The sequence below is a fragment of the Mercenaria mercenaria genome, chromosome 1 (assembly GCF_021730395.1).
Source record: "Mercenaria mercenaria strain notata chromosome 1, MADL_Memer_1, whole genome shotgun sequence".
NCBI lineage: Eukaryota > Metazoa > Mollusca > Bivalvia > Venerida > Veneridae > Mercenaria > Mercenaria mercenaria.
The window spans coordinates 81,896,168-82,024,708 of NC_069361.1; the positions used below are offsets into that span (position 1 = coordinate 81,896,168).

At 33.4% G+C, this 128,541-nt stretch overlaps 1 protein-coding gene across 4 annotated transcripts; it reads left to right on the plus strand.

Moving 5' to 3' along the window:
* Positions 1-33,333: 33,333 nt before the first annotated feature.
* On the plus strand, positions 33,334-112,368 carry LOC123532311 (thyrotropin receptor-like). 4 transcript variants are annotated; one of them, XM_053552504.1, is made up of 9 exons: positions 33,334-34,086; positions 100,004-100,075; positions 101,982-102,068; positions 103,202-103,276; positions 104,923-105,012; positions 105,574-105,642; positions 105,957-106,025; positions 108,970-109,044; positions 109,466-112,368. In XM_053552504.1, exons 1-9 carry the CDS (start codon positions 33,872-33,874, stop codon positions 111,900-111,902), a joined length of 3,189 nt encoding a protein of 1,062 aa, XP_053408479.1. In that variant the 5' UTR covers positions 33,334-33,871; the 3' UTR covers positions 111,903-112,368. The 4 variants fall into 4 exon arrangements, with proteins under 4 accessions (XP_053408479.1, XP_045169657.2, XP_053408487.1 ...); XM_045313722.2 differs by lacking the exon at positions 33,334-34,086 and adding an exon at positions 39,894-40,747; XM_053552512.1 differs by lacking the exon at positions 33,334-34,086 and adding an exon at positions 80,620-80,943.
* The last annotated feature ends 16,173 nt before the right edge of the window (positions 112,369-128,541 follow it).

A 128,541-nucleotide genomic window follows, 5' to 3' on the forward strand; every position in this document is an offset into this window, starting at 1 on the left:
CTGCTGCTACATACGACCCCAACATAATTCATATTATTTATTTAAAAGAAACTAAGAATTTTACCTTCAAGAAAGCTTGATTTTATCATTTTCCCAAATTTAACAAGTTAGTCCATAAAACTGTCCCAGAATGCAAAAAATGAAGTGCTAAATTTCAAAATGTCCAGGGTGGGGTGGGGGGGGGGGGCAGGGGATCGGACCCCCTCTGGGAAAATTGGCTGTGTCCGTGCATGGTCACTATACCTGTCCAGTACTGGACATTACGATAAACGCTTCTTTCCTGCACAAATGACAATTTTGCAACTTCTGTCCGGTTTGTACAAATTTCTGGCCGCGATAAACCATTTGACTTGTTTCAGTTTGTATCAGACGCTGCGATAAGATGATATCCAATGTATTGATATATCATTTATGTATGTTGTATTTCATCCGCGTTGATTGAATATCTATGTGCAATATTGTATTGTTTTAGCTTTCTTTTATGTTTGTCTAATATATGTTTATATGTATGTATAGGCCAATTAATTATGGAGAATAACATTTTTTATTATTACACCCTGTGACATAGATTTAGACATTTAATGACATTTTTGGGTATATTATGGTAGTAACGGGGTGCTTTTTAGGCAAGCAGCAGTATACATGCGTAATACAAATCTTAAAACGTAATTAACATGTAATAAATGCCATCACTGACGAGGTTCCACTCCTACCAACATACTGTCACAATCTACATAGTTGATTTAGATTAAAACGGTCTTTGTGGTCTTATTTCATACATGATGCATGAACTTACTTTTACAGCTGTTTGGACTTCACATAAATCCTGATTCTGATCTGAACGAGAAAAGAAACATATCACACAGAACTCCAATACAAGACAAATTATATGTTTGCTGAGCACAATTATTTAAATCTTGTATAAAAGTGGATTTATCAGTCAGACAAGACCGTTATTTAGTATATTTACATACCGTTTTGTGTTAGCTTTTTCCAAAATTCGTCTGCGAAAGCTCCTCATTTAATTCATTAACGATGACCTGCACACTGTTCTAATATTAACAGAACGTTAAAGCGTCTATGCTAATAAATATTAACAAGTCTAAAATATAAAAAGCCAGAAAGCAACAATGCAAATAATGAAAAAGTAGCAGTTGGCGTCAAGGAATAATTAAAGTAGTTGTTGTACCTTTTCAAAAAAGAAAAAACAAATCATTTTTATATCATTCTTGAATTTATAAGAAACCGTTAGCAAACAAAAAGGAACAACTTTTAACAATATTTATTATCATGCAGCCCAGTTCTTTTGCATTAAGTCCTGGAACATTTTATGAAAATTTTGCAATGACTTTTCACATGGTCATTTTAAGATACTAAATACCGTGGCCTTATGGTTAAGACATCCGTAAAGAGAATGACAGTTCGAAGTTTCGAGTTACACCGTTGTTCCTTCCAATGTAACTGGTTGTTGAGTCGCCAACTAGTCTGATGATTGTATCGAAATGTCTACTTTTCCTGGTGATTGGTACTAAATGAGTTGACAAAAGGTGAGTACTGGGCAAGAGGGTCTCATAATCGAAACTGAATGGCACTTTTTAAAGGAATTACACTGCATCATCTGTCTCTGTAATGCATAGTTATTTTTCGTACATTTAAAAACGTTTTTGATTTACATCCCTGTGCGACTATCCCAATAAATGTTTACAAGCTCATGGAAGAAAATGTTTAATACAATAAATCCTGTATTTATGAGCTTTATTGAAACTGGATTGTGCAGGTTACTAATGTCTGTTTGCTATTAAATCTTCCATAAATATATTACTTTGGAACGTGCAAGAGATCCTAGACGACAATTCAATGTGAATATATTGTCCCAGAGGCGTGATAATATTGTCTTATGTTAGATAACGCTGTCTATATTTTCAGAAGAAAGCTTCCTTTATCATTGATACGGATATATTTATGTATAGTCCATATATAATCTATATACAAGATATACTTAATACATTGCTCAAACTTCTTAAATATTAAAACGCTAATTTTCAACTAATTGTCCGGCATTTTTCAATGTAGCTTTGTGCGATTTCTGACGCTTTATGCATGCTTTATATGTTATGAAATAAAACATGAATAAAACATCTTTCGTCTTTTTATTCTCTTAACACTTAATTTGCATCTGTTTATTGGATCTCATACATGACATTGTCATTTGAAACACAGCCTAATTGTTTTGTTAAGACACGGATGTCACAGTTCTAGGCAATGCGAACCTCGTGAAAACACGTTAAATATCATTCTTTCTACAACATATGTTACTACATATGTGTGCAAAAATGCCGTAAGTATAAAGGGGCAAACCGTTCCCATGACTCGATTTAATATAATGAATGTAGATTTTCTTTATGACGGATATTAAATTATTTTATTCAAATAATTGTTCTGTAAAAAGGGCAGTTGGCAGTATGCAACAGAAGCAACTGCTTACAAAATACGGTCAATTGCGTCTGGTTCTACGGTTTTCAATTTTCATTTGTTGCATTCACTGAAGCACAAATAATAACGGGTCAGGAATATGATATAATATGTTTAACAGTAGAAACATGTTCTTCATACAAAGCTGATTGACTATGACAATTTTCTTGTTTGCGCGTTTGAAGAGCGCCTAAACGCCAACACGCTTTAATGACAAACTCCCGCGCCAACATTGTCGTATAGGCGCGCTAATTTATGGTTCTGGCGTTTTGGCGCGTTCGAAGGGCGTCAACACGCCAGAACGACAATAAGCGCACTGATACCTTATTTGTCGTATTGTCGCGCAAATTTGCCGTTCTAGTGTGTTTGCGTGTTGGCGTCCTTCAAACTCATCAACACACCAAAACGACAAATTAGTGCGCCAATACTACAACTACGATTTAAATCATATTGGCGCGCTAGTTTGTCGTTTTGGCGCTCTTCAAATGCACCAACACGCCAGAACGAAATGACAAGAGGGTCATGATGGCCCTTCATCGCTCACCTGAGTCTAGTTGCTTGCTTGAACATATTTCTTTGCTAAAGCTTCAAAAACAAAAAACAAAAAACTATGTGAGTAGGTCATGGTAAAGATTATTCAAGACTACTGAAATCTGTTAAAAACAAGCAAGTACGTCAGTAGGTCAAGATTAAGACTATTCAAGATGAGTATTAAAATCTGTATCAAAAATTATACATGTGGTCCAAATTTCTATGCTGTAACTTAAAAAACAAGAAAGTAGGTCAGTAGATTAGCAGATCGGTGGGGTGACCGGGTTTGGGTACACAACTTCGAATGCTAATAAAAATTTTTTAAGGTATTTCCCTATACAAGACTATCTTAACCATGTGCACTCCCTCTCCCCCGGTTGGGGCCAGTTTTAACCCCAGGGGATAGTTTTTGCAATCTTAGAAAGGACTACTACACAATGCTACATACTAAATAGCAAAGCTCTAGGCCCTGTGGTTTTGTACAAGAAGGTTTTCAAAGTTTTCCTTATATAAGTCTATATAAACCATGTGACCCCAAGAGCGGAGTCATATTGGACCCTAGCGGGATAATTTGAACAATCTTGGTAGAGAACCACTAGATGACTAGTTTTTCCTTTGGAAACGGCTCCTTTCTGCGCTGTCTAGACTAGGCATTGTTTTCCTGAAGGCGGAATATATGCTAGAAATACAACACCAATTAAAAAGCAGTTCTTAATGTGAAAGCCATATATTAAAACCCTGTTTTACACCTAAAGGCAGAAAAGGCTAAATCAGCTAAATACCTGAAATAAAAATAAAACCCTAAAAGCTTTTGAATTACTAGTGACCCAGACAATTCTAAATACTTGATTAAATTCTCTTAAAATATCAAGTTGAAGTCAGTTGAACATTTGCAGGTTTAGAGAACTACAGTAACTGTTGAAATCTGAAATTTGGGTAAAGGAATAGTGATTTTTCAATTCAGTTAGCACATTGTTGTTTTTTGCATAGTCATTATTTTCATGAAATGTAAGATTTTTGTTCAGGTGACCTACTGGCCTCCATTGGTGTTGTTATTGTCTTCGTCTGCACTTACCAGAGTGAGACTCCAGTCTGGAACGACCCTTGGTGTCAAATTATGTAAGGAATAACTCAGTTTCGTGAAATAAAAATAAATAGTTGTTAATATTTCTGTTTTATTTTCACGAAGAACATAAATTTGCCGGATGTGTCACTTGATATTGTTTTGAAGGTTTTATATACGGGTCCCCGTTTCGCATTCTGGTACCTTTTTCTCAGCTGTAAAAACTTGAGAATAAAAACATCAAAACTTAAGTTGCTGTCAAACTTAAAGTTTTAAAGTTTACTGCTGACTGATCTTACATCAACGGTCTACATTATCAACTGTGGCATATAACAGTTCATCAGTTCAACAGTTCAAGGTATAACCTGTACCAGCTTACAATCATAACTAGAATTGTCACAGGAGTGACTTATACCCCCACAATACGGTCTTGTTACAGAATAATGGCCACCATAAGAAATTTTAAAAATACTTAGAATAATATAAAACGTAAGAAAAATTTAATACTTAAAAAAAATACTCGTCTTTGGAGTACTTCATCCTGGGCGTCCGTGGCACATATAAGTAATACTAGTATTTGTGTCCAGGATGAGGAATAAGGTAAATATAAAAATCTCTAATATTAGAGATACACTACAAATGAATACAAAAAAGTGTCTTAACGACACATGTTACGACAGAAAAATGTATTTACGTTTTACATAGGACTAATAATAAAAAGTTAGAAAAATACCTCAAATATTGAAAACCTAAAAAAGAATTTCTAAAAATAGACTAATTCTTGGAATTTAAGGGGAAGTAACTCAGTACAAAAGTTAAAAAAGGTTACTTCCCTTTGGCTCTAAGCCTGTCAGAATGATATATAGTAGGGAGAGCGTTGGTCTACGGATCGCTGGGTCGCGAGTTCGATCCCCGGCCATGCGTATGTTCTCCGTGACGATTTGATAAAAGACATTGTGTCTGAAATCATTCGTCCTCCACCTCTGACAATTCATGTGGGGAAGTTGGCAGTTACTTGCGGAGAACAGGTTTGTACTGGTACAGAATCCAGGAACACTGGTTAGGTTAACTGCCCGCCGTTACATGACTGAAATACTGTTGGAAAACTGCGTTAAACCCAAAACAAACAAACAAAAGTGAAAATGCATCAAAATTAACCTTAAATTCTAAGTAAAAGGGGCATAATTCATGAAAAATTGGTGTCAGAGTTATGCACCTTGTGTCACATGATGGGGGGTGATAAGGTGGAACATCTATTTTAAGTTTGAATCAAATCCATTTAGTAATAACTGAGATAATAGATTTCGCGACGCGACGGGACGGGACACGACAAAACTGATTTCTGTGGGGGTATAATTTTGGATGGCATTAGGCTCAAACTGTATATATGTATAGCATGGCAGAAAAAACTGAACCCTGTGGTATGCTTTGTATAAATTATCACGTTATGGCAAAACCAAGGAAGTACACTGGGCTTCGTACACATATTTATCTTTACGAAAAGTATTCTGTTTCCTGTATTGCCATTCAAATAATTTCCATGTTACCGTTCCATAACTTGAGAAAAAGAACCCATTGCATAGGCTCGGTCGTTATACTTGATGTTATGTATAAATTTGGATAGTTTACCACTAGATGTACTTGCTCTACTACTTTTTTTATATGAATTGTACTGCTAGAATTGACAGATATGATGAGCATTCTACACCATGCATGATATGTAACTGACACACCGTCAATTATTAAAGTCGTTTGAGGATTTACATGGATGTTCTTTGCGCTTCTCCAAGTAATGACTGGGACAGCTGAGAAAGTACTTGTATATATACTGGTCATTTTAGCACAAATTATCATGTGTGTATCCAAGTTATATGATGCAAAGACACACTGCAAAGAGGTCAGCATATAACAATGGTCAAGTACCCATTAACCTTCACACAAAGTAAATGACATCTACTTTGGTACAATGCACATATATGCCAGTGATGCACACAGGAAACATGTCTGTGTATGTATACGCATTATACGCGACGATCCGGAAGAAACTGCTGCATCCTAGACAAATAAGAGATCACCGCCTAGATCAGGGTGGTACCTTACATACTAAATGAGTGTGAGAGACCATTACATACTTTTTGCCAAAGGAACATAAGCGTTTACATTACGTTGAGCACTACAAACAAACAAATAACGGCATATTTATAGAGAAATGTCGATACAGATGACATTTGAATTAAATATTAAGAATATAAACAATGCTGTTGTCATTTTTACCTTTTGGGTTCAAATCTTAATCGTTACAGATTTCCGTCACTAACGCCGACGCTATGGAGTGAGGTATGTTGAATATTATACAATGCCCGACGAACAGACTAGATAAGTCTGAGGCTCTTAATAATTTACTTTCCTACAAATATGCATGTTCTTTAAATTTAATTTTGAAATAAATAAAAGTACGTTATCTCCTCATTAAAATACTGAAATACACAGACGCTATGGTTGAATTTATCACGGCGTAATTTACTAGTTAATCTATACTGCTCTTGGATTTTCTAGATCTGTGACTGTCTTCTCTCAAAATACCCTTCAGCTAAATTGGAAAGTCTATGTTGCTAATAGCTTTGTCGAAAGAAATGTTTCCTATATTTTCAATTATGTTCAAAACGTATGGACTATTAATAATGAAGTCCTATGTCCTAGTACCGAATCTTTCCTTCAGAAAACCTATATTAATACTGCTTTAACGATCATAAATGTTTGAAAAAAAATCATCAGGCAAAGGCAAAATCGGCCCTTACAAAATGCATCGACAGCAAAAAAGTAACATAAAAGATCTAAAAGAATATAATAAAAATCCAAACTCGAATGTATAGATAAAAAGATCTTAAAAAATGGAGAGATGCTTAAAATAAAAAATAAACTGATTAAAACTATAGATAAATTAACAAATAATGATCAACTAGAATTAATGTTTGAAAAACAGAGACAGAAAAAACGACAATGAACAGTTAACATATGATATAATGTCAGATTAAAACCTTATCATATTGAAGGAATGAATAAAAATAGAAAATATTTCTCTAATCTTGAGTTTACAAGGACTGACAATTTCGTATCCATTCAAACTTGTTTTAAGTCTTAAGCCTCCCACTCAGCACGCCTGACGTATCTTATATGTAACAATAATCTTCTTATCCATTTAAGAAAATAAATTTTGTAATAAACATTCTTCGTGCCCATCTGTTGCGTCAAAACGTAGATTATATAGCCTGCTAACTTTCTATTTTACCCTTCCTTAATACATAACTTTCAGACATATAAGCAACGACAATATATTGTCCCAGGGGCTTGCTTTTAGTGTCTTATATTAGATTTACAACCTATGTTTTTCAGGAGAAAGCTTTGTGTATCATTTGAAAAGACCAAAATATCATAGTTTCTAAATTTCTCCCGAAACTATTTATACATATGGAAAAATACAGTTCATTTCTAAACTATTGCCAAAATGTCTACAGAAATTAAATTTCATAAATAATCTTATAGCTAGTGTAGCTGTAAAATATATTTTCTAGTTAGCTAACTAATAGATACCTTCAATGGCCTGATGCAAATATGAAAAGCCCGTTTTTTATTCAGCACGTCTTTCTTTAATATTGTTTATGTTTAATCTTATATTGCATTGTTATCAGGTCAAGCCAATTACCAAGTATTTAGAATATTATACATTATGTTTCTTACAGTTTATATTGTATTTATATTTGGTCAGACGAAACGTGTATTTATAAATTAGAATTTGATTCATGAAAGGACATCGGACATTATGCTAGGGATTTTGCCCTAAGTTCAATGCTATTTCTTGACTTCAGTAGCTGATAGATTTATATAACAGCTTCAAATACTGATAAATAAGTTATATTCCTATCAAACTGTCACAAAAAATAGTTTTATTTTATATTTCGTTTTCTTGAAATTCGAACAGTTTGTAACTAAGGGTAATATTTTTGAAAAATTTTAAATGTGTATTTTTAGTTAAAATAAGCATTGGTATTTAAGGTATGTCTACTATGAAATATTTTGACACAAAAAATAAACTGATACCATAGAGATTATCAGTTTTATTGACATTTTTCAAAATAAACGAAACGGAAAAAATAAGAGTGAAACAAAACATTTGGTCCCTAACTGTACTTCAAGTTATTTCCACCCGAGTGCCCATGATAACACTGATGCATTGATCATATCCTATTGTTTGTTTTCTATACATCAGTTGCTATACTGTATTTATACACATGTACAATACTGACCGGTCATTATGTGGAGGATTATTATTGAATAATGCAGTGGTGTAGCTGGCCATACATTGGCGTAGTTGGCCTTTTTCAGTTGAAACGGAGGGGTGCAGGAGACTGCCTATTCCACTACGGGTTCAGGGATGCCTTACTTTTAGCATTTTATATCAGTGGAACTTCACTAGCTAGTATCAACCTTATTTATATAGATATTCTTGGGGTGTCTGTGTTAGTTCTTTGAGGTCCTTACTAGTATTTCGGTTGGCTTCGAAATAAGTTTCAGATGTGTGAGCGAATTGATGTTAATTCTGGGGGTGTCAGTGTTAGTTATGGGCGAGTCCGTATTAGTTCTATTGGTGTCAGTGTAAGTTCTGGAAGCAATTAGGTTAGTTAATGTGATGGTGTCTGGTGTAGTTTTTGTTAGGGTATAGGATGCTGGATCAAATAAAAACAAATGTTGCTCTAAAAATGCATTCTATGTTCGCTTCAATTGTGTCCTACAAAAGGTAAAAAAATTGCACCTAAGTGGCAGTTCGTCTGTATTTCTTTGTCTACTTTACGTTGAAGACACATATGTAATATGTCGAAGCCACTTGCTTGGTTCTTGACTTATGACAGATACAGTTGTCTCAATCCTGATAACACTCAATCGATGGACTTAGACTGTCAAGAGGTAACAGATCTGATTGCAAAATTCATAAGATATACTTATAAAGATCTGTCTGCTTTCTAGCTTCACTTTCTATGTCCCCTATTTATTTAGTTTAGTGTTTTCTGTGCTTGAAATATTTACAAAAATGAATAAACTGTGTATATATGTAAGGTTTAGGAAACACATGCAATAAGTGTCAAATATATATGTTAAATTCATCTGCTGACACCCTGTACGTAGTTTTTTTCAATTTTAAACACTTTCCCACCCTTGACCAAGTGTCATTTTTGCAGCATACGTATATAATAATTATTTACAAAGGCATGTGAACTATTTTGTTACGTCACCGGTGGGAAAGATGTTTAAAACGTAAAAATGATTTATGTTCATATTTTAATAGAAAAGAGAATGAGAAATGTCTACAAAGTCTTCTTTTTTGTTCATAAACTTGTAAAATGAAGTCGCATTTATCAAGAAATGGTCTTCAACTATCATAACTATGCAATTTCAGAAGTCTATCCCTATGTCGAGTTTTCCTTAATCGGATAGGCAATCTGAATAGGAAAATGTCCGAGGTCCTTTGTATTTTTACCTATGCATAGTTCTGCAAGATAAGAGGCAAATTGAACAGAAAACTGACATTTGACTTGTGTTTCTGCATTTAATGTATTTCTTTCTGATGTATTTTTGTTGTGTATATATTCCTGAAAAAAATACTCATTGGAAGTTTACATACAAAATTTATCTAAATTTACAGTAATATATGTTTGTAGTAATCGGGTGTTACATATTGACACTCTGAACAACAGTAATTTTGAGTAGGTTTCTCGGTATAGGCCTCCCATTATGAATTAATATAGAATACTATACAGTATTCAGAGTGCAGTTAGGACAGCAATGAAAATAACCAGTTATATATAATTTATTTGTTATTTCATATTGGCAGACAGCTTATAAACACTATCAATGCATCAAATGGATGATCTCTATACGGTGAATTATATTGATTTCTTTTTAAGGTCATTAATTTTAGTGTCAATATCAGTTCATAATGACACAATGAATAGTATCAAGAGCGCCAACTTCAACATAATGAAGGATTAGGTCGGGCAAGACATGACTAGTATGCCCGACCTGATTCAACTGGTTACTTAAAGACGGTTTTGTGCGAAGGAATTTTACTATCGAGTTATGTAAAGAATTGTATCTACCATTAAAATAACTAAAAAATGCAATTTATCTGTTATTTTTCAGTATGTTGCTTTGTTATTTTACGTTTAACATGTTTATCGCGATTTCAGAGTGCAATGTTAGAATACGACCTTCTTGTAGTTCGAGCGTATATTTACATTGCTGAAACTGGCTGTTTACATTCATTTACCTCAACAAAGCTTTTACATCAGCGCTTCTATTACAAAATAAAGAGCAAATATGGAAAATGCAGTTTGTGGCGGAATGAGGCATATATCACGCTAAATTGATATAGATTACCATTGTGGGGATATTGTTTGTCAGAGTTTCTCAGATACCATGGCGAAAATAGTTATTTGGCTATCCGTGACAACAGATAATGGGAAGGGTAATTGACCATTTGCGTACAGTTACCTCATTAGATAACAAACAAAATTCATTTAGCGGTCTGAATGCTTACACAATGAAAAGACCCTCAGAGGTTTGAAATGTATACATTTTACATAGTTATAAGTGACATACTTTTTATCAGTCTTCTGATTGGAGACCATATTAATGTCCATGTGGGGAGACAGTGAATGGCAGGAAGATTAAGTACATGTGTGTAAGCAAATAGGTAAAATGTTAATCTGGCTTAGATTTAAAATTTAGTGAATAAAAAGCTGGTACCGAATTAGGCAAGAATGTCCTAGAATTAAAACAAATTTATCACTATGCCCGCTTTTTCATTATTTTCATTTCATAGAGATTCCTTGTGTCATTTAAAACATCTTGCCATTTTCCTTTTTAAAGATAATAGGTTAATTTTGTAAACAATTGTAAGAGCACTAAAGACTGGAAATTAAACAGTATTTGCTCCAATTATAAATGTAAATTTTGTTAATTTGTAAACAATTAATAAGGACAAAGTAAATAAATAATCGAGTCTGATGACGCATAGTTCTATTAGCAATCCGCTCCCTACAAGTATCCCGATATTTAAGTGGCAGACCCATAAGTTGTAAAAATTGATAATAGTATCACATAAGTAAAGAGAAACATATTAAAGGTGGCAAAAACTGTATACGTTTATACTATATGTCAAAGTAATAAACTGCCTCAGACCAAGATCCGTTACTTAAGTGATCCAGTCACCTAATGCTACCAGACACCGGAAGTTTTCATAGAATAGAACTGTTAGTGTGTAGTTTTGATGCAATTATGTTTTTTTTCTATGATAAGTTTGTTATATAAGTGTGTGTACAGTTCTACATAAGAAACAATAGTTTTGCATTTGCATGAAGCTAAATAAATAAACCTTCCATTTTAGCTGTGTATGATTTTCTTTTCTATCGATTGAACTTCAGAGTACATTCTAAAAGCTCTTATTTAGAATGATATTTTTTTTTCTCCATTTCGTCATTTCTCTTTACTTTTCTTCTTTATCTAACATATTTTCTGCATTTGCCAGGCAGTATCATAAATCTGAATTTTCAGGTGAAATTCAAACATAAGGCAGAAAATAAGTTAGGTAGAATATCTTTCACAATATAAGCAATAGAGCCATCTACCGTTTAAAGAATAATGCGCGGGATTTAGTTATAGCAAATGCACTTTAAATGTACTGTTTTAGAAGTAGTTAACAAGGGTGTTTATGTTTTAGGAATTACCTTTGTACTTAAATTGAGTTGCATGGTCAAGTTTTATTTGCTTAAAGATAACTTGGAAAAATTGAAAACAAGGTGAAACAAATCATTACAATTATTTTGCCCTGCTTATAAGAAGAATTTTTTAACTGTATAATACACTACTTTTCACCATATACACCACTTTCATGTAGCAGATGTCTTGTTAACGTAATATCATATAATATTTGGACATTAAACAAAAAGTAAGTTTCCACATTATTGCAAGTATTAATGCTACTTTTCACTCGTCTTGTGCTGCAATGATTGTATAAAATGTCAGGAAGCCAATTCTTATAGAAACCAAGACAAGAACACTTTCATATTGGTTGACTTTTAGGTCCTCTTTCTTATTTAAATTAAATGAATATAAAATTGATGGAAGACATTCGAAACTAATGCTTTCAATTTGATTTGCATAATACTTGTCTACAAAACTGTATATATCGTATATTTCCTGAAAGTGTAAATTAAATTTAGACTTTTCCGCCAAACATCTTGTGTACTGCTGTTATTGAAGCGCTCATAATTTATCACATTATGTTGTTGTAATATATTTCTGCATTCCTTTGCTATGTCAAGTTTGCAAATTTCTGCCTGATAAAATATTTGCAAATAAACTTGTTAGTCCAAATTTTGCTGAGAGTATTTGCCTAATATAATTTGGTATTATTGGAGCAGTCGCAGACTATATGAAGGGTTATCAATATTTCGGATCGTCAACAGCATTTGGAACGCTGCATTCTGCTTAATAAACTGTTCTTTTTTTTCTGATGACTCGTACTTGTATTTGTTTTGCATTCGTGCTAATAATGCCATGCTCTAATGCGAAAATTGACAAAATATTAATAACATTCACTGGTGAGAAAATATTGTGCTAGAAAATGCCGATACGGCATGTAAATTGTTAAAGGGTATACTGCTTCAATTTATTACCATTTACGGAGCGCTCCATTAAAAAGCCATATGGACACAGGGGCTGTACACAGTCCTTGCTGCAGAGAGAACGTTACATGAAACTGTTAACTGATAATGGTATTTCAGATTATTTTTTTTGGCGTCAGGAGAGTTTTCAGATGGTGGGATGACCAACAAAGATTTTTAAAATCGAGATATTATATTTAGAGCCGCAGGTTGCTTGATTTTTAATGTAAAACAAACCTGAATAAAAATGGGAACAGCTTAGAAAATAGCTGTTCCAATTAAGTTTCCAAACAGTATTCTATCCTGTTTATTCTTTGAGATAATAAACAAACAGGGCTAATACGACATCTGACATTAATAACAAGACATAATACATCAAGCGATGTAATTAATTTTCAGCCAGTTGGAAGAATGTTTAGAATTATATAATCGATTAAATCATTAACCAGACAATATCAAAAGCTTGGCGCAGTAATTATTATCATTCATATTTCTTCCGATCCAGAAGTTTTTTTCAAACATATCCGCTTCATTGTTGTGGCCATTTCAAAATCTCCATGCAACCAAATATATGTTTCACTTAATACTTGCCAGACACTTATCTTTAATCTGTCAATGTATCCATTATCAGCATATTTCATTTACTAGAAATTCCAGCGTGTGAGTGTTTCGAGTGGTAAGTAAACAATCGTTGATCTGGTTAATTGATATATGTTCAAAATTATCACCGTTGTTCTTCACTCAGCAGTAAAAATCCATCGCGTACAACATACACATGGATAACTTGAGATAGTTTAATCGTTTTTAAGTTCAACACATTTTATGAAATACGGCAGTCTTTAAAACGTGCGATAAGCCTTGAAATAACCACATAATTTCTATAGGTTACCGAGCAACAACCCTTTACAGTATTTCTCTTTTCAAAGTCTTGACACGTAATATTGAACAAGATGTGGGATGAATTCTTTTTGTTAGGGAAATCTTTGTTCCAAATGTAAGTTAGTATGACAGACTAACTTTCTACGCGTAGCCATGACAACTGTATTAGGAAATACGAGTACATGTGACAACATCACAATGTACGTTTATGTAAACATGTTTGGCACATTTTTGTTTTGCTTGCCTATTTGCGTTATATCTGAATGTCAATACAGAAAATAAATGAGAATACTGAAACATCTTTCTATATCATTTTATGAATATAAACTGCAAGTCTGCAATATGTATTTTGCTATATTAATGCTAAACACTGGATTGAGTATTAGTGGCAACACGCCTCCTAACTTACGTCAACATTCATAAAATATATAATTCAACGTAAACAGGTATGTGCAGTATGACTTTAGTATGTAGTATGAATTTACATGTTTTTGTAACTTGGGCTTTGATATGATAGTCATCTGGTCTTTATTTACCTATTCGATCCGCTCAGGCAACGTACACACGAAGTGCATGTTAAACACTATAAAATTTTCTATCGTTCTGAAATTGAAGTTAACTTAATGTCTTCTTGAAAAGACTCGAATAAGGAGTGGATTATTTGTATCTTAAGCGTTTCTGATTACTTGCTATTAATTAACATAGCCTCATAATGACATCAATGACAACAAACAATATAATTATGTTTCCACAAACTTTTATATTATTTTAAAACCGACAGTGTATAATTACATTTTTGCAAGTTCTAATTTGCAAATAACTACATTTCAGTAATATAAACAGGAAATTGTAATGATGAATATAAAACAAGAATTCCAATGAATTTCTTTCCAAATACTAATACATGATCTACAGTTAGTTTTAAATTGTCATAATATATTAGGGCCATAGTTTTCAAGAAACGTTTCAAATTCAGAATTTAAACTAGAGCTGCTTTCTAGAAAAGCGCATGTCTCCCACAACTGCCTAATCATCTAGACTGGCATTTCTTCCCCATCATGTATCTGAGTCAACCATGCACCAAGACATGTATCACTAGCATTAATATTTTCGGTAATTTAAGGCCATAATTCCGAAGTGCCTCTGGCCGATTTGGCCAGTTTTCGAACTTGGCCAAGAACTAATTATCAAACACATATTGTTCAAGTTCTGAGAACTGTTCGACTTTTGTGACAGACTGACAGACGGACACATACACAGACAGGCGTAAATCAAAATGTCTCCCACCACAGTGGTGTGGGAAATATTATAGCAAATGTATCGATACGACAACTTCTTATTACTTCATAATATTTCCGCTTGACTTGTCTTGCGACGAAGTATTGGATTTCCCGGGTCTGCTGACAGCGTATAAAAACTGGATGGATTCCTGTCACTCTTTGATTATTTAAAACAAAAGAGTCGTAGATGTGTCTGTTGAAACATTTAGTGTCACGGACACTCATAAACAAAAACGTTTTTTCGTGACATTTAAAATCAAACAAGTCATGACTCTTAGCTTTATTTTGTACTTACTTCTCATTTTTGATGGAGTACATGTAGAAACTCAGCCACTTCGGAACACACATTGTACATACGAAAAAACAGAAGCAGCCGATATTCTTGTTACATGTACTGGTAAACGCATCAAAGAGGTACTAACAGATCTTCCAAGAAATACGTCAAAACTGTAAGTATTTTGTCGGTTTTTTGTTGTTTTTAGAGGAATGGATAATTCGATTAAACTTGTGACTGAAAGGGTACTGTTTAATGTCTAAAAGAGTACTGTTTATATACTAGCAACAATGGACCTTTTAACGCATCATTTCTTAATTTATCAGCTTGTCTAAAGAAAAAAATATATATATAAAACAAACGGATTTATCATGCTGAGCAGTTTCTACAATGGGGTTGTCTCAGTACTCTGTACATGCATTTTGGTTCTAGTGTGCTGCCTACAGCATTCCAATCTGTGTAAGAATTCATGTCCCAATTTTTAAATAAAAATAGCATTCTGATCCGATTGTAAATGAACTACAGAGGGGACCTGCGGTTATGAAGTCTGCACATCACAGAAACTTCAAAAAGAAAAAAAATCAACGCAGGCTACATATCAGCAATACCCAAAGCTGCGAAAACGGGAATATTGGAATCACTAGAGCCGATCTGTTCAAGCTGAAAAACTAAACTTTACTCTCAACACAACATAAATGCTAAAAAATCTGAAAAGATCGAAACTTTTCTCATACAGCGTTTTACTGTAGAATGTAGAAACACGTATGTTGTTACCACGCTGCAGAAAAATCGGGTTAGCAACGGTCTTAGTGATAAACGAACATGAAGTAAGTTAAAGTAGACTAGTTTTAAAAATTACTGTATGGTGGTTGAAGTAGAGGAAAACAAAATTTTATCCGGTTTTTAATCAGTAGCAAACTAGAAATACACTATAACTTTCAGCATTATTGTTGTTTACATTGATGTATTTTTATCTAAAACTGTGAAGCCGAATCATCTACACGACAATTTAGGTGAAACGTCAAAATGACATCACGAAGAAATGAAAGAGACACGTTAATGTTTTATTTTTTATATCTATTGTTTGAAAAATAATTTATGCAGACATAAAATCTTATTAGAAACATTTTCATACAAACCAGACATTTAGTAACCAAGTCATAAAGTATGCAAATATATGTAGAACCACAACCGTTTTCGTCATTGAACGATGGCAATGCATACACAATCAAGGGTTCCGAAACTGACTGACTTTACCTTTAAATTGATTTTGTTTCTGCATGATAATATACAGTTTTTAATTGTTGATGAATGAATACAGAATGAATGCTGAACGGTTATCAAACGTGATTGTTCTACGTTAAAGAAAAAATATCTTTTAATGCTTTTAATGGTTTAATAATAACCTTCCCTTCAAACATTAATCATTTCTACATCAATGGATGTTTGCTTGTGCTCAGCAGTCTAAAAAGATTGCAATTGCATATCATCTGCTCATTAGCTTATCTATCCATTAAAACCTCATAGCCATACAGTTTTCAAGCCAAGTAAACAGATTTTTGAAAAAAAAATTCACAATTATTTCTAACGGATAGATTTCGTTACATTTTTGTTAGGTTTAACATCACAATACACACATATATGTCATCAGGCAATATAGTGGAGGAAGACCTCAGGCGCCCTTACGGGTTTTATTTTAGCCATAGGTGAGCACCTGGGCAGAACCATTGACTTTCCATAAATCAGCTGTGTGGTTTCCTCAATGAAAAAATTCTACACTGCTGAAAGGGGCAAATGGTTAAAAATGACTTAAACACTTGGCCACGGAGGCCCCAAAAATCTCTTCTAAATCTCAAAAGTCAAAACAATATTTCCTCTTTCTAACCCCGGACTCGGAAGCAATCGGACAATATATTGTTTCTTGCCAAATTTTATCAACAGAGGCTTTAATTCCTTTCTAAATACAAAAACTCATTAAACCCAAAATGTAAACATTCATGTTATACTTACTTTTAATATAAAATTTGAAAAAAATGTTTTCACATGAATTTTAACGCGATTATGATAGAAAAACCGCGAGTTTCCTTGAGAAATACATGTGCCGCGAGTGTGCGCTCCTAAATGAAAATGTGGACGTGGAACGTCTTCAAAAGACAAGAGAGGTTAGTACAAATAGAACTTGAAAGTTGGTTTAACTTAAGATAAAAAAGAAAAGAAAAGCTATATTTTATGGTTTATAGTGTGTTTGTTCTTGCATATCAGACGGGGATTTCCAGTGTTTACACCGGTTCCTATAAAACTCTATGGGCGTCTTCGGGCGGAAGTTCTTGATAACTCGAGTGTTGGTGCGAGATACTGGAAAACCGTGTTCTTAATTTGAGCCGCACAAACGCCAAGAACGTGCAATCAAGAACATTCAAGATGACTGCGCCCATCATTTCGCCGCAAGAAACACTAGCAATACATCAAATGGCCCAGGGATTCATTAGCATACAACATAGATCTAGCAATGCTTTATTGCACAAATAATAAGATAATTAACATTTCAAAGACAAATAAATCAATTTACTGGGGCACACAGTCATTTCGCCGCCATTTTGTTGAGTGTTCTCGAACCGTGTTTCTGGTGCTTCCCGTAAAAGGTGGTGTAAAATTTTGACCCGCGAACAGTGTTCTCGGATCAAGTTCTTGGCGTTCGATCGTGCTTTTTTTTACTAACGGAACAGGCGCCAAAACGCCACGAACATGTTCTCGTGTCAAGAACATTCCGCCCGAAGACGCCCCATCTTACACCTGGAAGATGACTCTCGTGCTTTAAATGACGTATAAAGAACTACATCCATGTATAAGGTGATTTATGCAGAAATTTTATATTTTATTACATAAAACGGAAGAAAAATGAAATACCTTGGTAGTTCCACTTAGTTCCTTATAGTAGATTTCTCGATTCAAAAAAAACGTTATTTTATCAAAAATACATGACGTTACGCTGCAAGTGAACAAAACCGGAACTAAACATTGTATTTTGTCTTTGAACCGTCATGATGTCTTTTCTGTTTACGGACGTTGATTTCCCGCGCTTTGCTTAAATACGCAGCTATAAGTAAATAATGCCGAAAAGAGAGTCATTCGTTTGATTTTATTTTTACTATTAATTCTTGTATATGATATGCAAGCAAAAATTGGGTCACTAGCTGTAGGTGCAGATGAAAATATCCGCTTCTCGTTACCACCTAAACAGTTATCAACCGAGCCAGATATTCCGATATGCACTTACAACCAGTGAAATAATCACTTACAACCAATGACTACAGGCAAAATCACATTGGAACGTTTTTAAAAATTAATAAGAATGTTAATGAACATATAATATCACTTTGGAAATATTTCACATTGTATTTTTCACCAATGCGCAGTAAGATGCGCATAAACAGTTGCAGTATTCCTCAATGTACCTGATGAGATACATTTAGCGATTATGCAAATGGATCATGGTCTCATCTTAAGTATCATGTTCATAATGCAGCAATTATCATATCTGAAATAAGAGGTAATCCCCCACGCTCCCTATCACAAATTAAAGAGGAATTATGTTGAAAGAACGCCAATATCCAAAGGCAATACTTACACCACTGTCTCATACTTATACATGTATTAAAACTACTGCGTATGTTTTATTCGAAATCGTACTTTGCTCTTTTATAATAACAAAATTATCAGAGGTGGCAAACTAGGATTGGTAATTATCAAATAGATATTTGTCGGCCTGCTCATCCAAACAAATCAACACACGCATTTCTGATAATATTTCATCCAAAATGATTTAAACAAGTATTTTGTTATTACAACAAGTTAGAATTAATGTTCTCTACATGTGTCAGATAATAAGTGTATTATCTGGTCGTAAACAAGGTTCTTTTCTCTCACATCAACCTTGACTTTTACTATATAATATTTAAAACAGTTATAAAGCATACATAATATTTGTTTTAATGCTACTTAATAGCTGGTTGCCTATTAAAGACATATATTATCGGTAGGGTTTATTGTAAAAAAGTACCTAATTTAGCGTGTGCATAAAAAGGCGTCAAGGTTTTTAGAGAAACCAGAAACGCTTTTAACTTGGTTGTATTTTGTTTCACTGTTTAAAAAGAATGTTACCTTATTTATTTTTTTTGTGCGGGAACACCTATTTAGTAGGTCGTGTTTACGTTCCGGTAGTTAAAAACAGGAGATTAAGTTAAATTAATAAAGTGAAAAAAGTTTAGTCTGTGAGTGGATATATATAAACATATGGACTATTTAAAACCGGTAACAGTTTTGATATATAAATTGAAAGAAGATGCTTATTGATGGACATCATTTGAAATTATATTGTCCGTAAGTATTGACCTGGCACTCATGAATATTCCGTTTATTTCCGTAAATTAATTCTCGGTGTCCGAACATGAATAACTATAAGATATATATAATTCGTTGATAACGTAATGTCATATGTGCAGGTAGCTGTGCGGACAAAGCGTTTAGCTGCCATGCTCAGGGTTGTTGGTTCGAGTCCTACATCAGACCGAATCTTTTTTATATGTTTTATCTACAAACTAACCATTTATTGGATCAAACGTATCGGGATTTATATGGTCCATTTACTGAAGGTTATCATATTCAACCGTTGTAGAAAAAGTGAAATAAAATGGTTGTAGAAGGATCTTATACAAACATACAAAGTACTTGACACCAGCGTTTCCCGAAAATAAATACTACAAGAGAAACAATTAAAATTCATTAAAATCTGATGCATAAAATAGTATAACAATAAAGCAGGCATCGATAAAATTACATTTTATCAAAAATGATTTATTGTGATTTTCGAACCCGTGGTAACATACTTGGAAGTCAGACACCTTACCACTGCGCCACCGTGTCATCCGATAACTGTATCTGTTACTTTAGTAATATAGATATTTTCAAAATACAAATATTGCGTAAATTAACGAAAACGTCCGAAAATATTGACGAAGATTAATGAGTGCCAGGTCAATACTTACGGACAATATACTAACAATATTATACATGTATAAGGTACTAGACATTCATGTTCACGACCCGTAACAATTTGCCCAGCGGTCTGTAGTTATAGCGGCATAGCTGATTGTATCACGTTAAACTCGTGGAAGGAACACGCTGAAATTTCTTTTCTACGGAAGCGGATTTTCGCCAACATTTTATTGCACTGGAAATGCTTTGTCAAAGGATTATGCATATATTTTGCATATTTCTATCCGTATATACCAATACAATACAAACATGGTGTGTACAACCTGTTCATCATCATCCATACGATAAAGGAGCTTTCTTTGTGAACATTCAAACAAAAAATGTAAAATTATCAACTTATGAACTTGTTTCTTTCCTGAAGCCACACGTCATATCCAGTTATTACAATTACGAAAGTATGGAACAGACGGATGTGTTACTTAATCCGAAAATGTATTTACGAACATGTACAAAAGTGTGTTACTACTCTTCTTTCTACAAAGTGGTGACGTGCAATTAAATACAGGGCCAATCAACGCTGGTATATCTAGAACACCAAAATTTCCCTGCACAATCTGCTCGAAAGGTGTCATAGCAACTAGCAAGTCGGTTACTTGTAATATATGCCAGTGTAAAAACACATGTGAAATGTACGGGCTACTTGAACCCAGGAAACTACGTTCATTTTCCTATAAACACTTTGTTCTATTGTAATAAGTGTACTTATACATTCCTCCCCAGTGATCATATACTAGACGCCACTGATGATCTTACCTCACAGGACACAAGTTACACTCTACCATCAGAAGCCGACCCTGATCATTTTCAATGTTTTTCCAGAAAGGGCATGCACTTTTTACATCTGAATGCCAGGTCATTGATACCAAAAATGTCCGAAATAAGACTTATTGCTGAAAAAACTAAAGCCACTATAATATCAGTTACTGAAACCTGGCTGGATAATTCAGTTACGGACAATGAACTTTCTATTAACGGTTACTGTGTAGTGCGAAAAGACAGAAACAGAAATGGTGGCGGTGTTTGCACATATTTTCGTAGCGATCTTGCATTTAGCGAACGAACTGATATTGATTGTGAAAATGAGGAAAATTTTATGGCTTGAATTATATCTTCCTAAATCAAAACCTATTGTTGTCGGCACTTGTTACAGGTCTCCGAAACAAAGTAATTTTATAGATCGCTTTGAAGAAATCTTATGTAACTTAAGATCTAATTATGAGACTATTAATTTGGGTGATTTCAATATTTGTATGAATCAGAAAACCAGTTTCTTGTACAAGGCATACATAAACATTTTAAATATTTTCAATTTTACACAAATTATATCAGAACCTACAAGAGTTACGTCCTCATTATTGATCATATTCTCTGCAATACCAAAGAAAATATTTTCCAGTCGGGCACTATTTCCATTGGGGTCAGCGATCATTTTCTTACTTTTTGTTCCAGGAAAATTCCAAGGGGTTATTATAATAAGCACAATACCGTTAAGGTAAGGTCTTTAAAGAAATATTGTAAGGAAGAATTTATCCGAAAACTCCTAGACCGTGATTGGACTAATGTTTTTAACACCAATTGTATCAATACTGCATGGTTATCTTTTCAGGAAATATTTATGTCTGTATTGGATTCGGTAGCTCCTATTAAAGAGGTGAGGCTGAAAAATAGAACCGAACCTTGGATATCTCCAGAAACCCTGGAACTGATTAAACTCAGAGATAAAGCTTTATATAAATCACGAAAACACAAATCTTCTTTATTTCACAAACAGTATTGTTATTACAGAACTAAGGTTCAAAACAAAGAAAAATATCAAACAGGGAGTGCCACGCACCAAAAGCGCAGCCTCCTCAAAACGAACCCCCCAGCACGCAAACGCGTGCACCACACACACACTCAAAGCTTACACATCAGGACAAAGCGAACAACACACACACACACCCAAAGCCAACAAATGACAAGACGAACAATAAGCATACACACGCGCGCGCACACAAAGTCAACACACAAGGACAAAACGAACAAACAAAGGAACACAGTGGGGCACCGCCTTGGAACGGTCAGTGGCAAAAACACCACTGGGGAGCTTAAACCGGTTTATGGTGCGCACCCAACCTCATTCTTACCCCCATCATGTTCCAAAGACATGGGACAGTGTAAATAAAAGTAATCCCTCCAGGTGAATCTCTAACACACGTAATGGAAACAAAAAGGCATGGCATGTAAAACACAAAAATGCTCGTGTATAAATATATAAAAAGCAAACCTTAAGAACCAAAAACGTATGTACTCAATGCCTTTTCAGAAGACAGAGCAACAAGAGAAACAAATCTTATTAAATCAGCAAAACGGAGCTATTTCTCTAATACAGTTGAAGAAAACAGATTTGATTCCAAAGGTCTATGGAAGTCTTTTAAACAGTTAGGTTATAAGCAGAAATCAAATGAGAGCTCAAATGTATCAAAAGTCAACGATGTTTTTGTCATGATCCTGTAACCATTGCAAATCAGTTTAATGAGTTTTTTACAACCGTCGCATCCAACCTGGTGGATATCTTACCTAGTGCAACAAATGTTTATTCAACTATGTCTTCTATTTTTAAATCATTCTATCGGGACAAACTTAAACGTTTTGAAGACGAAACAGGTAGTCGTCCAGAATTTCGTTTACATCACGTATCTGAACAATTTGTATATAAACAGCTTATGTCTTTGAACTCTGCGAAGAGCACAGGTCTCGATGGCATTCCTGCAAGGTTTATCAAAGATGGCGCGTCAGTTTTGAAACTTCCCATAACGTATATAATTAATTTATCCATAGATTTGTCAGTTGTTCCTGATGACATGAAACTTGCACGTGTTACCCTACTATATAAGAAAAATAGTCCTCTCGAAGTAGGCAACTACCGTCCTGTAATCATTTTAAGCATCGTTTCAAAAATACTTGAACGATCGGTATATAATCAACTCTCAGACTACCTTGAAAAACACTCCTTGCTGTTTGAATTCCAGTCAGGGTTTAGGTCTAAGTACTCTACTGATACATGCTTAATTCATCTTTTAGATTATATAAAGCAAAATAATGCAAACGGTCTTTATACTGGGATGGCCATGTTAGATCTGCAGAAGGCATTTGATACCGTAGATCACAAAATTTTATGTGAAAAGTTATCAGAAATGGGCGTTTTATGTACTGGTTGGTTTAAATCATACTTGGCAAATCGACAACAAATTGTTAAAATCAACAATTATTTATCAAAACCTATGAATATTTCTTGTGGAGTTCCCCAGGGTAGTATTTTAGGTCCCCTCCTTTTTCTTTGTTATGTGAATGATATGCCGACCTGCATTGATCCATCTTGTAAACTCATATTGTATGCGGATGACAGTGCAATACTTTTTGCTCATAAAAATCCCGATGTTATTTCAAAACAATTAGGACATGTTATGGAATCTTGTTCATCATGGTTAATTGATAATAAATTATCATTACATTTAGGTAAAACAGAATGTATGCTATTCGGATCATCAAAAAAATTACGCAAGATTAAATCATTTGATGTAACTTGTAACACTCGTGTCATACCTGCAAGAGAATCTGTAACTTACCTTGGTTTTACTATGGATAAGTTCTTAACATGTGAGGCATTTGTTAATAGCATTATTAAAAAGGTCAACTCTCGAGTAAAATTTTTGTACAGAAATTGTCAGTACTTTAGTCAAAAAACAAAAATGACCTTAGCGTCTGCCCTTGTCCAATGCCATTTAGATTATTCTTGTTCATCTTGGTATTCCGGTCTAAATAAGAAATTGAAATCAAAACTACAAACTTCACAAAACAGAATAACTAGATTTGTTTTAAACTTACCTACTAGAACCAGTATTAATTATGATGTTTTAGAAAATATCAATATCCTCAAAGTATGTGACAGAGCGAAGCAACTACGTCTGAATCATGCCTTCAATATTTTTCACGATAAATGCCCAAACTATTTGAAACAAAACTTTATTAAAGTATCTGAGATACATACAAAGACAAGATTTAGTAAAGACAATTTTGTAGTTCCGAAAATTTCATCCTTTGAGTCAAGGACATTCTTTTGTCAGGCAATTTCAGATTGGAATACTCTGCCAAGCAGCATAAAAGAAATAAAAAATAAGTCACGTTTTAAATCTGCTTTAAAAGCACATCTGTTTAAAGAAGGGAAATTACTTGAGGAAAGCCAAGTTATAAGATATTAATATTTAGTTTTTAAATCCAATTGTTATTTAAACTTTAGTTGTTGTTACTGAGGTACTCACTAAAATAATTCTCTTTAGTACTTCCTTTTTATTTTATTCTTCTTTCGCGTATTAGCTTTTCACTGATGATTTTTTTTCTTTTTACTTAACATATAACTAAATCGGTGCCGTAATGAGTCGAGGACTCCATTGGAAATAAGTGCTCTTCAAGCTACTTTCATGGGTTATTTTTGGTATAAGATCAGCGGAGAATAATTTAGGAAGCACGACTAAACTTGAAATAACTTTTTTATGATTTTTATTAGTATTAAATCATTGTCTTTTTATAACTTTTATCAAACTATCTATTTGTATTCTTTATCTATGTTTAAAAAAAAATCCCTTATATATAATTAAATTAAATTGGTAGTATGCAATTTTAATAAGGTTAGCCGAAACGTTGATGAGATAACAAAAACTATACATAATACGTGTTGTTGTTGAAATACCTATCGCATTATCTATGTTTAAGCAATATTATGTGAATGTAAGTCACATGTTAGTTTTAGAATTTGTTCGCTTAGTTTTAAATATCTTACAAAACTTGTCTTACTTAATGCGATATTTGTAATTTTAGATTGTATATATGATCTATACCTGAATAAGTCTATCTAATATATTTATCTATCTACCTTATTTAAAGAATATAAAGATATATAAAGTTGGAGACTAATTCTCCCGAGTTAATATTGCATACTACCAATTTACTCGGCTATATATCCCTGTCAGAGTAACAACCTTTGTAAAACGGACCAATTCTTCATTTCATTGTATATACATATTTTTTCTTGTGCGCTAACTATAGATCTGTCCAGTATTTATTCATCATTATTCTATAAAATAAAGACATATGAACAGATCGGAGAAAAGATGTTGCAAACTGAAATTTGTTTTACAAATCATGCGCAATGACCATTACTACTTCCATGGGAAAATAAGCAAACAAGCCTGTAATGAAAACGCAATCCATCAGTGTCATCATAATTCGATCAATTGCAAATAAAGATGATGCACACATTGCTTCTGGTCCACGGTTAATTAAATAGGCTGTAAAATGTTGTCTGCTGCATAGTCCCCAAAATTAATTCTATGACTGAGATTAAGCTAGATCTATATGTATCTGCATGTAGATAGGTAATATGATTGATTCGATACATATATAGATACTTTTATTTCCTCCATAATATGGAGACATGCAAGAAAGTTTTTTTTTATTTAATTATATATAAGGGATTTTTTAAAATGGGCAACATTAAAATAGGCGAATATTAAGTTTAAACACGTAAAAGTTTAAATCAAGAAGATCCTTTGCAAGCAGAACATAATTTGGCACACTATTATAATTATTGATTTTATTTTTTTTCATTTTCTTTAGCGAATCAATCCAAGTTACGGGTACTTGGTCAACATCGGTCTAATCAATGATAAAATCTATGCATCTCATTGTGCTGTAAATGACGTATTACGAACTACATATATGTAGAAGATTTATGTAGTAATTTATATAAATGGAATAAAAATTCAATACCTTGACAGTTCCCATTGGTTCCTGATAGTGTATTTCTCGATTCAAATCACGTTATTTTATCAAAAAATCATAACGTTACGCTGCAACTGATAAAACAAAACCGGAACTAAACTTTGTTATTTGTTTTGAAACGTCATGACGTCTTTTCTGTTTACGGACGTTGGTTTCCCGCGCTTTGTTTAAATACACTGCTATAAGAAATAGTTCTAAAAAGAAAGCCGTTCGATTGATTTTATTTTTATTATTATTTCTTGAAATCGGTATTGAAGAAAACGTTTCTGTCACTAGTTATAGGTGCAGATGGAAATATCCGGCTCTCGGGTAACTGTTTAGGCGGTAACTCGACAGGGAGCCTCGTTACCGCCTAAACAGTTACCTTCGAGGCCCCATCTGCACCTACAACCAGTGAAAGAATCTTATATTCTTCAATCCCACGTAATATGTACATGATGCTTACTGAAGGGTCAGCCTTAAAACACACTATAATCGCGATCAACGATCATCAGAGTATAGCACCATGCCCATTAGTACGGTATCGACAGGATACATGTATGACCAATTTGAAATTGTTATTCAAATATGAGAACGAAGAACTGAAGCAAACTGTAAATCAAATGTCATGACAAATTAAATTCATTCAAATATTTTCTTAAATTATGTTTCCTGTACATATAATATTACATAATTGATACCAATAATTACGTAAAGTCCAAAATTAAAATGAGTTTTAAATGTTTGTTTCCGAGGAAAAAAAATCTCGTTAAATGTACTGAAAATTTTGACAAAAATGCACAATTTTTAATCATGATTTTTTCCAGCGAACAACTATTTTTCTTCTTTACTGTAGAAGTGGCTCACATCGTACATAAAAGTCACGGGTTTTGTTTTTTGGGTTATTCTCGGATTTAGATTGATTTTCAGAAAAATAACTCATTTCTTGATAAAATATTTTACAAGTGTTTGACTTTTTCTTATTTTTGAAAGCCTTTATTGTTAAATATGATTTTCTACACATACATTAACAATATAGATCTAGATATAAACTATAGTACGCTTACATCTTACAAAAAGAAATAAACAATAACAACCATTTCATACATTTTCTGTCTTCTCACTTGTAAACAAATATCTTTTTCCATTAGATTTGCGTTTCCAATAGATATAAACAGGATCTTTAGGAATCTATCTGCTGATACATTTTCATTAGTCCAATACAGACCGCAACTATTAACTTCATATATCTCATAGGAGTACCAGTAAGTAGTAGTTCGGCAAATTCGCTAAACATTGCGCAGGAGCAACTTCCGGAAATGTCCTTAAAACTTTATAGCCGGACAATTTCCAGCAGAACGAGACCTTATAGCCTAAGTCTTCTAAAAATCTCTTTCAAAGATAATTGACGGTAAATTAAGAATTGGAATTAAACTCTTCCCACAACTTGAGATTTAAACAAATTAGGAATGAGCGTCCATCATATTCTCATTGATCCTATATTGTTAATTTACTTAATGATATCCCACAACCTAGTAAAATAGAAGAATACCCCGTTTGATTGAGAGAGGCGAAGACATGCGCAACACTCCTCACGTCCCCTGGCTGAAGCGGAAATCTATTATTATAAACATTTGATTGATTGAACTTCCCTTCCCAATCGCAAAGGACCAGAAAGAATAACAAACATTGGCTTAAGTTAGTAAATGGTTTATGGTTTGGTTTCATATGTGTCATTTGAAAGACGTCTTTGTTTATTTATTATTTGCCTTTAAGTTAACCTATTTATCATATGTAGTAAATTGTAACTGGTCATTGGTTAACTCATCGTTCTAACAAAACTCGTCCTCTGACAATACGTTCTCTAATGTCTTGTTGTTGATACAACATTTTAGAATAAGTGATGTTCACATGCGTCGTGTCGAAATACATTACTCGGTTTTGAACAAATTGCTTTACCAACTCACCAACCGTCAGTTCATGTCCAATCAATGATTATTCCATATAGAATGTATGAGACATAGAAACAATTATTCACCAACATTATATCACTAAGATACGTTCCCACTGAGTATAACTGTTGTTGAATGAAGTCGCAGGATTGGTATGGGGATGTTTGTTCTTGTTTATTTCTTTTTTCATATATTTATGATATTAGCAATGTTAGTCATCATTGTCTTGTGCTGAACTAACTAATGGATCAAATTGTTATAGAAATCTGGAACAAGTTATGTTGGCCGACATTTGATCTGTTATTAAAACGATTTTTTTGATATTTGCTGAACCTAAAATTGATAAAAGAATCCCGATACGAATTCTTCCGCTTTAGTTCCCATACTACAAATTTTAAAACATTTTTATATCGTAATTAAATGGAAATGATATTCAAATGAAAACTGAATCAACATCTTGTGTACTTTGTTTGTTTTGGGTTTAACGCCGTTTTTTCAACAGTATTTCAGTTATGCAACGGCGGGCAGTTAACCTAACCAGTGTTCCTGGATTCTGTACCAGTACAAACCTGTTCTCCGCAAACAACTTCTCCACATGAATCAAGATCTTTTATCAAATCGTTACGGAGAACATACGCCTCGCCCAGGGCTCGAACTCGCGACCCCGCGATCCGTAGATCTGCGCTCTCCCTTTTGAGCTAAGCGGGCAGGCTATTTTGTGTACTGATGTTACTTGAGCGTTCATTGTATTATTAATCTTTTTTCAATGTCGCGAAATATCCCTTGAAAAAAAATCGTCTAAGGTTTGCTTTTTATATAATTATACATGAGCATTTTCGTATTTTACATGGCATGCCTTATGTTTCCATTGCGTGTGTCTTCCCCCTTTACCGAAACACATTTTTGTAAAATACCCAATCGCAAAAAGCAGATAAATAGTGATCTTTTGGTATCTGTTTGAGACACTGATAAATGACGCTACCAAGAGAATTTCTGAGCTTATATTTCTCTCCAGAAAGCATTTTCTTAAACATTGGAAATAAAAAAAACGTCATAAGGACTCAGATCAGGTGAAAAAGGCGGATGGTTTACAACTTTCATCTTTTCAGGAGCCAAAAAAGACTTAACAACCTCGCACTTGCGAGAGGAGGCGTTGTCATGTATAAGATGAACTTCTGACCATCCTTCGATTGTAAAACTTTTTTTTTACTTTCTTGTAGAATCGTCCACTGACCGTATGACCAGGTAGACAAAGAACTTGAACGACCAGCACTCCGAATTTCAGTATTTTCGTCCATTTTACATTGTGACAAGTTAATTGGTCAGTGTATATGACTGCATACATTTCAATTTGAAATTACCCGGTCATTTGAAAAGCAATTGGTACAAAAACGGATATCGTAAGCTATTGGACACACCATTCAAGTGCAATGAAGCGTTTTGGAAATACCTGGGACAAAACTACGGAAGCCAATTAGTAACAGAAAGTTTTGCAGGACCCTCGTATTTACACTGTCCCGAAGCTTTGGAACATGGTGGGGGTAAGAGTGAGGTTGGGTGCGCACTATACAGCGGTTTTAGCTCCCCAGTGGTGTTTTTGCCACCGACGGTTTCAAAGCGGTGCACCACTGTGTCCCTTTAATTGTTTTGTCTTCGTGTGTTTGCTTTGTATGTGTGTTAGAAGTGTGCACATCTGCGTGTAGTGGGTTTCGTTTTGGGGAGGCTGCGTTTTTGGCATTCCCTGTTTAATATTTATCTTTTTTAAATATTAATTTATCTCAGCTGCACTAATTGCTTTATTTACGTTGTTATCAAAGTCACATATTTTACACCGTTATATGAATGACTAGTTATACCCAGATTATCAAAAGAAGGTGATATACTGCTGATTCAAATCCCAGGCTTTCGTATGATTTCCTCACATTGGTCTTTGAGTGCAGTGTTGCAGCTGAAAAGGTGAAAAATAGATATATAGAAAACAGTTGCACTGAAATATGAGAAAAAGAAACAGACATAAGATTATAAAACTAATTTATTTGAGCTCCAATTAAGCTTTCGGTGCAATTGGGTATTTACCCATCACTTTTTGTCTGGATTGGGTACTGGAAATCTGAATTGGGTAAAGATAATATTACTACCCAGCCTTTTCAGAAGTATTTGGTGTTAAATGTTTTCTGGGATACTTTCGTTCCATCGTGTTTTTTTTTGCACTTTTAATGCAAAAGACCAATTCATGCACAATGTGCCGAATGATGTGTTCACCGCAGTATGTGCTCTCCCGTGAGATGTCGGCCAATATTAATGACACTATATTATCACAAACAGATAACTGTCTTTGTTGAACAACAAAATATCTTTCTATTTTGTTTATTTGTGCTGCAACGATGTTTTTTCTGCGACCTCTTTAGTACTAGAAGTGGCTATTTTATCGGCTTAAATTATTGTTTACAAAGCGTCCAAATAACACCGATCAGACTGAATTGTCCTGTGAATTTCCGATAAATAGCAACCTGATCTGCCGTAACGTATAACCAGTCTGTTGTCTAGCGTTAAAGTCTCGTACCCGTTCTATAATACGGAAAACACGATACACAAGCTAATTTAAATGAATTGGGTATAAGGAATTTTACTTGCGTTTCAGTACGCACACTGTATGAATTCAATTTTAATTACGTAATAACGCAGCTTATCTGGAGCATTTATTATCATATGCAGCGCCATTATAAAGCTGTGCTTATTCAGTTGCATTCCTGATTACCTACTGTACAACTGTTTTCGTCTGTTACACTGGAACCATCGACTTTTGTTCGAATAATTATGCTAGTTTATCCGAAAGATCCACACAGAGTCGCATGACATTAATAACAACTAAAATACCATACCACTAATATAATAAAATAAAAAAGGTGGAAAAGTTATTTTTACTGTTCATTTATCTTACAATATTAAATAATTGTTTAGGGTATTCAGAATTTCACAGACATGTAATTTTAAAAACTATTTTATAAATCTAATAAAAGGAGGATTGGCACAGCAATCGTCATCACTCGTATTTCATTCGAACCGGGAGAAGCTTTTATTCAATGTATCCGCTTTATTGTGATGAATATTTCAAAACCTGTAAGCAACCTAATAACTGCTCCATTTAATATTTGCCAAACACTTATCTTTGAGTTAATTTCTCTCTACATTCACCTGTCAATGAATCTATTGTCAAAGTAATTCATTTATTGAAAATGCCGGTGTGTGGGTGTTTCAAACGTTAAGGTAACAATCCTTAATCTGATTAATTGATCAAGGTAAAAAACATAGTTTTCACTCTCGTTCCTCATTTCGAAGTAGAAAATCCACTAAGTACAAAATGTATAATACGTACTTGGAATGCTAGAGATAATTTATAAATTTACAAGCTTCAATCTGTCAGTTATTAGAAATATGTAAGCCAATTAAACAACAAAGTCATTCAAAGGCTGATACAAAGGGTAAAGGTTAATTTAAAATTCTAACAACTAAACCTCTCCCTGGTGTCTGTTGTTGTTATTTACGTTTATGTTTCAGAACCTTTCACTGCATATAATTGCATATTCATCGTATTGGATAAGTTATTCGATGAAAACTCGTTTGAGTATTTAATTTTAGTCTTTTCCCTTGGCTTAACATCATGCCGACAAATTTATAGACCAAATGGCGATTTTCCATTTTTTGGATTCTGTTTGTATTCCTTATATAACTAAACAGGTAAAAGCAAAGTACAGTATACTTTGACGAAAATAAATCTACTTGAGAGCCTTTTTTTGTAACCGATGATTGAATACACGGGCGGAAAATTAAAAAATTTTGCGATCTTTCCGGGAAAGTCTTGTTCGTTACAGTCTTTTGTTCATATTATGCCATAAAACTACATTTAGAAAAGTGTGTAATATAGAATTAGACAAAATGCTTATAGTGCGTTGCGGTATTTTACTCGAAAAGTGTGAAGATCAGAAGAGCATCTACAATTTTATAATCAAATACAAAAAAGTAATAATTGTGTTACTTAATAGTTCAGGTCATTTAAGATTATATCACTTATTTATAAAATATTACTGTTTGTGCAGGCATACTATTTGAACAACTGTATCGACTTAATGACAACACTGGGAAATGGCTTCGACACGTATATATGCCAAACTTAGAATTAAGCAATCTGAAATGTTAACTCATGAAACATTGCAAATACATTTATACAATCTAATAACATAGATATATCCGTGTTATTAAAACAGTAGCTTGGTCTGGTCCGAGCAGAGTTTATCACGTATGAAGGAGCACAAGCGCTGGCAATAACTCGGCCTTGTAAACCCCTCCAGAGTAGATTTCATCAGAAATCAAGCTATGGATATAATGACAATTTTAATTGATACTTGCACATACTTTTTTAACCGACTCAAATCTGATTTACAAACTCCTCTACAAGCGAAGAAATATTTATATACCGGACCGTGAATTCCAATGAAAGTAGTCTAGGCTAAATGATATCAAATTTTCATTCAAGTCGTGGTTGGCCAGCTATGGCTTTCATTATTTTTCTGTTTTAACAGACACAAACAAACTGGCGTTTGATTTCATGTACATTTAACGTAATTTTGCACAGTTTGTAGGTCTGTGCAAGAGACATTTGTATTTGATATTTTTCTTGTGAGGAATACAATGTACCAGATATGATTAATTTTCAAAAATAATCGTTGAAAACATAAAAATAATAAAAAAATATGTATTTTCATCTTTTTACAGAAAGTATATCATACATTTAACGATGCACTCGATGAATTACAATATCATATCATGGATATTGATATTTACATACTGGATTGAGTAAGTGGCCACACGCCTCTAAATTATGTTTACATTCACTAAATATACAGTTTAATGTAAATAAATATGCAGTATGATTCAAACTTTCTGTAGACCGTTACTTTGAGCTTTGATCTGTAAGAGGTCTGGTCCATATCAGCCTTTTCACCCCACTGAGGTGATATATACAATGACTGCATGCTGAAAACTCTATGAACTTGTTATCACAGACATTCTGAAAGCAATTAAAGATAAAATAAATGAGTTCCGTTATCAGGAGGACGTGAATAAGAAGTGGATTTATTATATTAAAAGTAGTTGTTAACATGTTGACAGATTTTATCAATTTAAATACATTATTTAATAAATTAGACCATAGTCATATCAGTGACAAAAAATAATAAATGTTTTCAGTATACCGTTTTAAAACCTAGTCTATGTTTACAATCGTAATATCTCAAACGTTCGGGATAAGTGTAAGCACTGTTGAGCATATAATTGATATTTAAATAAAAACGACGGATCTAGTAAAATGAGCATAAACGTAGGAAAGAAATAAATGCGTTTGAATCGTGTTAAATAATTGCTGGCACAACATGTAATAAGTCATTACAGTCAAATCAGACAAGAAACAAAAATATTTCTCCAAATTGTTGGTCAAATATATAGACAGGATCTATGTTATGTTGGTGTTGACATTTTTGCAAAATGTTCTTGTTCTCACGAAGTTACTCAAATTCAAAACATAAATAATAGCAAACGGTCTTAAAAGGACGGAACAGGAAATACGCTAACGTAAATGAATATAATGTAAATGACTACTTGTTATTATTTTACAACATTTCCACATGATTAGTATTGCGACATAGCATTTACCACTTGTCATCTGTTGACTGCGTATACAACGATGAATTCCCCACATTGTTGATCTTAGTGGTAAATGTTTGCTGTAATTCTTTACTTTAACGGACATCCATAAATAAACATAGTTTGCACGAGTTTAAGATGATTTTATGGTTGTAGACTTACGATTACTATTTCAAGGTATGGGGCTACATTTAATGTTGTGCTTTCTTCTAATCTTCGATGGAGTTCTTACGGAAACAGAAGGAATATGTAACACGCATTGCACGTGCGAACAAACAAATTCAAAAGAAATGCTTGTAACATGTTTTGGTAAAGGCATCAAAGAGGTACCTACAAATCTTCCAAGAAATACGACAAAACTGTGAGTTCTTGCCATTTTTTCTTTCTTTTATGTAAAAGACTAAATTTGATGTCTTATAGTATTGTCTTATGTACCACCAACTGTTTGATGTATTAGGTAAATTTTATTTTTTAAAGATGAACTTGTGTAGTAGTTAATCCTGAAATTGCGGTATATCTGATTTATTTGTTAACTAGTTTTGATTTTATTGTTTCTTCATGTGTGCTAGCTGGAACATATCCACTTAATAAATTATTAATAAAAAAGTTGCATAATGGCTTTGGCTTAAACTATAAAATCGTATTTGGTCATAAATTCAAAATGTTTAAATATCTAAGAAGCTTCTACCATAGATCATTTAAGGATATTTTTTCGTTATTTCGTTATTTTCTTAAAACTTCAAACGAATTTTACTACAAGTCAACATTTCCATGACATTAATAATTATAGTAATAATAGGACTGAAGTCTTGAATGGATGTCGGCAATACATTCTGTCATACAGATGTATAACAAAACACTATATTCGATAAAATGTTTTCCTTACAATATTGATGTGCAAATAACAATAATTGTCTTCTTGCATGGAAATAAGCTTAAATAATTAGAATAATTATCTCTGACTATTTATCAGCATGCATTTTCTTAACATGAACCATCTGGATTCCTCTTAATATATATTTGCATGTCATGTGTTATGTATAAATGCATTTATTTTCATTTTTGTAATGAAACAGGTGTAAACGAGAATGCTAATGGGCCCTGATTTCCGAAACTTTCTTGCTTTTATGAGATTGATGTCTAATCTAAAAACATTCATATCAAGTGCAACAATTGTTTGAATTGTTTTACATGGTTGAAAGCAAATTTAATAATGACAAAAGGAGTAGAACCACTGATATTCTGCAGATGAAAGAATTCAATTCCCGAAGCGAGGTTTCAAACCCCTCCGCGGTGAAGGTCAAGTGATTCAAATGCAGCGACCTAAACTCTTTGGCCAAGGACTCACGTGCAATGAAAAATGTGTACTATTTGAGGCACAGATGGGGAAATATATTCAATGGACATTTTATCAAATATAATGACAAAAGGGGTGAACGCATTGTGTTTGGCTTTTTTCATAAGAGATATTACGTCACTTTGCTTTCACCAATGTTTAAATACTCCTGACCTTGATCATGCAATATCAGGCAACAATCAATTTTGTAATTGTGTAGTAATTTATCAAATAAACTGCGGAGCTGTAATCAGTGGAATGACGTTAGATCCCGAGATATAACTTATTCAATGTGTCTGTTAAATTGTAATAAATCATTAAATTAAAGCATTTAAACGTCTGCTGGTGTTTGGTTTTTGTAGACTTATTTGTTTTTGTTTTGTGGCAACTATTGTGTATCCAATGTAATTCATTAACAGCTATAATAAAGCAGAGAAACCTTGTCTATTTAAATGTAATGCCACGTGTACAAACTTTAAAAAAGCAACAAATAGTTTGCATGCAAATAAAAAAAAAACAACTTCACTGTGAAATATTCACATTCACCACCTTCTCACTTATACATTGCGCTATTAATATTGTACTTGTGATCTTTTTGGAACTCTTTATGTGTAACAAAGCAAATACTTAACTATTAAATTGCATGTATGAAAAACAAATATAAATGTGCCTAAAATCTAAGATGAAGTTATCTAAATGGTCAGCTGGGGTGCAGTGATGTAACCATGGGCCGGAATACCTTATCATTGTTAGATCCTATATAATCTAAATTGTCAGTGTGAATTGAGACAGGCTAAATTAAGACTGCTAGTTTCTTGATAATTCATCCGCGACGTCCATAAGCGGAACTAATTTGGGTAGCGCATGCACATCTTTTTGATGTGATAAGGAACATATATTGTAAGAAGTACACACTTATAACTTTGGTAGCGGGTAAACCTGCCCCACAAAACTCTAAAAGCACAATTGTAACTAGTCTGCTTAACATTTGCCTTATTGGACTCAGTGATGTTGTAATTTTTGGTCCTTTGGGATCATGGAGCTCACTCATTTTCACTATAATATCGTTTGAGCCAGTGCTAGGTTGTGTGAGGGGTGTTGCACATTTCATCATCTCTCATGAACAGACTAAATCAAGCAGAGTCGGCGTGTTGGGTTTACGTTTGGGGAGGTTGCGTTATTAGAACGTGGCTTTCCCTGTTGGATATTCATCCTTGTTTTTATCAGTTGAAGTCGTCCCATCAAATATTAATTTTATATAATATCGGGACAGAAGAATAATTGCTAACTGTACCAAATCAGGACCATTTCCACGGAAAGCAGATTGTCTCATTAAGATATATAAAATATCTTTATATGAGGATTTGCACGGAAATGGGTTTAGGTTAAAGACTCATTTCCGGGCAAATTTCTATGTTCATTTTGTGCTAGACTGAATATGTCAATTGTAAGAAAAGTCAAATGTTTATGAAACCAAGAACACATTTACGTCGGTGACTTTTTGTTCCATATCGTTTAATGGGCGTTACTTTATCTGATAACAATAAAACAGATAAAAGAATTCGAAATTAATTATCTCGCATTTAATTATCACATTTCCAATTTACCCAATTATTTATATCGTATATTTCTAGAATGGGATTTAGGTAGTTCAACTGTCGACTTTAATCCAGCTGAGTCTGCTAATTAAACAATTAAATCTGTGAAAAGATTCTTGGCAAGCACAGAATGCAACAAGCAACATAATAGCAGACTCAGTTTGATTGAGTCTCTTCAAGAGTTGTAATGAAAAATGCATTTCCCCTCACGCCTCCTAGCACCGACTTAAGCTTAATTCCATTATTGTAAAAATGAATGTACTCCATGATCCCAAAGGACAAGAATATATAACAACATCGAGTCTAAAAATCCGTTTGCGCCTGAAATAGAAGTAGTATACAAAATTCCGAATGTGCCTCAAATAGAAGTAGTATTCAAAATCCGATTGTGCCTGAAATAGAAAAAGTATACAAATATTTGAATTTGCCTGAAAAAGAAGCAGAATAAAAACTCTGATTGTGCCTGAAATAGAAAAAGTATACAAATATTTGATTGTGCCTGAAACAGAAGTAGTATACAAAAAATCCGAGTGTGCCTGAAATAAAAGTAGTATACAAAATTCATAGTGTGCCTGAATTAGAAGTAGTATACAAAAATCTGAATGTGCCTCAAATAGAAGTAGTATACAAAAATTCGATTGTGCCTGAAATAGAAGTAGTATACAAAAAACTGATTGTGCCTGAAATAGAAGTAGTATACACAATTCATAGTGTGCTTCTAATAGAAGTAGTATACAAAAGTCCGAATGTGCCTCAAATAGAAGTAGTATACAAAATTTCGCGTGTGCCTGAAATAGAAGTAGTACATACAAAATTCAAAATATGCCTGAAATAGAAGTAGTATATAAAAATCTGATTGTGCTTGAAATAGAAGTAGTATACAAAAAATCCGCATGTGTCTCAAATAGAGGTAGTATACAAAAACGCGATTGTGCTTGAAATAGAAGCAGTATACAAAATCCGATTGTACCTGAAGTAGAAGTAATATACAAAATTCTGAATGTGTCTCAAATAGAAGTAGCATGCAAAAATCCGACTGTGCCTGAAATAGCAATAGTATACAAAAATCCGATTATGCCTGAAATAGAAAATGTATACAAAAATCCGAATGTGCCTGAAATAGAAAATGTATACAAAAATCCGAATGTGCCTGAAATAGAAGTTGTATACAAAATTCCGAATGTGTCTCAAATAGAAGTAGCATACAAAATTCATTGAAGTTATAGTAGATCCTTGATGGCATCGAGTTATTTAAGTTCGATTATGTATTTTCCATATCAGATGTCTACGTTACAAAAGTTGTCAATTAATATGAGCTTATCAATGACCGAAAACAAAAATTAATTAACATACACGAATATGTAATTTAATGGATATTACTGAATGCCAAGATGGTTACACTTTAGGATAACAGACAAAATAGTACCTCTAAAAACTGTTTTACTGCACCCCTAAAATGCAAAATCGGTCAAGTAGCTGACATGCAACTCAGAATTTGATATAAATCTTAATTCAAATCCTACCAAAGGTTTGGTAAAGCAGTTATTATCAGTTGTATTTCATTCACTCTCGTAGTAGATTTTGTTTAAAATAACCGTTTCATTGTACTGAACCTTTCAAACTTCCATTCAACCTGCAAGTTGATCCACTTAACATTTGCCAGACACTTATCTTTAAATTAATTTCTTTCCGCTTTCTATCCATTATCAACATATTGTATTAATTGGAAATTCCAGCATTGCTAAGTAAACATTCCTTCGTCTGATTAATTGATACATATTAAAAATTTCAAAGGGAGTCCTTCACTAAACAGTAAACTATCCACCGTGACAAAAACATACTTCGAATATTTGAGTAAAACTGTTTGCTTCTTTCCTAGCTCAACACTAGCAGAATTAGTAAAGTCCTATGAGAGGTAGTCTTTCAAAGATGAAATACTTGGTAAACGTTTAAAATGCAAGAAACTTTATAATGTATCCGAGAAACAGCCCTTTGTCGTATTTAACTTTAATTGTTGACGGTTTTGATACCAAATATTGTATAAGATATTTGATGTTCAAATTTTTTGTATATTACAAGTTGATATTTTATAATGATAAGTTAAAGAAAAATACAATATACGTCTATGAAATAAATGGCATATTTCATTTCACTAAAGTGCGGTTATCTCTCAAGCGAACAAGAAGATTTGTTGATATAGAAGCAAAAACTCGGACTCAGTTTGATTGTCTTTCCAACCATGGTAACGGAATGTGTAACACCTAAGACAGAATACATTTTTGAGGCGCATCTTCAATAAAACAAACAAATAAAGAAAATAATGATGCTAAACTTGTTAGATGCTATTTCAGGTCGTCTTAGTTCATAACAGTTGTTTTAAGTTTGTGTATAGATAAACTATGCTATTAATTATTAGTACATAAGAAATTACAACGAAAGAAATTTTGCATCAAATGCCAAACATGTCTAAAATGCCTCTTTGAATGGTAAGAAGTTGTGTCTTGCACTACAAATAAGGAAATATCACTTCAGGCACCATTTATTCCAACGTTTTTTGATATACTTTGAACATGGAATGAATGTTGTAGGTTTTAAAAGTTTGGATTTAAAATGCAGCAAAACAATTAAGTTGATTTGTCATTGAAGATTAACTACAAAAAAAAATACAAGTAAAGTCTAAAAGGAATTATCAAAATTTGAGACGCACATGAAGTTCAATGAAACTTTATTAAAGAGATGAAAATTTACGTTAACTTAATGAAAAAGATGTGACAATGTAAAATCATTTCAATTATACGACACGTTGTTATACACAAAATCAAATACTACATCATGGACAAGGTTACATTCTAGACTGAATAAGTGACAACACGCCTCATGATTTATATTTACATATATAATAAAATTTTGTATTTACTAATTTAAAATATATAATAATTTCACGTAAATGAAATATATATGTAATGTAATTAGACACAAAGCATGATACAAACTTTTTATTGATCGCTATTCGGGCTGAAGTCTGGTCTATATCAAGATTTTCATCCCACTGATGCGATGAATACACACAGTGCATGTTGAAAACTCCACTCCAAGAAGTTGTTTTCAAAACCGTTTTGAAAGTGACTAAAGCTGAAATGAACGACTCCTGTTATCAGGTGGTTATAAATAAGAAGTGGACTTATTGCATTAAAAGCGGTTGTTAACATGTTGACAGGTTTTATCTGTTTAAATACATTATTTTATAAATTAGACCATAGTCATATCAGTGGTAACAAATTTCGAAAACATTCTATCGTTTTAAAACCTACTGTATTTGACGTTCGAAACTTTGGATAAATTTAAGTTCTGATTAGCATATTATTCAAATTCAGATAAATAAGAAGGTGAAGTTTAGAAAATTTGTGTACTATTTTGAATGGTCGTGAATAAATGTTGGATTAACCAAGAAAAAAAAAACAATGAAGGTTTAAAAAATAATCAGAAATGATTTTTTTCAGATGTTTGAGTCTAAAGTTGAGATAGAATTATGTTGTGTTGCAGTGTTGCAGAATGTTCAGACGAAATTTGTCAAATATAAACTTAGTCTATCTTTATAAACGGGTTAAAACACAAAATGGAACAAATGTATGCACGTGACCTTTTGTTATTGCTTTATGATATTGTCATATGACTGGTGGTGAGACATTGTATTGGATTTCCAGTGTTTGCAGATGGTCGTCTGCTGACAGCGTATAAAAACTGAATGGATTCCTGTCACTCTTTGATTATTTAAAACGGTAGAGTCAAGCATGAGTCCATTGAAACTACACTGTGTTACAAACATTTATGAATAAAACCAATTCTGCATGACATTTAACATGAATTCGAAGTTTTAAAATCACGATTTAAATTTTATTAAAAGTCATGGAGCTTGCTTTCATGTTGTTCCTACTTCTCATCTTCGATGGAGTAGATGCAGAGACACAGTTACTTTGTAACATGCATTGCACGTGCAAAATGACAGATTCAGACAATTTGCTTGTAACATGTACTGGTAAAGGCATCAAAGATGTACTAACAGATCTTCCAACAAGTACTACAAAACTGTAAGTCTTTGCCGTGTTTTGTTTTGTTTTAAAATTTATAGAAATGGATATATCGGTTAAATAATGTATCATATATATACCAAAATCATGTCTTGGATCAGTTTATACTCTTTTAAGTTAACACTGACACTGCAAAAGTCTTCTGTTCAGTATTTTGTTTTTATCATTTAAAAAACAATTTGGTATTTTGTGTACTAACTGGAACATCATGTCAGTGAAAAGATCCGTTAATAGGTTATTAAACGGTGCATATTGGCGCCAATTTAAACGAAAAACATCGTATAAAATTCAGTTTGACCATAAATTAAAAATCACCAGAGATAAGGAACAAATCTAAAAATCTTAACACATCCTATTGTAGGCCATTGATACATTTAAGAATTACCTTTTTTCAATAGAAATTAAAATACATTTCATTAAGCATAATCGTTTTTCTCAGCTGTCTCTCATTTTATCATTGAATGAACTATAGAATATAAACAGTCCTCCCTCGTCTTTCCATCTTTCCATAAACGGTTTGAAATTCTCTTGGCAAAGACTGCACTTCACATGAAATAAATATAATCCGAGGCTTAGTTCATTTTTAATATAAGTGTAACTGTTACATTTATTTGAATTATTTTATATTGCAGAGAGCAATTTTATCAATGACAAAAATAGGATGTATCTTACTCAACTTTTAATTGGGAATGTTTAAAACCATCCGTGAGCAAGTTTGATATAGAGGATATTACATGAGTGTCTTTTCATATTGAATTTATTAAACAAGTTGAATAAAATAATAAAATGGGAGGCTCTGTCGGGCGTTTTATCAATTTTATTCAACGAGTTTAATAAATTCAGTGTGGAAAGACACAAATGTAATATTCTTTTTATCATATGTTAGCCTTTCCTGTCGAAGAATCAAAATTTCTTCTTTCTTTTACTATATAAACAAGTCAATTTGACCAACGCCTCCTATACTATATACGACGTCGACGTCAAAGCTTTATTACACTAGTGTATTATCATTTTTATTTAATGGCTCTGTTACACTCCCGCGACGTCAAACATGTGATAAAGGTAACTATTAATGGCAAAGTGAATTATCAGAGAATTCTTAAATTGAAACCAGTGATATGACGTTCGCTCCGTGGACATGATTTGTTCAATGTGTACGTTACTTCAAAACATCTATGCAGCCTTCTAACAGTTCAACTATATTTGCCAGACACTTAATACCTTTAAACTAATCTACTTCGCTTTCACCAGTCCTGTAGTTTGTATTCAGTTTCAAAATTGGTATGAAATGTTGAATATACAAGCATTCCCTAGCCATTACACTAAAATATCAGATACATGAAGCAGTTTGAACCTTGGAATTAAATTTGCATATCGAGAAAATATAGCAGAACCAGAATTTTAATCTTTAAGAAAGTGATACGTTTTCATAAAGACGGAGTGCATATCAAAACGCAAATCTGTTTATCTGTAAAATTAATTTCCAACAAATTTATCATTCATTTCCTTTTCAAAAGTTGATACCGACAAAGTTACATCACCGTGAAATACCCAATGTCCAAAGTCACGAAATTTCATGCTCACAAAATTAAATGATTCATTTTTAAATAAAGTTGTGGAGATTGTTTACATGCCACTAAATAATAAACACGATTAAATACATGCTGAGAGATAACAATGTTTTCAGTTCGGCTATAAGTGACCTCACAGTTCTGTAGTAAATGGTGAGGTCAATGTGATTTAAACTCTTCCATTGATCACCCCACTTAGGGTATGTATACACACAGAACACTTTGAAAACTATATGAATTATTTTATCAGAACCTTAAGATGAAGTGAATGAGTCTCGAGTTATCAAATGAACATAAATAAGAAAGGATTTGATTGTCATTCAAGTGGTTGATAACATGTTGACTTATATTATTAATTTAGCCCCTAGACCTATCCGGTAGCAATTAATAAATTTGAGGAAAGCTATCTTGAGTACCGTAGATAAACAAAGGAGTTATCGTTTGAAAGTGGTGTCTTAAGTTTGAAAAAACTCCTAATGTTTTTGAAAATAGTAAACATATTTTAAAAATGGTGTGTTTCAAAACCAATGTTCAATCGATATTAAGAACTGAAGTAGGGTTTCCTCTTTGAAACCGTTTTTATCTTCATACCTATTTCTAATCTTTATTCAAGCAAAACCTGTATAATAATATATCAATTTCCTTTTAAAGTTCGAGTTGTTTAATTGTCCCGAGGGGCTGTTTTAATATCTACTAAACGCCGGAACCTGGTAATACTCTTCCAGAATATGACTGAAAATATGAAGACTTCAGTTAAAAAAGTATTGTTTAATATAATTTTCCCTGCTAGATTTTGTCTATGTAAATGTTTCTATATTTTGTAAAAGTGTTTTTATGAAGCAGTGCGTTTTTAACCTGGTTTAAATAAATTATAAAATTGTAGACACTTAAGCGGGTCTCAACAAACAGAAATACACCTTCTATAATATCTACCATATATTTGATTTCCCATATTTGATTTATGCCTTCTGTGGGATTTAAAGGTTCTATAAGTTTACAAACGCAATTGGAATATATATAATCTGCAAATATTTACATTGAAAAATTCCCTGTCAAAGGTAATACATTAAATCTTTTAACATAATTTTTGACATCTAGTAATATTTTGTCATGGCTTATTGTTTCCCTCCAAACATTATTATTTTGCATTAATTCATTGAAAATTAGAATGACTTTAAAAGAAAGTTTATGGTACGGCTTATTTGAGTAAACGTTAACTGTAAATCAGCAACTCAACAAAAAACTCAATAGAACATACCTGAAACAAATTAAACTAACTGTTCGATATAAAAATAAGGGATATTCGCAATATCTATATTTTGGACATTTCCTTGCTCAGCTGAAAAAGAAACCGCACATAAATAGCAGCTAAAGTATCCGATAACAAAGAACCGCAATTGAGCTGGATGTTTTGTAATACGGATGAATTATACTCAAAGAGACTTCAGCAAACTGTTCTCCAACTGTTCTCTAAAGTTTGCCATGTTCTCCAATGGTAGAAAGTAAGACAAAGTTGGATCTAAAACCACACTACACCTATAACTTTGTACTGTATAGATTTTAAATCACAAAATGAAATGATAGATTTCTTTGAAATGGAGATGCGACTACCGAGATTAAGCAGTTAATTTCTCCTTGAGAAATTGATTTCCTTGATTTCATTTAACTTAAACCATACAAATGGGATACTCTTAATAAATAAATTGATAAAGACTAAATAAAATTCAGCAATATGATACTACATAAAGGAGAAACGAAATTTCATTTTGTATTTTGCAGTATCACGGAAAGTTTAGAAATGTTGCACTAACTCTGCTTGTGTTGTTTTAAGAGACAATATAACAATTAGATAATATAAAGTCTTAATCGAACTATATTCACCAGTCTACCTTTGAAAGCTGTTTCTTACGTTTATGTCAAATATTAGCCTGTTAGCGTATAACAAAAAGAAAAAGGCGGAAATCCAGTTCGTTTACTACAAGGAACCATGTATGCGTATTTCAAATTAGACGCACAAACGTAAGATTACCTACCTTCTTATTTCATATTTGTTATTACTGATAACTTTCTTTGTTATATCATAAAATCTCTAAGAATAATATTTTCATGTCTGTTGCTTGAGAATACGAGGCGAGATCTCTCCATATAAAATATATTGATGGGAAAACTAACGTTTTGACTCTGTAACTCTTTTGTATGTTTTTCCCGGAGTTTGCATGTGCTAGATAAGAAATAATTGAAACGCTTATAAAATAAATGAGTAAATGGCTACATATTTCCTTGTTCATTATTGTAAGAGCTTTTATGGATGGAAAAATATTGATTTTGAAATTGAAGAATTCGACATGTAGCATTAAAATGATTAGAAAGATCGCCATTATAAAACATAATTTCATTTTATGGAATACTTTAAAATGTCCATGTGTAACATATCGCATCTATGTCAGACATCGTTCAATTTATTTCACGGCACATTCATTCAGAACACGCACCTTTCCCTTTACTAAAAATTGCTGTGTGAGAAATTCGAAAGGTAAGCATCTTGAACAGGATGAAAAGATACAAACATGATTGTGTTGTACACGTTTGGACCTCTTCGTTCAAAGTGAAAATATATGTTACATAGTATGTCCTTTAACTGTTATGTAAAACTTACTCAAGTCGACTCTGTTTGTGTTCTGTTAGATACAATGTGTATTTGCGAACGATCCTTAGGCATTATATAACATTGAGTTTCATACCAAAAGAAGGTTTAATTATTCTATTGAAAAAAATAAATGTCTTTTATTTGCATTGCTTTAATATCTCTTAATGTAATGAAGAAAAGAAATTATATTTCGGCTTTCCACACTTCCGAGGATCAGTTAAGCTTAGCTAATAAAATGCGAAATCAAGGTAATAACGAAGTTATTACGTAATATTTCAGGTCGCCAGAGTGTTATCAGTTTATTATATGAGATTTATTGTTGATACAGACATAATTACAGGAGACGTTTGCAACGATGCAAGAATGTGAGCCATTTGCTAGCAGACAAAGACATTACATAATTTCCTGTAAATATTTGATTTTATTTTCAATTCAGAACCGTGAAAAATTTATGCAAACATTCCACTACAACCGTCGTCGGATACTCACGATGACTTCTTGCTTTTAAATGCGTGGTTAAACTAGCTTGTTTCTATTGTTTACTAAAATTGAAATACATCTAAAAGCAACAGTACATTAATCTGTCAAATCAGTGGTTTTACGCATAAAGACATGAAATAAGTTTACTACGACTGTAGATACATAACAGCTGTACAATAGCATAATACATACCAGACATGAAGTGCAGTTGCTACGACTATAGATACATAATAGCTGTACAACAGCATAATACATACCAGACATGAAGTGCAGTTGCTACGACTATAGATACATAATAGCTGTACAACAGCATAATACATACCAGACATGAAGTGCAGTTGCTACGACTATAGATACATAATAGCTGTACAACAGCATAATACATACCAGACATGAAGTGCAGTTTACATAATAGCTGTACAATAGCATAATACATACCAGACATGAAGTGCAGTTGCTTCGACTATAGATACATAATAGCTGTACAACAGCATAATACATACCAGACATGAAGTGCAGTTGCTACGACTATAGATACATAATAGCTGTACAACGCTAACTACAACATGAGCAGTTGCTACGACTATAATACATATACTGTCAACAGCATATACATCGACAGAGTGCAGTTGCTACGACTATAGATACATAATAGCTGTACAATAGCATAATACATACCAGACATGAAGTGCAGTTGCTACGACTATAGATACTTATACTTGTTAGTAGTCGTCTGTAAAATTTTGTACACATTTGTCTGTTTGATTTTGAGTTATTTATGTAATTAGTAAGTATTCAAGGCGGGCGGAGGGCGTGTATATAGTACTTATTCCTCATTCTCTTGAGCACACTTGAATGTTTAGAAATTACGGATTCGGGAAACGTTCTTGTTGGAAGAAGCTCATTTGTTCATTATGTATTTAGTCAGGTCCGACAACGGATCAAATTACAAGGTGGCCGAATATACAATAAATAAGTGTCAAAGTAATCTGTAGATAAAACAGAAAATATTTATGATTCTTCAGACATTTTAAGGTCCAATTATTATTATCATATGAGTTAAAAGGGATATTGGAGTACAATTTTAGTAGTATCATTTGACAAAATAAAAACATGAATTTGTGAAAAGTTGAGTTACAATTTCTTTCCTTGTATATATCATAAAAGCAGGCAGACTGCATAACGTTTCCGCTGAAAATGACATTTCCGGTTTCAGTTAAATTTTTTTTCATGATTAGAATTACTTCACTAACAAATAACAACTAGCAGAACCACATATTCATTGTCGCACAAAACGTTGCCAGCAGACTGCATAACGTTTCTGCTGAAACCGAAATGTTCCGGATTCAGTTTAACTTCTTTTTCATAACTAGTTTGACTTCACTAACAAACAACAACATAAATAACAACATATTCATCGTTGAACAAAACATTAAAATGACATATCACTCCAAAACACCCGCTCAAAACCACCATCACTAACACAAACTCATTGAAATGGAAACTCTCTTGAGAGACCGGGACTAATTGCTTTTTAAATAAAACCTGAAAATCATTACGCCTTCGCTTTTCAAGAATATTGAACTTAGGCCGCATGACAAACGAAACACTAAACAGGATTATTAAGAAAACCTTAAGCATAACACATATAAAACTTCTATGATCATATGCTGGTCAATGGAAACATCACGGCAAACTTGTCCAAGACTAACTTGAATTTACCTAAAATGAGTCTTTTAGGATAGAACCTTTGCATACAGGAGGAAAACGAAACATAGACAGCAAATATTTCAAACGTGTCAGAGATTGTGAGTTTATTTTTACAAGTGCAAGCCATGTTAATAAGATGTTTATTCGCAATATTGTTTGTATTCTTGAATCGTTCAATTATTTTCCCCTATACATAAAAATTTGCAAAATGTTATAAATGCAACACTGTACACAACGTCAATTTTCACAGGTTCCATTTCAAAATGTTTGCACCCGTAAACAGTAACCTTCCTATATTCCATGTGAGTAGGTTTGTTAAAAAAAACCAAAACAACGTGAGTACAAATAATTAAGAATCAACTAATGCTTATGATCTTGGCATTCGATATACCTGTACGTCATAACTAGGACTCAAAATACTAATACATGGAGGTAAATGGTGAAATTATAGTAATCTATTATGAAAAGAACAATGAACATGTGCACATATTTCTGTGTAAGCTGTAGGATAACCTTCTCTCTTTATTATAGATATTTATATGTAGAAGACAGAATTATATAAATTGATTAATGAAATAGAGGCACTCGGCACTACGTATAAACTACGATAGACTGCGAATATATCTTTTTCGCAAGACAAAGCAAGATATTTCCGTTTATTAACACAAGTTCAATTAACTCTATCTGAATAGTTTTAAGCATAGCGTCAATATTTATCAAATTTGCTATAAAAAGGTAAATGACTGCGATACAAATTGCTCTGTATCGAGTACAGTCTATTTGTAAGCTCTATAGTCGACCAAAGTTACCCTTTCTTTTGCACCAGTCCCCTTCAAAAGGTTCCGATGAACGCTCTTTTTATTGGCTGCTGTGATACTTAGTGGCAATGTTTTCTTTTATCTGATTATGACACAGTTGTAATGATCACATAAGGAGGCTTCTTATACGTATTTACTAGAGAAATTTTAATAATTTGAATATTGATATATATTATACAACAATACAAATTTAATAATTACGGTCTTTAAGACTCTGAGGGATTCCTAACAAAATGCCAAAGAACTACCTCGTCTGTTTCTTGTCAAAAGTAATTGAATGTAATATGCAAACATTACACAACATTTGATCTATATTTTCCTTCGATCTTAGGTCTGAATGAATGTACATGTATGTAAATCAGCTGCCGGATGATATACAAATAGCAGGGAGAATCGATCGATTTGAGTGTCAGTTCATTTCTTCAGTATGCAAAAGAAACAAATAACAAGGTGTTTACCAATAGAAACAATAGTAATAACAAAATCAATTTGTTACTCTAAATTCTTGACATGAAAAGTCCTTTTTTTGTTGTTAACTTTAGTTCTTATTGGTTATTGAACATGCTTAAAACGTAGTTGTGTTGAAATAATTTATAGTAAGGAATAGTGCTTGTATTAAATCACATAGAACTTAGAATTAAAACGATATAAAAAACAAAACAGAAAGAACTTGCATACATTTTAAATCAAATCCATTGGTATCTAGAATAATAGCTACAAATACATACGTAGGACCGAGTCGTGAGTCGAATACATTACAAAATTTAACATATAACTTAAACTGGTATTTCCCATGGACATTTATTTAGATTTTATATGTTAAGGAGCCGTTACATTTCAGGATTTTATCCCGAAGAAACAATGCATCAGACTTATATAGTATTTTGCTGTGAAATGCACACAAACTGACTGTACTTAAAGTTATTAAAAATAACCCAGGGCCTTCCTTAATTCGGAAAATAAAAAAAAGCTATAGGGACGGTGCTTATGAATGCTACCTTAGTTTGAACGTTGCCAAGAATGTGAATTGCTTAGGAAGTGTCACAGATTGCGTACTGCCAACTTTTTCTTAAACCTATTTACTGCTGCGGGATGTGTTTTTGTCGAACGTGTCTCAAAGTAATTTATGCCTAAATAACGGTTGTTACGATTGCTTATCAGTGGCACAACTGTATAAATTGACTTGGGCGATGTTATAGCTGATAAACCAAAACACATAGCGAGTTAGTTTAGGAAGGGTATACTTCATACGTCATCAGTATTAGGTATACCCTGAAATCCCGAAAATAAGCCGCGGCTTATTTCAAATTTTACTAAGGATTTGGTGGCTTATTATCGAGACCGGCTTATTTTTGAGTCCGGCCAACTTTTGAGTACATATTTCTGGTAACGGTTTAAAAACCGGCGTATTTTCGAGTACCAAAATACTGCAGATACGGATGTCATAGTTTTGCTTTTTAGTAAAAACATTGACGTCGGTAAATACTTAAACTTCTGTCAAACCTCTTCTAACTTCTGTAAAAATAAACCAATGCTAACTGATAATTACCCATTAAAAAGTTTGTCTGGCCTAACAAACAAATTCGCGGGTATGAATAACTTACGTACAATATACGTGATAAACACTGCATTGTGTTATCAATTTAACCAAGTGAAAAAAATTTTGCTAGTTACAGGTTGGTAACTTTTGCTATCTTATATGGTATCCTAACAAGATCATCGATACTAATTCTGACATAAAAAGTGGACGGCTTATTTTTGAGTGCGGCCAATTTATGAGCCCTTTTTGTCTGTAGTGAAATGGTGGCTTATTTTCGATACCGGCTTATTTCTAAAACCGGCTTATTTTCGGCATTTCAGGGTATGTCATAGGAAATTAAAAATAAGAAAAACGTTGTTACTCATGCAGTTTAAAACTGTATTAGCTCTTTTTGTTATAACAAAGTAATCGGAGACAAAAGTCCGAATGGAAACATACCTGCAAAAAGTTATTTATTCCAGTCAGGTAGGGGATAATTTGCCGAGTAGTAACGTATTTACCTATATCTCTAGTCTGAAGGCTACAAAACTATTACTATGAAACTTATCAAGGGATTCAATATAACTTGACATTGCTGAGATAATGTGTCATGCACATGTCCTAGATTCCTACCTGAAACAAAGTCTTCTCTTCTTCGTGTCCACTCTGTAACTCTTCTATTCATCAACGGAGTATGATATTATTTCGTAAAACTATTCTGATAAAGATACGATGTATCTTGGGCAGCACCCGGATCCCTTGTTCAAAGGTCAAGGTCACACTTGGAGGTCTAATGTTATAGGTCTGTTTTAAATTTGCTCCATAACATAAGCTGATTTGTCACACGGACAATAAAAAAGACTGTTAGTGTATTTTGCTCTGAATTACTTCCCTTGGATACAATAAAGTTTTTCGGTTTAATTCCCTCCAGTTTAGAAATGAAATGAAACAATTATTAAAACAAGTTGATAGATAATTTGATAATATATGTTAAAAAAGGAATAGACAATTGTAAATAAAACACCCAAGTTCAAACTTGAAACTGTTGTAGTGTAAGATATTGCTTATTTAGAATGAGATTGTATATACATCATTGATATATATTGTGTTATACTGCAGTTGAAATAATAACTCCCTCCGTCATGTGACTCTGTATTAAATGGCAATACAATGTACTTCATTCATTTGTTGATACTGTAAAGAGCATTTCACAATTAACTTGTAACCTTACTAATTTGCCAAACATTTATCTTTAAATTAATTGCGTGTAACTTTCTCTTGTCAATTTATTTAGACCCTAACACTTTTCAATTTATTGAGTACGGGTGTTTCGGAAGTAAAATGAACATCCGAGTGTTTTGAAAGTTAAGTAAACATTCCTTCTTCAGATTAGTAGATATAAAAACACTTGATGTTTGCAAGTCTGAATTTCTTGACCTGGCTCTTCATTCATAATGTAAAGGGTGCATTGTTATTCTTAAAATGCTTAGTTGCGTTTATTCATTTTTCCTGAAAGACAATATTAAAACTGGCCAAATCTTTCAATATATGTTTCATTGATTCACTCAACCATTGTCCGACAAAACTCGTTCTATAAACGGAAGAAATATATAATAGGAATAGATACTTGTTATTAAATACTACTTTATTTCGCATGTTGGACAAACTGATTAACGGCATTTAGAAGTGTGAAGCGATAGGTCAAATAAATCTTTCTTACAAGTTTTTTACCTCAAATGTAAATTCGGTATGTCTGTCGCTGTTTGAGATATTACATTTGATACGGGTTTTCCTATAAATATCCGTTTTAATGTTATAAATGATTAAAGTATGGCAATTTGCTGTTCAGACACACTCCTTCCTATCAATTTCCCTTCCCCTTGTATTTAATCTCAATGAATTTAATTTAAATATTTCAACGACAAGTAAATAACTACAGATTTGACGATATAAATATGATAAAACTTGACAATTTTGAATTTTATCGAGCTTTAGTCCTTATTCATATATTCAGTCCAAATATTTTACGGGGACAACTTAAACTGAATAATATACATTGTAAGTTTAACTCTGAATATGACCCGACTCCGGACTTAAATTCTTTACAAAATAACACCTGTTCATTTGATTGTCCATCAATACATTCAACAACGCTCGCAATTTTTAGTACGGTGTATTTGGAGATACTTGAGCGAAGTGTTCATAACTCATCCAAAATATTAATTTTCTATTCCAATATAGATAATTGTACTTGTGCGTTGATAACTTTAAATACTTAATATAGAAAATGACATATTGTGAAATGGGTGACTTCTATTTGAATATCATACAAAGGAGGAATACTTAGATTGTATTTGAAGAAGCTGTGAACTTCAAGGTGTTGACAAGATTTTGCCAATTTAAGAACAGAACACCAAGACTAACCAGTAATAGCAAATAATAAACTTGTTCATGGAACGGAATGTCCTTTAATCCCCAACCATGTCCTATACCCAGTGAGATCTGGATCCCCGATTGACTGCGATAACCCACAGCCAACCTTTCACTTTATATATTTATTAGATTAGAAAAGTCTGCAGAGGGTCTATACTCTTTTACTCTAATAAACGGGTTTGTCCATGTGTGTTATACTGTATGTGTGATAGAAATTCAGAGAGAGAGAAACAAGTTTTGACATTTGCAGAAACATAAATGCTCAAGACAGAGTGGGTGGCTGTGTTAAGTGTTTTCCTCTTAGCAAATTTGCACTTTTCGAAATGATATATTTGGATAATTTTCTATAGCAAACACATGACAAACCTATTTATTCGTTTCATATCTATCGGGACCCGACAACAGATTTAATCACAAGTAAAATAAATGTACCAGAATAATTTGCTGATAGATAAAAAAATATTTGAGATACCGTTAATGTTTTAACATGCTTATGTTCCGAGTACAATTATTTGGGTTCAAAGCATAATTTTGATTATATCATTTGTCATCGTAGCCATTATTGCGAGCAGACTCAATGACTGTATAACATTTCCGAAAAATGTAACATTTTCCAGATTAATTAAATTTTTTTGTTGAACATGTATCACAAACAGTTGTTAGAAATTGCAGAGGCTATGAGAATATTTTCACAATAGATATAAATATACATGGCGGCAAGATGCGTATATCTACAGTTTGTCCGTATTATCTTAACATTTTGCAAGAACATCTTGTAGTAACAAAGAATTTGTCTAAAATTGTATATCAGCGCCGATATTCACTGGCTTCATTTTTTATATTTTTTTACGAAACGTAAACGATAATCTCCAAGGTTTCAAACATTCCACTACCCCATTTGATTTCATATTCAACACGCGTACATGTTATCAGAAATATGAATATTTTAAAGGTTAAAAGAAGTAATACCGTACCCTTGAACGTCGGCCTCTACCAGACTTGTAGTTGCTAACTACTATATAATTACATTTGAATATATACTTTAGTTGGCATGTATTCGTCCGTAAAATATATTTCTTGTCCGTGTTTTGTGAATACGAGTTAAAATTTCTTCATTATCAGAGGGAAAATTGTGTAATGAAAATGAATGTCTTTCTTTTATGTGTTGCTCAAGAGTTTTTGACGATTTTTCCTGCCAGATCGGAAAGGATTGAAAACCCGTACAAATTATGAGAAAAAGATCACTCATTTTTCTTTCACTTTAATCACTTTAATCAGAGCGTAGAAAAGATGAATAATGATGTTACTGAAACTGATAAACAGGAAAGACAACACAAAACATGGACAAGCTCGCAAAGAGAAAGTGAATTCGATCAACAGAATTTATTTTCTTAGGGTTTCCGCAAAACAAGACACTGATTAGATATGCATTCCACATTCCACTTTTTGATTGAGGATATACTCGGAACATGGTGTGAGGTTAACAATGATAGTTTCATGATACTAGTATGGTAAAGATTTTAAATAGTGTCTGCCAACACACACTCTCATATCTACTGCTGAGGAAACAAAGTTCAGAAAATTAACCGCCTCATATTCGTTTGCCTGTTCAATTTATTTACTGCTATGAGATGGAAGTTTTACATCCTGATACTAATGGATCGGTGTCTCAAAGAAGTTTCTGTCTAGATTACCATGTCTTGATTGCATTGTTTACTGGTGGGCGAATTTTATTTATGGCTTAGGCGAAGAATTACCGGTTAGTCTAAAGGCGTAACACCTGGTTTTGATCATTATATTCTTATGCTAGTTAAAAACTTTATTTTGAACACTATTAAGACCACTTGCAAGGGTGAATAATATATCCTTGTTCTGTTCAGGATTATAAGCAAGTTATGTGAAAGACTAGCATACAAGGCAAACCAATAGATATAACAAGTTGAAAGATTTCCTGCGGCCAGAAGTTATACCGACCAGAAATTGTTAGGTATGTATGTGTGACCACTCAGCCTAAAAGTAACTTATGGGTGAATAGCGTGCTTGTTTTTCTAGCAAACAATTACGTTTTAATGTAGGAAATATTGCTCCATTCTACATGTTTTACAAGTTGATCTATGAAATATGTATTTCTTAATTCTGAAAGTTATTGTTTTGAGCAAAAATAACTATATATCTCTTTCATGTATAAACTCAGCTGGTCACATTCCTTGACTGTTGAAATACTTTACTAGAGCTATCACAAATGTGATTCATGCCTTCACCTGGACTTCGCTGGCATAAAGAGAAAAGCAACACAAGACCATAATCCAGGAAATTAAAGAGCAATTAAAACAAATTCCCTTATGCACAATTAGGTATCAATATTGATCATTGCTGAAAGTTTGAATAAATTATATGAAAAAAAATTCAAATAATGAATGAGGAATTCAGGTCACAAGCATTTCTCTATATATTATATAGAGTGCCAGATATATTGCATAAATGAGATAAGCCAATCGCATATCGGTAAAAAAATCACGTGAAATCACCCAGTCTCCATGTGCTACACTACTTGTTGCTTTCCAATATACCTGTGTAATAAATAGTTTCTTAATCATATTTTTTCAATGCCTCTTTCCTTTCAAAGTTATAAAGTTCAGTATTGCTTCGTTAGTGATATAACTTTCGATCCGAAAAATAAGATTTGTTCAATATATATGCACAAGAGTCAATATAGTGGGATTTGTATTGTGTTCTCTCAATGCACATAATGTCGAGAACAATTCAAATTAAATAGTCTTACCTACAATAGCTCAATAAAATCCACATAGCAAACTCATTGCAGTGTTTGATAACTCTAAAATGACTCTAAAGAAATCTGAGCAACTATCTGCAAAATATTACATGTTCATTTTAACATACACAAATGCATTCGGGAAAACTGAAACAAATAATTGAAGTCGGGTGTTTTTTTGTTTGTTATTTTTTTGCTCTTTATTTTTATTTGTTTGTTTGTTTTGATAACGCACACCTCTGTGCAGTTTAGATTTTCCATAACATAATGATATGAATCACTTTTCTAAAATGACTTTGTGATTAGTTCGATAAAGATGTGTTCTTTGAGGAATTGGATGTCTTCAATTCACGTATTTTTTCTAAAGGAGTTACGTCTGAAACAACATGTCTAAGATAAACTGAATGTAACGAGATAAGGAAGTTACAATGAACCAACACATTGCATAAACTTTAAGAAACAGAATTGTGGTATCACAAACCTTAAAGAAATGTCACTATCTCTTGTTGTATTGTAATAACAGACAAACATATCAGTAAGATATGTATATTATTTATCCTGCTATAACATGAAACAAGTTTCTGGCAACTGTCTTAAAGCTTAAAGATAGTTTTGCACGTTCGCATTAAAAGGGTTCGTTTGATGTGCTTCATTTTTTTACTGAACTAAATGGAAACTAAAACACGTCAATCAAGATTTTGTAATAGATCTTGTTGGAAAGAGCACGCCTTTTTATTTTTTGGCGCCTTGAACAAATTGTACATTAGCTAGAAATCTTTTCATAACAGTTACGTTAACGGTTTACATTACACCATAAATTGTACATCACAGCAATAACTTCACATACAGATAAAGCAGATTCAGTTATTTCTACAAAATTTATACAATATCAAAGTATGTATCCTTTTTTGTAATAGTATACTAATTTTGATATGGTATTGAGGCAAGCTAAAATGTTTTGTTTTGATTATTTTAGATGAAACGAATATTTACGTCCTAGTTAAAATGTGTTAGAATTTTAGTAATTTACAAAAGATGCATGGTGATATTCTATAATTTCTAAATAAATGAAACACTTAAGATGTTTGAATTAATGTCAATGAAGATATTAGAATTACAGAATTTACCTGTCTACCTTCGTGATTTTTTTTGGAAATGTAGTGTTTTATAATTTCTGAGAAGCATAGATATGCATACGAGACCCTCGTAGATTGATTTTATTTGTGCAGTATAAGCTCCTTTGACACCGTGCTACAGTATAAGATTTTGGAATGTCATAAAAATTAAACTGATCTGGATTTGGAATCCATCTATCGGCTCCTAGAAGTAATTTTAGTACAATAAATGAAATAAATACAGATGTCTCTAAGAGACTGTCTTTCCCATCTAGGTTAATTGATTGAATATTTGAACGCCACAACTTCTCATGACGTTTGACTGTATCTATGAAACCTTTACTAAATTAGAATAATCAATATTCACATATGAAGAATGCCCTGACAGTACAAAATACCGTTTTCAGGTGCAAAATTAGTTAGGAGCGACGGTTGCCGGAACAATCATTATTATTGTATAAATTTAAACGGAAATTAAACAATGTTAATATGTCAATAGTTTAGGCGTATAAAAGAATATAGAAATATATCTTTTGTAATATATTCATACCTATGTTTACCTCGCAACTGGTGTTAATTAAGTTTAAGTTTGGTGTATTTTTGACTGGTCGCAATGTCGTATTAACATTATTTTTGAAATGAAATGATAAAACACTTTTGTATTGTATCCCTATAGCAGAAATATTTCATTTTCACAATTTATCTTGTCTCGTTGTGATGGTAGTGGGGTGCAACTAATTCCGAAATATTATTAGGCATCATTGTACGCAGCTGTAGTAAACGTACCTATTTTGTTCTTCTGATTTTATCGTCAGATAAAAGGTAAATGAATACATGCTTGATATACTTTTGTTATTTTTCAATGTTTTATGAGGCTTATTTCAATGACCAAAAAATCTGCCATTTAATAATTCTGTAGTTTATACACCGCTGATAAAGAAGACTTGGTTCGCAAAGTAACGAGTCTATTACTAAATGTATCGTAGTTTATCGCATGGTTGCAAAATAGGAGGAAAGGTGTAGTCGAACAATGAACAGTGCCTTATACAAAAGCCTCCGCATAACAAAATCGCCTGTCAACCGGTTACTTATCAGTACTTTTAGTAGAATAAGTCCTAAGTTGTTGCGAAATTTGCACGTAGAGCAACAGACGGCACTTTCATTTTTCATATTTTAGACGCTACAACACAGACATAATTTACTGGTCAGCTGCATTATTGTTTTGCCTGCATTGGATCTATTTTTGCCTTACATATATTTAAAAAAAAGTGAACTCCGGCCAATCTGCATGTAAGGCTGGAATTATAAGCTGGTACCTAATTTTTCAGTGGGCGTGGACGGTAGCTTGCATTTCCACTATCGTCCATGAATTGGCTCAATCAAACCGAGCCTGTACATTTTCATTTATGTAATGTTGGACGACCTGTGGTTTTCCACATTTTCTGTTTTGCTATCTAATCTCAATATATCGTGTTAGCTTACAAACTGAAAGTCTAGCACTATATTAAAAACAACATATTTTCCTATTATACGCTCAGGCGTAGAAAAACTTCCATGTCTGTTTTTCATTTACTGTTCACAATCTTGTTACTTTTAAATGTTTTAAAAATCTTATTTTGTTTGCGGTTTAAGAATACGAGGAGTGACCTTTCCATATACAAGATACCGGTGAGAAAAAATACTTTATGACAATTTGTATTTTTTGTACTTTATTGCCGACGATTGCGTGTGCTAGATTAGCAATAACTATCGAGTACGCACGCATTTACTCACTCATCATAGCAGGAACTTTAATTTAGGAGTAAATGCTGTTTTACACTTTCAAGGAATAGGAAATTTAGTATTCTAAAACAGTGACAGGCAATATCATCAGTATCAATAGAAGCACAATTTCAAGGTGTGAGTCTTAGACTCTTGAAACAAATCATTAAATGACCGTCTTTAAAATTCATTACTCGCTGAGTATTTACTCAGTAGAAGCAGTTTAATGGATGGATAATACAGACCAACCTTTATATACATTTGCATTTCATCCCTTGAACACCCATGATTTCAAATAGAAGAAATGAAAGAAAGGAGTCTCGCACTCGATTTAAAATAAACACGTGTACATGTAATAAAGTAGTGGTGTAGTCAAAATATTTACAGTTCGTTGCCGGAAGTTGGGTTTTGTATCTCTGTTTCAGATCAAAAGGTATGTAATCTTGTAACCAGCCGTTAAAAACTACATGATAAATTTATCTGTGTTGGTCTTTCTCCTAAATGGAATTCCATGTAAGCCAGCTGACAGGCGCTAGAAAAAAAGCACTGAGATTCAATCTGTCTTTTACTATTTAACTCACTTTTAGATTTGCAACAAACATCATAATTTCTCAATAGCATACAAAAATAATTATCTTGAAAAAATGATGTTTCAATGTTATTCTAGTGATTGTAATTATTGTCATAATAATAATAATAATAATAATAATGAGTATGATGATGGTGACGGTGATTATGGAGATGGAGGAGAATCAGTATTTTGGTACTTTCTGAAAGTAGAGTATTCTAACTAATTTCTTACAGCATTTTAGCATTTTTTGAATTTTCATTTCTCTGATAATTTGGAGGCCGATTTTGGCCAAAGTCACAAATACCCCTTTGAAAAAAGTTCTAAAATGTAAAAACAACAACAAAAGATTAAAAAGTCCCGCAATATGAAAATAACTGACTAATAATAGTGTTAAATTTGGGTCGTGGGTTCGACCCCAGACCGTATCTTGCAGAAGACTAAAAATTGATACACGTAGGTCCTTAAGGCATTTGAAAAAGAAAACGGGTTTTCTCCTCAGATATCCTCATGCTCAGAAAAAGGAGTTGAGAGTAATTAATTATTAATAAGTTGTAGAACTTGCTTTACAATCGGCCTTAAGTAAATCAAATACTTTAATAATCCTCTATATAAAAAAAGAGGACCATAATGGCCCTAGATCGCTCACCTGAGTTACACTGCTTGCTTGAACAGTTTTGGAAGATGGTTATGCAAGGAAAATGTCTGTAAAATATTTTTGATATAGTGCAAGTGTTTCTGGCAAGAATATTTTTTAAAGTTTCTACTAAATAAATACGGGTGGGTAATGAATGTGTGTTGGGGGAATTATGGTAAGGGTTTAGGTGAATGATTACATAGGATTCTAAGAAGCAATATCAGTCAACAAGATTTTCAAAGGTATCACAATATCATATAGGGAAGGTGACCATATCCCCAGGTGGTCAGGTTTTGACGAAACAGAATAATTTGTACAATCTTTGTAAAGGGTTATATACCCAAGACACATTTGTGTAACGTTATTTCAAAATCGGGCTATTAGTTTCTGACAATGAGATTTACCACCATATACATATAGGAAAAAGTAATAACGCCTCCTGGCGGTCATGAGTTTTTGAGGAATCAAAATGATTTAAACAATCTCCATACAGGGTCACCAAAGGAACATCTGTGTAAAATTATTTTACAAACAGGCTTGCTGCTTCTGACAATATTTTATTTAGATTTCTACGACACACATAGAGGGGGAAATGATCAGGCCATCTCGAGGCCATGTCTTTTAATAAATCTAGATAATTTGAACAATCTTGGTAGAAGGTCATTTGTGTGAAATTATTTTAAAATCGGGCCAGTTGATTCATACAAGTAGATTTTTAAATGCTCACCTTATACATATAGGGAAAATGACCACACCCTCTGGCAGCCATGTGGGCTTTTTTGGACGAATATGAATAATTTGTTGTAGAGGATTACACAAGAACCATGTGTGTGAAGTTATATCACAGTTAGAGGAGATGTCGTTCAAAGATTTTCCTGTTTCAGCTCTTGTGGCACCTGTGTGTAATCAAGCAGAACCGTTTGAAAAAGTTTGGACGGAGATTTAGATTTCGATAAATTGTTTCTTACTTCTACAGGCTGGAATGCGGTAAAAGAAACTGCATAAGTCCATTTAATTAGGCAGTGCTAACGTACCATTCTTTTGCCGTTCCTTATTTGCTATAATGAGTAACAATGTTACGAGACACCTGAATAAATAGTCTGTTCAATGTATACATTTCATTGTAAAGAATATTTAAAAACGTCAGTACAGCCTATACATTACTTTTTATCGTCAGTTTTATTATTTACCTATTCATTTCACTTCGCTTTCACTTTTTCATTTCTGAGTGAGATAAATAAACACTCCTCAAATGGATTAATAGATACAAATATGGTTGTTTGAAATAAGTATGATCCTTCTCGACCCGTGATCTTCATTTGAGAGTGAAAAGTCTATGGTATATGGCATGCTATTTTACTGATAGCTTAAGTTTATCCAGTTTGCTGCCATTAAAGATCGGCCAGATAGATTGCACTTGTTTCTATTACACGTATGAATTAGGCATTCTGCCGCGGAGATCAGTACCATAACATTGTTTGATTATAACAATTTTATTTTAAATTAGCAAATTGACTGTTCGAGTCTTTTTTACAATTTGCATTGTTTCAATATCTCAAAGTACAATTGAGAATGTGATTTGTTTCATTTTCATGTTCTGAAAATGGGCTAAGTTTTGCTTATTGGGTGTAAAAATGAAGACATAATGAAGTAATTACCTATTGGTTTGGTCGCCTGAACGCTTATCAGTTTATTATTTGGAAAACATTATGTTTGTATAGATATAATTTTGTTTACAAGAGTCGTATCTAATGACATAAAAATAGTAAACAATTACTTTGAGTAGCTTCCTGTAAAAACTGTATGCTATCATACGCCAAGTATCTAAATAGTCATCCCTCTAAAGGTGATGTATACTCTCACCAGGTTGCTTTCTTTATAGCAGTGAGAACTGCTATTGTAAAGACATCACAAAAATATTTTATCTTATTTAAGGTAGTTATTTAGGTGCAAGGGTGCATACGGTGTGTTGTACATTTCATTACCTCTCATGAACAGACTCGGTCAAACCGAGTTTGCTTTTGCTTTGCTTGGTTGCGTTCTATGATTCCAAAAAGTCTTCTTACAGATTTTATTGACAAGATCTTTATGAATTTAGTTGCACTAGGACAAGAATTATACGTAACAGCAAAGACTAAATATGTTCATAAAACTGGATTTCCTCTTAGACACACTTCTGTCTAATCTACGGTATCTGAATCATCTGCCATATGAGACAATTATAGATAGTAATGTTCAGATAAGTTTTCTTTATTATTTAGAAATATTCTCCGTTGAGCGTTTATTTAAAAGTTGATGTTATTAACAGTAATAATACTTGTAGTACCACAGAATAGGAGCTTTAAAGAGCATAACATAACGAACACAGATATAATTGCTAATGTATTTAAAGCTTAGTATTACTAAATTCGGCGCAACAACTATAATATATAATAGAACTATCGCGTTTGTTAGTGGTCGTTTACAGGTGGTCGGTCATTAAAGTCTTTGTGCAAGGTGTATATAGAATAATTATATAAATATCCTCCTTACAGTCGACTATTTGGCCAAAATGAGCTAAAAATACTCGCAAGTGGTTAAAAAAAAATTTAATTTCGGCAGTTTTAAACTCTCCTTCCAAATTGCTTTTTTCAATTTTAATTTTCTGAGCTCTTGAGAGTTGAAGAAGAATAAAATTTGGCAGGAGTGGGATGTGTTACTTTACACTTACATACAGTATGGCAATATTTCAAATGACGTGTGATCAGTAGTAACGTAAGTTACAAATTATTTGCCTATTAAAATTCACAAGTAAGAGAACCCACAGAAATTCGAACGTCAATTTTATTAATTGTCACCAAATAGGACTCTTCGAGGCACCAAATGTCCGGACTTCCTTTAAATTTATCTAAAATAAGTCACTTTAAATTCTAAACTATTGCATACGAAGGGACAGAAGGTATGAAAGATAATATTTTGTCATATCTTAAGTCTTTTATCAGAATATGATTTTTATATTTTGTTATTCTTGTTTGCTGGTTGTGATACTGGTTAAAATCTCCTCAGTCACGACGTCATTTATGAAAGTGAATTTTCTGTGATTTGTTGCATAAGTAGTCCCGAAAATTGCGCTTGTTAGATTGGCATTGAAACCCTTAAAAATTATGAGAAAATTATAACGCATTTCTCTTTAATATCAATCTGAGCGAAGGAAGTATGAATAATGGGAATGTGGAAACTAATGTATAGGGAAGACAAAAAGTAACAAGACCACAAAATTTAATACAATGGGGGATAAGAAACAGATTATATTTGTCTGGCTTTGGACTTTATTCATGAAAAGTGACTAATTGCTTCGCTTTAGATGCAAAATAGTCCACAAGAGATGAATATTACAAGCATGCATTTTTCACTTTAGCTAACGATTTATCATCGGGTATATTTTCTGACATGTGTAACTGTGATAGCTTCATGATATAAAACAAATCAAGCAATATTATTTTAACATTTGTGTGCATGGAACCAAAGCATGTTCCTTTCATGGTGTTAGCAAAATATGCAATTAAAGAATGACTATTTTGCCACCAGAGATGCGTCTCTGCTAGTAAATTTTAGACAAAACGCTGTAAGTGCGCGATATATTGTACGCTAACTGCGTTTGGTTAATCAAATAAAGACGCGTAGTGAGTCCTTAAAATATGTGAATGTGACTGATAATGAAAAACCATAGATTTTAACATACAAACCTGACAAAGTAGACCAAACTGACTAGACAGATGTGGGGAAAAATCCATAACACCGTGACACATCCCGCAGCTATACCCTTATGTTTCGTTAAATCTGTTATAATAAATCTGGTGTTATAATAAAAATCTCCGGGAAATACGTGTTTATGCAAATGTTTTTGTTTATAACGCATAAGAAACGTATGGAAGATCAATCGGCATAATACGTTTAAAGTGTTTTTTACGCAACGACTTATTTATTGCCGAGTTGTATGTATGTGTAAATGTTACGTTGATGCAATTTATCCACGATCGCAACCAGACACACAGCGTGACCTCGATACATTCGACTGTTTTCTTATTGGGTTTACAGTCACACCGACATATTGTATAATATATACAAAGTAGGTGGTTTTTTCATCATCTTTTGATGGTGGAGGAAGACACCGTGTGTACTTGCAGGCAGGCGTTCAGGCATTGATGGACATCTCAGTAGGATGACCGAACGTCGGTGAGGGGTTGGTGATGGACCCCTGTGTTCGCTAAAAATCGGTATCGTTATGTCTACATTTCGATGTCCGTCGTTCTAAAGATACTGGTCGGGACTCTTCAAGCGGAAAGTACAGTAAAATCCTTTGTCACATTAAAATAAACTGAAATGAGCATTTCCGAGGAAAGGACTGCAATGACCCCTCCATGATTCTGATAGGCAATTATAATTTCATATCATTTATACACCAGAACGGTAAAGGCGTACTTCCAACTAAATTACAGCTAGTAAACATTTCACTGTGAAGGATTTCAAATATTACTAAACAATTGATGAAATCATTGATCACATGCCTAAATGAAACTACTTTATATCAGCTGCCAGATATTAGAGGAATAGTTAAGAAAATCAATCAGTGTGCCTGTTTTTCTGCAGAAACTCATTTACTTCGTAATTATGCATACAAAACATATAAAATAAATCATCAAATTGCGTTAGACACACACTTGTTGTTAATTCAAATTCTTTAAACTCTATGTATTAATAAAGACAAAACATTAAGGCAACATAATAGCTGTTACAGCTAGTACATTTTCAAATTGAAGATACTCTCTATAATTGACGTTTATCCCCATGGTAACTGGTGAAAAATCTTTCAAGTAAAACAGAACACACTGAGGTCAGACGTCTAGCTGATTTGCCTAATAAATTAGAATGTCTTACAGATGAAAATAGCTATATGTTAAAGTAACATTGGCTTAAAGTGTAAATTTCCGCTGGGACATTGCTTGACATTGTATCAGTTAAGAGGCGATGATTTAGGTTTTTGTAGCTGAGTGAACATTACATCACACTGAAAAGCGCTAGAGAGATTGTTCCTCTCAATGTAACTTTGATATGACTTTTGCTTAATATTACTGGGAATATCAGCCAGTCATTAAAGGTAAATATAAATTCTATTTACCGTCGCTTTGTGAAACAATGAACATAAGCTCTGTAGAGCTTTTCAGCCGACTTATTTTAAGAACAGTTTAAACCCATTATATCTTACCCCCGGCAATTTGCTGGTACTCATTTACAGCTGGGTCGACTGAGGCAATCGTGATAAAGTGCCTTGCCCAAGGACACAATGGGACTAGCCAGGAATCGAACCCAGTGCCTTCACCGTCGTAGGAAAGCGTCTTAGCTCTCTCGACCAATGCGTCCACATTGTCTGAGATTCCTGAAAAACTATTTTAAATTGCGACGAGATGTTGTTTTTACATTTTGAATTATTATACAAATCAAGCGGTACCTGAATACAATGATACGTTAGTCTATCTACAGCTGCACAAAAATCAATTTATTCTGTTAGATACGAAGTTTTAATTGAACAATGCTGCATTTCCCTTTCGCTCTAGACTGAAGGGCTTAAAAGTCATTACTTTTTATTATGTAGTATTTAACATATATATTTTGGAAATAGACATCTCTAAAAGGTAATATACGGCGCTATCAGTAAAATAGCGTTCGATCTTGAAATGTAGTTTGAATCGCCGGTTAACTGTAGCGTTTACGCATATAAACGATGAAGATTGTTAACCTTGCTCCTTTCGTTTTATGGAATATTTCGAAACTTCCTTAAAACCCTAACTACTTGCCAGGTATTTATCTTTAGATTAATTTCTCTTGACTTCCACCTTTCACTCCACTTCATAATTTATTTAGACTTAACACGTTTTCATTTATTTCGTGCAAGTGTTTCGAAAGGTAAGTAAACAATTTAGAACGGATTAATAAATACACTTTATTTATTCAAGTCTGAACCTTCTTGACCCGAATTTTTACACTAAAGGTAAAACAGTGCAAAGTTGTTTATTAGAAATGCTTATCAGAATTTATTCAACGACGTGAGTGAATGAAGGACACTTTAAGAATATATCTGTGCGCACAATATTGTCACAAATGTGATAACTAAATTGTTTGATTGGTATGATTTTGATCCACTCGTATGAAAAAATGATATTCCACGAGTGACATGATACCAATATTACTATTTACCGCATTGTATCAATTCTTCGTTCCTTTAAAGTGAGAAACATTATCATCGCAGAGACGGTATTGAGGCATATGTTTCAGATGGACAGAAAATATGTAAAATATAAGTACTTACACGTTTAGACAACACGCCGTTTTTGAAAACGTGATATCGTGATCACTTTTTTCAGGACTTTTCTATTTGACCACTGCTGGACAAAAGTCTGCCTATCAACGGTAGAATCAAACAATTACCAAGTATTCTGCCTGAATACGCCATTCTACTGAATCTGTTTAAATGCTACTTTATTACGCAATATTGGACCGTATAGAGAGTGCATTTCAGAATTGCTAAGTAATGTATCAAATAAATCACATTTTTCAAGTGCACCTCCAGTATTGCTAGCGTTATCAGTGATATTATTTGAGATCCATGAAAAGTGTTTGTTCAATACAATACAATTTGGCTTTTTGACCACTAATAAACAATTCTAGATTTTGGGATATAAATCTTTTGAATTTAGACAATTTTTAAATGTTGGCTTCATTTTATATTAAACAGTCAACTGTGTATAAAAACACAAAGCTAGAGTATTTTGTTGGTATCGTTAGTAGGAACTTGTTGTTTTCTTTCAGAAATCGGATTACATATAAGTAACTTGTTTTAGATAAAGTAGAAGGTTTTATTAAAAATGTGTATTGAATGGTATTTTTTGACATTGCAGTATCTATTGTTATGAAATACGTTTGGAAAGATTTGTTACACTTCAACTTTTTTAAATGAAAACGATATACACAATACGTAAAACCTTTGTCGGCAAATGACGCCGTTTTACTATTAACTCACTTTTAATGATATCATACATCCATTTAGTGATATCTTTATTTAATTCTATGATAGCATTAGATAAATCTTGTAATATCTTATAATAAGTGAAATGATGACACTTTTTACAATTTAATATATAATTAATGTATTTGTGATATCCTGAAATACTTTAAAGATATCATAGAATTATCTAACGTCATCACAAAATTGATATAGAATATCTTTATGTACAAATGCAATTTGATATCCTTAATTCGATTTTAAATTATCCTAAAGCCATTTTAGACTATCACAAAATACATTAAAAGATAGCAAACAATTTTAAAGAATATTTTAAAATATGTTTGATTTTATGATATCCTAAATTCGATTAATAGAAATCAATTAATCGCACACAAGAAACGATTTTCACTTGTTTAATGATATTATGAATTCGACTTTAAGATAACCAAAAATAATCCTTATTTTTTTAAATGATTTATTTTCTAATATCACAAAACTGAATTTAATATATCCCTAATTTAAACATATCATAAAATGGATTTAGTGATATCACAAAATTGATTTATTTTATGATATTCCTTATTCTGTCAAATGATATCTTAAATTTGTTTTGTGATATTATATTATTATTATATAAACTAATTTATGGTCATCACAAATAGAATTTAAGATATCATTGATTAATTTAAGGATATCTCAAAATAAAAATGCTAATAAGATATCCAATAATTGAATTATTGATATCCATAAACCATTTTGTGATATCCATAAATGAATTAACACTATCCATAAATGAATAACAAAAACGTGATATCCATAAATGAATTGAGGACATCACCAAATAATGAATAAATAGTAAAATGGCACCCCTTTCAAACTTCTGTTTTGTTATAACCGTTTTATGATATCCAGTTTAGACCTTTTGGTTTGAAAACAAAACGCTCTACGAGCAAAGATATCATTCACAAATGAGTAAGTATACAGTATGTGCAATCTAACTTATGAATTTTCACAATTTGGCAATAGTTGCACAGGTTCATACCTTGAAAAAGAGGCACATTGGACTAGAAAAAAATCCTAACACATTAAGTGAAGGCACAACCAAAAGAACTGTATTAATTTTGTAGGCTTCTTTGACTTAATATCATGAAGCAGTTTAAATGCATTTGGTACTATTAGGAATGAAAAATGCACACATAATTAAAACAGAACGATTTGAAAAAAAAATCTGAAATTGGAAACAGATCAGTACAAGTTCACATAAAGAAATGCCCTTGAGAAAAAATAACATTTCTTGTTTAGATTTTTTTCCGCATCAAGGCGAGTTTTTATATAAACAGATAAAGCCACAAGAAGGTTGTGATATGCTACTTTTTTTATTTACTACGTCATTTTTATCGATTTCCAGAATAAAATCAAAAGTCTGAGAAACATGCTAATGAAAAGCATGTTGGTATGTAGCCTATTTTACCGAAATGATGCTCGTCCGACTACTATTCAATTGTAACATGCTCCTCAAGGAATCGAATGTCTGGGGTTCAATTACAGCTTTCTGTATGAGTAACTTTAGGATTCAAATGGCTTAGATTCTCTTGAATTTATCTAAAAAAATCTTCTAATAATTTGCAATAAAAATACCGTCGCAGAAAGAGAGACAGAATCGCTTTAGCTAAGAAATGTGCAGACAACTTTAATTCTTGATAGTATTACGTCAATCAGGTAGGTGGAGAAGAATCTCCAGAAGTCCTTAAGAAAGCACAATCAAGTAAGAAATCGTCGGTGGTGACGGGGGATGGGGGTTTACAACTTCATCTGTTGATAAATATTTGTTTTTTTTTTTTTTTTTTTTTTTTTTTTTTTTTTTTTTTTTTTTTTGGGGGGGGGGGAGGGGGTGCGGTGACCGGGTGAGGGTACAAAACTTAACATCTTGATAATAAATATTGATGAAAAAAAAAATAAAAAAAAATGCTGGCGGGAAGTGAGGGTGGTGACGGGGTGGAGGAGCGAGATGGGGGAAGGTTATAACTTTACATGCTGATAAATATTTATGGAAGGTTTAAGATTAAAGAAAACAAAATTGTGGGTTTGGGGGTGGGTTGTAGGGGAAGGGGTGTGACCAGGGCGGTGGGGGTGACCGGGTGTGGGTACACAACTTCACATGTTGATGATAAATGTTCGTGAAACAAATGAGGAAGTTTCATGAAATTCTACCAACTTGTTAGTTTGTTATGTTAAAATATGTAAATTTTTAAACAATTGAAGGGCAATAACTCTGAAGTTACTGAAGAGATCCTGACGAAATTGTGTGCGCATTATGGTGATCTAAATTCCATTTTAGTTTTGTAGTTCTAGGACAAATATGTCACAAGTTATGAAGCAGAAATTGCCATATTTATAGTACCCTATATAGTTAACACTAGAAACTACTAAGGGCCATAACTCTGGTGTTACTTGGGCAATCTGACTGATTCCCTATAATGGTGAACATGTATAAGAAGTTTTATTAAGATATTCCAAACCACTTCCTAGATATGGCCCCGGACGGAAAGACGGACGGACGACGCCAAAACTATATCCCTCCGCCTTCGGCAGGGGATAATAAATGCTTGATTACATACGCTAAGTACTGCAATAAAATAGTACTTAACAGTAAAGCATTTGTTTTATTTTATTTCTTCTATTAATCAAAGAATGTCGTATGCAAAAAAAAAAAGAATTCATCACTAGTTAAAGGTGTGAATCGAAATATCTGCCACTCTGGTAACCGTTTTGTTGCTACTCTGCCTAAACAACCTAAAAGATAACACTCGAGCCAGATATTTCCGTACCTTTAACTAGTAAAATATTAATAATATATTTTGATTCTGACAGCTGTGTGCAAAATTTAGTAATATTATAATTTTATTTCCCGCTCATCTGCTACTTTTGCTAATCATACATTTGTGTGCGTGTGATGCATCATTGCATGTCTGATGGAATAAAGCGCGCAGAAATTACGAAAACATTACATAATTTAAATCAAAATTACCCTTTGATATTCGGTTTCATATTGCTATATGGAAATGAACAGCTCAGTTGCCTTGTTATGAAATTATATAAAGACGCTATGGGAATTACGTCTAATGCGATATTGATATTATCAGCTACAATCAATATGCTTAAAAACAGTCTTTTTGCCCTGTTTATTTCACATTTCATTTTCATTACAGCTAAAAGGCTTTGTAAGAAAATTCTGGCTTTATTGAATTGTCAGAATTATAAAATCTGGTGAAATTAGAACGAATAATATATCGAAAATTGAAATGTTTATACTAAAGCAGAATTTAATACATTTATAAACCCCATAGTTGCTGGAGAGTGATTGCCATTGATTTACATTGCGGTAACAGGCGGAGAAATCGCAATTTGCTTCCGACTAAAATTTATCAAATCGTTTCTTCAGACATTAATATACATTCGATATATTTATCTGATTGGCTTTTCCGTTGAGAATGTGTAAATCAGCTGATGCTAGAGAAAATGTAACAAATGTTACAAGAATTTATCATTATGGTTAGCATCCAACATCAACAGTAAGCACTAAATTCCGAACACATTTTGTTGTATATCATATTCAAATAATAATATAGATGAATTTTAATAAAATACGCACTATTCACAGTCAACATTATAGTTGTCATCATAATATTTATTACAATAAGATAAAACAAGAATAATGCGAAATGATACCCCTTTGGAGCAGACGCAACATGTTGTTACTAAGTCTACAAAGTAAAACAATATTAAAGGAGTTAATTTTTGAATATACTTTACCTTAGGTAATACTTATTGAGCTTCACCGTATTCGAGTGTTAATGCTTAAGTGACTGTTGATCTGCCAGTTATATGCTCTCGTGTTTACTGCTTAAACATCAATGTCTCGGAATATAACCATGCTCATAGTTCCACTGTCTACTCTGTTGTCAGATTGTTGACAATGTGTTTAGTATCTATAAGAATTGTGTCTATCTGAAAATATCCAAAAGTTATCATTTATTTATATACTTGTAAACACATGTAAAACACATATCACTAAAACAATGGAAGCATTAAGGAGTATTGAACTAATTACACAAAATACATAGCAACAAAATAAAAAGGACTTTGTTTGAAGAAAATCATACAACTAACTCAATGATAGGTTCTCAAACATCAAACGTGCTAAAGAAACACCTGCTGGTTTTCTTTTTGATTCCAAATAGCATATTTGTGAAATCTGAATTTGACATTTAAGGAATGGCCTGTATTGGTTCCAGTTATTAGTCCCCTACTGGTTGAAAACCAGTTTCGGGGACTATAGGAATGCGCTTTTCCGTCATTCTGTCATACCGTCAGTCCGTCCGTCCGTCCGTCCGCAATTTCTTGTCCGGTCCATAACTCTGTCATCCATGAAGAGATTTTAATATTACTTGGCACAAACGTTCCCCATGATGAGACGACGTGTCATGCGCATGACTCGGACCCCTACCTCAAAGGTCAAGGTCAACAGGGCTTTTCTCCTGTCCGGTCCATAACTCTCCCATCCATGAAGGGATTTTGATATTACTTGGCACAAATGCACCTCATAATAAGACAATGTGTCATGCCCAACTTTCAGAACACTAGCTCAAAGGTCAAAGTCACACTTAGCAGTCAAATGTTAGCATGGCATGAACAGGGTCTGCTTCGTGTCCGGTCAGTAACTGTCATTCATTAAGGGATTTTAATAGCACTTGGCACAAATATTCCCCATGAGGAGATGACGTGTCATGTGCAAGGCCTGGATCCCATGCTCAAAGGTCAAGGTCACAATTGGAGGTCAAATGTCAACAGGGCTTTTCTCCTGTCCGGACCATAACTCTCCCATCCATGAAGGGATTTTAATATTACTTGGCACAAATGCACCTCATAATAAGACAATGTGTCATGCCCAACTTTCAGAACCCTAACTCAAAGGTCAATGTCACACTTAGCAGTCAAATGTTAACATGGCATGAACAGGGTCTGCTTCGTGTCCGGTCCATAACTCTGTCATTCATGAAGGGATTTTAATATTACTTGGTACAAATGTTCCCCATGAGGAGACGACGTGTCGTGTGCAAGACCCAGACCCCTAGCTTAAAGGTCAAGGTCACAACTGGAGGTCAAATGTCAACAGGGCTTTTTTTTCTGTCCGGTCCATAACTCTGCCATCCATGAAGGGATTTTAATATTACTTGGCACAAATGTTCCCCATAATGAGATGACTTGACCTGCGCAAAACCCAGAACCCTGGCTTAAAGGTCAAGGCCACACTTTGAGATCAAAAGTCATTAGAATTATTTTCCTGTCCGGTCTATAACTTTGTCATGAAAGGCAGGATTTAAATATCAGTTGGCACAAATGTTTCTCTGGATGAGGCAACATGTCATGCGCAAAGTCCGGGACCTAAGACTAAGGTCAAGGTCACACTTAGAGGCCAAAGGTCAGATACAAAAATGACTTTGTCGGGAGCATTTTTTCTTCATGCATGGAGGGATTGTGATGAAACTTGGCAAAAATGTTCACCACTATAAGACGGATTGTCATGCGCAAGAACCAGGTCTCTAGGTTTAAGGTCAAGGTCATACTTAGAGGTAAAAGGTTACATTTAAGAATGACTTTGTCCAGAGCATTTCTTCTCCATGCATGGAGAGATTTTGATGTAACTTGGCACAAATGTTCATTGTCATGAGGCACCCTTGTTTTAAGAATTACCTCCCTTTGTTTTACTATAAATAGATTATATTGTTACTTTTTTATTTTTATTACTGGCCGTAGGAAAAAATCGAGACCACTTTTCTGTGGTACAACATGCATGTTACATTGAATTTTAAGATGTATTTTGACTTATCTCTACCTGGTAAAGAGTTTTGTGTGGACTTGTAATATATTTTTTTTTTCTAATAGATTTTTTTTTTTAATTTCCCTTTGTTGTTACTATAGATAACTTATATGATAACTTTTTCATAATTTGCCAAAATAAATACATATGAAAGCAACTACAGGTTTTTATGTATGCAAATTTTAATCCAAGTGTTTTGTTATATCATATTGTATATATAGTACAATACTGTTTATACATCATTGACATATATCAATTCATTATGCTATACTGCAGTAGAAACAGTAAGGTGCCTTCCAGTAGGGAACTTTGTATACTTCATTCATTTGTTTCTTTAGGAATCGATTGTCTGATATTCTCCTTGGATTATCTAAACATTCAAGTCAATTTAACTACAATAAAACTATACCAAAGCGTAGCGTACAGACAGAACTTCGCAGATAATGCTAATTCATAAATCTTGGAAAAATGCCATCGAGTGTGTTTTTGACTTGCCAATAACATACGTAATAAAAATCTGTAATAGTGCAATGATTTTTTCTTACGTGCCGTTTATGTAAACTTGTCTAAATATATAAACCATGGATTGACATGAACTGAACAATCGCATTGACTAGTTAATACTATTTATTTATCCATTAATTCATTTTCGTGTCGCTGTTTAACCAAACAAATGCGCATAGTAATACAAACATATTAATCTCCCTTCTTAATAGCAGTTTATAACAGGTCATAACAATTTGTATTTTTATAAAAAAAAAACGAGCTGCGTTATTTAATATGTATATACGTATATTTCAAGAAAATAATGTAATAAGCTCAAGAAAGCACGCTATCTTTTCTCAGAATTACTTTAACAATCTTTCAGAATTATGTTTTGCTAGACAGCATTTTGCGAATAGGAGTGAAACGTTTTTCCATTTATAGATAAGTGCAATGTAGAAGTAATGTCAATGTGTCTCTCTATTCCTCGTTTGTTGCACAAGTGTTTACGGTGATTGCGTATGTTTGATGGTGCTAGAAGAAAGCAGTAATTGAAAACGCTAATAAGATGTAAGAGAATAAGTGATACGGATTGTTTCCTTTGCTAATGTATAGATTTCAATCAGTGCGGAAAAAATAACATGGAATTTGTTGAATGGGACAAAGAGCGTAATTATAAATTAGTCAAGACTTTTAGGCGCTGATTGACAGCACTCTTTAGAAGCAGTAAAATGGATTGTGACATTTAACACAAATCAACAGACACAGGCATTTTCCCTTTAAATCAGAACGTATCGTTGAAAAAAATATGGAACATGTAAGAATCACGTCGTGATTAAAAAAAACACACAATCTTTAAACTAGAACGAACGTTACCGCCAATATTTATATCATAGAAGCTAACTATATATTTTCAATTTGACAATACTAGTGTGCATGTGATAACAACGGTATAATTTCATGTTATCATTGCCTGATACCTTTGCGAATGACAACATTTCCCATGCGCGGACGTTTTTACGTGTATGTTTAGAGCACTCTAGGCAGTAATTACATATATCCAGTTAACTACCTTACGTTTTATCGGATAACGGACTCCGCTTTAAGGTTTATGAAATTGTGTAAAAACCCTACGAGAACCTTTTCTAGCATAAGACTATTCATCCCATCAACAACAGACAAATAAAAAATATGCTAGAAGTATACCAAAATCAAAGTGTAAAGTATATTTCAAAAAGCATGAAACTTACCTAGCAAAATAACCGTAAATTGGAATAAAGCTAATATTTATCGGTCTGTTTTTTTCGCTACCATTTAAAACGGACAGAAAAGGGCTTTTTCCCTTAGTGTTCTATTCTTAAATATTGAAAATGTTATGACGTTTTGGTTAGAAGAAGATTTCTACATATGTTTCTAAACTGATTTTGGTATTCGTAACAATACTTGAATGAATAGGCTCAATCAATCCGAGCCTGCAGTATTTCCATTTCCGTTGCGTTAGGCGACAATTGAAGTTTCCAATTTGTCATTTATGATGGCGAAATTTGGAAAATATATCGATAATAGATTAACTCAACGTAATAGTTTAATTCTGTTGCTGGAAATATTGTCGTATAGCACATTCAAAATTAAACAAAACTTTAATAAGATACGCAATTATTATCATTTTGTTTATTTTCTTCAAACTGATTAAAACAAATACATGCAACCCAATGATATGGACGCAAAATAATGTTACCAACACATCACCAACTGTCTGTTTATGAGACAGTGTATACTAAGGTAATAATTTTGCGATCCAGTTACATCTGAATTGTAATGCGAAAGAGACTGTTTAGCTGTCTATTGTCGTGTAGGAAACCTATTATCGTGTAGGAAACCTATTATTACAGATGATGCAAAACAAAATAATTAGATTCATCAAGGGTTACTCTTCTAGGAATTCTGTTGGCCAGATAATGTTCACCTAAATGTGTTAAATGTTGAAGGTGAAGCAATTACGTCTCAATCAGATGCATAGAGTGTTTTATGGCACTTGTCCTTCGTATTTCAGTAATAATTTTGTTAAAAGCACTAGATCTATTCAGAAGAATTTTATGATACCTAGTATCAATAACAAAACTAGTAAACAGACATTTTGTTATACTGGATCTAAGGATTGGAATTTTCTTCCTGAACACATCAAAAGTGTTTAAAATGTTAAAACATTCAAAAGGTTCGTCAAGAAATTTCTTTTGGATAAGCAAGTTTCAGAAAGAATCTTTAATTGCTAAAGTCTTGAAATTGTACAACCATCGAAACAGCCATAACACATTACTTTCGAGCTACTTATAGGCTGACTGCTCTAGGGAGGGCCCTAGATAATGTTGGGATAACTTTTGGCCCAACCCATTTGTATGTATTTAGTTTAATGCTTGTATAAATGTGACGTATAAATGTGTGAATATATATATGATTAAACTAAAGTATTTGGTGTTTATATCGTTAGTCCGTTATACGCGTACTAAGATGAAAATTTGAATGAGTGCTGTGATCGAATGAACATAAACAGGTGGTGATATTATTGTAGATAAAGTTGTTGTTTTGTGATTAATTTTTCATCAATTTGAATAAATTATTACCTTGTAATAATACCTATAAATTAGAGTAATCCGTAACAATTTATTTTAACAAACACAGAACGGAGCCCATCTGTACCAAATACATCTTGAAATCTGAAATAAGGTTAAATTATCTTATCAAGGTCATGTAAATATATGCTTTTTAGATTTTGACGTGTTCGGAGTTTTACCCTTCTTATTCGTTCAAATTATTCTGAGCCGTGCCATGAGAAAACCAACATAGTGGGTATGCGACCAGCATGGATCCAGACCAGCCTGCGCATCCGCGCAGTCTGGTCAGGATCCATGCTGTTCGCTAACAGTTTCTCCAATTCCAATAGGCTTTAAAAGCGAACAGCATGGAGCCTGACCAGACTGCGCGGATGCGCAGGCTGGTCTGGATCCATGCTGGTCGCATACCCACTATGTTGGTTTTCTCATGGCACGGCTCTTCTATCTTTAATAAAAGCTGACTTGTACTTTGTTCTGACTTATAATTTATATCTAATACAATCTGACACTGAAGGAAAGACTGCATTAACATTCTCCTGTAGGAATCGAATGTCTGAGATCCCACTTAATTTTATCTAAAAAAAGTCACATACAATTCCACAGCTTGTCGTATATAACAGGGACAGATATGCGTATAGAGCGCATTCATTTTTCAGGCACAATGTTAAAAGACAGACATGCACAAACACGATATTTGAATTATGTTTGTATTTATATTTTCAAATTGTTAATGACAGCGTTTTATCGAGTCAACTTTTTACAAATAAATGTGCATATATTGCATTTGTCAGAAATGTACACTGCATTGGTTGGCATTACTATATTGCAATTTTCAAACCACATTAGGTTATCGGTTCGAATCCTGTCCATAAGGAAAACCCTCTGACATCTGTCGTCATTTCAGGTAGCACTTCAATAAAAATACAACACTACGTACTACACAAATATATCATATGTCAATGAAACATTTATTTCATTCGTAATTATATTGAGCATAAAAAATAAAAAAATAAATCATAATCGTAGGCCTCAATGTCGTTTCTTTCATTTACACTTTATAAATTGGAGACAATGTATGAAAAGACGTGAGTTTTATTTTATGTGAACTTCTCTTATCACCATAAAATCGCTGCCTTGCCATGTTATAACATGTTACAATGAATATGATGCGATGAAAATTTTGAAATGTAAACGCATTTTTTTAAAAACCTATTTATTCAATTGTTGGTTTAAATATATTTTATTAGCGAAATACATAGTTTGCAAATTGTATACAATCTAACAAAAAAAATTCAGAAAAACGCTTAGGATAGGATCGAAAGCCGATGGCTTATATAGACCTTTTCCTGACCTATTCAATTGTTATTCAGACGCCTCGCTAATATCTATTAATATAGCTTTTAAAATGTATTTATTGAAAACAAATAATTTGCAATCAGTTTTCATCTCGAGAGAATAATTTCCGTTTATACATGTAGATGAGGAAAAAGCCATTTTGATGAATTAAGACATGTGTTTTTCTAACATGGCACACTATCTGGTGATATTTTTATGCTTATTTAGCAATATCACGAACGAATATGTAACCCGTGCTTATTATCGTACGAGTTTCAGTTATATCGGAGAGGACATGAATAATGCTTCCTGTCTGAAAGTCGAAACCAAAAGAAAATTATATGCCACTGTAATAAAAACAAATAACAATGCAGCTAAAGATAGTTTAAGGTAATAGACCTGTCACGTGACATTCGGCATTTTCAGTTTGTTTACGTTTCTCCGGACACGATTTAAGCATTACCTGGTTGTTATGAAAAATAACCTTCTGTTATAGTCCGAAATGTCGATATCGCATACGGCGAACATGTAATTGCGTGGTAATTGCCGATTTCTGTACGGGTCCATTACGTTGAACGCACACATGGTAAAGATGTTTCTGGTTTACTGATCAGTCGCAGCGCACTGAAATATAGACTTTGCAGAATGATGAACCTGTCTAGCAGTAAACTGAAATGGATTTGAAATTTCTAAACAAATTTGAACTACAGGACATGCGCCATCGATATACTGACGCAAATAATTCCTGTGAAATTAATGAAATAATCTTATCTTAAAATTAATTAAAACCTTTTATCCATATTTTATAATACTTATTTTTATTATTTCCTGTATCTTGAGGAACTATTTTCTCACATTGAGGTTACCTGTTATTATAAGCGGGCATCTGTTGTCGAGTGGTTAAGGTCCAGTTGGCCCTCACCGATGCGGGTTCGAACCTCACTCGGGGCGTTGAAGTCATCCACCTGCCTTACGGAAAGTCGGTGGTTCTACCCAGGTGGCCGCTTGTGATGAAATGATGCACTGATGGGCACTTGACGTCTTCCTGGAAAGTCACCATTTGTCCAATAATTGTGTCGGTGCCACGTTAACCCACCCAAAAATATATACTTTAAATGAAATACAGGTTATAATTATCCTTTCCTGTTATTTTGATTTTACAATGTCATCGTTCATGGTGAATCGCTAAACTGATTTCTTACCGCCAAAATCTATATTTATATCTTTTCTCGAATCACACAAGCATTCAAAACAAGTTGTAGATAACAATATTGCTAGGACAAAAGGTACTCCGTCATTAAATATTAATAGATAAATACATTTCTTTTCAGTTTGAGCCCTTTAGCAAGATACAAGTACTTAATAGACTTGTTTTTGAAATTGACTGTATGTGAAGGAATTGTTATCGGAAGAATATGAATAAGAAGTTGTTGTTTTTCTACTTAAAGTGATTGATCGCTTTTAGATCGATATATTAATTTAACTAAATTTTCAAGTCTGATGTGTATCTATAAAACAAATATTGCATGTTTTAGAATCTAATTCATTATGTTTTCCACTTACTAAACCGTACGCGATAACAAACGTATAAAACATACACAGCATACAATATCGAATAATTGCCTAAAAGGTTCAAAACGTTCAACGTCATATAAATTGAACCCAAAGATAATTATTCTTAAATTACATTTTGTGTGCCTATTATCATCAACGTGTTTAAAACAATTTAAAATATCACTATTCTGCTATGTTTAAATTTACAAGTCAGTGTGAAACAATGGTTTGATAAGTTTGATAAATATCCTCTACGTGTGACTGTAAACCCAACAAACACATAAATATAGGAGAGCAAGAGATAGAGAGAGAGAGAGGAGAGGAGAGAGAGAATAAAACACAAACACATCAAGGACGAAACGGACAACGGTCAGTGGCGGAAACCTCTGATGAGCTTAAAATCTTAACCTCATGATGTTCAAAAGTTACAGGGCAATGTTTGTAAAATTATGGCAACAAAAGGGACGACACAAAAACACGCTTGTAAATATGCATTAAAGAAAACCGTAAATGCCCTTGTTAACACCATTAAGAACCAGATTTAAACCATTTCCGGTGGTGATAGTTCAGATGTTGCTTTCTTGACTATGGGGGCCTCCGTGGCCGAGTGGTTAGAGTCGTTGACTTCAAACCATTTGCCCCTCATCGATGTGGGTTCGAAACCTCATTTGGGGCGTAGAATTCTTCACGTGAGAAAGCCATCCAGCTGGCTTACGGAAGGTCGGTGGTTCTACCCAGGTGCCCGCTCGTGATGAAATTATGCACGGAGGGGCACCTGGGGTCTTCCTCCACCATTAAAGCTGGAAAGTCGCCATATGACCTAAAATTGTGTCGGTGCGACGTTAAACCCAACAAAATAAATAAATATTTCTTGACTATTGCAAATCTTTTGTGGATGAGAATTACTGCATAAATCGTGTTTTTGTGTTCAGTCAAGTGTCAAAATATTTAAGTGCTAGTTAAATGATAATTGTATTTGCTTTGATTAAATATGTGTATTAAGCTTTAAAATCAGATACCAGGAATGTGCTTGCCATTATTTGTATAGCAAAATTTCCGTAATTCATTTATTTACTCGTCTGCCTCACAATAAAACTTTGATTTTTTTCTGATCTTTCTCTCCTAGACTGACAATATTTCTAATAACCATGAAAGAGATTATCATTCCAAGCGTGGACAACAAAACCACTGAAACGGATCTTTAAATCCGCCTTCATCCTGCAATGTTGAACAAATTGGAAAATGAGATTTTAGGATTGCGCAGTAATTTATCAAATAAAGTAGGTCGTCCTTTCGAAGTTGAACAAAATTATTATGATTGTTATTAGTGATATTATTCGTTCCGGGGGTTTGTATTGTTTCATGCATCCGTTTATTAGTGACGAAAATGTCAAAATCTCCATGCAGATTTACTGTTATTCTGTTTAATATTTGCCAAACACTTATGTTTTCAATAAAATGCTGTTCGCTTTCACCTGCCAGTCTATTTACTTTTAACACTATTTTAATTATCTAATATTCCACCGGATTTAAAGTAAACAATTTTGTTGATGCATTGTAATGGTTTTAATGGTCTCAATGGTAATGTGCTTGGTTGTACTTTTTTCGACTTATGAATGGCATAAAAATATAATTAATCTACTAGTACGTTGCTTTGTTTATCATAGCTACTGGAACGTGTACTCTCTGTACCTTTTATTTTTATAAACTTTTACACAATCTGTTTTGTACTGTATGAGTTGAGATCTATGAAAGTAACATTTCATGGATGTTTTTGATCTTTTTTAAGTATTCTGAATTAACTTTGTTTGACGATTCGAATTTAAGATTATAAATTAAAGTATAAACGTATACAAAAAGAAACCAGGTTAGGCGATGTGCAAAAAATATTCCTAGAATTGTCGATATTATGTAAGTATTAGAATACTAAATTAGATAAGAGTTAATAAAGATTACAGCAAGCGTACACTCTACGCTCTTGATGCCATTTAAAATAAGATTGCCAAACGTAAAGCAAAACCACGCTTTCATTTATCCTTAGACCTCCATTGCGTGTTTTCCTCGAAATGAAATAATAATAATAAAACCATCGAACAGTGTGTATGACGATGATGAATTGAATAGTGCAATAAATGCAGTCAAAGATAAAATATGTATGTAGGATCCAACTAACAAGGCGGTGCTCAACTGTGTTCTTAAATGTTGTTTTGTTACCGAGGGGAATTGTTTTCATTTATTAATGTGATTCTGTAAAACCTAAAGTCATTTTAGAATCCAACAAGGTTTCGCTTCGCGGAGGATGATATACTATACAGATCACAAATAACTCTATGTGGTTAATCTACAAGAGAATTAGCACTTTACATTATAGAATCGTCGAGCAACCACAAATCGCGGTATATCTATTTTCCTTTACTAAATAAACAGGCTAGCGTGAATTGATATGCCCAATATCGTTTTACACATATCTGTTTACTGACCGTTACTTTGGTCTTTGGTTTGCGAAATGTCTCGCGCACATCAGCCTTCTCAATCCCCATGTTGTGTTTTACACTATCAAAAAACAATACAGTCACTTTAAAAGCCTGTGTTTAGTCTATGATAACAAGAACAGTTGTCATCTGAGAAAATTCTATGTACAATTTGAAAGAGTTTGAATACTTCTGACCACAGACTATGTAACTGTAAAAATTAGAAACAGATAGTACATAGTTTAAAGACAAAAAATTGTCCATTGTATTCTCACACAGTTTGAAAGAGCCAAATAAACATTTTTTTAGAAATATAATATAGTTACCAAACAAATGTTTTAAAATATATACTTGATATTAGAACGTTACGCGTGACTGTTGGTATGTTAGATATTGGAATTTTCGCGTTAAATAGTGGTCGTCTGCTGACGGCCTATACTATTACATGGTTTCCTAGCGCTCTTTCATACTATAAAACGGAAGTGCTTCAAACGTTCCTATTTAATCTGCTTCATGTGATGGACATTAAATTTTAAGGAAAATATTTTCTTTGATAGTATTTAATTAGTTCTGACGCAAAATTTAAATAAAATGTCAAGGCATGGAGCTTAATGTTATTTTGTACTGCTTCCTTTTCATCAGTTATAAAAGTATAGTGGAAACATATGCCCTTTGTGACACATCTTGTACATGCAAAATGACGGATTCGGATGATGTACTTGTCAAATGTACTAGTAAAAACATAACAGATATTCCAGTAAATCTGCCAGGAAACATGACAAAGTTGTAAGTGTTCTACTTTTACTATTCAAAAGATATGTTTTGTATTTTCTGGGGTGTTATCTAAAGCAGTAAAAGCAATAAAGCGTGTTAATTTCCAAAGGACGAGAGTAAAGAAATGGAATCTTATATAAATAGAAACTCACCTTTGTGCCGGCTTTTTAATTTTGTCTTTTGGCAGTTCCTATAAAATACAGGCACCGTAACCACAGATCACTTCTCTCAATTTCAGTTTGTTTAGTTCTGACAAGTGCGTTCTTGTTTTTATAATTTTATTATGGTTTATAATTTATTATTTTAAATTTACAATGACTATCCAACCCTTTTCATGAAATTGCATTCTGTGTTTATTAGAAAGTTCCATGTACACTGCCGTATAGATACACCAGCGGATGTCTCTAAAATATATTTTGTACTTTCGTGCTTTTCTTTTAAGCCATGACATTCAATCCAGTTCATCTTTTACGCAACAAGGATTTCTTTGATTTCTCTTTAAATGAAATACAATTCTTTTTATCATTTTGAGGATTTCCTAGAGTGGTAATAGGGATGTTGTACTCTTCTTCACAACAAACTCCGTGTAGTGCTAATGTCACCTAATTCGTTCTTCAAACAAACCGCGGGTAATTTCTTGTCGAATAACAACAATATGGCACTCGCATGCACGCACGGAAACGTTAAGGAACATCGAAATAATGGTCTATTTAACATTCAGAAAAGTATTTCCGACCACTTGAACCAGATTAGAGAACAGCACGCAATCGACTAGAGCATGCTTCAACAACGGAACAAAAACATCCTGTCTCTAGTGAATGGCTGTGTAATCTTTCATACTCTGCACGTTTTTAAACAACTTCACATTTCTTACAACGTCTTCTCCTCGGTTAGTGGGCTTTATTAATATGGTTTAGCAGCAGAAAATTCTACAAGATATCAGATATGTGTAACTGATTGATATTTATAGAAATAATTATCTTGAAATATATGTAACAGAGAGATGCATGCATTGTGATATCAAACACAGTTTAGAAGAAGTCTATAATCACATTCTCCAAGAAAAATTTCTTTATCTAAAGACATGCATTTCAAGGATCTTTATTATTCTAGTTGCCTTTTTTAAAAGTGAGAGTTTACATCAAAAGCATTGAAGTGAATAAAATTCAGTTACAACATAATTACTAATTACTAATAATAATTTCTACATACATGAGTCTTTCATGACTTCCCGTGAATGACAATTTTATCTCGAGATGAATGACACACGAGAGATGGTTCTTATACGCGCCTGTCTTCTAAGCTGACATATAGATCTAAACATGCAATACCATATATTTACTTATGTTTTTATTCATGTTGAAATAAATGATACGAATATTGGTCATTATTGATATAAACTGACAGATAATAATGCTTTCGAAGGTTATACTCACTGGTCAAGCATATACTACATAACCTTAACTCGTCATTTTACTATCTGATACAGTAGTTGTAATACAAAGCGCACGCTATACGGATGGTACACACAAACGAACCGGACGCTATACGGATGGTACACACAAACGAAGCGCACGCTATACGGATGGTGCACATAAACGAAGTGCACGTTACACGGATGGTACACACAAACGAAGCGCACGCTATACGGATGGTGCACACAAACGAAGTGCACGTTACACGGATGGTACACACAAACGAAGCGCACACTATACGGATGGTGCACACAAACGAAGTGCACGTTACACGGATGGTACACACAAACGAAGCGCACGCTATACGGATGGTGCACACAAACGAAGTGCACGTTACACGGATGGTACACACAAACGAAGCGCACGCTATACAGATGGTAAGCGCTTCATGCACGATAAGAGAATACGATATGCGATGCGCGGTACACAAAAGAGTGCACCTTTTACGATTGTTTCTTCGACTAAATATCATATATTCGCGAATATCAAGAAATGGTATCGTGGATAATTAATATGACTTTTCAGCATTACTTTATTGTTTTTTCACCAAATCTCCAAGTAATAATTTGCCTGTCTGCGTTTTGTGAACATTATGACAATTTCTTCATTTGTAAAGGACAAATTGCCGACTTGGCAATATACAAATTATTTCATAAATGTTTCGTGCGACTGTATGTACTAGACAAACATATTTGGAAACCCTTTCGGTGTACATGTTTTTCTTCTTGTTCAAACTTAGTCAGCGCGCTAATACAGTTTTTCAAAATATGGACATTATTTTTTTAATGAATGTATGTATACACTATTAATGACAAGACGAATCTGGAAAGGCATCTTATTACTAAGCAGACAATGGTTTTAACAAATTGAACAAAGACACTCTTGTGTCACAGGTTGCGAACAGCACACACATATAGGTCTAAAATAAATAATTTTCATTACACCAGCAGCAACAATAATTTCTAGTCCCAATGCGACTAATAAAATCTTATGATTACGAACTTTTTATGTACATAAGTAATTACTTATTTGTCATCTTAAGTTAACGGATAATCGGATGCAATATTTTACCAGAAAACTTTTATCCATTTCTATAAGGTAGACTGTATTAACGAAATAACATGAAAAAAACAGCTTACAGGATGTAATAACAGCTAAAACAATTTATGAGAATAAGCATTCAGCAAGAGGGTTGGTGGTTTTACACAGGGGCCCGCCCGTGATGAAATAATGAACGGAGGGGTATCTAGGGTCTTCCTCCACTATCAAAGCTGGAAAATGGCCTATATGACCTACAGTTAAGTTGGTGCGACGGTACACCCAAACAAACAAAAAAGTATCTCGCCAAAACTATCACAAGGATAGAATTAATATGGAAAGTAAATCTTAATCTTGTAATTTATTTCGGTTTTTCCGATGTCACGCTATGTTATGAGACGATGTGTGCTGCATAGCAATTAACTCATAACTTTATTAAACCTGTATATGAAACACCAATACAAGTCGGGCATTGTACGATGCATTATATATCTGATGAAGCCATGATACACTACTATACAGTTAGTTTACAAATACAGCAGACAAAATTGGTAGAGTAAAGCACAATATATATCACCTTTGATTATCAAGTTTTTTTGAAATGGTTTTTGTCAACGCATTTTACATTTTGTTGAACTCGCGACAAAAAGAAATGTCATGGGGACACTGATTTTGTTATGTTTTGTGCTTAATTGTTATTTTCTAAAATGATTATGTGAATTTCTGCTGGTTTTAATTATCTTTAATCAAATAAAATGTTCTCCCACATTAATTGTAATAAAAAGTATTCTATTAAGCACACTATATTTCTGAGAGTTATTGTTTCTAACTTTTTCATAGTTTTTACTAACTTCTAGCTAAAACATATTTTCTATAATTTAGAATTTTCGAGATAGCATATATCGGTTCAAATGATATAAAATTACAGTTATGCTCTTGTTTTGCCTATATGTCTTCTTCTTTGCAAGATATTCTTTGCAAGATATTGACTAGCAAGAAGACCTTCATTAGAGCAAATTTCACAAGCACACAATAACCATTCTTTTATTTTCATTTTGTTATTCCTTGTTTTAAATGTGATATTTAAAGACAAGTTTCATTTTAAAAGAATGATGTTTTTTCAAGATCCAATTGTATTAGCTTTTTTAATTTTTTGTTACATGATGCTGGTATTATTTTTGAGTTGCAGAATCATTACTGCGAGTTTCAATTTTCGGAAATCTAACTTAGTTTTGTTCAATTCACCGCAGTGAATTTACGACGTGAATTGGTCATGGACTTTATTTGTTATTCTGACCTTGATATCATTGAGGAAGTCGTCTCTTCAAAGCTATAGAATTTGTAAACTTTCGACTTGAAATACGAACTTGTATGCAATCTATTCTGCTTTGTAGTCATACGAAATGAAAAGAAAATGAGATGCCACAAACAGATTGTTGCACTGAACATCATGTCTACATTTTTCTAATAATGTTGCAAAAATCATCCTGGGAGAAATTTCGTGATATCTTTTGAGGTATTAAACGTTCCGCTCTGCATTTCCATCTCTTAGTCCTTTAAGAAAAGTTAAAAATTTAGTTTAATGTCCTATGAACCTTTCTTACCTATCATTTGAGTACACGTTACAGTTTCCAATTGAATATACTCTGTCAAAGTATATTAAATACCCAACTGAGATATTTTTTCACAAACTCGTTGAGCTCTAATTTTAATGATAATAATTTATTTCAATATTAATGTGAAGTAAACCTAGTGAATAATGACAATATAGTTGTTGCAGAGACAAATGAATGAAAACATATCATGTAGCTTTTATAATAGATAATCACAAAGTGTTTCATTTGTCTCGTCCTCTTTTCCTTATCCAATACCTTTTATTCTTGGAGAATGTGAACATTTGAAAAAAGAAATATCTTTAGAAAAAATAAACGGCACATTTACATTTGATTAATAAAGGTTTATTGTTTTCCAAAAAAGAGACATCCTAGTTTACCATTAAACTTTATCTGTACACATAGTGATTTCTACAACTTTCTTTTCTATTGACGTGTTGTCATGAAAGTTTAGATTTTAAGTATACATTCCAAATATCATTGATTGATAATGTTTTTAAGCCGTAGCGAAATGTCGCGCAGTAACACATCAGCATCTGTAACTACATTTGTGACGTCACAGGTCACGATGTTTTTGTGTTTCGACCTAGAAAATATGAACCTGAAATCTCGGGAATCCCACGTTTCGAGACATTACATGTGATTTTTTACTGGCTTTCCGGCGCGTTTTTTCCATAGACGATAAGGCGAGTTCATATTGGTCCAGGGAGATATGTTTAATTTGCATATTAAGTGAAAATAAACGGCGGCGCCGAAAAATCCTAAAACTCGACTAAATTAAATACTTTTGCAAGGATTAAACGTCAAAACGAGCTAAAATAAGTGATAAAATAATATTTTCTTTATTAGTTTCACAAAAATGAATCCATAACCGATATAATGCATAGTATCTCTTATGTTAACACTAAACCAAAATAGAAAATGAGAGTTGAATTTTATTCAAAATGAAACATGCAGACAAAGTAATAATAAAAATGAGTTGTATTACAAGAACAAAGCACAAAAGCCTGATAAATCAGAAACAAGAGCACAAGACAATTACTAATGCTACAAACCTGACTTCCCAACCAATAGCATTTGATTTCGTGTTTATATGCACAACTTGAACTTGAAAACATAGGGTTTCGGAAAAACTTATCTTATTTGATAACCTAAATTGTCAGTCAGAACCTAGTTCCCAGATGGGAACATAATGTGCAGATGGCTAACCACAATATACGTCCTGTCTTTTTTATTAATGATACAAGAGATTACTATTATTGACATTAAGATCTAGGAGGATTACTTCATTTCGTTAATTTAACTTTCTTCATGCAATATTGAACATATTGAAAATTGGCTTTTAATATTGTGCTGAAATTTATCTTTTTTTCCAATCGTCATTTCCAAGATGAAGTACGTTATTGCGAGTGTAATCAGTTTTATTACTTTCGATCTATAGGTATATTTTGTTTAACACAAAAAAAATCAAAACCGTTAATATGCAGACTTATTGCAATTCTATTTAATGTTTGGCAGACACTTCCTGTTCAATTAATTTGTGTCCGTTTTTACTTGTCACAGCACTGTTTATTGTTTGTTTGTTTTGGGTTTAACGCCGTTTTTCAATAGTATTTCAGTTATGTAACGGCGGCCTCGATTCTGTACCAGTACAAACCTGTTCTCCGCAGGTAACTGCCAACTTCACCACATGAATCAAAGGTGGAGGACGAATGATTTCAGGCACAATGTCTTTCACCATTGGTGAACATAGCCCTGTCCGGGGGGTCGAACTCACGACCCTGAGATCTGTCACGACCCCGAGATCTGCGTTCTCCCTATTGAGCTAAGCGGGCGGGCTCACAGCACTGTTTAAATTACTTAAAATATCTTAGACAGTCCTGATCATATTTACTGATACAAAATGTAGTGAATTTGTACAAGGTTGTACCCTGACGAATTTTCAGTCAATGTTCAATTAAAAATGATTAGATAATAATGCGAAAAATAAAGCTATTTTGCTATGTAATATATTTCACTATTTTTGTATCCTCCAAAGTATTGCTTAAAACCTGTATTTGACATAGCTATTTTTCCAGTCTAATGATTTGATGCCATTTTACGAAATGTGACACACTAGTATAAATGTGACATTTCGTGATACGAAGATAATGACAGACCGTATATCATTTATATCATTTATATATTTTCATAATTTTGCACTTGACCAGTTATCTCAACAAGTATTTTCATTTCCGGGGAGAGTAAGCAAAAGAATGTGTTTGGCTCATATTCATTCACAAAGGTGTTTGTATCAACTGAAGTGCAACAAAAGTTATAAACAATATTGTAACGCAAATTTTGTACAACTTTTTTCATATGCCTTTAAATATAATAAAATTACTTATAATAATTTGTAATTTTTCAGCATAAGTAATTCCTTTTCCCCGATGTGTATGTTATTTACTATTCTGACACTAAAAAAATAGCATGTTTTGATTAAGAAATTAATATGAAATTCGATATTTATTGTATTGCCCAATTTTAAATGAAACTAACGTAACGAAGGATTTGAATTAGTTTTCCCTAATCATAATAATTTATATTCCATAAAAGCTCTTAGACTAGTACTTTATTTTACGTTAATTATACCAGAATTGTTTCATAATAACTCAGTTTGTCTAAGTATATTAGCCTTTTAATCTATATTACAGATATGATTACACGTGAAATATTTAATATCCGACAAATATAAACTGTCAATTTTCAAAATTAAACACCACATAATGTCACTTTCAGACACATGATGGTATTAAGGATGAAAATTAGTAAAATTGTCTAACGTATTCTGTATATGATATGTTTTCTAACTTTGGCTTTAAATTAAGGATGTACGAGCGGTTTTTTTTTTCAGGATATCCGCCATTTTGAAAAATGTTTCTCCGAATATTGCTTTCTGACAAAAGTTTTGCCAAAAATTAATGATAGATAATTAAAATATGGCTAATAATGTACCATTTAACTAAATTGATTGTACTTTTTGTGAAAAAAAAAAAATTCACCCTTATTTTTGTCTGGTAATTGCCTAAAATTGACGTAAGATTTACAATGGGGTAGGTGTAGGTAATGTCAAATATCTATTAAAGTAGATCAGGTTTGGTTTTAAAATTTTACTGACTGATACATATAATAATAAGCTATAACTGAAATAAAACTTTTTAAGATAGCACATCATATTATCTAGTAAACATATATAAAAACAAAAAGAACAAAAAATACCAAAATTCACCAATTTTTAACAGATTTTTTTAAATAAATCTCTTAGATGCATGGTGACCCCAACTTTTTTTCTTTTCATTTTGAAGCATTTTTGTGGGTCATTAAAGCTGCAAAATATTTTGAAAATCTTTCAAATCTCAGATTTTTGTTTTTTTGTAAATCGAAATACGTGTTTTCCATTGACAATAACGTGGGTGGGGTAATTATGTCAATATGTAAAAATGAAAGAGAATTGTTAGTGCCATTTATGCTTATATAATACTGGCATCACCTTGTATTCTTATTAACCTGTAACACCTGAAATCCCTATAACATTAAGTGGGATATTATATGTTTTATAAAGTACCACCATTTTTCTAATTTTGCAAAATTTCAGAAATGCGTAAGCAGTAGGTGAAAAAAATGCCCTATAGAATTAAAACGAGTTCGGTGACCTATGTTTCTTTTTCTTCTCTTGTTTGTCTTGAAAACAAATGTTCTTCAAGCTCACAGAGTATGAAAAAATTCTTACCGTTAGAAAAAAATCGCTCCTACATCCTCTACAAGTTCGATGTATCGAACCTATTTTCTTTTGAAATGTTCGAACATTATTATAAAAATAAGTCAGTATTTACGTAAATAATCTCCCAGGTTTTCGGCATTATACATTTATTGAAATTCAACCGCATTATATGTTAAAACGGTGAACTGTTTTGCGATTTATTATAGAACTAGTGCTATCACTGAGGGTGATGAATGTATCCCCCACATGCACTGACAATGTTCAATTGTTCGAGAAATTAGGGGCGCACAAAAACTGCATATGCAGACCCTATGTATATAGCATAGTAACAAATAACAAAGTCCCATAACTCTGTGGAATATTTAGCTAACAAACGTAACATGCACCGTGCACAACAACTGTTGTTACTGATCACTTGTGTGAAGTTTCATTAAATTGTGTCAAGGGGATGAAGAGCGTTGGTGCGCACAAGATGGTGTCTACGGACAGACGGACAGACAGACGTACAGACAGACAACCTGAAACCAGTATACCTCTCCCTCCCTTCCAACTTCGTTGTCGGGAGATACAACAAAAATATGCTAAGATGAAATCATAACACGAAATCATCATATGGTCATACATATAAAATAATAAAAAGAATTACAAACTGCCATAAAATAAATCCGTCACAGCAAAATATTTTTGACTTTTAGAAACTCTACTTATTGAGCAGACTGGATGTCAATTTTCTCAATTTCGATTAATTGCACGGCCATATCTCCAAGGCAACAAAGACTATCCAAATCGTTACATTATCAATCCGGGCCAAGATAGTATGACCTTGAACTATCTGCTTATGTTTAGTGAAGATTGGATGATGAGAACTGCTTAAGTTATGCAGTGGACCCTTTCATATTTTAAATTGTTCAAGGGCCGTAACTCTGGAGCGACAGGGGTGTGGGGGTATTCAGACATATAAAATTTTCTGAGAAGAAACTAAGAGTAAATTTTAAAATGCACGAAGTGTATGATAAAATCAGCAACTATAGGTCTCGTAACTTTAATTCACATATATGAAATATGCATGTCAGTATAATTTTTTGCGATTATTGACCTTTAAGGTATTCACCCACCTGCTGTGACGTATACACTCAATAATTAATATATGCAGAAAAAAATATTTTTCATATATTAAAACTTAAAGTATCAATACGTTTTATTATCAGAACTGCATTAATTAAAAGTGATTCAATTTGCAGGTACAATAGTCTCGAACGTTTCAGATTAAATATATAACGATATTACATATTTGATAGACTGACTTATGTAACAGCACGTTGTATCGTATTTTGAAAAATATTCCAGTTTAACACACGCCTGTGACATGAAAAATTTCTATGTATGATATGAAAATGATTCGATTAATTCTGTAAAATTAAACAATGAATGAAAGACATTGTTTAAAGACGAAAACTGGACAGAATGTTATTTCGAAATGTTTTTCTGCATGGAAGAAATACCGTTATAAAAGCATTTAAAAGTTTAACATAACATAGCAACAGAAATGTTCTAACGAATCGTTAGTAAGAACGTTACGCGCGGCAGTTTACGAAAGATATTGGAATATTCTTGTAGTCGTTTTGTGACTGCGTTTAATCATACGTAATCCTGTCGCTCTACTTCTATAAAAAAAGTAGTGTCGCAAACGCGTCTACTAAAGGCCATTTGTGTAATGGACGATCACTAAAAGTATTTCTACGATAAAAATTGGAGGAAAATGTTAAGGCATGGAGGTTAATTTAATGGTGTGTTTCTTATTTCTAATTTTTTGGCAAACTTTTATGGAAACACACGCGCTTTGTGACATTTCTTGCACGTGCGAAGCGTCGGATTCAGATGATGTTGTTGCCAAATGTAATGGTAAAAATATCAAACATATACCAGTTCATCTACCTGGAAATACGACAAAACTGTAAGTGTTTTCCTTTGTTTAAAAGAAGCGTAATTATATGTAGTCTTCATTAGATTTTCTTCTAACCTGTGTCAGCTTAAACTAGTTACGACCTTCATCCCTTTGCTGATATACATGTATGTCCGCATTCATTTAACTGTATTAATAGACATGTTTATATCGGTTTAGGATATTATCTAAAACGTTTCTAGAAATAACAAATCTTTCTAACGAGGACAATGTCCGTCAAGAAAATCCTCATTCAAGGTATTCAACTTATGTCATTGACAAATTAGTTATATTTTACTACACAGACTGCGTATTTGATATGAATGCCTATAGTACTTGCTATTTGCCGTTCTGTAGTTCAAGGTCAACATTCGTTTTCGATTTAAGAAATTTTGGTAATCTATTTCTGATGTCATATAATAAAAATCGTATTGATATAACTTTAAACAATGATAGTTTAGTGGTTGCAAATTATATATCTGAAAATATGAATAAATAGTACAAACAGTTGATGAAAACGATTGTATGTGTATAAAGCTTAAGATAGTACACACTCGTGTATAATAGTTAAACACAATATTAATGTGTACTATTATCAACTGGTACTGTGTAGCATTTATTTATTAACGTAGTTCTTTATACGTAGCTAGTTTCTGAGGATTTGCACATTTAGTTAAATGTATATAGATACAATATTTTAGTGAAAGATAGGCAAATGATAACTTGAAAGCATCTTAGTATCAAATGAAAAAAAAAATATAAGTTTGAATTCAGAATGATAAAATATTTAATAACTCCTAAGTATCGAGTTAGTCAAATAACCAAATGAGAAATTTAGCAGAACATGTTGTGAACAAATAAGATGTATCAGCTGGCATACGCTGCACCTCCTTCCAACACACCACAGAGAAGTTTAAGGAAGTAGTATGCTACAAAATTTGAATGTGCGCATGTCCAATCGGAAGAAAAGATGCTAATTAACAAAACTAAATCTGTTTATATATTCATTTCTCTGGACAATTACATTAACCTGTCTCCGCTTTGTCGCTAAATGGTTTATTGATGATTTAATAATGATTTGATAATTCCATATTATAAATAAAGCATCGCTGGAATGCTACATATAAATGACGACATAGACGTTCATGACGTTACGTGTCAATGCCCGCGCAAAACTTGCAGCTTTTATATTAAAGAACGTAATTTTTGAGCACTTTTATTTAAACACCCATTGATTGCTGAAATACTTATTTTCATTATTTTCCCGTTTTTAATTTTTAATAACTATATTGCAGATTTAAGGAACTTGTATGGAAATGTCGTGCGAAATAGTTAATAGAAAACTCGTTAATAGCTGTAACTGCATAACAATGAGAGTAAATGCGCTTTCCTTGCACCGCAACATACTAGTACATATTTTAAACGTGTGTTAGAAAGATAATGCATATACAAATAAAGTTATTAATTACTTAGACTTCAACGTAGAAGAGTAATACCAAAATATGCTGAAATGTATAAATTATCCATATTTTCCTTCTTCTTTAATATAAAATACATTAAGGACAACATTTATTTCGCACCTGGATGAAATATTTGTTGTAACCCTTATAATGCTGGACACGACTGGTTCTGCCTTTGCGACCATTGTAGATCATGATCAGCCTTTACATCCATGCAGTCTGATCAAGATCTGAGTTGTTCGCCATTTGGTCAGTATCTTATGGTTAACACCCCTTTTAACAGTTAATGGTACTGTCCAAATTGAAAGATGGACATGTTTATTATAGAAATTTAGCAGGGTAATGGTTAATACAGGGGACAAAAAAACAACAAAAGAACATTTGAAAGCACGAAGTAAAATTAATGGTTACGGTTAAATATGCTGTATCGTGAAACCAGTTAATTGATGACCCGCACCTTTTACGAGTTTGTGTAATAATAAAAAGTATAAAAAAAAATTAATAAGCATTCCAAGTAAATACTTTAGACTAAATTCACAATGCTGGTACTAATTAGAAAGGACATTTAGTTCCTGATAAGATTGTTTAGTTCTGCAGACTCGTCATTTATAACATGATATCTACAAAAAGAGACGGCACTATGACATTATTACAACATTTCCTTCATCTCTGTGTAATAGTTTTCTTGTCTGTGGTTGCGAATACATTGAAAACAGCTTCATTTGTAAAGACGAACTCGCCGAATGAAATATATCTCATTGTTGTCATGTTTGTGTGCTAGACATAAATAATTGGAAGAGACTTTAAGATAAGTTAAGAATTGCGAACGCTATTTCTCATTATTGAATGTATATTCAGTGCAGGAAATTATTTATAATTTTTGATAGAATACTATGCATGGTGATATTATTGGTGACAACAGACTGGTAAGGCATTGTTTTTTAAACACCGTCCGAAAATCAGACACGCACACTGTAATGTCAGTCATTTGATCACAAATGTTAGGTATGCTAACTACATTTCTTGGTGACACAAGATATTTACATAGAACCAATCGCAACATAACCAGCCACCTACTAACAGATGAATCATATTTTTAGCTGTCAACGGTTTTGTGTATATTCTATAGTAAATGCATATTTCTAGTCTAAATATACCGTGGGACAATTTGATTCAATGGGAACGAAATTTCGTGGCCTGTGCCATAACGGCAATTTTGAGGGAATATGGATTCGTGAATTTCAAATTTTTAGGATAAAATGAATGGGATGTTCGTGGGATTTAATTGTCGTAGATTCACTCGGCAATAAAATTCACGAACATCAGTCTCAAACGAACATTCATTATTTCTCAATAACATTATACCTTTTATTAGCTACATCTAAAGACATTAAGTCAACTTACATAATGTAAAGAATTAACAATGATACTTGTCATGGGACAAGAAACTGTTTGGCTATTTCTCAGATTCATAGTTGTCTTGTGGAAGTATTATACGCATCAGTCACTCTGCTCATCTGATATATCCGTATCAGGGCATAAAGATATACAGTTCAGTAAAAATTAAATCCAATATATATTTTCCAAACTTAACATTAAATGACGAATTGTGTTACATGCATTAAATGCCATACCTTGTTAGAACTTTAGAAGGTTGATTTATACCGAAGAACTTTTGACAAAGACATGTGGGCCTTTTAAAATGCACTTAACATGTGTTTATAAGATAAGTTGATAAGTAATCTGGGATGAATAGATAAACGCATCAAGAATCTTCACCTAAAAGAAAATGGGAATTATTTATTCTTGATATTTCGTCATATTTCTATTAGAAGCACTGAAATTGTCTAATAGAAATTGTGCTGTTAAATCAGGCATGGTTTAAATGAATGAAAATGCTTTCTGTTTAGTACCACCTTCTAGAATGCTATTAATCTTTGCAATTTCTTTTGTCAGCTCTCTTGAATACACGTATCTTAGTATTACGCAATACAAGACGCTGTCTGGTGCAAATAATTTGAGACACACAGAGGCCAACTAAAACATACAGCAGACACAATTATTTCTTGAACGCAACATTAGATGTATTACTGTTTCTTAAACTGTTTGTGGGACGCTGTCACAGTCTCATGATTTGTTAATACAGAAATATCAAGGGGGCAGTGTTTATGTGTCGTATTTTGTGTTATTTGTTATTGTTGTTCTTTTTTTCTGTTTTTGTTTTTCGAAATAAGAACTTGAGTACTATTTCTGCTGTTTTCAGTTGTGTTAAGCCTTTGGAGTGTTGTTTAAATAAAAAGATTCAAACTTGCATATGTTTCAATCATCACATACATTGTGATTTATATCTCTTTATGTTAAACTATATACTTTATGTAATTATTTTGCTCCAGCCTGGCTGAATTAAACTTTGCCCTAGCCTGACTGAATAAAATTTCTAATGTATACGAGAATTAATATTCGCAAAAATGATTGAAAATTGAAGCCATTTAAATGTGTGCATATCTAGGTATTGGCCAGCAACCGGTTATCTTCTTATAAACGTGTGAACATATCACTCTCAAGAATCATGACTTTTTTTCTGAAGTGTCATCCTTTTGATTTACTTTTTAGGATACAGATATATAATTCAAATGTAAAATTTAACTGTTACCTTATCAAGATGGTTTTCATTTCAAAAAGTTTATATTTTAGACTACTTTTTCATCGCTGAATCTTAAGAGTTATTTTCATTTTCGTCACTTGATACAGATATAGAATTCTTTTACTGTATGTACCTACTGAATTAATGGCAGAAAATGAAATGATTTATAATTAAGAGCATGGATTTCGTACTGTAGAAGTATAACCTTGTAATTGTTCAATTTGTTTATGTACAGAGCCACTTAGGTAAAAGAAGAGAAATGATGTTACGGCGTGTATTGATCATGCCATTTATTTTGTATTCCAACATTTCTTTGTCAGAGAATGTCGCCCCTCTGGTTTATATATCAGTTTATTTATAATAAATGACATAGCTATTTGCATGATCTTCTTTAGATATTTACATCTTTGATCCGACCAATTTGGAGTGAAGGTTCTGGCACATATAGGCTATCTGCCTTCCTTGTTTTTTTTATTTTTTCATTTCTTGTCCAGTGGATAAATTCATTATAAAATGTTTAAACTCAGATACAGCACAACACGTTTCCAAGAAGCGACCGTTCAGTTTTTATAACAAAAAGGACTGTATAATAGTTTGATTTATCTTAAATAACCATGGTTAGTCATTGACAGAGCTTCAGAGAAAATTACTATTAAAATAAATGTTTTTCCGACAATATATTCTATATCAGGATTAAAGTTTTCCAATTATTGTAAATACAAAATGTCCTATTTAATCTTCTTGTTCTAGATTTCTACATGCTCGTGACGATTTACATATATTATATAAACATGTCCTTGGTGTATTCAAAAGATTTATTCATTGTAAACTGGGTTAAACGTTACAAGCGAAACTTTTTGATACATGACTGACATCAGTAATAGACTATTGAAATCATAACTAAGGCTGTAAGTATTGTCGCAGTAGGTCGTTTCTGAAAAATTTCCCGAATTCCACTAATACTGTTTCCATTTGACTGTAACCCAATTTTATGCCAAATGCCTGGAACCCAGCTTTGAAAAACGATTCATCAAGTTTCGTTTGGATTTTGTTTTAAACTTTATATTAATGTTTATCCTCCAAAGTCCAAGCACTATGCTCTCTTATTTGTCACCTAATTTCACGGATACAGTTAAGCAGTTTTCAAACCAATCTATATATTTTATATCTTTATAAAATATTATGATGCTAAAATCAGTACAAAGCAAGCAAATGTTTCGATTGTGTTAAGTTGCAAGTTGAACACCTCTCAAATTGCATTGCAATCTGAACACCTCTCGAATTGCGGACAACACAGCAATAGCATTGCTAATAGATTATAAATAATCAGTTATGTGAGAAAGTGATATTGACAAGCAAACATGAGATACTAAGTTGTTTATATCGCTTGACAACTCTGAATCGAAGGTATTCATTTTGCCATATTTATAATTGATAGAAATTCCAAATAATTTACTTGATATCACTAAGCTGTTATATAATAAAATTATTGCATTTTTATACCATTTATTAATTCCAAAATGAAACACTCTGAATACTCTTTATTACATAACACTAAATTTGATACCGATCTAAATTCTAGTGTATCTTAAAAACGTTCACAAAATTACTCGATGAAAATATGTGGGTACTTTGTACTTTGCTATGTCTGTATTATGTTATAGCCTGCAGAATATTAATTCTTCCTCTATCATCAATAAACCGATTTTCTCCCTAAGAATTGTTTGAGACAACCGTAATATGATAATAGATAGATTTCCACGGTCTGTATTCTTTATCAACTAATTACAGTATCTAGATAGCACACGTTTCCAGGTACAGACAAATGAATTTAGATTAGGAACTTCTGCACTATTAAAAGCTTACTCGCAGAAGGAAACTGTTTCGGAAACAACACTATTTTTCCTTCACAAAATAAGCCTAGAAAGTGATAACAGACAAAGTATCGTTTCATTTGCTTTTTGTTTAGAATATGTGATAGAGCACTTACGTTTAACGTTCTGTAATTGTCCAGTGTTCAAAGAATTAATTAGAAAGGATCTTTATTATTGAAACATTTATTACCAACCATTTTTTACGATTCTCCTTCTACTTTATATTGCCAATGACTTAACAAGAATCTCACAAGAGTGGGTGTTTCATACGCAATGTTGTTTCATGATCAGTCAAATGTAACTTGTTTGTCTGAACTGCATATTTTTGCTTCATGTCGTAACTCTTTATGAATCTGTGTTCTGCTATAGTCTGCATTGTGATCCTGTTAGCGTATAAAACTAAGTTTTACTCGAAGGTAATTACGACACCTTATCATTAATAATTATCAAAGTTGATTCAAAGTATGATGTAACTATAAACGAGACCAAACCTCTCTCTACAATCCCGTCATTTTCCTTTATTAAAAGACTACAAGGAAGTGCTAATACAATTACTCCATGCCTTGTGAATTCCCTGTTGACTTGGAATCCATGAGAATTTGAATTAAAGTAAAACACGTCAATGTTTTGTTTTCGAAAGAAAAACGAAATTATCAACGAAAACAAATATCTTATTAAAAAGCTTCTAATAGATAATTAGAGTATTGACATGTAAAAGCCTTCATGTATTATACAGATCCATTTTTGAAAGCACAAGATCACGAAGTCTATCCTTTAAAAGTGTCATTCTTCACAATTGTAAATGAAAAAAAAAATGATGTTTTTGCATTATAAACATATTGAAAAGACACTTTTTTGTGTATAAAACAGCTTCAGTTTCTAAAGAAAAAGGTCAGATGAATTATTTTTAGGTCAATGGGCATCCACACGTTTTTATATATTGCGTGTTTTTTCTTTCCTTTATGCCAGATAACTTAATATTCCTCGTGCATGTGAAATGTCACCAAAACATTTCAAATGTAAATTTAAATTACACCTTCTGAAGGTATCGTTTTGCCTAGTTTTGAATTATCCTCACTTGCGCTAACCTTTAGAGTTATATAATTGTTTAACAACACACGTTTTGGTAATATACATGTAGGCACGAAATACGATGTACTAAACGTCACGTATGTTGTCTTTTCTTACATCAGCAATTTTAAAGATGCCTTATATTATAATGTTCTGCAACATTGTATTTGTCAAAGTGCAAGATTTATGTGTCAAATAAACCTTAACATCAGGAACATTCGGTGATAAGCCATCAAGACTACTTTGCTAAATTCTATTAGACAATTATAACTATTTCTATGTAACATACAACATGCTGAAATTAGGAATTGGATAATCATTACTACCGGGAAACTATAAATAGCAGTAAAAGGCGCAGGTGCTTTACAATTCCAGTATGCAAAATTAAGATCTAAGCATAATGTATGAGCTAAAATGGTGTGTACTAGAGATAAATTGATGAAAAGTTTACCAACTGAGTTCAACACATGAATACAGAATTAAGTCTATTTTCAAAACAATGGCGCATTTTATAGTTCTATCGTCTGTGTAAAGTGTTAAGTATGATAGTGTTGTTATTGCTACGTTAAAATTAATAATACATGACAAAAAGTCTTCGGAAAAGATATATCATTCTTTAACCCTTACCCTGCTTAATTTCTATAATGAACTTATCCATCTTTAAATTTGGACAGTACCATTAACTACTGAAAGGAGTGCTTACCAAAAAGATACTGACTGAATGGAGAACAGTGCAGATCATCATCCGACTGCATGGATGCGAAGGCTGATCATGATCTGAACTGGTCGCAAAGACGTGTCCAGCATGTTAAGGGTTACTATTCAATTGTCATTACAAAATGTTCTCTTGAAATGAATTTATATCGGCGTGTGAGGTCTAACTTACCTGTGAAAGACTGCGCTATGGTGAAAATATAGGTCTTTTCATTTGTTTCCTTATAAAGCTATCTTGTCTGTTGGGTAATTCGAAAAAGACGAAACTATACGTATCTGATGTGAAAGTTTGTATTAACTTTGGCAGCCTAATTTCAAGTTCCATTAGTAGCTGGCTGATCCAGTGCATCGGCAATGTTTCAGGTTTTTACCACAAATAATGTCTAAATGGCAAATTATTGAAGTACGAGAATTTCTTTATAGAGAAGAATGAAACGAGATGACATTCTAGATGTAATTTACGTTACGTTGAAATGGTTAATATGCAAAATAATACGTTTTTATTCATGGCTGGCTGCTAACTAAGTCCTGACAATCCACTGAACATTGTTATATAAAAATGTGTTGTGCGTGTTAAATATTAGTAAACATAACTACTAAAAGGTTTTACCATTACTTGTACTTGATGAACTTTCGCAGTTTCCTTTTGTATGTACATGGCTCTTGAAAACTATAAACAATTGTAATATACGAACTGAAATAAGCCAGCAGTCGTAAAATATACTTTCAATCTTTGAAAGTGAGCTTTGAAATGAGATGTCCAATGTGTATGTGCAAATATACAGATCCCTGATAACCCCTAAAAGCTAATGGCATTTTGTCCTGAGGGTGATTTTAAAGGTGGAAATAACTTTATTAATTTCTTGAAATCAGATTAGTCAGATGACAAAATCTAAACCCTTGAAATATTTGATGATATTAGCGGAAGAAATATGGTTTGCCAGCTATATTATTCTACATGTTGCCTAATAGTACGTTTCAAATAACACTATTCGTTCCGATTTCTTTCAACTACTTCAACAATTTGATTGACGTAAATAAGTTTAGGAAATTCTATCACAATAACATTGCGTGATATAGGCTATTGTGAACGCTACTGTATACATATTTTTACATTGTAAATCAATTTTACACTTCCCGATTACAACTGACCTAGCAAACATATTTATAAAGAAGTGATTTGAAGAAAATATTTCCTCCACTTTGGTTTTCTTATTGGTTTTGCGAGAAGCGCTTTCGAATATCTACAAAGGAATATGTCATGTAAACATGTCTTGACTGTCTGATTTATCTATCACTATTATTTGACTATTTTGTATTATTGTTTTATTTTATGTCTTTGTTTGATTTTGATTTAAGTTGATAGTATTGTGATAGTTTTATTGGTTCCCGTCTTTCTTAACAACCGGTGTCAATAATGGAACCAGAAGATAAAATGGGCGCACCTTTTTCTTATACTTAATTTTTCTATTCATTTCCAGGTACTTCAGTGGTACGAATATTCGGACTTTACAAAAAGGCGCATTTGCAATATACCCATTCCTCACTGAACTGTAAGTTTATGTTTTATTATATTCAAAGTGTTATCCATATATGTGTTTACTACTTCCTATTTCGTTTCTACATCTCTTACAAGACCGTGGGCTTTTCTTAGAGAATGTCTGAACAAGATGGAATATGTATTTGAAATATATAGATTAGGTCAATTATTTTCATTTATCCATTTTTTCACATTTGCAATTCTGACAGAGAATTACAGAGAACCTTTACGTCGTGCTGACAAAAAACAACTATATACTATGTTCAAGACCATAAGTCATATGAGCCGTGCCATGGGAAAACCAACACAGTGGCTTTGCGACCAGCATGGATCCAGACCAGCCTGCGCATCCGCGCAGTCTGGTCAGGATCCATGCTGTTCGCTAACGGTTTCTCCAATCCCAATAGGCTTTAAAAGCGAACAGCATGGATCCTGACCAGACTGCGCGGATGCGCAGGCTGGTCTGGATCCATGCTGGTCGCAAAGCCACTATGTTGGGTTTTTTATGGCACGGCTCATATGTTTGTTTTACGGCTGGAAATTTCTCAAACAGAAATAGTTCCAGTTCTATCCCGTTTCTCTGGAAAGCTTGCTTTTACAATAGTGTTAATAGTGTTAATTTATTTGATTCATTAAATATTTAGGAAAGTCAACAAAGTTACGCATTTCCACGTGACTATCAGAAATTCTGTGAACTCTAACCTAACCCTAACCCTAACCCTAACTCTGGGTGATACAATGAATTGTAAGACGATTGCTCTGCGTAAAAAATGTTTGTAAGCGGCAGCTTCGTAGACGTATTGCCACAGAAAACAGGACGATTTGTATGACTGTATACATTCTATTTCGTCAATATATGAGGTCGCTGATCTATGCAAAAAAACTAATTGTGCCTTGATGTAATGTTGCCCTTTCTTTGTATACACTGGGTTTTTGATAAATGCAGCTTTCGATTTGCTAATATCGTTGGAAATCTTGGATTTTTATGTGATGTATCATTATGTATCATTATGTAATTCAATGAGAAGTTACTGCTACAAATGAGCCGTGCCTTGAGAAAACCAACGTAGTGGGCTTGCGACCAGCATGGATCCAGTCCAGTCTGCGCATCCGCGCAGTCTGGTCAGTATCCATGCTGTCCGCTTTCCAAGCCTATTGCAATTAGAGAACCCGTTAGCGAACAGCATGGATCCTGACCAGACTGCGCGGATGCGCAGGCTGGTCTAGATCCATGCTGGTCGCAAAGCCACTATGTTGGTTTTCTCATGGCGTGGCTCATTTATTGTTTGGTTTAGTTCCAGGATAAATTATTTGAGATTGTGAAAACTTCTTTTGCGTACGCAAATTTATTCAATGCTCGTTTTACAATTGCTTATAGTAGCAAAGTCATAATTTCAATACAAACAGAAATGCAAAATATAGTTAATAAGTGTATTTTAATAATATTTTTTTTGGAATCAGTATTTCTAATGTTTGTTTTTACATGATAATATAACACCTAGTGCTAAATATATCTTATTATTTTGTTATATTAAAAAGATATGTGTAACAATGAACAAAACGTTAGGAGGAAATCAGTGGCGCATTGCACTTCAAGGTCAATGGTCCGGGTTCTATTCCCGGTCGCGGCTGATATCAAGACTATAGTGTTCAGTGCTGGGTTATTTTACTTAAATAGGTACTGTTTACAGCAGTATTGCCCTAGACTATATACTGTGTAAGGTAAATACGACACCTGCTGTGGACACGGCTGAGGTATTTTACAATACTATGTCATTTACAAACAAATCAAATACAATTACGAGCAGCTACATGTTATCTCAAGTCACATTGTCTAAACAATCGTTATAGTTCATGTATTTCATATTTTGACCAATACAGTTGCAAAACATTCAACCAGACTTTATTTTGTTTTGTAGATTCTTTCGAGACACAGCATCTGAACCATGTAAGCTCGAAACTATTGAGGCAGGGGCCTTTGATGGTCTACCGAGGTTAGAAACACTGTAAGTTATATTCTTATTTTAATTGTTATATAACATAGATTTCCATTTCCGCGAATCGGAGCTGTATTTAGTTAAGCAATATATCATCTATTTAATTTCGTAGAGGTTTCCTTCATTTTTGTGAGTTGTTATATTTTATTGTACTAGTACATTTCCTTGTAGTACAAACGTTTATAATATCATAATGTTAAAACGAATATAAAAGTCATAAATTAACATCATACATTGGTCTTGTTTCGATAAATTTATATTCAGTGCGTTATTAGTTATGTTAACGGTCACGTTTGATTGATTTTTAGAATAGGCTTTTTTTCTCATGACTTGCAAAGTAAGTAAGTACAATTATTACCCAAGGATAGATATCAATCAGAAAAATGTGAAAAAGTAGTACTTGATATGTGCTTGGCAATTTGCAACCATGATATATTGTACAAATGTATACTGACATTCTATTGTAAGACAGCGATGTCGTTCTTTATAGTGCACTTGAGTAAAAGATCAATCTTTATCCCACATTTATGTTTTCCCTCACTGGAACTGGTACCCTTTTATGACTTGCGAAAAGGTAAATCTAGCGGATGGACTGGTATGCGTTTTATTTCTGGGAATAAACATGTTTAAACAATTCATGATAGTATTTAATTTGATATATAACACAGCTTAGACGATATTATAAACATTATATTTATTATATTAGCATGGCTTATATACTGGTTTGTCTGCTCGGTCACAAGAAATATAAATATTTGACCAATTCCTGCAGATTTTATAGTTATATCAGTTTATTAATGCCTTATGAGGAATAACGGAAACAACATAACTGACCTTGCCTGTTACCGGACATAAACAAATATTTCGAACCTTCATTCGCACACACAGAAGCAAGGGCATATAAGCTCTGCGTGTTGTTGTTCTTAATGCTTTAATTGTTAATATATTCGATTTTTGACTTGTCTTGTTAGTCGAAATCTTAAAAATCTGCATTTTGCTGATGTCAGTTTCGAAGCGCTAGGCCTTGTAATTCCATGTCCACATAAATCCCTATTTTATAAAGAAATGATTATATTATCTTATTCATAGGAAAAAGAAGGAAAATATAATAACATGGCATTACAATATAAATCTTGTTTCAGGGGAATGATTGGATGCGGACATCTTACATCTATTGGTTCCGGAGTACTCACAACTTTTCAAAATCTTGAAACACTGTAAGTGTCATTATAAGTAGAATTAACTAAAGCTATTAAGCATTAATTCTGACAGAAAAGAGTGCTACTACGCGTGTACCGGGAACGTGAAAAAGCAAGGCTGTCTATTAACAACAAGGAATCGGTAAAACCGAATGATGCTCTCCGATGCATGTGCTTGTCCTAATACGAGGAATAACGTATTAGAAACAAAAACAAAAAAACGGAGATAATAAAAAAAAGAAAATTGAATAATTGGAGATTATTCAAAAACTAGATAAGGTAGAGTTATGGTTCTTTGACACTGCACTTCTCGTCAATGGCCGCTATTATTTTGTGAAGTTTCAATGAAATGCCATAAATACTTTTAAAGTAATGCTTCGGAAAAGCCTTTTTTTGTATAATAAAGGGAGATAATTAAAATAACTAGTTAAATTAGAGTTATGGTTCTTTAACACTGCACTTTCCGTCAACGGCCACTATCATTTTGCGAAGTTTCAATGAAATGCCGTTAATACTTTTCAAGTTCTGCTCCGGACAAGCCTTATTTTGTATAATAAAGGGAGATAATTCAAAAACTAGGTAAGATAGAGTAATGATTCTTTAACATTGCACTTTGTCTTAATGGTTTCTATGATTATGTGAAGTTTTAATCAAATGCCATTAATACTTCTCAAGTTATACTCCGGACAAAAGTGTGACAGGCGGACGAACGGAAGGACGGACAAAGTGGCAACTATATGCTCGCCCTTCGCGGAGCATAAAAAGCTATGTAAAAGTAGTTGGACATGCCTGTATCTAACATTTCTCGATTGACAGTTTATTTTTGTATCTGCACTTAGTCTGCCTTTTTCTTTATGTAGGCATGTGTGTAAGCAAAGAACAATTAGTTTAACTTAATTTATTTTAGCTCATTGTCATGAAAGCTTCAAGCTTATTTAAACCACTCCCGAGTTCGCCTCCTTGAAAAGCCAGTGCTGGTGTCTTATGAGAAGGTGTGATCGTGACCCCAGTATGGCTCCAACCCGCGACCCCCGGTTGAGCCGCCGACACCTTAACCACCAGACCACCGCTCCTCTTAAGTACATTTGAACGTGTTTAAAATGAAAAAAAGTATAAAATATGGTGTAATATATAGCATAAGAAAGAAATTACTGGCTGAATATTTGTTTGTATGTGTGTACTGTATTTATGATACAATTGTGTCTGATCAATTTAACTATAGTTTAAATTTTAAATGAAAAACGTCTGCTTTTGTTTGTTTGTTTGTTTTGGGTTTAACGCCGTTTTTCAACAGTATTTCAGTCATGTAACGGCGGGCAGTTTAACCTAACAGTGTTCCTGATTCTGTACCAGTACAAACCTGTTCTCCGCAAGTAACTGCCAATTCCCCATGAGTCCAAGGTGGAGGACTAAGTATTTCAGACAACTAATGTGTTTATCAAATAGTCACGGAGAACATGCGCCCCGCCCGAGGATCGAACTCGCAGCCCCTCGATCCGTAGACCGACGCTCTTACCTACTGAGCTAAGCGGGCGGGTCGTCTGCTTTTGTAAATTCCATGAACAATTATACCAACTGCAAGCCTTACAAGTTTTACTAACAGTCGTATTAATGACTTGTGCAGTTGCTGAAACGACTAAATTTAAATCTCATTATAATTCCAGACATATATACAGGAGTGGGCTAAAAGCTGTTCCAGATTTGTCACAATTTAGAACACTAAACCCAGATATGAACGGCATTATGATTGAAATGTGAGTATTTATTACATAATAATGAGCATTGCAATAATCAAATGGTTCGATAATATTCTCATTAGAATATAAAACGGAAATCGGTCCAATAGCGTGTGAGTACTTGAGTTACAGTTACACATAAACAGATCAATATGACATTTTACATATCTTTTGATTTGTTAGGTTATGAGTATCTCCCAATAACGGATATATCTATTTTGTAATCATATGAACACCCGCTATCTTAATTTGTTTGTTGTCTAAATATGTAATATAACCCATTAAAGTATAGAAAAATATATGAAATATCAAAGGGTTGTTTCCTGAAAATTGTGAAGAAGAAGAAGATGCCATTAATGCATATTTTATAAAGTGAATAGGACTGATTAACGTTTAGGAAGAAACGCTTTGACGTATAGTTTGGTTCAGGTTTTAATAAATGTCTTATCAGTTTGCATCCTATACTGAAACACGTTACATTTGTTTCCCTAACGTAATTAATGTAACCCTCTACTTAATCAATGATATGCATCTCTATTTAGTCTGACTTTTTAATTAACGTCTTGTACACACTTTCAGTGATTTCCACAACAACCGGATCGCCAAAATACACACAGAGGACTTTTTCGGTGTCAAAACTGATTTGTTGTAAGTGCTTCCTATTACTTTTTCACAGGGTAAACATCCCTTTCAGCACAAATGTACCCAACTGCTATTGAAAAAAGAAGCCCTTTTTTCGTTTCAGTGGTGATGTCCAAAGCTAAATCACTGAATAAAAATAATTGAACATGACGGGAGGATCAGATAATTTGAAGTTATTTGAACTGTGTTGACTGACTTTGAATTTGTTTCGTCAGACTATATTCTTTCTAAATAATGAACTGGTTAGAGAAATTACTCTCTGGAGATAGAAAGTATTGTATAGTTATATTTTAACTACATCACATTACTTGTTGTTGTAGGAAATTAGAAGAGAACCAAATTAAAAAGATAGAAGCGCACGCATTCAGAAACGCCACGATTGTCAGTTTGTGAGTACCTTATTTTATCTTGCAAATATTCGAGTATTTTTCGAATAAAATCTTATTCAGTTCAAGTATTTATCAAGAGGAAAGTAATAATTTTATAGACAGAAATGCATCTTAATGTTTTGAATCTTATATGAACTCCATTTTATATAAAAATCTACATCCACCTCTTTTTATGTTGGGTTTAATGTCGCACCGACACAATTATAGGTCATATTCCCACTTTCCAGCTGTGATGGTAGAAGACCCCAGGTGCCCCTCCTTGCATTATTTCATCACGGCGGGCACATAGGTAGAACCAAGGCTTTCTTCATGAAGTTTTCAACACACTAAGTGAGGCTCGAATCCACATTGGTAAGGGGAAAGTGATTCGGAGTCAGCGACCTTAACCACTTGACCACAGAGCCCCCTACATTCAACTCTACCTGTGCTTTTACGATAATGTAAAATATGTATTTTTGCGGTATTCAACTGGCACTCTTCATTTAGAACCAAATCGGAATGAGGAAATGCGCAAGTATTGTTCTAAACGAAGATGTCCCAGTCTAACTGGACAACTATGCATAATACAATCAATATCACTTTTGTTAGCTCACCTGTCACATAGTGACAAGGTGAGCTTTTGTGATCGCCCTTCGTCCGTCGTCCGTCGTCAGTCCGTGAGTCCGTCCGTCCGTCTGTGCGTCCGTCAACAGTTTCTTGTCTGCACGATAGTGGTTTCATTTATGATTTTATTTTAACCAAACCTGCACACAGCTTGTATCATCATAAGATCTCGGTTCCTTTCTTGAACTGGCCAGATCCCATTATGGGTTCCAGAGTTATGGCCCCTGAAAAGGCCAAAATAAGCTATTTTGAGCTTGTCTGCACAATAGCAGCTTTATTTATGATTTGATTTTTACCAAACTTGCACACACCTTGTATCATCATAAGATTTTGGTTCCTTTCTGGAACTGGCCAGATCCCATGATGGGTTACAGAGTTATGGCCCCTGAAAGGCCCAAAATTAGCTATTTTGAGCTTGTCTGCACAATAGCAGCCTAATTTATGATTTGATTTTTACCAAACTTGCACACAACTTGTATCACCATAAGATCTTGAATCCTTTCTGGAACTGGCCAGATTCCTTTATGGGTTCCACAGTTATGGCCCCTGAAAGGCCCAAAAATAGCTATTTTGAGCTTGTCTGCACAATAGCAGCTTTATGTATGATTTGTTTTTTACCAAACTTGCACACAACTTGTATCACCATTATATCTTGGTTCCTTTCTGGAACTGGCAAGATTCCATTATGGGTTCCAGAGTTATGGTCCCTGAAAGGCCTAAAATTAGCAATTTTGAGCTTGTCTTCACAATAGCAGCTTTATTTATAATTTGATTTTTTCCAAACTTGCACACAACTTGTATCACCATAAGATCTTTGTTTCTTTCTGGAACTGGCAAGATTCCATTATGGGTTCCAGAGTTATGGCCACTGAAGGGGTCAAAATTAGCTATTTTGAGCTTGTCTGCACAATAGCAGCTTCATTTATGATTTGATTTTAACCAAACTTGCACAAAACTTGTGTCACCATAAGATCTTGGTTCCTTTCTTGAACCCGCCAGATCCCTTAATGGGTTCCAGAGTTATGGCCCCTGATAGGGCCGGAATTAGCTATTTTGAGCTTGTCTGCACAAAAGCAGCTTCATTTATGATTTGAATTTAATCAAACTTGCACAAAACTTGTGTCACCAAAAGATCTTGGTTACATTCTTGAACCGGCCAGATCCCATAATGGGTTCCAGAGTTATGGCCCCTGAAAGGGCCAGTATTGGCTATTTTGACCTTGTCTGCACAATAGCAGCTTCATTTATGATTTGATTTTAACCAAACTTGCACACAACTTGTATCACCATAAGATCTCGATTCTTTTTTTATACGCCCACAGGGACGTATTTTGTTATCGCCTCGGTGTCCGTCTGTCTGTCTGTCTGTGTGTTGGTTAGCAATTTCCCTTCCGCTCTGTTACCTTTTGAACCCCTTAATGAATTTCAGAGAAACCTGACACAAATGTTCACACATTGAAAGGATGTGCAGAGCTCATGTTTCGGATGGCTAAATTCAATGTCAAGGTCACACTTGGGGATCAAAGGTCATATGACTTTGTTTTATGTGAATATTGCTCTGCATTTGCGTTGCCTTGCGGTGCTCTTGTTTTTATTTGGAAGATCCTTCTTTTGTTTGCTTACAATATATTTTTTATTACTTCCCTTTTATGTTACTATAAATAGCTTATTTAGTAACTTTTTTATTATTGGCTGTAGGGAAAAACTGAGACCACTTTCCTGTGGTACAACATGGATGGTACGCCAATTTTTAGGTGTATTTTGACATATCTGTACCTTGTAAGAATTTTTTCTTTCTGTTTTTGGCGAAAGCAGTGGTACTCAGGTGAGCGATATAGGGCCATCATGGCCCTCTTGTTCAGTATTGTTTTCATTTTTATGTCATATCAAAAACGTCGAATAGAGTTAACGCTTTCAAAACAATTGATTTTAGTAACGTCTCTTCGTACACATACTTTCGTCCAAACAAATCGAAGTGCGATCTGTATATTAAAATACCGGTCTTATTTTTTAAAATAAAAATGGCTTTCTATATATGAAAATATGGACAGTCATTTTTAAAAGTGGCCCTATGCGCTTAGAGGTTGTTCTAGAGGGATCAGAGATCACACACATACAGTTTCAAGTCATTGGAGTTGTGCTCAATGCAAAAATGTCGGTATAGTAGTCAAAAAGAAGACGTTGCCAACGTACCTAAGCAGAAAGCACAGTCAAATACTGCATTCATTGTAGATAAAGAAAACTTAAGATCAATATAATTATATTGCATTAAAACATTTGTTATTCAATTAACAGTACACACGCTACTAGTAATAACTATTATCAATATATTTTTTTTCAGGTCACTAAACATGAACAGTGATTTGAAAGATATTGATGAAAACGCTTTTGATGACATCACACATCTTAATAAACTGTAAGCATTTTTTACGTATTTGTCGCTGTATCTATATCACATGTAAGGGTATGAAGGGTATTTCTCTGTTGTAGAGAAAATGTGATAGAATATCATCAGTGTTGTAAGGCATTCAGGAAGCTACAGAGGTACATATGTCAAAGAGTGACATAGCTTACTACATGTAATAACCCTGGGCCTTGTAATGGAAATCTGTAACTTTACGGACTGAGTTAACATGCCTCTCTATTTTTCTTTCACTAACCTTTTACGCAAGGTTGATACTATGATAGTCTGATAGTAATACCTTAACTCTGTTCACCTTTAGTAAAACTGATGAAATAAAAACACCAAATAGTGTTTTCCTTTTAATCTTTTCTTTGATGATTGAATATAATATATAGTTTTGATAACTGTTTGTGTTATTTTTGTATATTTTCAGTGACTTGTCACACACAAAAATATCAAGTCTTCCTACTAAAGGTCTCAGTGAATTGCGGCATCTAATCCTTAAAGTGACGCCCTCATTGAAACATTTTCCATCAGTACTAGAATTCAGAAAAATTGAACGAGCAGAACTGACGTACCCACATCATTGCTGCGCTTTCATAAATCCAGAAAAACAAAATCCTTCGGCCTGGAAAGCTAAACAAGCTCAGGAAATGATCAACAAAGCATGTGCACTTTCTACATCCCCTTCGCCCACTACTCCAGGTATACTAAAACCATCATCTCTTCCATCAGATACGAAAGATATCAACAAATTCGGTGACATATTGGACAGAGAAACATCTCGACAAAACCGTGAAAAACGTCAAAGTTTCGATGGATTCGGAGATATTGTAAAACTGTTAAATGATACAGACACTGAATCAGGCACTGGCTTTTCGTCTTCTGACCTTTTTGGGAATTTTAAACCACCTAGCGGTATGAATGACAAAAATGTAGGGTCAGCAATACACAATGTAATGTTTCATAAGTCGACAGTGTCTATAAATGAAAACTTGACCCAAAGAGCAGACTGTGGAGAAATTTACATATATAACAGAAATGTTGCATGTACTCCTGAACCAGACGCATTTAATCCATGCGAGGATGTTATGGGATATGAATGGCTAAGAGTTACTGTGTGGTTTGTGCTCCTAGCTGCCTTATTAGGAAATAGCGTTGTACTAATCGTACTCACGTCAAGCCGTGGAAAATTCACCGTTCCAAAATTTCTTATGTGCAATTTAGCGTTTGCTGATTTTATTATGGGAGTATACTTAATTCTTCTTGCTTCTATAGATGTTCGTACTTTGGGCGAATATTTTAATCACGCTGTTAAATGGCAGAATGAGGGAGGATGTCAAGCGGCCGGTTTTCTTTCAGTGTTTTCCAGTGAATTATCTGTGTTTACATTAACAATTTTAACACTTGAGAGATGGTATGCAATTAGCCATGCTATTCATCTTAACAAACGATTAAAACTCAGACAGTCAGTTGCACTTATGATTCTTGGCTATACATTTGCTTCTGTTCTTGCACTTTTACCGCTTGTTGGAATAAGCAGCTACGGTAATGTCAGTATTTGCCTCCCAATGAGGGCAGAGAGTGGAGTCGATATTGGATATATTGTGTCACTTCTGATCATGAACGGCATTATGTTCCTTGCTATCTGTTTTTGTTACATCAGTATGTTTTTAAAAGTGAAGGGCAGTGCAAGTACCCGTAGAAGCAACGATGCCACAATAGCAAAACGCATGTCATTATTAGTTTTCACAAATTTTGCTTGTTGGGCACCAATTGCTTTTTTTGGACTTACGGCATCCGCTGGGGTGCCGCTTATTGATATCACTAACTCAAAAATTTTACTTGTGTTCTTTTATCCGCTTAATTCTTGTGCAAACCCATTTCTATATGCGATCCTAACTAAGCAGTTTAGGAAGGATGTTTTCATTTTATTAGGGAAGTTTGGAATTTGTGTTGAAAGGGCTAATATGTACCGTGGTACTATGACATCAAGAACTTTATCTAACTCGCGTGGGCACAAAGACTCAACTTCACATCGAATACATAGACGTTCTGAGTCGGTTCTAACACATATAAGCGGAACTAATCAAAATTCAAAGTACTGTGTAAATGGTATACCAAAAGTTCACCCAAGTCATCGCGAGTCGTCAGAGGCCCAACCATTTATAGAAAGAAAGAGCCACATTGATCGGGCTGCCGAATTTGCCAATAAAGAACCGATGCTGGCGGGAGAAGATGTCATTTTAGACTCATGGGATAACAGTGAGTCCAATGAAATGCAGAAACCACCTAATCCGAGGTACATCCGTAGCGTAAGCGATTATGTTTCATTAAATGCTAAGAAACTACCAGATAAACATCATTCAAGAACAAGAGCTAGTATAGACACATTTTTCAGTAGCAGTACTGATACAACATATGTCAGTGACAACTCACATTCTCAAGACGACGTTTGGCAGATACGGAAGGACTGCCTTGAACAGAGAAATATGGTGAAAGATAAAGATATTGAAACATCGGTGATAGATTCAAAAAATTCGTATCCTGTTTTTCCCGTGGACGAAGATGTAAGTTTCTCTCAACAAAATTGTTACACAGTGTCAGCTGATTTAGATGAAAGCGATGCATATCAACGCGCTATACGGGAAGAAACAGTCTCTAAAAACGGAGACAACAAAGTTTTAATAAAATCATTAAGTAAACCTGTAAATAGTACCTTTCATGAACTTAGATCTAGATTTCGTCGAAGCCCTTCGCTGAGCAGCCTAGATGAGACGAATGAAATGCGTTTGCTGGCAAATACGCAGATAGACAGAACTTGCGATTACGAGGAAAAGAACACTGAAATGATGTCTGGCGATGTATAAGAGATGGATGGCAAACGAAAGACGACAGACATAATAAAATGTAAATACTTCTCGTGTTTAAGTCACATTATTTTGTGAATGAGTGGTGAATGAATACAAACTGGCCAGATGAAACCTACCATGTGTAATAGTCATTGTATCAAGTGAATTTTATACCGATAAAATGGTATTTAACATCGGGAACTACAAAGTTTTTATAGAAACTGATTCCATATAGTGTCACACTACAAAAAAATGATGTACAGAAATATATCTGCTATAAACAAGCTTGACATTTACATTTTCGATTTTCTACGCAAGCATCTTAAATTTCCTTTAGACATACACTCAGCAAAACCTATAACGCCTTTTCAACATTTCTTGCAATATCTCATATATTACAATTAATATATTTATAAAATTTGTCGTATGTTTAGAAGAAAATGTTTTAGATACAAAAATGTAGTAAAATGTCAACAGAATTTGAACAGGCAAAGATATCTTTTTAACTGATTTTACAACCTTAACCTAATTCTAAGAAGTCGCAGCAATACGCATAAATATGTATTATTAGCAAAAAAAAACGCCTTTCATCATAGGGTAGGAAATCACGAAATGGTGAACAAATCCTGTTATGTCTTACAAAAAATTAAGTGTTGCTTGATATTAGATAATACTTTAGAACAAACTTTAATATCTACCACTCAGTAAATACTGCGAAACATTCAGATATATATGTAAAAAGTTGTAATATGTACAAGTTAAGAAATGAATCGATTCTGTTAATATTTGACGACATATTTATCTAAACGTGTTAGAAATTAAATAAATGTGCTACTGTAGTGAGAAAAAAATTTCAAAAATTATTTGAGGGTAAGATTAGCTATATGAGCCGCACCATGAGAAAACCAACATAGTGCGTTTGCGACCAGTATGGATCCAGACCTGCCTGCGCATCCGCGCAGTCTGATCAGGATCCATGCTGTTCGCTTTCAAAACCTATCCGTTAGCGAACAGCCTGGATCCATGCTGGTCGCAAACGCACTATGTTGGTTTTCCCATGGTGCGGCTCATATTTTTCTTTTCTCTCATTCGAAAGCTACTTAACGCGAGACATTTTTGTACATAATGAACAAAAGCATGCAATTTGCCCTGTTTATAAAGTTGTTTCACACTGGTGAAAGAATAAATATTAAGATGAAATATTTATTTAAGATATAAACTGCAGTTCCGAGATTCTCATTTGTGAATAAAATATAGTAGAAAATACTAACCAGTGGAGTGTTGGGACCTGTGGATTGCTACGCCATGTGACTTCATTAATACCTGTAAACATACGTGCCATATAAATTTATTGTAACGAATGCAGAATCAATGTAAATATTCTCAAATATATGGCATTGAAATTAAATTTGTTAACGTCATATTAACATAACATGATTATTATGTGACTTTCATACTTGACCTTACATTAAAATAAGAACATATTCTAAAAGATGCGTATAAGTGACATGTTACTTAATTATGTAATTGTGTTTTGTATCTGTCATTGACACCTATTTGCTCATATTGTTGCAGGCTGATTTTTTATTCTGTCGTCAGTTGAAATTTCAAAACTATACCTCTGTGTGTTTTAGCAATCAGCGCAAATCAAAAGATAAACACAATATGTTCGAAATATTTCTTTGTTTAAAATATTCTCAAAATGTTTAGTAATATTATATGAATATATAATATTAAATGTTTTTTTTTTTATAAGATTCAGCTATAATTTGATTTACCATTAATAACATTATCATATATTACATATTCGTCTTGTGGTTGTGAATCATGATCTGACATACTTTTGTCAATCATTTCTGAAATGCCTAAATTGTGATTGAATAATGTAGATTGGATAGTTTCCGCGTCACATTTATTTTGTTATTTAACAGCCTTTATACGTTTTATATAACAAATGTTTGATGTTGTTACAGAGTGGGAGATACTGGCAAAAACAACAACAAAGAACCAGTAGGAACAGCCATGTTCCAAGAAAGCATACTAGGTAGTTTTATGCATGCAAGAATATACACATAGATGTACGCTGACAAAGTAAAATATACAATATAAATGGTGACAAAACAAGCAAATAAAGGATCATCTTGGAACGGCCAGTGGCGAAAACGCCACTAGGGAAGGGTTGAAACTGGATAATGGTAAGCACCAAAAACCCATATATCTCTATTAAGGGCACGACCAAACAGAAGACAAATACTGGGCTTTTGAATTTTCATGACTGGTTTCTTCAGATACAATCAAGGGCCGCATCTACACTCAGTTGCGTCTAAAACAAGTTGAACCATAATCTCTTTTGATAAAACATTGAATACAGCTGCAAACTTGTACAGAACCTCAGTAAATTATATCCCTTACATAAACGCATAAAGGTTTGTGATATCATGGCAGTTAAACTTTTTAACTGGCAAGACGCCGATACTATCTGAACTACAATATATATTAAAAAGATGCGATACGAACATATCTTCAAAGTAATATATTGTATGTATTGTGGATAATGCTTATTGTAAATATATTTATCGTAGTTGTCAAATATACAGTATACGTGTATGTTGATGTAGTGCCTTGTCGTTTAGGCTCTTCACATATGAATAATTCCAGGAATGATGGGAAGAAAAGAAGTACAATTTCCTTGTTTCTTCTGTAGACAGGGACAGAAATAAACACATTTGTCTTAGTAGGACAAACGTGTCTTAAAAGTACATCGACACAGACACACGTAATAATTACACGTATTATTTACGCTTTTAACGCACGTTTCGTTCACAACATTAATAGTACTGTTCTGGATCCACTACTCCCGTAATTAATAAATTAGGATTTAGAGCCTTCATTTAACATGGAGACAAGGACAATATGTTCATCACAATATATCGATATCAGTAGCTCAAAAATATTGTCATTCAGTCAAAAGCATATTCAACTCATTAGTGGCATTGTCGCTAAGTAAATGTATGAGATATCAAAAACACAAATTGAACACGTTATCGTTTCATATTTTAATTCAACACATTACGTGAATTATGTTCTAGTACTTATCTACGTTGTGACCTTTACAAAAACATGATATATTGACTTCTGACATTGACAATCTATGTAAATAAATGTGATTTTATTATTGTTATCACGTTTCATGATACATGGTATATTCCATTCTTTTGTCTGTGTTCAGTAAATTTGTTCTAAATGAAGTATTGTTTTGATTAACTTGAGTTATTTTTATTTCTGCCCAACATGATTTACAGTTCATAAAAGTTTTAGTGAGGGAAACATCGAAGAACAACGAGACCTAATTTACGAACGTTTCTTTTCATAGATAGATAAATCGTCTTGATGGAGTGAAATATGCTTGCAAATAATTGTCTAGAAAACGTGTATATGCCTTTATATCAACTCGGGCATTGACTTTCACGCCATGAAGTGTTGTCCCGGCAAGGTTGCGACAATATGGAATAGAGTCTTTGAAGAATTTCTGAACGCCGTCAACAACATTTTCAGACGTTACCTAGCTCCAAGTTAAGGGAAGATAACGTTACATTATCCAGTAGACCTCTACATTCCAGTATTGGTGTTCATTTAGTCCACTGTAACTTGGCAAATGTCGAAATTTCCATTAACTCCATCAACGGGTTTTGTCATTTTGAGTTCAAGACAAATAAATCAAGGAGAGCAGCTTTAAGAATTAGTTTAGTTTTTAAGAAACAGTTTCATAGCATGGTAGATTCAAAATATTCCAGTTTCTCTAGCCTGATTAAAGTACAATGCAAATAAAATGAAAAATTATAGGTAAATAGTTAATTGCCCATTACTGGGACGTATTTTTGACCAAAGGGGTCTATTCATTCATAACAGAGGTCCGGTATTTGTACCTTTCAGCAGCGCTCTCATGATCAAACTCATTTAAACCCAACCTGGAATTATTTTTATTGGTTGCGTTATATGTTAATAGATACTGTTTTATGTATATATTTAATAAAAACATATTCAAAAAACATCTAGTATGTACAACATGGCTGGCAACAATCTGTTTTCATCTAGTTAAAACTATTTTTGATTAAGTAAACACTTGATCATCAGTGGCCGTACAGTCTAAACATGCTTTTCGTCAACACAGCACAATTGCAACGATAATGATGGCTCAAATTTCAGGAGCGTTAAATATACGTTTGTATATATATACTGAGTACTGATACGTAGTGAATTCCTTGCATTGTTCACAAGGAAAGATTATTAACAGTTAAGGAGAACAAAATCTGGGCTAAAGAACACCTCTGAACACCTCTGAACAGAGACCTCATGGTTCTAAAACACCCCTGGCTGCATCCTATCGTAACATTTACAGTATTTTAACCTGTACATAAAAAACTGCCAATAAAGACTTTCTTTTTTCTTCCAGGGGCAGTGTTTATAGACAGGAATCAGCCATTAGTAGTCGTGTAAAAATATTATTTCAAAACGTTTTTGGGAATACAATGGAAGGTTATATTACACAACAAAAAAAATAAATTCAAAATGGCTTTAAGATACAAATGGTCACGTAAGGTCTGAATGATGTACTGTGCAGTCATTTATACAACAGACAATCTATATCAATCTTTCGTTGAATGATTTTCGTTCTTCTGTAAAAGAATATTAATCTAAATTGAAGTATTAGTCTGCAAAACTTTGGAACGCTGCCAAAAGTGATGTTTATTTATTCTTAAATTTAGAGTTATGTGCTATTTGTATTAAACGCTTTATAGAAATCACAACAATTCAATACTTGTTAAGATATTACATTTCAAATTTAGAAACAAGTCTTGTATCAAAAGTGCCATAGCAATGGGAAAAATCACAGGTACCCTGCTGCTGGAAATAAAGCTGCTGTGTTGACTACCCGCCGTGATTTGACCGTTATTTCTCCTATTTGAAATTCTTTACATTTATGTTCACCAAATAAACCACAGCTTTCGAATTAAATGCTTCTTTAAAATATTAAGAATTTGCCGATGATATTAAAAAATGACAAGGTAGTCTTGACGCCATTTTTTCAACCAACGGAAGTGGATGGAATCCGGCTTCCGACTTCATCTCAGTGTTGTTATATTTTCTGGTCCTTCGGAGTCATTGATTTCAACTCATTTAGATTTGAAGATTGAATACTGCTTAAGCCGGTGCTAGGGGGCGTGGGCAGTGTTGCATTTTCCATTACTGCCCATGAACAGACTCAATCAAACCGAGTCTGCAATTTTCACTGTTGCATTGTTCTCGATGCTTCCGAGGGATCTAATTTCCAGATTTTATTTGCAATGAAAACAACAAAATCCGCAAGGCCAGGTAAAAAGAGCGAGATTCCGGGCGTGCGCATGTGCTTTCACTTCCGAGCCGGGTTCAATCTAATTCCGTTGGTTGAAAAAATGGCGTCAGGACTACCTTGTCATTTTTTTATATCACTCGAAAATTCTGGATATTGTAAAAAGGCATTCAAATCGAGTGTTGTTGGTTATTTGGTGACTGTTTATGTAAAGAATTTCAAATAGGAGAAACGATGGCTGTATTTCCAGCAGCAAGGTACTTGTGGGAAAAATAAAAGTAAATTTGATTCTTTTTAATTCTAGCAGAATTTTAATCAATTGTATATACATAATTATTTCACTGCAAAATAAATCAAATATCCAATAACCTAGGATTCCAAGATCCTAAAAGACGTTACCTCTCAGCAGATGCATTGTTTCTTTTATCAGCGATACAGTCATCGCATCCATAATAATTCTATTTTCAGAAAGTCGTATTTTTTGCATCGTTAGAAATGAAGGTGTCTAGACACATTTGTTAATAAACAATACAGTCCGGACTTGCGATTTTTCCAGACATCAGAAGTTCAAAACCATTAAATTGTTGACAGCTCGACAAAAAATAACTGCTTTTCCTATATGATTGTCCCAGGATGAGTAAAATGTGCAGCCAGATCGGGACTCGAACCCGGGGCCTCGGATTAGTTTAGTTTTTAAAGTATTAGACCTGCAATAAAGTACCTCCTTTTTGAAGGGTATTCAATTCCTACAATAAACCTACTTTGACTGAAATGTTTCGAGGTGCGTAGGTTCAAGCCCTATTTGGACCAAATTTTATTTTCTATATTTTCACTTTTTTAGTAAATTTTTACTTTTTTCAAGACATTATTGATTTATTGTACAAAAGTGGAAATTTTTTGATAAGCAATTTCTTGCTACTCAAAGTGTATTTACCTCTGAAACAGAAGTGGCAGAGTTAGACATCTGTAAAAATACTGAGTTACATGCGGTAAAAGTTCTCTATTTTGCCTTTACTCTTTACATTACATATTGTGGAAGAAATGAAGGTAGGTTTTACTTCTGCCAAGATTATTTTTGAATGAAGTGAGCAAAATTTAAAACAGTCCCACAGGGCTCAACCATAATTTTTCAATGTTGGAGTTAGAATTCTGTCTCATTAAATTTGTTTACTTGAGGCACCCTAGAAAAAAAATGATATTGACAGTTTTATTTTGTGCTTTATTATTGTTTACCAATAGTTTGGTGTTTCTTTTATCAAAATTAATAGTACAATGAATTCTCTGCAAACGCTCTGGACAGTGACCATCGCTTTGCAATTTGTCTCTACTCGAGTTTGAGGAAATACCAGAAATTATACAAAATTTATAAAAAAAAAAAAAAACGGCACGGGAAAAGCTGTTTAAAAGTTGCAACACAATGCAAAACACAGTCAACTTTAAGAATATACCTAGCAAATACCATTTTTTAAACATTACTATTAGGGGTCCAATACCTTAAGAAACAATTTCACAGCATGGTAGGTTAAAAATATTCGAGTGTCTCTAACCTGATTAAAGTAGAATGCAAATAAAATGTGACATAGATAACTTTCAAATTGCCCATTACTGTGACTTAGAGTGTTTGTGACACAAGCGGTCTCTTCGTTTATAACAGAGGTCCAGTTTTTGTACTCGTCTAAACCCAACCTGGTATCATTATGATTGGTTGCGTTATATGTTTAAAGATACTGTTTCATGTATATAGTTAAAACAAAAAATATTCAAGAAACATTTAGTATGCACAACATGACTGGCAACAATCTGTTTTCAACAAGTTAAAATATATGTTTCACTAAGTAAACACTTGGCCATCAGTGGCCGTATAGTCTAAACATGCTTTTCATCAACACAACAAAATTGCAATGATACTGATGGCTCAAAATTCAGAAGCGTTATATATACATTTGTATTATACTGAGTAATGATACGTAGTGAATTCATTGCATTGTTGGCAAGGAAATATAATGCACAGTAAAGGAGATAGGAGATCAAACAAACATGCGCTACAGACTCGGAACAGAGACCACATGGCTCTAAACACCGCTGGCTTCATTTCCTATCTTAACATTTACAGTATTTTAACCTGTACATAAAAACCTGCCTTGTTTCTCCCAAGGACAGTGTTTATAGACAGGAATCAGCCACCAGTAGTCTAAAATATCATTTCCAAACGTATTTGAGGGTACAATGGAAGGTTATTTTACAAAACGAATAAATTGAAAATGGCATTTTAGATACAAATGGTCACGTAAGGTCTGAATGATGCACTGTGCAGTCATTTATAAAACAGACAATCAACAGAAATCTGTCATTGAATGATTTGCGTTCTTATAATAGTCTGCAAAACTTGGAACGCTGCCAAAAGTGTTGTTTGTTTATTGTTAAATGTAGAGGTTCGTGCCATTTGTATCAAACGCTTTATACTAATCGCAACAATGCCATACATCAGACACCCGGCTTTTGACACAAGTATCAAAGTAATGGAAAAAATTACGAAGAGTAGGTAATAAAATTCAATGTCCTTTATTAGTTACTTAAAAAAGTACGAACTTTTCCTGACCTTTTCTTAATGTTGTCTTTTATGTTTAAAGTACACGTGTCTTTAGACACTGATTATAATCTTAACATTAGCTACAGTGCATTGGACGTGTACATGCCGCCTTATTGGATAGCTAATGAGATTAATGCAATATTGTCGAAATCATCTTTGCTCTCGGAAACATAATGGAAATTCTTTAATATAATATTTCATCATGAGAAAACTGCTTATTTTACTGCAAAATAAATCAAATATCTAATAATCTAGGAATCCAAGGCAAACATAGTCTAAAAGACACCGGATCTCAGCTGCTATAAGTGATACAGTCATCACATCCATAACAATTCCATTTTCAGACGGTCGTATTTTGCATCGTTAGAAATGAAGGTGTCTAGACACATTTGTTAATAAACATGATAGTCATTCCAGACATCAAAAGTTCAAAATGAATACTGTATTGCATTTTTACAAAGTGAAGCGGTCCAGCCTACTTTTTGTACAAATCCGCAGACAGTCATTTGCACAAGAAACCATGATTTTCCAGATTTTTTTACCCCTTTCTCTTCATTTACATCAGATCTATAAAATTTGGCTACTTTCAGAAGCTCAGAATATCTATTTACAATCAAATCCATCATGAAATGAGGGACCTCTTTTCTCTCGGATACACTTCCTTTAGTTGGGTAACGAAGGGCAGATAACTGTACCTTGTTACCTTATGTCTTTTCCGCAAACTGGTTGTCTGCATGAGTAATATGAGTAAAAGAGCACCCCAAATCAATTACAGAAAACCGTAAACCGTGCCAACATGTTAGTTTCTTTTATTTCTTTTTTAAATTTGAAAATGTAACTATATGCAATTGATAAATATTTTTTTTAAACAGTAAGGAAGTGTAAAGGCCGTCAAGTTTCTGTGCGGAGTGCAAAAACAAAAAAAAAAAGAAAACAAAATGACATTGACATCGCAGGTGCACGGCCTTTAGGTCTTTAGTGGGTACGTCATACAATTCCTGTCGTCTGTTCGCGAAGTTTACATAAAACTCAAATCTGTATTCACTTTGACGTAACGTCAAAAGTTGCAACCCATTAGTGTAACATAAAAACGACGTCAAAATCATGAAAAATCATTAGTTTACACATGATAAAAACGGGACGTCTAAATGCTATTATTTCATTTCAGGCATATTTTTGTTTTATGTTATATTATAAAAAACAATGCATTCTTATAATAAAGTGTACATTTAAATGTAAAAAACATTTTAACAGTACAATTAATACATTTTATAACATCTGAATGTTAAAGAACATTTTTCTGTCTCGTAAGATTTTGTGTTTCTTTATAACTGTGAGATTTCACCCACAATGTCAAGAATGGTTTCGTGTAAATAAACCGGTAACGAAATAGAGTGTTTGCAATCAATTTCTTTAATAACACACATTACTAAACTTGAAGTAGTGCGCATTTTTTTTTTTTTCATTATCATCTTGTATGACAGAGATCCTGTTTTTGGATAGTAAAGACCGCGGTAATAATCTGAAATATACATATCAATTTTTCTGGTTCTCTTTGAAAATCCACTTTTTTAAACAAATGGCAGACCTATCTATCATTGTAGGGATATTCATTGGATTTTGCCGTTATTGAATTAATAGAAGACAGAATAAAACGTATCTTGACGTTAATTTCTTTTGACGTTAGTTTTTTAAAGTGTGACAATTTTAAGAACTCATTCATCCGTAAATAAAAATATCATCTTTGAAAGCATTTTCAAAATTAGACTTTCATTTTACAGAGAAAAGTAAGCGAAATTGATCAAACTTGTTAAAATACAAAAAAGAAAACAGTATTTTTTGTTATCGCAGTTTACAAAACATGGTTAATTTTTTATATGTTTAATAATTGAAAACGTGACAATTTTAAGAACTTGTATTCCTGTAACTACAAACAAAGAAAAGGCTAATTTTTAGCTTAGCGTTGCTTATACAGATACTGTGAAAACAGCGAAGTAAAATAATCTGAAAATAGTTAGATTTTATCACATTATGATTTTTTCTCAGCATTTTATAGCTCAACATGTCTTAATTTTGTATTATTTTAAGTGAAAATTACATAACTCAACTGCCGCGGAAAACACATCCATCTTGTTTTTTAACGTATTCACAACCGTCAAAATTACTTCACAAACGTTATCACGTTCAGTGACAAAGCATGCAAAATTTCCCGCAATTTCAGTCACGTAAAAAAAGAATAATTTCCCTAAAAGTACTGTTAGTTTTAAAAAATTGTTACAAATTACATACAGTTTTTTGGCAATTGTTTCATGCAATTGGTATTGTTTTTTCATATAACTTTGATTAAACAGTAACTGTTTTAATACTTTACTACAGCCTAATTATTGCTGTATATTTTGATACTTTTTCGAGAAGATAGGATGAATAGTCATTAAAAACTTTACATTTATTTATATCACTTCAAGGAATTTTAGCATGGGTCGCAACTTTTGACGTTTTATTATCTAAGACTAAGTAGATAAAACAAATTCGATTTATTTGTAATGACTAAGTTGAATACAAAATCTCTGTGTGTGTGTGTGTGTGTGTGTGTGTGTGTGTGTGTGTTCGGGTTTAACGTCTTTTTCAACAATTTTTCAGTCATATAAACGACGGTGTCTACTTGTAGCAGTGAGCACAATGTCCAACTTTATAGTGCTGCCTCACTGGAATATCACGCCGTAGGCACGTGGCATGATACCCCACCCAGTCACATTATACTGACACCGGGCTGACCAGTGCTAGCACTATCCCCTTAATGCTGAGCGCCAAGCGAGGAAGCTGCTAGTACCATTTTTTACGTCGTTGGTATGACGCGGCCGGGGATCGAACCCACGACCTCCCGCACTCGAAGCGGACGCTCTACCACTAGGTTACCGAGGCGGTTATACAAAATCTAGAACATTTTCTCCTGCTATAAGAAGTACATGTATAGAGTATACAAGATATATCAACGGTGAATCCCCATTCTAGTTAGATTATACTTAACAATCTGGATTCACTTGTGTTCACTTTCACTTTGAATTCTGGGATCATTGCAAAAGTAAGATAGTTATGCATGACTGGAATATAATAGAATTGCATAGAATTCTACTATAAATTGTAACATGCCAGTATCGTACAAATAGTGCAATCACATAGAGTGAAAAAAGAAAACTTGTGTTGCGCTTTTTACTTTTATGGTTAAATAAAACTACTCCCAGTTGTTAATTAGCATATTTGCTGATATATTATATTTCAGAAAGTACGAAATGATTTATGTCACATGTATGTATAATATTTTAACAGCAAAACATATATTTCATAAATATTTTAAACGCGTATTCAGTAAAAGTCTAATGAGTACATGCAAATAACATTTTTGTTCTGTACTTTCATCATTCCGTGCCGTCATATGACATTTTACAATTCAGGTTTGTCTTTATTTGAGTCATTAACTGACGGCATTGCCAACTTGTAAGTTTTTGTCGTGCGTAAACTCAAATGTATATCATTTTCCAGTTACTATGATCAATATATGTCCTGTAGATACGTCTTAGCTAAACTTTTTATAACCGGGTCTCAATTTTCGCCTGAAGCCTTGTTTTGTGGAGTTCCTAAGATGACTGTATCACGCCATGTATACCATTGCATACCTATCTCTTACATTTTCAGAAAGTCTTGTATTTCTGCATTTTGCAAAGCTTAAAAGTCTCCACGAAAACCATGTTAAATAGTAAAGAATTTCGTCAAATTAACGTAATCATCTTTTTTTAATAGTTTGTATCCTTTCCAACCTCCTATATAGTCATCGCTAGGGACTGTTGGTATTTCACTAGGGTACACATTATTATTATTATTATTATTATTATTACCAGATTTATATAGCGCCCTTTTCATGATAAACACTTTCAAAAGCGCTTTACAGCAACTGCAGCCACAGAAAGCGCGAAATCATCCTCTACTAGTACAGACACAGAGCGATCTGACCAGAGGGACAGAGTGAGATAAAGCCCCCAAAACAGACAGAGAACTTTGCAGATACAGACGTGTCCGGCTAACTTAGCCTAGCTCTTTTCGAATAGACAGTCTGGTTCTTTAACGTGCCCGGTGTATAGCACCGAATACACGCGAATCCGTCTTTCCTGGGAAGATCCAGTACAGGCCTCTAGTTAGGTGGGAGACACTCAAGAGCATCTCAGGAATTTCCAGTGCCTGGACCGGGATTCGAACCCCGGACCTCTGGATTGACAGTCAAGCGTGTTACCACTAGACCACCGGCCCACTTTCAGTTTATTTACTTAATTAAGTGTTTGGCAGTTTTATAGGTATAAATAGCATAAATAGGTTTTGGTAGACGTTTATTTCTAAATAATTGCTGATAATTTTGCGTTTTGCTTTTGGCGCCTGACATATCGTATTATCATTTATCTACGGTCCATTGATAGCAGGATTTAGTACAGGACTGTATTTTCATACGAGTTGAACAGAGTTGAATGAAATAATGTAGCGCGAGTTTAATAACCTCAATGTGAAGAGACACAAATGATCAAGTGCTAACTTTTCTTTTTCAGGAGAAACATGGACAATCTTCTTTCCTTACCTATAATAGACAATATTAATCTAGCTGAAACGACGTCAACCTAAAAATGCTCTTATATTAGTGTAATACCAAATATACAACAGTGCGTTATATCAAACATTTGGTAAAACTGTAACTGAACAATGGGAATAAGGCATATATCGTTTATTTCATATCGTTTGGTTGTGTTTAAACAATAACAAACATGGCAAAAATAAACATGCAAAGGCAAACTAAACTTTATCATACATAATGCGTGTGAAGCAATGTCGGAATAAGATACATGTCACATTTAAATAGTTAGTATCGAACTTAGGAATACGACATTCATGTAATAGCCATTTCTTACATTTTGTAAAAAAATGAATTCCTGGTGAGTGATAGATCGGGATTCAATGGTCTCGGTAAAAATGCCACAATATGACTGTCTATTCAGATAGGTATGGAAAATTGTATATGTTAGAAATTGTTACAAGCAGCGTTCTTTTATAATATAATAGATTTTATGCAAGGCATGATTTCTGTTTAACTACAACGTAAAAGGCACATGTACTCACTAATACGGCTATACAATTTCTGTTCATTTATTACATATATTACGGTCAAAGCTGTAGCGGAAATAAACTTCCATCACATAGTGTCCTGAAGGATACATGAAAGCGTTTATTTAGTTACTTTAGTCTGGCGCCAATGTTTGAACAAATTTCGGAGGAGAACGTTGGGAGTAAGATGAAAACTTTGTGCCTGATTGCGATACCATACCGTATTTGGAAAATGAAATCCCTGATGATTTTTAAATTGTGATTATTCGGCCTTTACCCTGTCGTAACTTATACTTAATACTTTAATGTTCCTTATGCCAAACATGTGTTTTATTATTGTCAATGAGGACTTTCCTGGATAAATGCAATCTAGATGATAAACCAACAATTGTTATTAAAATATTTGTCAAATAATTTGTATGAGCCTTAATAAAGAAAATGTAAACGCAGATACTGTAAGAAATGTAATAACTTTCCATGCATATACCGTGATGTAAATTTGAACTTCTAAAACACATTAGCTATGCTGATTATTTCATATCATTCTTTATACTTAAAGCATGAGCTAAAAGTATCAAATATTTACATTTTGAATGTGATAAATGGCATTTAAAATCACGCAAGTATCAACGATTTTACAATATCTGCGCTGACGTAAATCCTAGAAAAATGAAAAGTTATAATGTGGAAACTAAATATGTGTGTGTGTGTGTGTGTGTGTTCGGGCTAAACGTCTTTTTCAAAAAAAATTCAGTCATATAAACGACGGTGTCCACATGTAGCAGTGAGCACAATGCCCAGCTTTATAGTGCTGCCTCACTGGAATATCACGCCGTAGACACATGACATGATATCCCACCCAGTCACATTATATTGACACTGGGCCGACCAGTCCTAGTACTATCCTCTTAATGCTGAACGCCAAGCGAGGAAGCTACTAGTACCATTTTTACGTCTTTGGTATGAAGCGGCCAGGGATCGAACCCATGACCGCCCGCACTCGAAGCGGGCGCTCTACCACTAGGCTACCGAGGCGGTATAAATACATGTTTAATATTTCCTAGAAAAACTGGCAATATAATACATTTCAAAAACACTTCACCACATTTAAGAGGTATTATTTACCCAAGTTCACTCATGATCCAATAGATATAATTTACAGTGGGTGATACTGACAACTCTTGTTGCTGTGAGTTTGCTCATATAATTTTCATTCATGTGATACTAGAAAATGTCAAATAATCATATTGCTCTCGGTCCTATTAGATATGAATGCTTTTTATACTGGAAAATCTCATACCACTGGGGCTTTTGAAATTAGTCCACTACTTATAAGATTTTATAAGATATTGCTATTCTGTAACGTTCTTGTGTGCTGACTTTCTCAATTCATTAAAAACAAGAGCTGTCTCCATAGGATGACACATGCCCCCGATGGCACTTTGAATGAATAGTTATGGCCGATGTTAGAGTTTAGGACCTTTGACCTACGGAGCTGGGTCTTGCGCGCGACACGTCGCCTTACTGTGTCACACATTCATGCATAGTTATTTTAAAATCCATGCATGAATGACAAAGATATGGACCGGGCATGCCCATCAATGCACTATCATGAAAAATGACATTTAACGTCTAAGTGTGACCTTGACCTTTGAGCTACGGACCTGGGTCTTGCGTGTGACACGTCGTCTTACTGTGGTACACATTCATGCCAAGTTATTTGAAAATCCATCCATCGATGACAAAGATATGGACCGGACACGCCCATCAATGCACTATCCTTTAAGGTCTAAAGGTGACCTTGACCTTTGAGCTACGACCCTGGGTCTTGCGCACGACACGTCTTCTTACTGTGGTACACATTTATGCCAAGTTATTTGAAAATTCATCCATCGATGACAAAGATATGGGCCGGACACGCCCATCAATGCACTATCCTTTAACATCTAAGTGTGACCTTGACCTTTGAGCTACGGACCTGGGTCTTGCGTGCGACACGTCGTCTTACTGTGGTACACATTTATGCCAAGTTATTTGAAAATCCATCCATCGATGACAAAGATATGGACCGGACACGCCCGTCAATGCACTATCCTTTAATGTCTAAGTGTGACCTTGACCTTTGAGCTACGGACCTGGGTCCTGCGCGCGACACGTCGTCTTACTGTGGTACACATTCATGCCACGTTATTTGAAAATCCATCCATCGATGACAAAGATATGGACCGGACACGAAAATTGCGGACAGACAACAGACGGTTCAAAAACTATATGCCTCCCTTCGGGGGCATAAAAATATTAAGTATGTAAAGACATCAATAAAACGACAAATATTTGAGAGGGAGTTACATTTAATAAATCATATTTGTTTGATAAAATATTTAGAAACTCATTGAATGTATACCAATAAAGTGCTAAATAATGCTTTTAAAGCAAACATTTTTAGGAATTTACGCAAATTTTGAGTTAGAAACAGAATAAGGCTAAAATTGAGGTATTTTTCGTTTTCTTAGATGATCTAATAAAACGAACGACGCTGTAATTTGAAGTAAATTGTTTGGAACATACAAGAACTACGTACTGATTTAAACATTGCTAACTACCTTTTTAGTTTAACCTTATCTGAGAAACTGTTTTCTTTGTTTCTTCACATCAGAGAAACAATCGTTTTCAATCTGTCTCACATGTCTCCAATTCTAAAGCAAGAATGTTCTCATTTAGTATACTAGCGTCCTTTGAAGACAGTAATCTCGCAGCGAAAGAGATTGATGACGTTACGTAATTACTTTGACTCATCGGAAATTGAAAATTGACGTTTGAGTGTATACGACGCAAATTGAGAGACAAATAATTGATAAAAAATAAATTCATTTAGCAATCGAAAAGTGAAAAGCATTTTCTAAATTTTATAGAACTATAAAGGTTCCATTTAATTCAATCTCGTTTTATATGGCGCTAAATTTCATTTCCGATTTGTAAGACCCTGAATATTATAGAAAGGTTCTAAAGACAGTTAACAGCCAGCTACAGACTCTATGGTGGCATTTTTTGATCAAGCATTTTTTATTACTGAAACTGTACTGAATAAATCCTACTAAAATATTACACAAATGCAAAGAATTTTAATGTCTACAATTACATTGTAATTATTTAAAGCCGTATAATTGCTTATAAATTTTGGCAGCTTAATTTGCACGTCCAATAAAAGCCGTTACAAAACTGTGCACCTACGATGTTTCTATTAAATGTTGTCATTCACTGAAAAAGAAAGTCATCGCTTTCTTAAATCAAACAAGTATTGAAAAGATATGAAACAAATGAGTTTTAGATCACTAGATGCCCACGGGCAACATGTCGAGTCCGCCAGCTGTCAAAAGGGCTAGGAGTTGCACATGACACCCTGTCTCATTGAGGCAAACATTTATGCCAAATGAAAAATGATTGCAAAAAGTTACAATATAAGTTATTTATAGTAACAACAAAGGGAAGTAAATCTTAGTCCACACAAAAATCCTTACCAGTAGACTTATGTCAAAATACACCTCAAAATTGGATGTAACATGAATATTGTACTA

What these genes read in the sequence shown, in the direction of transcription:
- LOC123532311 (XM_053552504.1), top strand. Translation starts at nt 33,872, where the DNA reads ATGGTTGTAGACTTACGATTACTATTTCAAGGTATGGGGCTACATTTA. An exon ending in TTTCAAAATCTTGAAACACT is followed by an intron (nt 103,277 to 104,922) that starts GTAAGTGTCATT and finishes TTATAATTCCAG; the next exon opens with ACATATATACAGGAGTGGGC. An exon ending in AACGCCACGATTGTCAGTTT is followed by an intron (nt 106,026 to 108,969) that starts GTGAGTACCTTA and finishes ATTTTTTTTCAG; the next exon opens with GTCACTAAACATGAACAGTG.